Source organism: Capsicum annuum, chromosome 11 (assembly GCF_002878395.1).
Source record: "Capsicum annuum cultivar UCD-10X-F1 chromosome 11, UCD10Xv1.1, whole genome shotgun sequence".
Classification (NCBI taxonomy): domain Eukaryota; kingdom Viridiplantae; phylum Streptophyta; class Magnoliopsida; order Solanales; family Solanaceae; genus Capsicum; species Capsicum annuum.
In genome coordinates this window covers 85649106-85793284 of record NC_061121.1, presented here as the reverse complement: position 1 = coordinate 85793284, position 144179 = coordinate 85649106, and the positions used below count along the sequence as shown (strand labels likewise).

The following is a 144179-nucleotide window of genomic DNA, read 5'->3' as shown; positions in this document are numbered from 1 at the left end:
TACTGAGGTAGGGGCACAGCTAGTAGATGTGACTCCCAAAGTTAAGATTCCTCCTGTACCTGTAGGTGTTCAGCCGATAGTCGCCCAGCCTACTATGTCTTCTAAAGAGCAAAAGATATTTTTCATATTCTTGAGATTAGCTCTTCTAAGATTTTATGGTGCTCCTAGAGAGGACGCACATGAGTTCCTAACTGTATGTGAGGTTAGGCCTCATGGTTTGGCCTTTATGAGACTCGTGGTGAGGAATACGCCATATTTTAGTTGGACTTGTTTCCTCTTTATTGGTGGAGATGTTTTCTAGATTCTAGACCAGCTGGATTTTTTTCTTTGTTATGGACTAGGTTCTCCAAGATGTTCTTGGAGAAGCATATGCCTCGCAGCCTTAGAGATCGATTTAGAGATCAATTTTCTTGATTAGAGTAGAGCTATAAGATAGTCGCGGAGTATGAGATATTTTGCTACTTTGTTAGAGAGTTGAGGCTTTCCATTTGCATATCTTCTCAAAATAGGTATCCTTAGTGTTCATCCTTTCAGCTTTAGAGTCAGCCAAGTCAACCTATTTTGGCAGCTCTTTAGATTACTAATAGAGGTTGGTCTAGTGCTAGAATATCACCCTAGTAAGGGCAGTGGTAAGTCTTTGAGGGGCTTATTTTCTTGTCTATCTAAACGTGGTGATCATTTTGGGTCAGCTGAATCTGTTGATTCTAGTTCTGCTCAGATTTGGTGATTTACTTATGAACTTTCTGGTCACTATTTGCAGGAGTGCCCTAGTTGTGGTGGCTATAGTAGGTTCATCTTAGTGTGGTCCCTTTTTTTAGAGTAGTTCACCCCTTAGATAGAGGTGTTTCTCTTGGTCGTAGGGGTGGTTATCAATGTGCTCGAGGTGTTCCTTAGACAGGAAGGACGGGAGGTCAGTTAGGTGTCCAGCCAAGTAGCGAGCATGGTCAGTTATATACAATACATGTAAGACTCGAGTCTTAGACTTCGGATGATGTAGGTACAGGTGTAATTTTAATGTGCCACGAGTCGGGCCTTGCTTTCTTAGATCTCTGATCCACTTATATATATATACATATATTATGCACCATAATTTGAGTTGTCTATTGATTTATTATATGTGCCATTGTGTGTATCTACTCCCGTGGTGATTCCTTAGAAGTGGATTGATGTATTTTGATCAGGTGTTGTGACTGTCAGTGATGTTGATAATTATGTTGACATATTATTCTGATTTTGATGGATTTTGAAATAATTTTAGGTATGGACTGATTATCCCACTATCATGCAGTCATGGACTATTTTGCCTAGATTGTTACCTGAGTTATGCCCAGTGTACCCCTAGTCGTATGAAAGAGAGCGGTTAGCCGCGAGCCATCAAGGGATATATCTTATGTTTGTTCTTGGAGACTTATCTCTAGGGGTTTCGAGTCCCATCTTACTTATGTTTATGCTGCTAGTGTTGAAAGTCCATTGCTTGACTTTGTTCTTATTGTTTATGAGTTTCGTGATATGTTCCCTACTAACCTGCCTGGTATTCCCCTTGTCATGAGATTGAGTTTGATATTGACCTCAAGCTTGGCACCCGACCTTTTTCTACGGCACCATACCATATGGCTCCTGGGTTTATTAGACAAAGTATGTCCCCTCAGTGTTCTCCTGTATTGTTTGTAAAGAATAAAAATGGCCCTTTGCGTGTGTGTATGGATTATAGGCAGCTTAGTAAGGTGACGATGAAGAATCATTATCTTATACCTCACATTAATGATTTGTTTGACTAGCTTTAGAGTGCACCCATGTTTTTTTTAGATTGATTTGAGGCTTTATATGGTAGGGGATGTCTTTCTCTAGAGGTATATATTTAGACTCCTGAGGTTCAACCCATGTGATGCAGATTTTCTTTAGGATTCTTTGGTTTGAGTCAAGGCGATTCAGGATAGGTTGACGCAGCTCAGAGTAGGTAGAAGGCCTATGCAGACCCTCAACTTCGTGCATTGAGATTTGGAGTTGGTGACCATGTATTCCTCTATTTTTTTCTCATGACGAGTGAGATAAGGTTTGGGAGAAAGGGTAAGCTCAATTTGAGATATGTTAGACTCTCTGAGATTTTCGCGTTGTTGGTATGGTGGCTCATGGGTTAGCCTTTCCTCTGAATTTTGTTCATGGTCATTCAATTTTCCATGTCTCTATGTTGTGGCAATTTAATCCTGATCCATCTCATGCGATTAGATGGGACTCAGTCTAGTTGGGTGAGTGTTTGACCCTATTGAGGAACCCGTGCTTGGTTTGGCCAGTGATGTAAGACGATTGCATCCAGAAGAACTTCGGTTGTTAAGGTTCAGTAGAGACAACGCTCAGTGGAGGTGTCCACTTGGGATATTGAGATCGAGATGTGGGCACAATATTCTCACCTATTTAAGGCTTCAAGTACATCCTCATATTTAACTTTTGAGGACAAAAGCTCCTTAGTAGTGGATGTTGTAATGACCCTTCTAGTCATTTTCCATAATCCCGCTTATTTTTTCTGATAGATCTTTTCCATAGATGTCCCAAGTCAATTATGACTTTCTGGAATCGATAGTTCGATTACTGGGCGGGTTATTTGTTTTTAGAACCAATTCCTCATTTAGAAGTCTTCACTAGTTCCAAATGGTCATTGAGCCAAAACCTCAGTAAAACAATCTCGGATGCAAATTTTGATTGTTCTAGCAGCTCCAAAATATCAGTTTTAGTCTAGAAAGATCCTTTATTTGGGTCCCAAGACACCCGAGTTCATTTCGATCAATTGGTCGGAAAGTGAGAAAATTGGTAGACATAGGTGTGGGGACTATAATTGGTCTAAACGTCCTTGGATGAAAGAAACGAACTCACCAATGCATCTAGAATGTTGAATTTAGTGGAATTATATAGTTTGTTTGCAAAAAAATGGAGTCCAATTGAATCTGGGAGGTTAAAAATAAGTTTTGACCTTGCAGACCCCATATAAGCGCGATCGCGGTACTATAAAAAGCCCCCTTTGGTCTAGTTAGAAGATTTATTAACATATATATTCATGATTAACAACAGACTTGAGGTAACAATCCTTTCATTTCCTGCTCTAATTTCTTGAATTTTTTACCAAAACCCTAATTTAATTGAGGGAATGACTTTATCCCAAATAATCTTGGTTTTTACTTTATTCTTGAGGATTATGATTCCCTAATGATATTTGAACATTGGATTGATCTCAAAAATGTGTTTTTCATATGTGGGACCAACTTAGGGGTTTTTGGTGTCGTTTTGGGACACGAAGACAAATGATGCAATATGGCTATCAAAAATCTCATAATGATGTGTATATTTTATTTTTGATATCTTGGCACCTTAATGAAGCTTCTAGGAAAGGAAAAGAAAAGGTTTAGCAATTCATAAGCTTTGTTTTGATTTGAGGTAGGCTAGGCTTACTCCTTGTTAGATTGAGTTATGTTTTGATATATTTGTGGCATCCTATTAGATTGAAAAGTTGACTTGGTTCCCATTATTTTTAGGTTAAATAGACTTCATTACTAATGTTTGACATGAAAATGCCTTAGGACACTTAACCTTAGGTGAAATGCTTTCGTTGCTCATATTTAGAGTAAATTGGACATAGTTGCTAATAATAGAGGAGGTTGCCTTAGTTTTAATGAACTTGGTGAAAGTTCTTGAAAGAGAACATCTACCTAAGAGCTTATGGTGTCTTGCTATACATCAAAGAGTTGGTTTAGATACCTTAGCCTAGTCCCAGGTAGAAATTAACTTAGAATGCATTTCGGGATTTAGATGTAGGCTTGTTGACTCACCTTAAGGCAAGATTAAGGATTAGTTCCCTTGAACCCTCATTCTTTGTACTTGACTAGAGAGGGACTTTTTATGGAATATTTATGATTCTTGGTACTTGTTGATTAGGTTGAATAGCATTGTGAGAATAATGCCTAAGTGATTATGCCCTTGTATGCCTTGTTGGCTAAAAGCTTGTGTCAAGCTATTAATTATGTTATTGTAATTATCTAGTGTTTAGGCTAATGAACGTTCTATTAAATGAGCCCTTGACTATAATATGGCCTAAGCCATAAATGTTGTTATTCGTCATGCTATGAATAATCTATAGATTATGTATGATGCCGTCCAAAAACTAACCTATAAAGAAGTATGATACGGTTGATGTCAAATATAGTAACCCAAACCAGGTTGGGGTTGAACCTCGAGGGAAATGTTGAATAGTCTATTAAACTTGACAAAATCCACTAGCAGTGCAAAAAAATAAATGGGGGGATTTGAATTCAACTGTAAGTATGTCACGACCCTAGGCTACCCCCTAGTTGTAACACAGTGCTTAGAACCACAAGTGATCCCAAGCTAACTCATGTATTGGCATGATTCTTGAGAAACTAATTTAAAATGTCTACACAAGATAAAATTGCTAAGTGGAAGCATAATCATGAGAAAATTTGAATGAATGTAATGCTGATAAATTTGACAGCATGATAAATTTGAAGAAAGAACTTGAACTACATATTGTGACTCTATCTATTAAGCCTCTACTATACTGACTATAGATAGCTGGGATATCCCTTGAACTACCACTAATAAATACATATGGATAATCAAAATACAACACATGAACTGTAATGGACTGGAGTCTCTGAAATAAGAGACCTCATCACCTGCTGGCTGAATGTTGAGAAATGTCAGACCATAATGTGTGGACTACATATGGTACCTATATTATGAAGGAATGTAACCAGAAACATAGATATGTGGTTTATACGTTGGTATGTACTAAGTATATGGAGATATGTACTAAATCATGGAAATATGTAAAACATTATTTAAAATAGAGGACCAGTAGTTATTTGTTGAAACATACATTTAAAACATGACTATACATGAAAACTATAAGTCATACTGAGATTTATAAATCATGAGCCATAAACAATTCTGTAAACTCAGAAGTAGCAGAAAATTGAATACTATATGTAAATCTCATGTAAAGCTGAAAATGTTGTAAAATTAAACTGAGGATCATGTATAGATACAAAGCATGAAAACATTAATATGTAAAATTGAGAATGCATGACTAAGTATAGCATGTTCTAACTTGATCTGAATAACATGAATAATCTGTAAAACTGACCGTCTAATTACTGAAATCTGATTACTTGGTCAAGCAAACTTAAACTGAGATAAACTGAATATTGATTGAAACTATGGGAGATATCATGTAACCAACATAAACCATGTGAGCTATCATAGAGTACAACATCTGGCCCACATTGAGGAGGGTTGCTCTATCCTTGCCATCAGAGTAGAACCTGAACTAGAGTGATCACTAAACTGAGCCCATATTAGGCAACGGGAAACACTCTCTGGCAAGGCCCCTAAATCTATAGTGTCACGTAGTCTCTGGGGAAATAGGATGCGCTGAACCCATACTTCCCACTCAGTGCTAAATCCTACTCCCAATTAAAAGAAGTTGTAATATAACTGGTGCATGCACTGATAACTGATAAGCTCAGGTCATGGTATTTTAGAAACAACAGTGCATACAGGTTCTGAAGTAATTATAAACATGTAAACTAATAGTGCTCAACATGATCATAACAAACTGAGTTTATCAATAAAATCATGAGCTGAATGACTCATTACTTAAAAGGTCTGAAACGTAAGTAAACATGTAGTTATCAGGTATTTATAACCCACCATCACTGAAAGATTACAATACATCAATAACAACACTTAAAATAATGACGTAAAATCATAATTCAAAGACCCAAAACATGAGATATTTCAGTAATTTAATAAATTTCATGAATGTAGATATGGAAATGAGTTAACCTTGGGAAAATATCATGTTCATACAATTTAAAGCATGATTTGAGAATTTGATATAATGCCAACTGAACATGACCTAGGGTTTTGGAACTTCAAGCATGTAGGAACATGATTCACATGGGATAAAACTATTTGCATGGCTTGAATATAAAAATAATGAGAAAACATGGATAGATTTCATAATTTACATTAAAGTTAATCATAATAAGAGAAACTCATACTTGAAGCAAAAGAGGGTTTTTGGGCTTAATGGATGAAAGGAACCCATTGATGAATACTCCACAAACCTCAATCACTTTAATCTTTAAAGAAAAGCTTGAAATTGGAATTTACATTCTTGAGTTCTTGAGGGAAGAAGCTCAAATTTTATTCTTAGGAATAGGGGAAGGGTTTACATGAGTTAAACTCATGAAAAGTGGGCAATAACGTGTTTTTAAAGCCTCTTAATTCATTTGTAAATGATTAGAAATGGTTTACGGGTGTGAAAAGACCTCAATGTCCTTTAACTAAGTCAAAACAGAGAAATTTTGGCACTTGGTTGTTGCTGGGAAGCACACTTGAGGGTGGGCCACACACACCAAAAGCGCACTTGAGGGTGTGTAGCGTACAAAAAAGCACCCCCTATCCAGCGGCTATTGGCGCTTTTAATGCGACGTACAACCTTAGCAGAAGGTCTATTTGGCGACGCACACCTTATTCCAACGTCTAAAAAAAACGACAACACAACCCATAACATCTAAACATGGTTTACCATAAATGGAGAAATTTTGGCACTTGGCTTTTGTTGGGTAGTGCACAGCCAAAGCATACTTGAGAGTGGGCGACGCACGTGAAAAGCACACCCGAAGGTGTGCAACGTACACCAAAAGCACACCCTATCCAATGGCTATTGGCATTTTCCATGCGACGCACGACCTTAAAGGAAGGTCTATTTGGTAATGCACACCTTATTCCAATGTCCAAAAAAACTCCAACACAACCCATAAACATGGTTTACCATAAATGGAGAAATTTTGGCACTTGGCTTTTGCTGGGCAGCGCACAGCCAAAGTACACTTGAGAGTGGGCGGCATACGCCAAAAGCACACCTGAGGGTGTGCAGCGTACACCAAAAGCACACCCTATCTAGTGGCTATTGGTGTTTGCCATGCAATGCACACCTTATTACAACGTCCAAAAAAAATCCCACATAACCCATAATATCTAAACATGGTTTACCATCGATATGGGGGTCCCAAAGGTCATTTTGAATGCATTATTTGAGCATTAAAAGCATGGGGTGTTACTGTAATGGCTTGACACTACCCCCTAGTCATTACACGATGCTCATGACCCCGAAGGACCACAAGCTAACCCTTTTCCTGATATCTATACTTGAACACACTATAATATCGAAAATAAATGTGGAAACTAGCCATAAGGTTTAAAACATCTAAAAATACTCAAAACTTAAAACTGAATACTGATAAATCTGTCCGAAAAGCTTCTAAACTATCTGAACTGTGGAGTTGATGGGACATGCCCCCAACTAACTCTGTCAACTAAAAATAAACAAAATCTGAGGAAATAATAAAACAAATATCATCCTCAAATGAAGAGGACTCATTTCTACGTCTACTACTGCTGACTGGGACTAACTGTTAAGGGTACTCGGGGTGTCGTGCCTCTGAACCTATAATGTCAAATAAAACATCATAGCGCAAATGCGTCAGTACGGGAATGTATCGAGTATGTAGATGAGGTAAGGCTAAATGCAAGGGCTCATGCATGAATAATTACTTAACTAAATAATCATGAGAGTATCGAACAAGAACACATACATGAACGCACAAACCATAATCACAATCATCACAACTCTAAATACCGATACTCGGATATCACTTTACTAAATTCTGAACTCACTACTAACACTGAGATACTGAATCATTGAATCATATGATACTGATAACTAATTAACTAAATATACTCACATCAATGACTGAATCGGAGATCAACCTCTCTAACAGATGATTTCAGAATCTATTATTAATGATAAGAAAATAATCATGTCTGAATCTAACAACAAGAATACTCAATAGAATCTGAGACTGAGATCAAGCCTATCTAACTGATGATCTCTAGATATGGTAATAAGAATACTCAACTGAATCTGAGACTGAGATCAAGCCTATCTGACGGATGATATCGAGATGTGATAACAAGAATACTCAACTGAATCTGAGACTGAAATCAAGCCTATCTGACGGATGATCTCTAGATATGATAACAAGAATACTCAACTGAATCTGAGACTGAGATCAAGCCTATCTGATGGATGAACTCTAGATATGATAATGAATAACTGTATATGAGACCAAACCTATTTGACGGATGGCTCATGAATCAATGGAACTATCTGAGTTCCTCACAGAGATAGATGACCGTATCTGACAGTCCTAATTTTTTAAGATTGATACTGAAACTGCAACTGTGGGAAGTAGTTACTTAACAGACATGCCCCGACCTCCCATAGGTGGGGTCCAACCTGTAACCCCAGCTAGAAGGGTGTTAATACCGTACCACAGGTAAAGACTTCTCTGGTCAAGCCTCTCTAATGGATGACCCTAGAAGGAAGTTAGCCTAAGGCCATATAATAGTCAAACCTCTCTAACGGTGACAGCCTCTACTGATGGTAACTCTTGCATCCTGCGCTGGCTATGTAGTTCTGGAGTTCAGGGATTTCTCCTAATGAGTCGGCCTCTCTGACAGGGAGCCACCATCCCTTCCCTCACTCGGTGCTAGCTCCTACTCCCAACTGAAAGACTCTGAACTGAATTTTCAACTAAACACAAATTGAGCTAAATCTGATATTGATCACATTTCTCAAATGATCTGACTGAGTTAAGTTGGATTTACATAGTTCCGTATCTAACGAAATACTACTGAATCAAAATATCTGACTAATGATACAGAGTTTGAATAGATTCCTCGGTCACTACCTAGGCCAGAACTGAACACTTGAATACTACTACATCTGAGCTGAGTATAATACTGAGGCTAGATTACTAGTGATACAAAGATTACGGAGATTACTAAGATTCTTATGTTTTGTATCTGTCTGAGGATACAAAGTCCTATAATTCACTAATTTTTGAGAATCATGGCCCGACTGGGATTATCGTGAAAACTGACACAGGATCTAGACAACAACTAAATTGTTGGGTATAAATACCCCCAGGACTAGATAACATAAAAGTAAAACATAACCATCCTTGACTAGTTATAACCACGGTCATTCATTTATCATCACAATCACTATAGCATCTCTTCAAGCATTTAGGAATCATAACCATATATTCACCATCACAATCACGAAGGCATCTCTTCAAGCATTTAGGAATCATAATATATATTTACCATCACAATCACTAAGGCATCACTTCAAACATTTAGGAATTATAACATATTTTCACCATCACAATCACTAAGACATCACTTCAAGCATTTAGGAATCATAACATATATTCACCATCACAATCACTAAGGTATCACTTCAAAAAGTTAGGAATCATATGCATATAATAGCAAAGGGGAAACATGTTATTACATTATACTCCATTCAACAAGGTCTTGCATCAAGTACTTCGCATATATATTAGTCTTAGCATGTATTGGATAGCACATGATTGGGTAAACTTCATACTATCATGTCACCATTCACTCGTCAAGCACTTGCCATGTATTAAAGGCTTAGCAAGTATCAAAGAGTACGGAATTGGGGAATTTGCTACTATCATGTCTCAAATTGTTTACTAAGGTCTTTCAACAAATACTAGACATGTATGGGTTGCACCTAATTGGTAATTTCATGATATCATTTCACAATTCATTCACTACGGTATTTCATCAAACACTAGGCATGCATGGGTTGCACCTAATTGGGAATTTCATGCTATCATGCCACAATTCAGTCACTAAAGTATTTCATCAAATACTAGGCATACATGGGTTGCACCTAATTGGGAATTTCATGCTATTCTACCACAATTCATTCACTAAGGCATTTCAAAAAACATTTGGCATGCATGGACTTGGCCACAATTGGGGGTTTCCTAATCAATATGCTATAATGGCCCTAATTCCTTCACATAGACATTTTATGAAACATATGGGGAGCATGTTTTGCTTATTCAACCATTTCCACACTTAATTGACATGAACACTTCACATAGAAAGCAATTTGAAGAGGTTTTATCATAAACATCACATGAATCCCACATACTAAGGTCAAAGCTTGAAAACCTTATAAACAAACATGAATCAATACTCAATAACAGCTGGAATATCAATTTCAACTCATATAAATTATGAAATCTCATAAACATAAAAGCTTGGAGTTTTTGAAAATGGTTCTTGAGCTTCTTAGATGAAAGGGGCCCAAGAATCAACATCTACATACCTTGGGGAAACTTCCTTCTTGAAGGTTCTTGGAGAGATTCTGGATTTCTCTTGATTCTCTTGATCTCTCTTGATTTTTCTTGAAGAAGAAATAAGGTTTTTAATTTTTTGTAGAAACCCTAGTTTTTGATGTTGTCGATGAATGAGAAGTTATGTGCTTTGATTTGCGGTGATTGGGTGTTAAATAGGGTGGGAAAATATTAAATTATATATAATTTGGTGGGTTTTGAGATGCAAAATTCCACAAATGTAAAAATTTATACACATTCAAAGTTGACCCTTGTTGAATCGAATTCCAAATTTAGCCGAATAAAAGGTTATTAGCTCAACTTTGCTCTAAGTGATTCCTATGAACATTTTTTCCACCTCATAAATACTATTTGCACTAGGCTAATGATAGTGACACATGTATTCAAATATAAATCATGGGTTTTGTGTTTACACATATAGGAACGATGGTTCAATTTATAGCTCAAAAATACAGGGTGTTACAAATTAGTTACCAAACTCGAATGCTTGGGTTTGTAAATAGTAGAAGACGAACACTAAGACTGTGTTCCCCCTAGATTCTCAACTCCATAAACTTCTCGTGTTCAACTCACCTATTCTCTTGTTTTTCATGCAAAGTCGACAAGCTATGTATTACCAACCGTCTTGTGAACGTGTTGATAAATCTCACCCATTACCTTGTGAGTTTTAGGATGTCACCTTATTACTCCCTGTATATAACCTCAGTTCAACTTTCACCTTGTGGGTCTCAAGTTGATTAGATGAGATGGTGGAATTATAAGATGGATGTAAATCCTAAATTATTGTCTTAATTCTCTTTTTCTAATCTCAAACTCCCTTGTGAGGACGTTCTCAAATACGGGCAATCCTCAAGTTTCTACAGTAGCTCTAAGGTCAATTAATATGAAGAAGCTTAAGATACATGCAACCACAATAGACTAGATGAATCTCCCACTTTATCTACATAGTTAGTCCACCAGGGTTCCCACAACCCTAGTCAAGGAAATTAACCGCTCATGTTCATGCAATAATCTATAATAATCAATAAATAACACATGCAATTAATTGTGCAAGAATAAGTGGAAGAAAATTTGAAGTCTTCAATTAAATAAAAACCCAAAATCTAAAGAACAAAATCTCAACGTTCAAAGTTTGTTAAAAGTAGTAAAAGTAATGTAAAAGTGTGTAACCTAATAAAGGAATAATCCTAAGGTATTTATGGTATCTCAAAATAATCCAAAAATCCTAATTAAAGCGAAATAAGAAAAGTATGTCGACACAAGGTATGACTCGCGAAGTCCACTCATAAGGTATTCTTATAAGTCATATAGTGCTTATTGTAAGTACTATAGTAAATGATATTTTAGGGCTCCAGGCTTCTGTTATCCTTACAACTCACCCTCACGAGTTGTCTCCATATTTTATGACTCGTGGTCTTCATTCATAACCACTTGGGCCTTGTTCTTTGTTTCTTTTGCACACTGGTCAGCTTACGACTAGTCACTACGAGTCGTCATTAGACTTTACGACTCGTCTCTTTCTCTGGCTTCATATCTACATGACACTTGAGTTTTTGTTCACTTTACAATTGCTCATTACGGCTCGTAATGACTCCTTAGAGTCGTGATCATTCTTCACTCAGTTTCTTCAGCTTAAACTTTGTTACTATTTTATTCACGAGTAAGCCTATGAGTCATATGATGTATAGAAGACTTGTAAGATGACTCATAGGATGATTAGACTTCATTTTTTTAGAGCTTTTTCTTTATCAAGAAATAAATACATCATATCCACCAAAATAACCTAAGTGCAAGCATAAATTCCTTGTTTGTAAGCATCGAATGTGTCGTGTTTCCACGGTGCATCAACACCCTCAACTTAGAATATTTGCGTGTCCTCAGGATAAAAAAAACTCAAAACTACTAACAACAGCAATGCTTAAATAGGAAGATCCTAAGATACCCATGGCAGTGACTTTTTATTTTAGTTATCAATATTTTATTTCCCCTCCTAGTTTTAACTTTTCAAGAATCCAACTGTGTATCTCAATTTGGTACACGGAGTGACAGAAAGGAATCCTATGATGGCATTACATTAGTAATAGACAACTAAGCATAAACACAAATCACACTCATCAAAAAGTCTAGCAACTTAATAGCATAACCCTTGTACACTCATCATCAAAGAAATCCTATTCACTTAGTTTAGATTACCAATGTTTATTCAGGGATATTTCAAAGGATGCTCTCCATCACAAAGAATTAATGGACGATATATGCAGAACACCATAGGCTTGCCCATGTGCTCTCTTCCTGGGTTTTCGAATAGTCGGGATAGGATCACTATAGGACTTTATTCAGCTTATAACATAGGTTTGGGGCTGGTATGGTATCTTTTTGGGATTTTTTAGTGACTTAGCCTCCTTAACACTACGTTTTATTTAGGGTCCACTTATTTTCCAATTTTTCTTCCTTTTATTTTCGCTCTTATTTCTCCTTTTTTTATTTTAAAGTACATTCATATTGGGCTGGATGCAGATTTCTTTTCTCCTATTCTTTTTTTGTCTTTTCTTGCATTCTTTTTTTTCTTTTATTTTTTTTTATTTTCACTGCACCTATTCTTTTTCATTTTTCTTTATTCATACTTGTTTTCCCCTATGCACCTCTATAATAGCCACCCTCAACTTAGATGATTTTCCTGAGTTAAAGTGCATAGTGTCCAAGGAGGACCAGGCCCCAAACATGTTTATTATAGTTGAAACGGGAAGGTGAAATTGGTGTAAACAATAAAAATGGGTCAATTAGGCTCAATTGTTTGGATAAAGGGATTCATATACTTGGTTGATTTATTCTAATTGTCTTTTAAGGAGTTGTGACCACCTTTGTAGGTGTTTTATTTCCCCAAGGTAGTGGCTCTCTGCTCCGACCTTTCTTTTTCATTGGTTATTCCATGAGGTCACATCTTGACTCACTTGGTTTCAAGTTCATTAGATGGTAATCATACTTAGGATCTAATTTTTCTTGGCGATCTTTTATGAGAAGTCACCTTTGGGAGCCGTAGTACCTGTGTGCATACACTTATTAGTAATTACTAAGGAAAGGAAAGAAAAACAAAGCAATTTGGTCTTATTCTGCATGTTTTGTTCATGTAAAGACTGGGGGTTATGAGTCGTATACACTAGTTAGGACTCACATGACTGAGTCGTAAGATAGACAAAAGGTAAATCAATGTTTACTGGTTAGGTTACGAGTCCTCCTAACGAGTCGTAATTTTATCTTATGACTCATTAACAATACTCATAAGATAACAAAAAACATTTTTGTCTATGAATTTTTCCCCAGCCTTTACGACTTCTAGTTATGAGTCGTAGAGATTTTTTATGACTCGCATAATTAACTTTTATCCATACCAGGACCTATACCTTTCTAATCCTTTATATTGTCAGTGGTTATGAGTCTCGTAATGACTCATTATGTGTAGGTACGATTCATCAGGAGCCCCGTATCCACTGCAACATAAGGGTTTAGCTTTGAGTTGGTTCCAATATAAAATCCCCAAACGACCCTTCAACGCATTGCAATACCATCCCACATCCATCCAAAAATACCAAAAACAAAATACCAAATTCTAGTTTACTCCCATTTGTACATTTCTAAGTTAAATTTCACGCAATAGGGTTCAAGTATTCACATACACATATGTTTAGTTTTAAGAAAATCTAAAACCTCAAACCATTTTTGGATTTGATCTTGATTCAAAAAGGTTTTAAGCTCAAAAACTTACGTGGGTTGTTGAGATTCTAGGTTTCTTGATTACAACACTTTTCTACCCCAATTCTAGAGAAATTCTTACAGTTTGGGAGGATTTTATGTTCTTGAACTGATTAGTGTATGATTTGGAGAATTCTTATGATTTTAGAGCTCAAAATCAGCAACAATGAAGGTAGTTCATAGATTGTAATGCTTGGTACCCGAATCAAGTGCCCTTCTTTTATTTAAAAGGTAAGTCTGGGTTGGGTTGACCTACGACCCTTGACCTAGTAAGTCTAGTTATGATTCATGCATAGGACTTATAACCAATGCTTATAGATCTTTTACTCCCTCTATAAAGACTAGGAACTCTTACCTAGTTTTAGAGTCAGTACCACTCAAGGTGATGAATCGTAACCAAAGGTTATGAATCATTCTGAGAGTTGTAAGGACTCTAGAAATATCTTACCTGGATATATTTCAACTTCTAAGTCCTTACGAATCCTTCTCACGAGTCATCACGATAAGGTACGACTCATAAAGAGCCTATATGACCTAAATTCTAGAATTTTTGGCTCTTCTCGGCAATCTTTAACCCTACACACTGAACACACATTTTACCCTAGAAATTATTAGGTAGAAAACATGGGTTGTCTCCCATGCAGTGCTTGATTTAACGTTGTGGTACGATGGGGATAAGTTGGATACTCAGACTTTACCAACTAGCTTCATGGGTTCCCTCCTATGTAGCGCTTGATTTAACGTCATGGCATGACACAGTTACCTTGGTTATTCATACTTCACCAAGGTTGGTCTTAAAAATCATCTTAATTTCCTTAGTGTTAACCATATAGTCTTTACCCTTTGCCCATTCACTTTGAATAGGGCTTCTCCATCACACTTCAATTCTAAAGCACCATATGGAAACATTCTTGTTATACTAAATGGACCATACCACCTAGACTTCAACTTAACTGAAAATAAGCGAAGTCTTTAGTTATAAAGCAATACCTGGTCACCTTTCTCAAATATCCTTTTCTCAATTTTGTAATCATGATGCAGCTTCGTCTTTTCTTTATAAAGTGTAGAAATTTTATAAGCTCGTAGTCAGAATTTATCCAACTCATTCATCTTGTTCATCCTTGACTTTGCTGCATCATGCCACTCAAAATTCAGCTTTTTCAATGCACATAGTTCTTTGTGTTCAAGTTCAACAGGCAAGTAACATGCTTTTCCATACACCAACTTATAAGGAGTACCATCTATGGGAGTCTTGAAAGCTGTGAGTTAAGCCCATAATGTATCTTTTAGCATTCTTGACCAATCAGTCCTATTAGCATTAATTACCTTCACCAAAACAAACTTGATTTCTCTGTTGGACACCTCAACCTGTTCACTTCCTGTGGATGATAAGGTCTTGCCATCTTGTGCTTTACCCCATACTTCTTAAGAAGACTCTTAAACCATCGATTACAGAAATGCAACCCACAATCACTAATGATTGCATGTGGTATTGAGGAGAAACACTTCTTGTTTAAGAAAGCAATAACATTTCTTCCTTTATTATTGGGGAGCGCAACCACTTTAACCCATTTAGAGACATAATCCACCACCACAAAAATACACTTCATACCAAAGGAGCTTACAAAAAGTCCCATGAAATCCAGACCCCATACATCAAACAATTCCAATTCTAAAATAGGAATCATAGAAAGTTCATGGCATCTAGAGATATTACTTTGGCGTTGACATTAGTCACAAGCTGAAGAAAAATCATGAGCGTCCTTGTAAATTATAGGCCTGTGGTACCCACATTGCAAGATATTATGGGTTGTGCGGGTTCTTTCATGGTGATCCTTAACTGGTGAAGCATGACAAGCCTCAACGATGCTCATCATCTCCACTTTAGGGATACATCTATGAATAACCCCATCTGCACAGATTTGAAATAAATAAGGTTTATCCCTGAAAAATTTCCTTACCTCATGCTTAAATTTTGTTCTCAGCTGGAAGGAAATATCTTGTGGGACTAGATCACTTGCTAGGTAATATGCATAGTCTGCAAACCATTGAATTAGATCTTAAGAAGTGGCTAATATCTACTCGTTTGGAAAACTATCATCAATCTCGAGTCCATTTTCAACTTTTTGCATAGCTTCTTCCTCGAGTCTAGACAAATAATCTACAACTTGATTCTCAGTGCCTTTTCTATCCTTGGCCTCAAAATCAAACTCTTATAGTAAGAGAACCCACCTAATCAGTCTAGGCTTTGCATATTTTTTACCATTAAGTACCTTAATTTGTATGATCAATGTGTACAACTACCTTTGTCCCAATCAAATAAGACCAAAATTTTTCAAAGTCAAAATCCACTACTAAAAACTCTTGTTCAGTAACTGTGTAGTTCTTTCGAGCAGGGTTTAGTGCCTTGTTGGCATAGTAGATGGGATGAAGGATATTTTATTTTTGTGGGCCTATAACAATACCTAAGTCAACTTCACTTGCATCACACATGATCTAAAATGGCAAGGACCAATTAGGGGATACGATGATAGAAGCTGTCATCAACTTCTCTTTTAGACATTCAAAACACTTCAAGTGTGCTTCATTGAAATAAAACTTCACCTCTTTCTCAAGAAGCCTACAGGGAGGATTGGCTATCTTTGATAAATTCTTGATGAATCACGTGTAGAAACCTGCATGTCCTAAAAAGCTCCAAATATCCTTCATAGAAACTGGTAGAGGTAATTTCTCGATCACTTCAATCTTAACTCTATCTACCTCTATACTCCTTTTCAAAATATGGTACCCAAGAACAATACCTTATTTAACCATAAAATTGCATTTTTCCCAATAAAGTACCAAGTTGCATTCCTTAAATCTATGAAGAGCGTTTTCCAAGTCAACCAAGCAGTCATCAAAAAACTCACAGACTACCAAAAAATCATCCATAAACACTTTGATGGTGTCTTCTAACATATCAGAGAAGATTGACATTGTACATCTCTAAAATATGGCTGGAGCATTACATAACCCAAACGGCATACGCCTGAATGCAAAGGTCCCATAAGGACAAGTGAAGATTATCTTCTCTTGGTCTTTGGGCACAATACTAATTTGGTTGTAGCCTGAATACCCATCCATAAAATAGTACCACCCTTTACCCGTAAGTTTGTCAAGTATTTGGTCCATAAAGGGCATGGAAAAGTGGTCATTCTGGGTCCATGCATTTAGTTTCCTATAATCCATGCACACTCTCTATCATGCAACTGGTTTTATTGACACTAGCTCATTCTTCTCATTAGGCACAAAAGTAATACTTTCTTTCTTCGGAACATATTTTACCAAGATAACCTGCTTGCTATCAGTAATGGGATACACTATAGCAGTATCTAGCCACTTGATTATCTCTTTCTTCACCACCTCTTACATAGAAGGATTAAGCCAACGCTGATGTTCTATACTTAGAACACAATCTGGTTCAAGTTGGATCTTATAAGTAAAAGACATGGTGAAATACCCACAATATCTACAACGGACCAACTAATGGCCCTTTTGAATCTCTATATCACCAATAATAAAGCTCCCACTTTTGTCTGTATCAAGTCAGCTACAATGATTACCGACAAAGTGTTGTTGGTCCCCAAAAATACATATCATAAATAAGGAGGGAGGGCCTCAACTCTAAGACAGGTAGTTCCTCAATAGATGGGCGAGCAGGTGAAGTGGTTCTTATAGATCCAAATCAAGCTTCTTTGGTGCAAAAGTATAAGAACCGATCCCATAAAGTGCACATACTATCTCATCGTAGTCTTCAATACCATCATTGTCAAAGTTCATAATCACTGTTGCTAAGGCTTCAACACCCAATCTTTTCTCTATATGAACAACCTCAGAAGTATCATCCCAATTAGTTATTGCATCAAGATTATGAAATGAGATTATCTCCTCCTCAGAAACATCAATCATTGATATGATCCTCAACTCATCTGGCTATTGCATGGACTGGCATACATTGAATATCACCTTCATATCGTTGAGTCTAAACATCAGATTTCCTAACTCCATATCAGTCAAAGTCCTTCCTATAGCTAGGAATGGTCATCCTAAGATAATCAAAACCTAAAAGTCTACTTCATAATCCAGTATTAAAAAATCAACAGTAAAGATAAAATAAGTTATACCAATACATCACATAGAATACCATCTGGCTTTTTCACTGTCTGATCTGCCATCACAAGTCTTAAAGGTGTGGGTCTGGATACCTCTAACCCCAACTACTTGAACATCACTAATAGCATAAGATTAATGCTATAACCCAGATCGCATAGTGCTCGAGCAAAGTTAGAAGATCCAATGGTGCAAGGAATGGTGAAAGCACTTGGATCCTCCTTTTTCTCTACCAACGATCTAATAGCAACAATACTGTAGTGATAAACATTGTTAGTTGTCTCATAACTGACTGTCCACTTATTGGTAACTAAATCCTTCATGAACTTTGCATATCCCGATATTTGTTGCAATGCCTCTATAAGTGGAATGTTAACAGACAGATCCTTTAACATAGATAAAAACTTGTAATATTTACCCTCTTCCTGCTTCTTTTTCAATCTCCAAAGAAATGTAGGGAGAAGTCTTAGGATAGTCTTCAAAATAGGCTTCTCAGCCTTATCCTTACCTTTGTTTTGTTCGCTACTATTATCAATATCAACAGGATTATTTTCTTTCATTGGATCAATCAAGGTAGGTATAGGCAAATCCATAGTGGTTTTACCACTCCGAGTGATAATGGCATGGTAATGATTGTTATTCTTTGGGTTTTGTACCATATTACTAGAAAAATACCAGGTTGCCTTTGATTAAATATGGTCGACATCTGGCCATATACTGCTCTAGTTGTTTGATTACGATAGCATGTGACTCAACTTTCTGATTCAACCCTAATAGGTGTGGTTTAATCTCTTTAAGGCAACTCTCTTGAATTTTTTGGCCTTTGACTAGTTTCGATAACATTGCCTCTATTTTGGAATCTATATCTCGGCTACCTAGTGGTAGGTATTTGTCACTCTTCTCTTTGTAGTCATCCCTGCATCTTCAATCACTATCTTGATGTCTGCTCCTGTCTTGATATCTATCATTATAATAGTTCCAACCTTGATTCCCTTACCTTGGGCTCATAAATCTACCAAATAATAATCTAGATACTTTGCTTCCTCTTCAGACTCAGTCTCAAAAGTTCTAGAAATAGAACTTTATTCCCCTACTTCATTCACTTTCTCAACACTCATTATTACAAATTATTTTGTAAAAAGCCCAATATCTGTTCGAAGTTGGGAAACCTCTTATTCTATCGAATCATGACCAACTCCATAATCATTAGCTGCTCCAATAGCATAAGTACCTGCACCTCTCTTAGCATCTCTAGTATGGCAACCTTGATTAGTCACAAAAATATCATCTAGCATATCTTTCATAGCATCCCACCGAAGATGCATAAATGCACCTCCCAAAATTATATCTGCCATTGCTTTCAAACTGATATTCAGTGATCTGTAAAATATTTCCAATAAATTTTACATGGTAATTCTGTGATTAGGTACCATTCTTTTTTAACCTAAACCATGCCTATACATGGATTTTGTAGGTAGCTGTCTAAAATTATAAATTTCATTCTTCAACTGTAGCATCCTTACAGGAGGATAGAATCTATTCAGATACTACCTATGCAACTCATGCCAAGTAGTGATTAAACCTCTCAGAAGTTCCCCTACCCATAGTGATGCTTCTCTAATTAGCTAAAACAGAAACAACCTCAACCTCAAAGCTTCTTGGTTCACCCCTGAAATAGTATACGTCGTATAAATCTCAATAAAATAAGCAAGATGCATGTTCACATCATATATTTATGGATAAACTACCCTTGATGATAAATGATTAGATATAAAGGTATGCTTCTCCTTACTTCTTTTTTACTTTATCCCTTTTGGGGTTTGTCATTTACTTTAGCCCTCATGGGGCTTGCTCTTTACTTTGTCCCTCGTAGGCCTTGTCATTTACTTTATCCCTTATGATAATTGTTCTTTATTATTGATATATTTATGTAATAATGATGCCCAATAAATATAGAGGATATGATGATGATATAATGATACCCAATGCATTCGAATGATATTATTATGATATATTGATGCCCGACAAGGCTGGAGGACACTATGATTATGATATTGATACCCGGTTCGAGTCTGGATTATATTATTATAATATTGATATCTAGTTTAAGTCTGAAGAATATGATATGATATTGATACCCGGTTCGAGTTCAAAGGATATGAATATGATATTGATACCCAATTCGATTCTAGAGAATATGATTATGATATTGATATCTAGGTTGAGTCTGGAGGATATAATGAGGATATAATGATGTTCGACAAGGCCGGAAGATATGATTATTGGTGTGCCTATGTGTGCACCTACCGATTGAATCTGGCTAGACCTATGTATGGTAATTATATATTTATTTATGTTCTTGTATAGCTAGCTATATTATTGTTATTAGTGGTATCGATTATAGTCTTCTAATGAGTTAAGATATAAATTAGTATAGTTGTTGATGTAAGAATGAAAGATGCTTAGTGGTGGATATTACTTAAGTGGCTAATAGTGATAAGTAGATTTGTGAACCTTAGTGATAAGGAGGTCTAGTGAAATTGATGGCTATTAACAGGGATGATTATTTCATTATGGTTGCTAGTGATAATGGGTTTAGCAGTGGTGATGATTAGTTGCTATTGATGACTAATTTTTTTATGTTGATTAATTATTTAACAAAGGTTTGTGGATTAATGATGCTAGCTAATAAGAGATGTTAGTTGAGAGATAAATAAGTGTACTTATGGTGATTAGTGGTCTTCTGTTAGATGGTGACTAGTGGGATTATGTTGGCTAGAAATAAATATTAGTTAATTAGAGAATATGGTCTAGTGGTGAATCTTGACTAGATGCTACTTTTGGCTAGTCAGTAAATAATGGTTAGTAGTTAATCCATGAATGGTGACTAAGTGATGAATATTAGATGGATAATAATTAGCAGTTATATGATAACAAATGAAAAAGTGATTTACTAATAAGCGTTGGCTAGCTAATAACGGTAAATAGGGTATATTGATGAGATAGATACCTGTATGGTGGTATGATTATGGTTATGATTATATTGGTATATGTTATTCAATTGTGATTATTGATGATAATTATGAATGTTAACCAATGGCCGTTTGATGAAGATTATGGAAAACCATGGATAATGAGAAGTTGATCGCATGTGTGTGTGTGTATAGATATGTCTCTTGATTATTTTATGTCTCTTGAATACGCTCTCCAGTGTTATAGGATGCCGTGATAGGTTCTTTACTTTATGTTCTCTCGGGTGTACTCTCCGGTGGTATGGAACGCCGTGATGGGTTCCTTTACTTATGCACTAGTTGGTGTATGGGCGCCAACTTTTTACTCCTGTTTGCTTGTAATTGCACTTGTGTTGATTTATGATTTAGAATCATTTATTTGTTATGTACGACGATATTGGCATGCGTTGATGCCTTATATCATATTGTGATTTTGATATTTCATATTTGTGATATTCAGTGATATTAGCATGTATTGGTGCCTTATGTTATATGTTATTCTGAATTACTTACTTATTATATATAGTGATGTTGGATATGATTCAGGTTTGATTTTGTACCTTGACTTAGTTATGATTATCTTGCACTTTATCGTTCCTATATCATAATTTAGCTCAATCAGCCGATGATGCCTACTAAGTATCCATAGTTTTGGTACTCATACTACACGTTTGTACCTTTTTATTCTGATTTGAGTATTAAGTGTCATTGTTGATTGTGGTTCGTACAGTAATTGATTTTTGGAGATAGGGTGAACTCTTGGAGTTTGAGTCACCGGATTTCTTTTTTTTCTTGTATTCAGTCTTAAGCATTCGAGACAGATGTATTAACTATTCTAGATTTGGAATTGTATTGATACTGTTAGTTGCTCTTGTACTAGCTCTACCAAGTTTTGGGATTGGTATCTCGTTTGACTATTTATTCTATATAGCACCCTTGTGCTTATAATTGATGTCCTTGGAATTTTTCCTATGTTGGGTCTTTCTTACCTAATTAACCCATTGTGTTAGCTCTGGGTTATGGTATTGGCTTACCTACTGGTGGAAATTAGTAGGTGTCATCATGACTCATAAATTGAATTGTGGCATGTGATCATTTCCAAGAACAAAGAACAAAGAGATATGTCACCAATGCAACAAATAGAAGACATTAGTCCCTTCAAGAGTACTGCCAGACAATTTCAAATGAAAAAGATACCATATACAGGTAAAAATAATAACTTCATACACAGAGGAAGTAAAGAAAGATTTGATGAGAAATCCTGACATGGAGAATGCATCAGTCGTTTTTATGGCATATGTTTATCATACCAGAACAATAAAAAGGATTTCTTAGTAGGAGAATCACAAAGCATCCAAAGCAATGATGAAACTAATTTTGATGTGTACCTGCAAAATTTCAAAGAAAAAGTTAAAGAATCTTCCACATCAACAAAAGATAAAGGAAAGGGAATAAAATTATGACAGATCAGACATCAGGCCCCATATCATAAAATAATTTGAAACAAAGACATGTTGGGATAACTTTCATAAAGCATATTTTACATAGCTTTTATAAATCATCTTTTAGAAAGATGTGACAAATAAAGTAAGTTAGTCAACATAGTTATGATGTACTAGTAGATTAGTGAAAGTGTAATACCCTAATCGTTCCTTAATCTTAAATCCATCTTTTGAAGCAAATATGAACGACTTCAAAGGTGAATGATATTTAAACCATGTTTTATTTCTCTAATTTCTACTTTCTATCACGTGGATATTTGAGTAAGCTTTTTGTCGATACCAAATTCACCCAAATTTGACCCTCGGGTGAAGATTTAGAGCCATTTTAGTGAGACGGTGTGCCACCTGGCTCTTTAGCACGTTGCGGAGCCTGCCAAAATTGCAATTGTCATTTTCCAGTGAGCCTCCATGATATTGACACATTGTGCTAAGGCTCAATTTTAGGATTGTCAAATTCCAGTGCACCAACGCGATTCCACCACGTCGCAGTGCCTTTCAAGGTCACGACCAAGGTGACAACGCAATTTCACCACATCACGCCACTGAGCAGTTTCCCAATTGTCAAAATCTAGTGAAGGTCTATGATCATGGCGCGTCGCGCAAGGCCAAAACTCAGGCTCCAGTTCTAGAATTTGCTCAAGGGTATTTTGGTCATTTCTGCCCATTTTGGCCTCTATATATATACATAAGTAGAGAAGAGCAATTCATTTTCTCTCCAATCTCTTCCAAGAAATATCTAGACCTAATGTTTCTCTCCTCCAATTTCAAATCCAAATCTTCTCCAAAAAAATTCAAGAATCTTTCATATAATTCACCGAGTTGTTCAAGAATCAAGTTCTCTAAGTCAAAGGTATCAAGAAACTTAGCTCAAAAGTGTGAAGAAGAGTTTCCAATCAAGTCTTTTCATCTTAAAATTATAATCCCAGGTATGTGGGACTTGAAAAAGAATATTCTTTCATTCTTGTGCCCAAAGAATTGATATTTACTATTGGAATTTCATGATCCTTACAGTGGGTTTACACCCAAATTTCTTTATTTATGATTTATGAGATTTGAATTGATTAAGTTTGATATTTATGATTATTTTACCATCATATTTCTTAAATTGAGAATTTACGCCATGAATTATATTTTGTTATTATGTATTGATGATTTCTAAGTGATTTAAGATAAGTGTCATGAGTTATGCATTTTCATGAGAAGATAGAGTATTGAATATATATCGATGTTGAGCTTAAGGGTCAAGAATGAGTCCTATGATGTTTTCTTGAAGCTTTTGATACTTGATATGATTTGATAAGCAGGTGTACTTGATGTTGAGAAAGATTGTTTGAGTTTGAGTTAAGTTAGGAATCCACAAGTTTTATATGATTTACAGATGAGATATATTTATGATTTGGTCTTTATGATAGACCTTTGAGTTGATTAAGGTGGATTTCCTAACGCGTTCTGAGCTGATTCTGGGAGGAGTATTTATCACCAAGTGGGAAGTGTAGGTTCAGCGCATCCTACTTCCCAGAACTACGTGCCATCATAGGATTGAGATTTGAGGGCCAAAGATCCGAGTTTGTGATCACAGAGATGAGTTTGAGGCTATACTTCCTGGCAAGAGTATAACTCTCCCGCCAATGTGGGGTTTCTTCCTTAGGAAGGCAAAACGTTAGACTCCATGCGTCTCACATGGTTTATGTCGGTTATAAGAAACTCTCAAGTCTATAATAGTCTAAGTTTATTGATTTACCAAGTCACTTTAAGTCATGAGTTAAAGAGTTTGAGTTGAGTCTAACAATTTATGAGATTTGTGAAGCATGTGTTATATCTATGATTTATGGAAATTATGTTTCAGGAAATTCAAGCGAAGATAGTCGTTATTGTCAGCATTCATGACTTTATTTTACATTTATGATATTGTTTATAAGTGTTGCATACACCTCCACATACTTAGTACAATCCCAAGTACTGATTCCCATACTCTTCTATGTTCTACATTTTCTCGTGATGTAGGTTCAGGTGCTCAATCTCAGCAACGACAATGATCTTTGAGTACCTCCATCTACATTCTTACAGTTGGTGCATCCTCATGGTTCGAGGACCTATGTCCCTGATTTTTGGCCTTGATAGTAGATGGTTGTTTCTTTTTAGTTCAGGCAAGTCAGTGGGGGATCTGTCCCAATAGCTCCTCAGTCTTTTTTAGTAGAGGCTTTTTCAGACTAGAGTACTAGTATGTATAGAACTTTTAGTACTTTATTTGTATAGGCCAATATTTCTTCGTATCACAGTATGCTCATGACATGATTATTCTTCCCTAATTTTAAAATGATTAGTGTTATAGTGAGTTTTGAAAGTAATGACAGGCTTAAAGGGTTAGCTTGAGGCCACGTGTGACCTTAAGCAACGTGTGACGTCTCAGGATAGGTTCTTGGAGCGTTACAATCTTGGTATCAGAGCCTAAGGTTTGAAGAGTCCTAAGGAGTTTGACGAGCCACGTTACGTAGAGTCTTGATCATCGGTGTGTAGTGCGCCACATCTATAATTAAGAGGCTATGGGATATTTTAGGAAAAGTTGTTTTTTTCTTTCAAAAGTCTATCATGCCTACAATTATTTCTCTCTGCTATTAATTTATGCTCTATTATGACAGAAAATGCTTCCTCGTAGCGCTCACAAAAACAACAAACGACCTCAACCTGTTGATCCTTTAGGTGAGACGGTATCCCATACTGAATTTCAGGCAGCTTTTCAAGTGCTAGCCCAGGCAGTTACCGCCAATGCTCAGACCCATGTTTAGGCCGTAGTTCCACCTCTAAAGGAAGATAATTTAGAAGCAACTCGGGTTCATGATTTTATGCGAATGATCCACCAGAGTTTTATGGGTCAAATACAGGCGAGGACCCACAAATATATCTTGATGAGGTAAAAAAAATCACCCAAATTATGCATGTAACGGAGGAAAAAAGTGTGGAGCTAGCTTTCTATCGCTTGAAAGATATTGCTTATGATTGGGTGGAGATGTAGAGGAAGAGTAGAGGGGAGGATGCCTCTCCCATGACTTGGCAGTTATTCCAGGACGCGTTCTTAGACAGATTCTTTCCCCCGGAGCTGAGGGAAGCAAAATTAGAGAAATTTATGAACTTGAAATAGGGCCCTATGATAGTTAAGGAGTATTTCCATGAGTTTAACCAGTTATCTAAGTATGCTTCCGGTATGATGGCTGATTCTAGAACTAGTATGAGTAAGTTTTTGGCTGGTGTATCTGGTTATGTTATGAAAGAGTGTAGATCCGCTATGTTTAATAGGGACATAGATCTTTCAAGACTAATGATTCATGTTCAGCAGATTAAATCGGACAAGGTAAAGGAGAGAGATAGAGTAAGGAAAAATAAGAGAGTTATATCAGAGAAGCAGGGGTATGGTCAGACTAGATTTTCTAGAGGGAATCGCCCTCAGTCCCAGAACCGTTCACTTATGCCAGCACCTTCATCAGCCAGTGCTCCCGCATTTAGAATTAGGCAGGAGTAGGGTAATAGGCCTACTATATCCAGGTCCCAGGATAGTGTGAGTAATAGACCTCGTCCTTCCCCATGTCTGAAGTGCGGTAGGGACCATCCTAGTGAGTGCTTAGTCGATCGGAGGGGTTGTTTTGGTTGCGGCAAGTTGGGCCACAGATTCAAGGATTGCCCATATGCTAGATAGTGAAGTCGTGATGTTCGTCCTCAGAGTCAGGATATTAGTGCTCCAGCCTCTTTAGTTCATCCTAATCCTCCTCAGGGTGCCTCATTTAGTACTGCAAGTGGTCAGCGCCAAAATTTCTTTTATGGTATACCACCCCACCAGGAGCAGGAGGATTCACCAAATGTTGTTATTGGTACGCTCCGTATATTTTATTTTTATGTGTATGTGTTGATGGACCCTGGGTCAAGTCTTTCTTATGTGACTCCATTGGTGGCTGTAAATTTTGAAATCAGTGCTGAAAAGATTCCTGAGCCTTTTCTAGTATCTACCCCAGTAGGTGAATCTGTTATTGTTAAGTAAGTGTATAAAAAATGTCCTATTACTGTCCTTAACAAAATTATGTTTGCAGACTTGATTGAGCTAGACATGGTTTATTTTGACATTATTCTGGGTATGGATTGGCTTTACTCTTGTTATGCATTTATAAAATATCGTACCCGTGTAGTCAAGTTTTAGTTTCCCAATGAGCCAGTATTTAAGTGGTCTAAAAATTCTGTAGCTCTCAAGAGTCATTTTATATCCTACCTTAAAGCCAGGAAATTGATATCCAAGGGTTGTATCTATCATTTGGTTCGAGTTAAAGACACTAAGTCTGAGACTCTGACTATTCAGTCCATTAGTGCTGTCAATGAGTTTCTTGATGTTTTCTTAGAAGATCTCCCAAGGGTACCTCCCGATAGAGAGATAGAATTAGGGATTGATCTTCTTTCTGATATGCAGCCTATTTCTATTCCTCCGTATCATATGGCCCCCGCAGAACTTAAGGAGTTGAAGGAGCAACTCAAATATCTTCTTCATAAGGGTTTTATAAGGCCCAGTGTGTCTCCTTGGGGAGCACCCATTCTATTCGTGTGAAATAAAGATGGTTCATTACGTATATGCATTGACTATCGTCAGCTCAACAAGGTCACAATCAAGAACAAGTACCCTTTTCCTAGGATTGATGACCTATTTGGTCAGCTGTAAGGTGCCAATTATTTCTCAAAAATAGATTTGGGATCCGGTTATAACCAACTTAAATTCAGAGAGTATAATATTCCAAAGAAAGCTTTTCTCACCCATTATGGTTATTTCAAATTCCTGGTCATGTCCTTTGGGCTAACTAATGCCCCAGCATCTTTTATGGACCTCATGAATCGGGTGTTCAGACAGTACTTGGATATGTTTGTTATTGTGTTCATAGATGACATCCTTGTATACTTCTAAAATGAAAATGACCATGCAGATCATCTCCAAATTATCTTGCAAACCCTTAGAGATCATTAATTGTTTGCCAAATTTAGCAAGTATGAATTTTGGTTAAGGTGAGTTGCCTTTCTGGGTCATTATTTCTTTTGAAGGTATTCAAATTGATCCTCAAAAGGTAGAAGCTGTGAAAAATTGGCGTAGACCTATTTCCCCATCTGACATTAGGAGTTTCTTGGGTCTAGCTAGTTACTATCATCGTTTTGTTGAAGGTTTCTCCTCCACTGTTGCTCCTTTGACCCGGTTAACCCAAAAAAAAGTTAAATTCTAATGATCAGATTCTTATGAGAAGAGTTTTTAGGAGTTGAAAACTCGACTCACTTCAGCCCCTATGATGACCCTGCCTAATGGTGTAGATGATTTTGTGGTGTATTCCGATGCTTCTAGAGTTGGGTTGGGTTACATATTGATGTAGAAGGGTAAGGTTATAGCCTATGCCTCCCGACAGTTGAAACCTCATGAGAAGAATTACCCGGCCCATGATCTTGAGCTAGCTGCAGTAGTTTTTGCCTTAAAAATCTGGAGACACTACTTGTACGGTGTTCATATTTATGTCTTTACGGATCACAAGAGTTTGCAGTATGTGTTTACTCAGAAAGAGTTGAACCTGCGGCAGAGGTGATGGTTATAATTGCTGAAGGGCTATGATATGAGCATGTTGTATCACCTGGGTAAGGCCAATGTAGTGGCGGATGCCTTTAGCAGGTCGTCCATGGGTAGTGTGACGCATGTAGAGAACGATAAAAAGGAATTGGTTTGCAAAGTACACCATTTGGCTAGGTTGGGTTTTAGATTGCTTGATTCAGCTGAGGGTAATGTTTGGGTTCAAAGTAATTTTGAATCTTCTCTAGTTTCAGAAGTAAAGAAAAAGCAGGATATGGATTCTCATTTGGTCGAACTGAAAGGGTCCGTTAAAGACCAAAAAGTGGTGGTTTTATCCCAAGGCGTAGATGGTGTATTGAGGATTCAGAATAGATTGTGTGTGCCTGAGGTTGATGATCTAAGAAAGAGATTATGGCTGAAGTGCATGGCGAACGGTATTCTATTCATCCCGGTGCTACCAACATATACCACGATTTGCGGGAAATTTATTGGTGGAATGGTATGAAGAGGGATATAGCAAAGTTCGTAGAGAAGTGTCCAACTTGCCAACAGGTGAAGATAGAGCACCAGAGACCCGATGGTATGTTGCAAGAATTTAGCATTCCTACTTGGAAGTGGGAAGTGGGGAACATAGATTTCGTGATCGGTTTACCTCTCTCTCTCGTCATCATGATTCTATTTGGGTCATTATAGACAGATTGACTAAGTCAACACATTTTCTGCCAGTACATGCATCTTTTACCGCTGAGGACTATGCTAAGTTGTACATCCGAGAGTTAGTCAGGTTGCATGGAGTTCCGTTGGCTATCATCTCCGATAGAGGTACTCAATTTACTTCTCAGTTTTGGAGAGCTTTTTAGAAAGGTCTTGGCACCCAAGTTTATCTTAGCTCTGTTTTTCATCCGCAGACAGATGGTCAGGCTGAGAGGACTATCCAAACTTTGGAGGATATGTTAAGGGCATGTGTTCTTGATTTCAAAGAAAGTTGGGATGATCATTTGCTATTAATTAAATTTTCTTATAACAACAGTTTTCATGCTAGCATTAGAATGGCTCCATTTGAGGCTTTATATGGAAGGCGATGTAGATAACCCATAGGTTGGTTTGAAGTGGGTAATGTTGCTGCGATTGGAACTGATGTTGTGTTCGAGGCTATGGAGAAAGTTAAGTTGATTCAGGAGAGGTTGAAGGTAGCCTAGAGTCATCAAAAGTCGTATGCAAATGTGAGAAGAAGAGCTCTTGATTTTGAGGTTAATGATTTGGTGTACTTAAAGATTTCACCCATGAAAGAGGTGAAAAGATTTGGAAATAAAGGAAAGCTTAGTCTCCGATATGTTGTCCCTAATAGAGTTTTGAATCATGTTTGGAAAACAACTTATGAGATTGAGTTTCCTACGGAGTTGTCAATTGTCCATCCTGTCTTTCACGTTTCTATGCTCAAGAAGGACACTGGTGATTCTATTGTGGTTGAACCATAAGAGAGCTTAGATGTTCGGGATAGTCTTTCTTATGATGAAGTTCCGGTCTAGATCCTAGATTATCAAGTCCGTAGACTAAGAAACAAGGAAGTTCTCTTGGTTAAAGTTCTGTGGCGAAATCAATCAGTTGAGGGTGCTACTTGGGAAGCAAATATGCGAACCAGATACCCTCATCTCTTCTCCATGAGTTCAAATCAAACCGAGGGTACTATTCTTCTTTAAATCAGTTTCCTACTAATCCAGCATATTTAGTTGTATAGATATTCATTCTATGATTCATACATTCTATGGAGTACTCAAAAACCTAGAGTGAAGTAAGTCAATTGAGAAAATTGTTCCCATAAAGTATTTTCTATTCCTCTTTGATCTTGATCCTAACTAGCAACATTCGAGGACGAATGTTTCCAAGGGGGAGATATTGTAATACCCTGATCGTTCCTTAAACTTGAATCCATCTTTTGAAGTGAATATGGATGACTTCCAAGGTGAATGATGTTTAAACCGTGTTGTATTTCTCTAATTTCTACTTTATATCACATGGAGATTTGAATAAGTTTTTTTTTAATACAAAATTCGCCCAAAGCTGACCCTCGAGTGAAGAGTTAAAGCCATTTTAGTAAGACAGTGTGCCACTTGGCACTTTAGCACATCACGGAGCCGGCCAAAATGGCAATTATCATTTTCCAATGAGCCTCTGCGATATTGACGCGTCGTGCCAAGGCTTAATTTTAGGATTGTCAAATTCCAGTGCACCAACGCGATCTTGATCCTAACTAGCAACATTCAAGGACGAATGTTTCCAAGGGGGAGATATTGTAATACCCTGATCGTTCCTTAAACTTGAATCCATCTTTTGAAGTGAATATGGATGACTTCCAAGGTGAATGATGTTTAAACCGTGTTGTATTTCTCTAATTTCTACTTTATATCACATGGAGATTTGAATAAGTTTTTTTTTAATACCAAATTCGCCCAAAGCTGACCCTCGAGTGAAGAGTTAAAGCCATTTTAGTAAGACAGTGTGCCACTTGGCACTTTAGCACATCACGGAGCCGGCCAAAATGGCAATTATCATTTTCCAATGAGCCTCTGCGATATTGACGCGTCGTGCCAAGGCTTAATTTTAGGATTGTCAAATTCCAGTGCACCAACGCAATTCCACCGCGTCAGGGTGCCCTTCAAGGTCACGACCAAGGTGACAACGCCATTTCACCGCGTCGCGCCACTGAGCAGTTTGCCAATTGTCAAAATCCAGTGAAGGTCCACGATCATGGCGCATCGCGGCAAGGCCAAAGCTCGGGGCTTGAACGAGAATATTCTTTCATTCTTGTGCCCAAAGAATTGATTTTTACTATTAGAATTTCATGATCCTTTCAAATGGGTTTACACCCAAATTTCTTTATTTATGATTTATGAGATTTGAGTTGATTAAGTTTGATATTTATGATTATTTACTATCATATTTCTTAAATTGAGAATTTATGTCATGAATTGTATTTTGTTATTATGTATTGATGATTTCTAAGTGATTTAAGTTAAGTGACATGAGTTATGGTTTTCCATGAGAAGATTAAGTATTGAATATATATCGATATTGAGATTGAGGGTCAAAAATGATTCCTATGATATTTTCTTGAATCTTTTGATACTTGATATGATTTGATAAGCAAGTGTACTTGATGTTGAGAAAGACTGTTTGAGTTTGAGTCGAGTTAGGAATCCACAAGTTGTATATGATTTACAGATGAGATATATTTATCATTTGATCTTTATGATAGACCCTTGAGTTGATTAAGGTGGATTTCCTAACGCGTTCTGAGCTGAGTCTGGAGGAGTATTTAGCACCGAGTGGGAAGTGTGGGTTCAGCAAATCCTACTTTTCTAGAACTACGTTCCACCTTAGGATTGAGATTTGAGGGCCAAAGAGCCGAGTTTGTGATCATAGAGATGAGTTTGAGGTTATACTCCCTGGCAAGAGTATAACGCTCCCGCCAATGTGGGGTTCCTTCCTTAGGAGGGTAAAACGTTGGACTCCATGCATCTCACTTGGTTTATGTCGGTTATAAGAAACTCCCAAGTCCATAATAGTCTAAGTTTCTTGAGTTACCGAGTCACTCTAAGTCATAAGTTAAAGAGTTTGAGTTGAGTCCAATGATTTATGAGATTTGTGAAGTATGTGTTATTATCAATGATTTATGGAAATTATGTTTCAGGAAATTCAAGCGAAGAGAGTCATTATTGTCCGCATGCATGACTTTTTTTTACATTTATTATATTGTTTAAAAGTGTTGCATACACCCCCACATACTCAGTACAATCCCAAGCACTGATTCCCATACTCTTCTATGTTCTATATTTTCTCGTGATGTAGGTTCAGGTGCTCAGTCTTAGCAGCAACAATGATCTTTGAGTACCTCCATCTACATACTTATAGTTGGTGAGTCCTCGTGGTTTGAGGACCTATGTCCCTAATTTTTGGCCTTGATAGAAAATGGTTATTTCTTTTCAGTTCAGGCGAGTCAGTTGGGAATCTGTCCCAATGGCTCCTCTGTCTTTTGTAGTAGAGGCTTTGTCAGACTAGAGTACCAGTATATACAGAACTTTCAATATTTTGTTTGTACAGCCAGTATTTCTTCGTATCACAGTATGCTTATGACATGATTATTCTTCCTAATTTTAAAATGATTAGTGTTATAGTGTGTTTTGAAAGTGATGACCGGCTTAGAGTGTTAGCTTGAGGCCATGTGTGGCCTTAATCACCTTGTGACGTCTCGGGATAAGTTCTTGGGGCGTTACAGAAAGTCACATTTTTCGTTATCTAGTTTTTAATTTATCATTTACAGTAGAGAATCTTCTATATAAGGATCTCATTTTATGTATGCAGAGGCAGGTTTTAAAACCAACTCACTTTTTTCACTCTTTTTCACTCTCATTGTAAGATATTTATCTATCAATAAAAGTCTAGTAGTTTATTTAATTTTCAGAAGGCACTGGTTAAGCTCTTTAATTTTTAAGGTACTTTAAATTTCTGTTGTTTTTTTTTATTATCTTTACTGCAACTTAGTCTAAATGAGGCAAATATTCACAAAATTCACCTAATTGTTGTCTTTCGTTGAGACGATGTCTTTTGATTTATTGATTCAACCTAATCTTATTACATAAGGATAGCCCTTCTTTAGTACAATATTTATCAATTTTTCATAGGTATAATCATCATAATTTATACTTATTGCGGATCTTCTAAGAACTTTTCTAACTCTCTCCGTAAAAAATGTTGGTTAACCATCTATAAATTTAGACTTTCAGTGATAATTATTACTTTCTGGTAATTCCATCTCAATAAAAATACATTTTTGAATCATCTAAAAGATGTTAGAGTCTTACATCTTAAATTTTGAAGCATAGTTCTAGTAGTCTTACTATTATTAGATCATCTTCCTGAAAAATATTTCATAATATTAAGGATTAAAGTATATACTGCATTTTGAACTGGTTGACTATCTTCTTACTTAATTGATTATAATATTCTAGAAAATTGATTTTTATTATTATTATTATTATTATTATTATTATTATTATTATTATTATTGTTTATAGTAGTAGTAGTCATCTATCTATATCTAATAGGAGATACAAATCTCTCTCAATATTGTCAAGTTTAAGCACTTGAAAAATCAACGTGTAAAAATTTAAAAATAAAAATACAATCTTCAAATCAAAAAAAATAAATAAAAAACTGTCAAACACTTTCATCCAATCACCCACGAATTAAAAAATCAATTTAAACTGAAAATTTGGAGTATGTAAAATAATTTTCAAATAAACACCTACAAGATTGTAGTTTGAATATTTCTTTGAATTTAATAAAAAAACTGTCATCCACGGATTAAGAAAAAATATAAAAATAATTTATTTTATTCATTTCATCTAGTTACCCTCAAACAACATCAAAGTTCTCTTCAAACTTTCCTATTTTATGTTTTGTATTTTTTTACAAAATGTTACTGAGTTTTGTCATTGTATAGTGTTTGATTCTATTTTTCTATAATTTGTTCATTTATGATCTTTCATTCCACTTTTACATTTCAAAAAATGAGAATTGGAATTACTATTTTCTGGACAATCTCTTGGGTGATAAGAAGCAAAAGTCATATTCCGGCGGTAGATTTGTAATGTTGCTTAAACTTTTGATTGGTCTGGAAGTTGACTATTGAAGAGTGTTTCTGGTTTCAAATCTGATGGCAAACCTTTATCCTGCCTTTTACATGGCCTCTGATTGTATATACGCAAGAAAGTTATGGCTTTAGAAAATATATATACGCAAGAAAGTTTCTCATAGTAACTTCGTAGATTTGTTGCGTGCATTTCTAATGCATTTTCTGCACATGATATTTTCTGTTATGTTGTTAATGCCCCTACAAGTGTTGTATTTGTGAGCCAAGAAACTGTAAGTCTCACTATATCATATACGTAACAAGTTCATCAAACAGTTGTATTCATTTAAAATTGTACAAAAGTTAAAATTCTATGTTTGATTTGATGTGATTTATCCAGATTCATTTGATGCATGATTTAGTAACAAAAACCATCAATATCGGTATATTATTTAATGAAAATTGAAGGAGAGATGAACAATGAAGAATGCATTTGAGTTAATTCAATAGATGAAGAAAATTTGGAAAAGTTCATGTTATGACGGATTTCTTCTTTTTATAAGTTGGCACAAACTTGATATACAATATGAAATTTCTTGAAATTATTGAACAGTGTATGTCACAGACCACGTCTTTAAAGTCTTTAATAAAAATTTTAAATTTTGGCTTCATATACTTTCTTTGTGCATGAACTTTTTTTATATGATATGCTTTTTTTTTTACCACTACCTCGATGCGATAAAGAGGCTATTTCTGAAATATATTTTGTGGTCTTAATTAAATATATTTCAAATGTACCAAACTATTGATTAATCTTCTGGGTTTTGAAAATGTCTTATGAAAAGTTGAAACAAAAAACTTACTATAAAGTTAAAGAAACATTCTTTTAGAAATGAACTAAAAAGAAAAGTAAGACAAACATAATTAAACAGATAAAGAATATATAAATAATATTTTAATATTATTACAAAAAAAAATTTGTGATAATAATATTAATATAATATGCTCAAATAAATAAGCTAATGACTTTCTATAGTTAAATTATAAAAATATAAAAAAGTTAAGAACATATAGCGATTAATTTAAATTTATAAAGTGATTATCTTTTTCAATATATGTGCATCGCATGGATACGTATACTAATTTAAATAATTAGAAGGGCTCCTTAAATTGCTTCACAAAAAGTGATGAGTCATAACAAAAGGGATAATCACACCATAAAAGATTCATTTATCCAATCAAATTAAATATTAATTCAAATTTTGTTGTCTTATTTATGTGAAAATAATAATAATAACAGAAAACTGTTAATTCTTTTACTCTTGAAAAGAAATTTTTTTGTCCATTTTACCCCTAATTAAAAATTTTCTAACCATGTAAGATGTCACCCAGTGAAGGAACATCAAAAAGGTATTTTGTTGAATCAAATTTTTAATTATTTAATTTAAACGCTACCTATGTTTATAAATTAGCTCTATTTACGTAAGCATACAATAGTTTGTAGCATTAAAAATTTTTATATTACTTAAATACTGTCCCTTTTTTTAAAAAAAAAAATGGATTAGCCAATATAAGTTTACTAAAACTATGTAGAAAGGATCAAAATCTTCTTTAATCTTGTGATCTTAAACATGATACGTGAAAAGTTTAAATTAAAGAATTTTCAATAAAGGAAAGAGATACTCTTTTCTAAACGAATAAAGTGAAAATAAGACAAAAAAATTAAAATAAATATTTATTTTAATATTGAGAAATTATTGAACTACCTTTAACTAATACTCCCTCTGTTTCAAAAAGAATGGCCTACTTTGACTTGGAACAAAGTTTAAAAAAATAAAGAAAACTTTTGAATCTTGTGGCCTTAGATTAAAGTTGTGTCAAATGTACCAAAATATTCTTTAATCTTATGGTCCTAAATATGTTATGTGGAAAGTTAAAATTAAAGTGTTGCCAGAAAAAGAAAGGGGTCATTCTTTTTTAAACGAACTAAAAAGGAAAGTAGGTTATTCTTTTTAAAATGGAGGGAGTATAATGTTATGAAAACAAATAAAAAGCAAGAGCAACAATAAATAGAAAAAAAAATTACAATTATAAATATTAATGTAGTTTCGGCTAGACCTTAGCAAGGATCAAATGAAACTAGTAGATCTATATATAGAAGGGAAAAGGCCATGGGCTGGCCACTAAAAAAAATATTTGACCTACGTTTGAGCCTATGGACATTCCAAGGCCCGTCAGCCAAACTAATAGAAAATTTACTTAAAACTACAACTTAAGTTTATATTATTACACAAAATCCCAACTGACAAAAGTAATAACAAAAATTCCTTTTTAACACTTTCTCTCTCCAAACATTATATACATACCTCACCTACACTTTTTTACTCTTAATACTCCTCAAATTCTGCTTAAAATCAAGAAAATCACCTAACATATTAAGGAGAGTAATTAAGGACCAAATTACCTAATATGTTATTTTGAACTGATAGATATTTTCTAATGTATCTCTATTTTCTGACCTTTAATATATATGTTTTCCTCGGGTCTTTGTCTTTCTCAAAAAATCTTCAATATACATACTCTTATTAATCTCTCAACTGTTAGTATAAAGTTTTATTTTTCATTTCACCAACAATCATTATCGCTCTGGAGAAAATGCAAAAATCTTCAATTCTTAAAGCAAATTCACGTTTTCATGTTCATCAATGAGTTCAACTCGAAACGCATTATTCTACGCGAGCTCATTTACGCTTCCACCGTTACTTTTTTAGCATCTAGTCATTATGCACACAAGTTGTTTGCTCAAATTACTCAACCAAATCTCCTTATGTGGAACACTATGCTTAGAGGTTCAGCTTAGAGTCTTAGGCCTTCTTTAGCTGTGGAACACTCAACGTCTTTGTCTTAAATGTGGTAAGATGCACAAAAAAGTTTTGATCAATGCTGGTGATATCATTCTTATTGAAAGAAAAGATAAAATAGGAAGAAAAAAAAGAAATGTATATGTATGAAATTTGACTATGCTGGAAGTTTTTATGTCACACCATATACATATAAGGAATTTGTTTTTACTTTATATCGTATACGTAACATTATTGTCTATATGAGCCTATATTCTTAATTTTTTATGTATATGTGGCGAAACAAATACTGATGGGTTGTTTATTTCAAAACATATACGTTACAAAGTTATGTGTATGTTATAAATTAACATGTTTTACATAGCATAGTTATGTATATCAACTCATATACATAATCTGTTATGTATATGTGTTGAAACAGACACTTTTAGACTGTTGTATTTTCAGAACATATATATTACATAGTTATGTATAAGCGTAACAATGTTATACGTAATACAATTATGTACATGGCTCTGTTAGACAAGCTGAGGTATGTTTATTTCAACCTATATACATAGCATTGTGATGTATATGACAGACTATTAGGGATGAATATTAAGCATTCTTTTATCTTTTCAAGTTTTGGAAAAAATTGTTTAAGATTTTTGCATATTAAACTAATATTGGTTTGCAATGTATATTATTACAGAGAGTGCAATTCTGATGTAATTGTCGAATTCAATCGAGTTTCCTTAATCTCTAATTTTGATCGTTGAAATAGATTTGGTGTTTCAAAATTGAAAAGTTGTTACTGAATTTAAGGGATCCATTAATCATAATTCCATAAATATAACGTTAATATTTTAGTTTTTTTTTTTGCTATAAATTTTTTGACTAGAAAAATTCAGATTTTTTATTGTTTAAAAGTAATAATTAAGTACAATTTTATAAAAGCGGTATAACTCCAATAAATCTAAGTGCAGTTCTTGGTGTAACTATATATGATATGTGTATAGAAATTGTATAGTTATATCAAATATGTATATGTATAAAATATGTGTGTGCATAAAAATTATAGTTGTTGTATAAAATTCGTATTCAAATAATAATTGCCACCAAAGGCTGTATAGAATGTGTATAATAATTATTTAACTGTTGTATAAAATGTGGAAGAAAACTGTATAATTATTGTATAGAATGTGTATTAAACTGTATAATTGTTCATAGAATATATTTTTTAATATACGATATGTATACATAATGTATAATGTTGTATAGAATGTGTATCTAAATAATTGTTGCAACATTGTATAGGATGTGTTAAAAGTTTTATAATTGTTGAATAGAATATGTATATGTATAGGATGTATACAAAAATTATATAATTATTGTATAGAATATGTATACATATAAGATGTGTATAAAAAATGTATAACAATTGTAGAAAATATATATCAAAATAATTATCTATAAATGTACATTGTTTATATATTGATTATATATTTATTACACAGGAATTATATATAAAATAGAAGTGAAGAGTTAGAGGAAAAAACTACAAAATCGCATTTGATTGTTAAAAAAAAATTAAAAGAGTATATTTATTCATTTTATAAAAATAAAGCAGTAAAAAAAATAGCGAAAAAAAATAAAATAAAAAAGAAGGAGGAAGAAGTAGGAGCAAAAAGGCCTAAATGGCTGTATAGTGAAAATACAAAAATAGTGGTCACTCGGTTGGTAATTGCTTTGGCGGAATGGCTTTTTGTGTCCATTCCCCCTATATAGAATGCCACAAAATTTCCGAACGAAATTGCCCTCGATGGGCGTAGTACAAAATATCATCTAACTGACCTTGACGCGTCGCGACTCGTGCTGGGCCTAAGCAGTTAGCCAGTGATTCCATTTTCTCAGAAGCTTGACACCCAACTCAGCAGGAAGGCAGACGTGATGAGGTTCGTGTAACGCTAGGCCAAAATATGTTGTTTCATCTATTTTCCTTCATTCTCTTTGTGTGCCTTCAATTCTTGACCCCTAAGCTCGATCACGAATGAATTCTTGGACTTTTAATTATTTTATTTCAAAGTTTCACGATCATTTCACAATCTGCTCATTTTTATTCCGCTTTGATTCAATACATCAAACACCATACTACGCAGAAAGTAACATAATTTATATTTTAAAGACGATAAGAAGTGCTAAAATGTAAAGCGAATAATGGTTAAAAATATACTTTTTGGTGTTCAACATTTTTAATTATAAAGGTCATGGGGAAGATCATGAGGAAGGTTACAGAATTGTGAGAATTACTATCTACTTCAAGAAAAAAAGTAATTGAAGTTAATCTCTATATTGGACATCCACATACAATATATTTTATAATACTATTTAATTAATTTGAAAGGGATATTTTTGATTGATTTTTCAATCTTTTTTATCTTAGCTGTATATAAATAGTTATCTCCCCATAGGCAAATTGCCTCAAGAGTCCTAAACAATAAAAAGACTTCTTCACAAGACTAAATATGTGGAAATCACCATCATTATCCTCTTCCCTTAGCATCTCTTTCTTCAGCATTCATCTATGTATACTTCCTTTGATCATCAACCAACATTTTGTTGTAGTTTCATCACAACCACTTTACATAAATTCAAGATGGATTGTGAATTCAATAAGGCAAAGAGTAAACTAGCATGTATAAATTGGGTGTCACATATGGATGTTATGTTAGCAAAAGGGTTAAATCAACAACCAGTGGATGCAATTTCAAAAGTAATTATCAACATGGGCTTTAATTGTGTTAGACTTAGGATTCATTTGTTTATTTTAAGATTTAGACGTCTGAATCTGAATGCACATCTGAATGATTAAGATGTTGTCTCTAGATCTAAAAATTGAATGATTAAGACCATTTGTTTTTCAACATTTGAATGAGCAAAAAAAAATTATTTGTATCTATAATAAAATAAAAAAATTCAATTCAAGTAAAAAACTAATTATATATCAGAAAAGTATGTAATTTAATACAACAAAATTATTATTTGATTGAAAAAAATATTTATGTTTGTTAGTGATAGTGGAGATAGTTTATAATGGTGGTTGTGGTGACAATGATTGATCTTAGTGATTAGTAATGTTGGTGGTGATAATTGTGATAGTTGGTATTGTGGTGACTGTTATGATGTTGACGGTTGATAGTGGTGGTTGTGATGTGACATTGCTTGATATTAGTAGTTAGAAGTGTTGATTGTGATGGTTGAAAAATAAATGCATGATGGTTGATGATGTGTTGGTGTTAGTTGGAGATCTTATTAGTTGTGAGGGTGGAGATGGTTGTTAGTAGAGATAAATTGTAGCAATGGTAGTGGTAGAGGTGTCGTTACTAGTGACAATAGTGGTACAACAGAAGAATGTGTGGAGCTTGTGATGAATTACTGGTAGTTAGTGGTGGTGCTAGTTGTGATATGAGTTGGTCGGTAGTAGGGATTGGCCGGTAGTGGTTGATGATGGTGGTGTTGTTGACAGCAGTGGTGGCGGTGAATATCATTAGAATAATAGAGGTAGCAGGTATAGTAGCGGTTGACAATAGTAGTTGGTAGCGATATTTGTTGTCAATGGTGGAGGTGGTTGGTGGGGGTGGATGATGGTTGACAATGGTGGCGGTGGCAGAGGTGGTGACTGGTGATTATTAATAGAGTGACAGTGAATATTATCCAACACCAGAATACCTTTTTAGACCTATTAAGACTTGATTCTAGATCTGAATGATTAAGACCTATTCAGACCTAATAAGAGCTAAAATCTTAATACACAGTGAGAAAATTATCCCTTATAGTATTATTAGATCTAAAATAATAAATTTTAGCAACACTTTTAGATAATTGCGTTAATAGCAATTTAGTTACAAGTTATAGCAACTTATTAAAAGATATATTATTTTAATTATATTTTTAAAATTTATTTTTAATTATATAATTTAAAATCAATTCCACATTTATACCATATTTCTAGGGTTGTAATCAATATTTCCCTTAAATTATGTATTGATAAATGGTAAATATATGTTATTTTTTATTTAAAAGATTACACACTTTTATCAGATAACTTTGTTGATAGAAGATTACGTGTAAATCAAATTAATGTTTCGAAAAAGTATTTGAATCACCTCTCTCTCTCCATTCAAACTCTCTAATATTCAACCTCACCTCTCTCTTTCTTCAATATAATACTTAATCTTTTAAAACTTTATTGAAATTTATGTCTCCATTAACTTACTCAGATAATATTTATATTCTTCCCTTGAAAATACAAGATTGAAAAAGTGGGCTTCATAGTATATTCATCTTCTTCGTTGAAAAAAGTGGATTTCATAGATAAGATTCATCTTCTTTCCAAAAAAACACAAAATTGATATATTTATTTTTTTCATTCTCTATTGTGAATCATGTCTAAACCAAAATTCGATTCTACTCCTTCGCGTAGAAGTCCTAGAATAATCGTAGCCCCATTCATCTTTCTAGACATTCATTTGATTTAGGTTGTTTCACTCCTTCTCCTCTATCGAAGTGTAAAAAAAAATTGTTGAAAGTGGATCTTACAACAAGAATCAAAATCAGTGCTTGCCTGATAAAATTGAAGTTCCCTTTGTTCATAAACCATCGAAGAAGAAAAATTTGAACAAAAAGGTTGTTATTCCTCAAGATAAGATGAATTATAAGAGAAAGAATATGGTTAGTGAACAAGTGCCGGACTCCGATTTTGAAGATGAGATTCCATTACTCAAACCAAAAATCCAAGTGTGGAGGCATACATAGACATAGATATTGTATTTTGATGTTTAAGTATTTGATTATTATTGTATGTTTTCATAAGATTTGTTGGTATGGACGAAGTTTAGTTTTTGTATTCAAGTAGTATTTATACAATTTTATGATACTTTAACATTTGTTTCGCATTTTACATCATTGAATGAAATTGATATGAACTAAGTTGCATCAGATGGTATTAAATTTGATATCAGCTACATCAAATTGTACATTTTTTGATTATGCAATTAGTAACATTTGACATGAATATTGTATTTTTGATTGTGCAATTAGTAACATTTCGATTCTTTCAAATTATATTCTAAATATAAGCATACATATATTACATGTCATACACACATATTCTGACTTTCATACCTATTTGAAATATGTCTCACATGTATTAATATGCACAAGACATATACACAAACATATAGTGATATGCACAATTGAATATCGTATGTACTTATATATTGTATGTATGTAAGTGTATGCAAAGTGATACATAAGATATACACTTAACATACGCCAAACAAACATTCATCTCTTTCATTGCCAGTGGTGGAATAATTGTATGCCGAATGTATGTTATTTGTATATTCAATGTATCACTAGATATACAATAACATACACATGCAAATGCATGTAACCATATAATTATATGTGTTGTAAATATCATTCTTATATTTTTTATTATATATGCGATAAGGTAATTGTATGTTTTGTGTATGTGACTGGTGTGTTTACTGTGTTTACTTCAAAAGTCACTTAACTATGGATATTTTACTTACGTCACTCAACCTATTTAATTCATTAATTTTTAATTAAAATTTGCTGACATGAAATTTTATTTAAAATCAAAATTCTAAAAAAATTAAAAGATCGTTTGAACCATATTATTACATATTCTCGTACTTACTTTATAACCCACTGAAATTTTAAAATATCCTAAATAGTTTATATCAGTTCATTTATAATGTTAATATTAATTTTAAAGATTTTCAGAATCATATTCATTTAGCTGATTAGATTTAATTAACTTTCAACATGATACTTATTTATGAAATTGATTTTTCAATCATAAGTTGAGTGACCATTTGAGTTATTAACTCCTTATTTGGTCACAAAACCTCAATACTACAGATAAAATCAAATTAAAACAGCTTATTGAGAAACTTCATGCAATTCCAGGGGATTGGACTAAGATTCTCATTCAATTTGAATCGCTATAAAACATTGAGTGTCACTTTAATTTGTGTAACTTAAATTCCCGTTATTTATCTATATATAACTGAAGTTCTTTAACAAAAATAAGTGAAAAATTAATAAAAATTGGAATTTCGTAACTTGAGAACAGAATCCTTTGAATTATACGCTTAAGGTCTTTATTAATTATATGAAAACCGTTTAATGAGATATTTAAGGTGATGAAGATATCTGACAATAACTGACATCCCCTTTTTTAAAGTAGAAGAATCTTTTTTTCCATATATATAATTGGTATTTTTTTATTTATTAAAAGAAAAAAAAAATGTTTTTACTTTATTATTTTTTTATAAGATTTGCTACAACTTGATAAAATGAAAGTTATGTTATAAGTTGTAATTTTCTATCTAAGGAATGCTATATATATTTTTTTTCATAGACAATAAATGCACTTAATGGTCTGAAATCTGAATCATTCAGATTCAGACCTTTATTAAGTGCAAACAAATGAGTGGCCTCTCTTCTTGTTTACTAATGGTTCTTTGGGTTCAATAACTGTTAGACAATCTTTCAAGAACGTTGGGACTTTTTAGCTCCATTGTTGATCTTCGAGCTAATAACCCTTCCATTGTTGATCTCTCTGTCCTAAATGCTTACAAGGTAACACTTTTATTCCGAATTTAAGTTATATATACAATCAATATAAAACTTTTTACAGTATTATAAGTAGAATTTCACCAAGTTAGCTATGTTTTTATCAGCTTACCAACTAATGTTTACTACAGGAACTTATATGTAATTATTATCTTATAAGTTATGTTGCTTAGATTCCAAATAGTACCACCCACATCAAATCCTACAAAAGTAATTACGTTTGAAATTTTCTGTCAATAATTTTTAAAGAAATCGAACAACACAATAATCTAATTTGTAAATATTTTTAAATTGTCAATGCATACAATTAAATGTGTGTAAAATCATTTTAACTTATGGTTTTTTATTTGTTCTCTTTGGTCAAACAAGAAATGAGAAATCGAAGATAAAATGATTGGGTGCAAGTTGGTTAGAAGTCACATTTCATAGGGACACCTAGTTAACAAGTTTATCTAACAATGTAGGGTGTTTCATATTACTTGAAATATTTTTGTATTATAAAATAACTAGGGAAATTAGCCGCGCTTCGCGCGGTGTTATAAAATTAATTATTTTTTTGATTAATTTTATATTCACTTTAGATTTTTAATTGTAATATTATAACTTGTTATAATTATATTATGAAGAATCTTTTCGTTTCATAAAAGAAAATAAAATTTAATAATTTAATATTTATTAAATGATTGATAGTATATTCTTTATCAATAAGTTAAAATATATTTTCTAATAACAATTTTATTTAAATTCTATTTCACATTCAATGAAGTTGAGATTTTAATTTGAAATAATATATTTTTTAATTAAAAATAATTTAAAAAAATCAAGTAGATCCTTGTGTAAATATTCATAATTCCTCTGCACCGCACCGGATTATCAACAAAATTCAAAACTTTCTCCAACATTTCATAACTTACTTATCCATGTGTTTTTGAAGTGTACAATATTATACCTTACAAGATTATCTATACACAACTTTTTATATAGAATTAAAATATTGTATATGATGATCCTTAATTATCCATTTACAACTCTTAATTTTCTTGAGTAATGAAGATTATTAAGAGCATGAGTTATAAAGATGGTAATACGTGAGTTAAAGGCACAAAATTAATGGATATTATTAGAATAGAAGTCATGAGAATGTAAAGTGGTGTAAGTTATGAAATGAGTTATTAAATAAATTATTTAAGAAAAATAAAAATGCTTTAAAATAGATTATTATGTTATCATTATATAGTGAAATGGAGACAACAATATCGAAAAATTAAGAAAAAAGATACATACAATCGGAGGTCATAAAGAATTGCCACATCACCTCTTATATATTTGTCTTTTTTAAAACTTTAAGTATTTCAAAAAATGACATAAAAAAAAATGTTATAAAATAATGTAAGTAGTATATGCTCATCATAGCAAGCTAATGAATTGTAACAATAATTAAAGATGACTAAAGTCTAACCCTATAACATATATATTGAAACAAAGATGGAGAAGATCTTTTTCTTTATAAAGAGAGACTGTTGAGATGCTTAGCATCAAGTAAAAGCTATGGAGAGTAATAATTTGATACGTTAATATTTCTATTTATATTTCATTTGAGTTCTCTAAAATTCGAAAAGTATGTATCATCTCAATAGTGGATAATTACGAACCCATTTGACCTAAAAACCTCCCACGATAAGTTTTTTTTTTTTTTGAAGTTTCTCATCCAAAATTTAAAACCTTCATTCGAGTTCGATTAACGTGGATTCGCACCGGATAGGATTCATTCGAAGATATTGCTCCTACTAAAGATTTTTCTACACTAAGAGCTCAAAACAATTTTTGATTAAGGAGTAGACCCTCCAACAACAAATTTGAACTTATGAACAAATGAAAAATTTAATGTTTAACCAAATAAATTGTATTTGAATTACTAAACCTTGCATTAGATAAGCAGTTCCAACTTAAAAATAAATTATTATTTTGACAATAAGTAACATGCAAAAAGAGGGAGAGATTAGATCTTTGTGATCAATATCCAAAGTTGCATTATAATTTAAATATTGACAGAATTAAAGTCAATCAAAAATAAATTATGCCAAGAAAAATATTAAATATATCAAGAATGAGATATAAACCACACATTCATATACATATGACAATATTGTGAAATGCTATATGTTTATGATGATGTTATAAAGAGATAGAAAAGGACATCAAAAGATCATATATGAATACATATTAATATTCAATTAAGAAGATAATTATAATGGAAGGTGAAAGTTGATTAATTGAATCTACACATTTTTTGGGCTAATTAAAATATCATAACAGAAATAAATAAAGAGAAAAATCCAAAAAAAGAAGGACAAAATATTTTGGAAAAGAAAAATATATCATGAGACCCTCTCAAAGTTTAACAATTTCAAAAAAAATAAAACTTGAATCACGAAAATTAAAATAAATCTTATAAAAATTTAAATGACAATGATATTGATAAAATAAATTATTGGCTTACCTCTTCATATCAAACTTCTTCATCTTCACCATCCTTTTTATAAGATGATGATAATACATATTAAAATCAAAGATATAAAATAAAATTAAAACAAAAATGAAAGAAGAAAATAAAGGAGAAGAGAAAAAACATACCACAAGACCCTCCCAAAAATGAGAAGATTATATATAGTATGAAAAAAAGAATATGAATAGGCAAAAATAAATTGTCCACTTAATATTCATTTTTCTTATTCAATGTGCAGTTTTTTTTATTCATAAATACTATGACTTGGAAAATATTGAAAAAAAAAAACTCAAAAATAGGAGAAAAAATATAAATATTTTTCTTGACCTATAAGGCATGCCACATAAGCATGCCTATAAATCTCCTTTATTTATAGAGAGAGATTAATATATTTAAAGAATAAAGAGATAATTAGACACCTTTTTTTCAACTTTATCTTTAGTAATTTAATCAAAGTAATTAACTCAAATAGGTAATGACAATATTTAATGTGAATTTAATATGATTATATTAGTTACAATTCTAATTCTCTTTAAGAGTTGTGTAAAAATTAAACATGCCAAGTAATATGAGACAGAGGAAGTATTATTGTAAAAAAAGAAGTTACCATATATTTATTCCATCCTATAATTATTGTCCACATTTCACTTTTCCCCAAATTTAATAGGGTTATATTAGTGACAATTCTTATAAATTTCTTTTTAAAACTTGTGTAAAAGTTAAACATGTCAAGTAATATGAGGCAGAGGGAATATTGTTGTTAAAAAAAAAAAGAAGTTGTCATATATTTATTCCATCCTATAGTTGTTCTCCACATTTCACTTTTTTCCAAATGGTGCCTATTTTCAATAGCATATTTATAATAATACAAAAATAATTTTGTGATGAGCCACCTGTTAGAATTTTTACCCGATTTTCTTATCAAAATTAAATTTTACTTTTTTTTGGAAAGAAAGTACTTTTCCTGAAAGAAAAATATAAATTTTTTTCATATTTGGCAAACCTCTTTCTAAGAGGAAAGCTTTTGAAACTCTATAAATAGAAGACCTTCTTCTCATACCATAACACAATAGTAGCCACAATGTAGTCTTTAAAGAGTTTTGTTTAGGAGGAGATTTTCTCCCACTAGATTTTATATTTTTCAACATTAGTTTTCATATGTAGGTCGCTTAACCGAATCATATTAATAATATATCTTTTTTGGTATTATTTTATTTGTCATCTGAATTATCACCATCTTGGTTTACAAACTATAAGCTTCCATATGATGCCCTCTCGATTTCAAACCCAACAAGTGGTATCAGAGTCAGGTTCAATAATCCTATAATTCATATTGAGGACATGTTGAGATTAAAGTTGCAACTAATTTGATGACAGTGAAGATGTTTTGTTAGAATAAACATATGGAGACAATTGTCAATCATATTTTTAATAATTCCGTTGTCACGTATTTGAAAATAAAGTTTACTTTTAACCCTACAAAGAAGGGCTTTAATATTTTTAACCCGAAATGGCTCATATATTTTTAACCCAAAAAGCTTTAATTTTTAAGCAAGCCAAGCAGCAGTGATGAAGTTATGTGAAGACCGAAGATCAAAGATATGAAGAAGACGGATCAAGTGATATAAAATCAAGACAAAAAGGAGAGATTTATTAAGATTTTTGCCCTGATTTTCTTAACAAAATTAAGTTTTACTTTTTCTTGGAAAGAAAATAAAAGTAATCATAATTAATTTTACTTTTCCTAAAAGAAAATTATAAAAAATTTTCATATTTGGCAAACCTTTTTCTAAGAGAAAAGGTTTTAGAACTCTATAAATAGAAGACTCTCTTCTCATAGCATAACACAATAGTATCCACAATGTAAACTTTAAAGAGTTTTGTTTAAGGGGAGATTTTCTCCTACTAGATTTTATATTTTTCAACATTAGTTTTTCATATGTAGGTCGCTTAAATGAATCATATTAACAATATATCTTTTTAGTGTTATTTTATTTGTCATTAGAATTATCACCATCTTGGATTACAAACTATAAGCTTCCACATGATGCACTCTCAATTTTGAACTCAACAAGTGGTATCAGAGCCAGATTCAATGATCCGATAGTTTATGTAACGCCTCGAGTTTGTATCCCGGATGCTACATGGTGCTCATAATCCCGAGGGACCACAAGCTAACCTATGACTGGTACCTGCTACAAAAACTATATAATGATACTGTAATTATATGGAAATTAGGTGAAAAACATGCCATAAGGTTCATTACTGAAATAAAACTAAATGTGGTATAACGTTACCAAAACTAAAATATCTGTCTGAAAATACTATAGTCTGAAAAGCCTCTACTGTCTGAAAAAAGAATTGATGGGACGAGTCCCCAACTAACTCTGACTACTGAAATAAACTGAGTAATGATATACTGAAATAATAAGTCTATCCTCAAACTATAAGGACTCACCACTAAGTCTAGTGCTGATAGATCAGGCTGCTAAGTATAATCGAGAACCCGTGCATCTGAACCTATGATATAAGACATCATAATGCAAAAGAAAGGTATGGGTCAGTATTTTGAATGTACTGGTATGCTAAGTGAGGTAGGATGAGATGCATGGGTTCATATGCATGGACAATACAGACTGAATGACATGAGTATCATGTATAATTGAATAAGAGTACATGCGTGAATATATAAACTGTAACTGAGATCGTGATAACACTAGATACTGAGTTCTAAGTTACTAATTTACTGATATCTGAGTTTACTGATACTGTGTAGCTGATAACTGAGTGACTGTATTTGATAGTCTTGATCCTATGGAACTATACTGAGTTTCGTACTAAATTGAGTGATTGTGTCTGACAGTCCTGAATCTGTAGAACTGAACTAAGTTTTGTACTGAGACTAAATCTGAAACTAAGACTGTGGGAGGTAATCATCTAACCAACATGCCCCTTTCTAAATAGATTGGGGTCTAATTTGTATCCCCAATTTGAAAGGTGTCAGTACCGTGCCATGGGTAAAGACAACTGGCTGTGGGGTCAGTCCTAGTATAGCAGGTGACCCTTGAGATCAGTGCTAAACTAACGGGTAATCCCTGAGTATGTCAGTCCTATCTAACGGGTGAAATCTCATAACTTATGCTATCTATGTAGTTCTGGAACTTAGGGATTGCTTCTAGGAACCCAGTCCTAGCTGACCGGTGAGCCTCCATCCCTAGGCTCACTCAGTACTGAATCCTACTTCCAACTGAAAGACATTAAAGTGATTCTTAGACTATACTAGGCTTGACTGAATAGTTATTGATCGTACTATTTAACTGAACCAAACTGAGTTCACTGAGTTCCATTGACTGACAGAATACTACTGGATTCTATTAACTGACTGAATACTATCGAGTTCTATTAGCTGACCGAGTTTACTGAGATTGGAATTGAATACTGAACCGGGCTGGACTGATTTTGATTTCTCTAAGTACTAAACTAATTGATGACTGAATTCTCTGAACTGACTGAGTTTACTGAGTTCTGAATGGAATACTATTGTGTTCTGAATTGAACTGAGATTGATTACTGAATACTACTGAATTTTCCTGAGTCCTATAACTGACTGAGAGTACTACTAATCGTGACATGACTGATATTATTCTGTAACTGACACTGGCTCTAGGTAAATAGCTAAATTATTGGGTATAAACACCCCCAGGACTCGATAGCATGAAAAGTAAAGCTTCACATGATCTTGCATAGCATAGTATAAAAATGCACACTTGTTCATAATGCATCTATAGAGGCATTTTATCAAACACTTGCAAGACATAAAGCAGTATACATACTAGCATGATATAATCTTATCATTACATTCACATGAGTAACTCATCAAACACTTGGATAGCATAATATGCGCACATGACACTAAAACATGTAAGCATCATGATTCGATTCCAAATTGACAATTAGATGGATTTCAACATGAATTCATATGATAAATCACAAATGTCAATTAATCCTACATCAATTTTATAATAAATCATGGAAAAGAAACCCAATTATAGCAACAATCATGAATACACTTTGGATTCAAATTATGGAAAGCATGAAATCAAGCTACTTGAAATTTAAAAGAGTTTCTTGGACTCCAAGGATGGAAGGAACCCTTAGATGAACACTTGACATACCTTGGTTGCTAAATTCCTGAAGATTAATGATAGAATCTTATGCCTTGAATTTGAATTTTTAATCTCCTAGGGTTTTTGTCCTTGAGTGTTTTTAGAAAGAATAAATATAATTTTCTAATTGATGGTTAAATCCCGTGTTGTGGAGGCTGAAGGACCTGAAAAAAAGACCTAATTACCCTCAAATACATGGGTTTTTAATGACTGAAAATTAAAGCATCAGCGTGCAGACCAACGTGCGGCGTCATTGGCATCGACGCGATAGCCAACGCATCGCGTCGAGTCCATATTGGTTCATTGAAAATTACCACTGGGAGCTAAGGAAATTGGATTCCCAAATGTGTTTTAAACAAGGTCTAAAAAATACATAACTCTTCCGGGAACACCTACTGACATTCCTGATCTTGAATTAACCTAAAGATTGACATTTTAAGGTCATAAGAGTCGTGAAATAGAGTTGTCAACTTACGAAGGCTAAAATAATACTAAGTCTGAATACTTAGCTAGAATTTTCTAAGTCTGGGACCCCTTAGTAAGCTTAAAAGACTGAGTTGAGCTTAGGATTTTGCGGGGTCTTACAATATCTCCCCCTTATGGACATTCATCCTCAAATGATACTGATTAAACTGAGAATACTGATAGGCTGGACTTAGACATTTAACATGCACGACCGAAGCATGATTTCATGACTGAAATTATTGATATACTGAATTATCATACTGAACATGCATATCTGATGCATGAGTACATAGCTAAAAATAATTCATGACTGCATGACTGGGATTACTAATAAGTTGGGCTTATATACTAGGCATGCATGTCTGATGCATGAGTACATGATTGAACTAATTTGTGAATGGATGACTGAATATGCAACGATACTGGATACCAAGTTTATAACTATAACTAAACATGGACTAAGCCAATCTAAGAAAGACTGTTACCTTAAGCTGAGAATAATGATGAACCTGAGATCATTTACTAAACATATATGAATGGGAACATGAGAACATTGCTAATACTGAAATAAGATACATAAACTTAACTAAGCCCCTGAATACATGGCCTACGGCTGAGATTGGAACTTGAGGGTCTACTCATGAGTACCCATTATTCTAAACTAAATTTGTTATACGAAGAGAAACTGAGAGGTTTAGGACATAAAATATTGGGTTTATGGTGCATCTCCCCCTTAGGACATTATGTCCCTTGAAGAATGCTGACTTGGCTGAGATACTAAGGAAAAGCTGGGATGATACATAGGGCACTTCCGAACTAAGACGTGACTAAATATCTGGGATCTGAATCTGGGACATGATACATGAATTGATCTGAAAACGCAACTACCTAGTTGCTCCATCTTGGAATAGTTACATTCATGAGGCTTCGGATAGTATGACTAGATAGAAGGATGGGAAACCCAACCGTATGAACATTGTCCACCTAACTACTAAACTAAATTACTGGTTTTACGGACTAACTTATGCTGAAATCTTATATTCAACTGGAGCCTTTCTTTGACACTCTTTCTATAGAGTTCTAGTGACTTTAAGGAGCAAGAAATCTTGACATGGGCTGAATAAAACAACTAAATAAGAAAATCACATCCTGGCTAAAATTCTGTAATATGAGTTAAGGCTTACGAAACCTCATCTAAGATGGAGTGACTAAGACTTATGCACTGCAACTATAATTTTCAAGCTTATACATATCCCTTGAATACTCTCTCAACTATACTCTCCACCTTAGTACAACACATCACCTGAGACTACTAAAAATATTCACATGGGCGTTGAGCACGAATGCACAAATATACTAACTTGTCTAATTAACTGAATGGCTGATAGCTGAATACTGGTCATGTAAGATTGAATTGTACTTAGTCTGAATAACTGGACTAAAACTGTAGAGTATCATTCCTATGAGGCAAGGACTGACTGAGTAACATGAGATAACTGAGCATGAATTCATGAAAGCTATATTATTTAAGAATTCAATACCAAGCGTATAACATAATTCTGAAATATTCTATAAACTGAGGTACTAAAAAACTAATAACTGAATAACTGATAACTGTATGCTATGGTCAAGTAAACCTGAAACTGAACTGAATTATTGATCTGATTACTGGACTGGGACTATGACTGTAACTAAGACTGAACACACTGTAAGGAATGAGTGCAAAAGTCATGAATTGAATGACCTGAGTTTGGATTTTCTATATTCATGAAACATGATTCGTAACATTGAGTAAACTAAAACTCCTTATACTAGGAACTGTAAGCGTACATGATTTTTGTTAATGTGCACGAATATGAGCTATTATCATAAAGCTGATATGTAAGGCATGAGTAGACATCATGATAACTGGAGTACAAAACTCTACACTGAGGTACCGACAGGTTGGGTATCAACCTCTCCCACTGTTGTTCTACACATGCTGACATTACTACTAAAATCTAAAGGCCTGACTTTTTGAGATATCATAACTGGACAGTTCTTATATACCCGCTGGCTATGATAGACTGACCCACTGGGGTGAAGGTTGAGAAAGGTTCTATTAAGGTTTTCGGTCTGACTATGAAATCGACTGTTATGTAAGGAGCTATGAAAGAAAGAGAAGCTCTTAAATCTAATAAGACAAAACATATAAATAGGAGATCTGTAACATACTAGTGACTGTATCAGGAGAATTTTCCTGATCTCATCTGGACTGAAGTGCCTAGAGCCTATTTGGGTGTTTCCCACTGGTGGAACTGGAAGTGGCACCCTTCTGTGGGTGATCGAATTGAGCTGAAGTACAATTATACTGACCCTGTTGGTGCAAATATTTTCCCCTCTAAGCCATTACTCTACACTCCCGCATCCTATAGTCTGGCTTACCACATCCAAAACATACATCGTTGCCCGCTCTACACACACCTAGGTGATTTCTACCATATTTTTTGCAAAGCAGATGGGTACGACCATTGCTTACACTCTCCTGGGTTTTGGAGCCTGGCGCCCTATCATGGCTGTCATTCTTGAACTTGGGTACTGACACACTAGCTGAGGATGAAGCTAGAACTAAAGATTTTAGATTAAATTAGGAATGGTTACCTCCCTCTAACCTAGGCTGATTGAAATTAAAACTACCTATTCTAGCTCTCTTGTTCTCTCTCTCCTTTTTCTTAAACTTCTGTTACTCAATCTGCTGAGCATGGACCATAATCCCGAATATGTCCATCTCCTTAATCAACATCGTTGTTCTGCACTTCTTAACCACACTATCTGACACCCCATACATAAACTTTCTTATTCTGGACTTATTGTCTACTACTATATAGGGAGCATACCTAGCTAACTGAATAAACTTAAGGGAATACTCTTTCACATTCATACTGTCTTACCTGAGATTGATGAACTCTAACACCTTTGCTTCTCTTAACTCTAAGGGAAAGAATCTATCTAGAAAAGCAATAGTAAACTTTTACCATTCTATGGGCACTGCATCTGTAGCCCTGTCTACCTTCCACTTCTTAAACCACGTAGAGCTACATCTTGTAGCTAATAGGTAGCTAACTCAGCACTCTCACAAGAAGTTACTCCCATGATATTTGTGACTTTTTGAACCTGACCGAGGAACTCCTGTGGATCCTCTTTTGTCTTAGATCCTGAGAATAGAGGAGAATTTATTTGGGAGAAGTCCCAAATCCTGGCTACAGCAGTATTGCCACTGGGTTGGCCTGAACAGCAGCTGGTTGTTCATTTTGAGCTGCTACTGAATTGGACAGAGTAGTGAATGCAGCTCTAAATTCTGCACAAGAAACATGCTCATCCAGGGGATCTGCCTGAACGAGCTGAGGTGCTGATTGATTTTCGGTTCTCATTCCATTAGTCTTTTGGGAGGCATGTTTTGTAATCGGAAGGAAGAAAAGAATTAGACTGAGAATTTATCTTGAGCTCATGCTCACTTGCATGACATGAATACTTAAAGAAGGAAAACTTTTCCTAAAATATCTTATAGCCTCCTGTCCATAAGTGTGGCGCACTACACACCCATGTACAAGATTATACTAGATGCGGCTTTCAGACTTTCTAGGACTTTGTTGAACCTTAGGCAATGATACCAAGTTTGTAACACCCTGAGTTTGTACCCCAGATGCTACACGATGCTCATAATCTCGAGGGACCACAAGCTAACCTATGAATGGTACCTGCTGCAATAACTATATAATAATACTATAATTATGAATAAATTAGGTGAAAAATATGCCATAAGTTTCATTACTGAAATAAAACTGAATGTGGTATAACGATACCAAAACTAAAACATCTGTCTGAAAATACTCTAGTCTGAAAAGCCCCTACTATTTGAATAAGGAGTTGATGGGAAAAGTCCCCAACTAACTCTACCTACTAAAATAAATTGAGTACTGAAATACATAAATAATAAGTCTATCCTCAAACTATGATAACTCACCAATAAGTCTGCCCATGCGCCTGAACCTATGATATAAGACATCATAGCACAAAAGAAATATATGCGTCAGTACTTTGAATGTACTAGTATGATAAGTGGGGTAGACTGAGATGCATGGGTTCATATGCATGAACAATACAGACTGAATGACATGAGTATAACTGAATAAGAGTACATGCGTGAATACGTAAACTGTAACTGAGATCGTGATAACACTGGATACTGAGTTCTAAGTTACTAATTTACTGATATCTCAGTTTACTGATACTGTGTCGCTGATAATTAAATGACTGTATCTAATAGTCTTGATCCTATGAAACTATACTAAGTTCTGTACTAAACTGAGTGACTGTGTCTAACAACCTTGAATCTGTAGAACTGAACTGATTTTTGTACTAAGATAGAATTTGAAATAGAGACTGTGGGAGGTAATAATCTAACCGACATTCCCTTTTCTAAATATATTGGGGTCCAATTTGAAGGGTTCCAGTACCACGGATAAAGACAACTGGCTATGGGGTCAATCCTAGTGTAGCGGGTGACCCCTGAGATCAGTCCTAAATTAGCGGGTAATCCCAGAGTATGCCAGTCCTATCTAATGGGTGACATCCCATAACCTACACTGGCTACGTAGTTATGGAACTTAGGAATTGCTTCTAGGGACCCAGTCCTAGCTGACGGGTGAGCCCCCACCCCTAGGCTCACTCGGTGCTGAATTCTACTCCCAACTAAAAGTCACTAAACCAATTCCTAGACTATACTAGGATTGACTGAACAGTTACTGATCGTACTATTTAACTAAATTGAACTGAGTTCACTGAGTTTCATTGACTGATGAAATATTACTGGATTCTATTAACTAACTGAATACTATCGAGTTCTGTTAGCTGACCGAGTTTACTGATGTTTGAACTGAATACAGAACCAGGCTTGAATGATTTTGATTTTTCTGAGTATTGAATAGATTACTGACTGAATTCTGTGAACTAAGTTTATTGAGTTTTGAACTTAATACTACTGTGTTCTGAACTAAAGATTGAACTGAGATTGATTACTGAATGGTATTGAATTTTTTTGAGTCCTATAACTGACTGAGAGTACTACTGATCGTGACATGATTGATATTATTCTGTAAATGACACTAGCTCTAGGTAAGCAGCTAAATTGTCGGGTATAAATACCCCCAGGACTCGATAGCATGAAAAGTAAAGATTCATATGATTTTACATAGCATAGCATAAAAATGCACACTTGTTCATAATGCATCTATAGAGGTATTTTATCACACACTTGTATTGCATGAAATAACATACATACTAGCATGAGATAATTTTATCATTACATTCACATGAGGAACATATCAAACACTTAGATAGCATAATCTGTGCACATGACACTAAAACAATGTGTAAGCATCATGATACAATTCCAAATTTACAATTCCATGGGTTTCAACATGAATTCACATGATAAATCACATATGTCAATTAATTCTACATCAATCTTGTAATAAATCATGAAAAAGAAATCCAATTATAGAACCAATCGTGAATATACTTTGGTTTCAAATCATGGAAAGCATGAAATTAAGCTACTTGAAATTTAAAAGAGTTTCTTGGACTCCAAGGGTGGAATGAACCCTTGGATAAACACTTGACATACCTTAGTTGCTAAATTCCTGAAGATTAATGGTGGAATCTTAAGCCTTGAATTTAAATTTTTAATCTCCTAGGGTTTTTGTTCTTGAGTGTTTTGAGAAAGAATAAATATAATTTGCTAATTGAGGGCTAAATCTCATGTTATGGGGGATGAAGGACGTGGTAAAAAAACCCAATTAGCCCCAAAGACGCGACTTTTTAATAACTGGAAATTAAACCATCGATGCGCAGACCGACGCGATAGCCAATGCGCCGTATCAAGTCTGCATTGGTTGATTGGAAATTGCCACTGGGAGCCAAGAAAAATATTGATCGATGCGATGGCTGATGTACCGCACCAAGATCACCTTGGTGCACTATTTTGGATTCCCAAACGAGTTTTAAACGAGGTCTGAAAAATACAAAACTCATCCAGAAACATCTACTGACATTCCTAATCTTGAATTAACCTAAAGTTGACATTTTAAGGTTATAAAAGTTGTGAAATTGAGTTGCCAACTTATGAAGGCTAAAATAATACTAAGTCTGAATACTTAGCTAGAATTTTCTAAGTCTAGGACCCCTTAGCAAGCTTAAAAGACTGAGTTGAGCTTAGAATTTTGCAGGGTCTTTTAGAGATCCTTCAGAGAATGTCGATATTCGAAATAGTATTTCCTTCGATGAGATTCCTATTGAGATCCTAGATTTTCAAAAGAAAAAGATCCATAGACTAAGGAACAAAGTAGTTTCCTTGGTCAAAGTTTTATGGCAGAACCAGCCTGTTGAGGGTACTACTTGGGAGGCAGAAGCAGACATGCGAGCCAAGTACCCGCACCTATTTTCTGCAAGTTTAGATTAATCCAAAGGTATTATTCTTCCTTAGTTCATCCCTTTGAATATAAAGTTCAGCTATATGTATCTATCCTTGTATGAGCTCTTTCAATTTTCAAAAGTTTAGAAAGACATAGCTTCAGTTTAGCGAGTTGTTCTAACTTTACGTACTCAATTTTCTCCATGCTCTTAGCTTAACTAGCAACATTTGTGAACGAATGTTTCTAAAGCTTAATTTCTCCTCGAGAAGATTAAGGAGTGACTTCCTGAGTATCATTTTAACCATATAGAATTTCTCTAATTTTGACTTTTTATCACATGAGAAATTTGATAAGCTTTCCATCGATATAAAATTTGCCTAAATCTGATACCCGGGCAAGAAGTTATGGCTAATTTAAGTCCTAGTCGTAAAACAGCATCATTTTAGTTCTTGGCGCATCGCGGAGAGGGTTTATTTGAAAATTGTCTATTTTCAGTGGAACTCCGCGATAGTGGTGCGTCACGGAGGACCCCAATTTCCCAATAGTCAATTTCTAGTGATCTGACGCGATTGTGACGCATCGCGCTTAAGTTCTAGGTCCCAACTGTGGGAAAACGCGATGGTTCCGCATCGTTGTGACTACCAGATTCCCATTTGTCAATTTCTAGTGAGCCACCATGATAGCGGCACATCGTGGTGGCCCATAAAATTAGGTTCCCAGTTCAAATTTTTTAGCTTCGTACAGAGGTTAAAAGGGTATTTTGGACTTTTTTCAAGCCTCTTAAATCGTGCAAACACCAAATTAAAGTTATTTACAAGCATTCTATGAAGTCTCTCTCAATTTTTCTCTCAACGAATAGAGTTCCAAAAGCTAGGGTTCATCCAAAGCTTCTAATTCAAGGTATGTGGTGTTTTGAACAAGGGTAATTCTTTCACCCTTGTGCCCAAAGGCTTATTTATACTACAATTCTCTGTAATTTATGAGATTTTACATGAAATTGAATTGGGTTTTTCACTCATTGTTATTGCTTGCAAGCTTTTGATGTTTTCCTTGAATTGAGAGTCTAATGGCATAATTTTTACATGTTTTCTTAAGAAATTGCAGCTGGATCTATACCCCATGATTTTAATACTTGAGAAGTTAATAGTTGAAATGTTTGAAATATTGAAGTATATGAGTATGTTGAGATTTTGAGATAAATTGCTGAAATTTTCTTATTTCTACATGAGTTATGAATCTATATGCTATCTATTATGTTGTTGATGAGTTCTAACTTTAGATTGAATTATGGGTTATTAAGCCCTACTTGAGACTTGAGATTTTATGAACTATTGTGCTATAAGCACCCATGATTTGAGTAATCTGAGATTATTGAGAAATGTTTTGACCTAATGGTCATTGAGTTTTAAAATTCACTCTACTACATGAGATTACAAATCTGATTATTGGGTTCTTATTCAACCATGAGATTATTCTAAAGTGGATTTTCATGAGATGAGTGAGATAAACTAAATGGAGTAGTATTTAGCACCGAGTTAGGTAGGTTACCATGATTTCTTACCCCAGAACTATGTGTCACCGTAGGTTGGGCCTAAGGTCGAGTTGATTATTGGGCCTAAGGCCGAGATATTGAGCCCGAGGCCAAGATAAGTGATCACTGAGTTGAGGTTATACTCTTTGGCAAGAGTATGACGTCTCTCCCCAATGTGACGTGTCTTCCTTAGGAGGACAAAATGTTGGACTCTATGTAGTCGCATGGTTTATGTCGGTTAAGAGAATCTCCCTTAAAACTAAAGCTTTGAGATAAGATATTTTTCTTTAAAACTAAAATACTTTCCCTTGATATGAGTATTTTTCCCTAAACCTTGAAATGATATATTTTCCAAAAGTGAATGAAATGCCTTCAAGTATGTTCCAAGGTTATATGATTCTGAATTTTAAGTATTTGAGTTCAAAAGATTTATGAGTTCTTGAGCATTAAAGAAGTTTTACTCTCCATAAGACACATGCATGAGTTGAAAGTATTGCTTAAAGTTTTCTTTAGCCTTGAGTAATGAGAATAAGAGAAGAGTACAAATTTCAAAGCTAAAAGTATAATGACTCACGAGATTGTGTTACATGTTCCATTTTACATGATTCATGAGCTTTGCATTTTATACTTATTCAATCCATATGAGTCATTACTTATTACATGCATGATTTGATTAAATAGTATTGATGTTGTTTTATATAAATGCATGCACCCCCACATACTCTGTACATTCTTAAGTTCTGGTCCACATATACGTCTATGTGTTACATTGTCTTATAATGTAGGTTCAGGTGCTCAGTCCCAACCTCATTAGTGATTTTTGAGTACCTCTATCTACATTCCTACAGTGGTGAGTCCTCATGGTTCGAAGACCTATATTCAGATATCTCCATATTTTGAGAGACTGTGTTGTTATTTCCAGTTCATTTAGAGTCTGCTGGGGACCTGTCCCAATGGCTTTCTAGTTTATGGACCAGTAAATGCTTTGTTAGACTAATTATCAGATTGTGGTTGTGTTGAGGTTTCCAGTATTGTGGTTGTTTAGACCGAGCATTTTCTCCGTATTTCCTTTCATATGATATGACTATGCTTAGTGTTTGAATTATTTCATCTTGAAATGAGAGTGAATAGTAGAAACAGGCTCAAAGGGTTAGCTTGGGGCTACTTGTATCCTTAAGTACCGTGTGACATCCCGGGAGGTAATTTCAGGTCGTTACATTCTAGGGACCCAGTCCTAGCTGACGGATGAGCCCCCATCCCTAGGCTCACTCGGTGCTGAATCTTACTTTCAACTGAAAGATACTTAACTGATTCCTAGACTGTACTAGGATTGACTGAACTATTATTGATCGTACTATTCAACTGAACTGAACTGAGTTCACTGAGTTCCATTGACTGACAGAATACTACTGGATTCTATTAACTAACTGAATACTACCGAGTTCTGTTAGTTGACCGAGTTTACTGATATTGGAACTGAATACTAAACCGGGCTTGACTGATTTTTATTTCTCTGAGTACTGAATAGATTACTAACTAAATTCTGTGAACTAACTGAGTTTACTGAGTTTTGAACTTAATACTACTATGTTTTAAACTGAATACTAAATTGTGACTGATTATTGAATACTACTGAATTTTCCTGAGTCCTGTAACTAACTGAGAGTACTACTATTCGTGACATGACTGAGATTATTCTATAATTGACACTGGCTCTAGGTAAACAGCTAAATTATCGGGTATAAATACCCCTAGGACTCGATAGCATGAAAAGTAAAGCTTCACATAATCTTGCATAGTATAGCATAAAATGCACACTTATTCATAATGCATCTATAGAGGTATTTTATCAAACACTTGCATGGTATGAAATAGTATACATACTAGCATGATATAATCTTATCATTAAATTCACATGAGCAACTCATCAAACACTTGGATAGCATAATCTCTGCACATGACACTAAAACAACATGTAAGCATTATGATTCAATTCCAAATTCACAATTCCATGGGTTTCAACATGAATTCACATGATAAATCACACATGTCAATTAATTCTACATCAATCTTGTAATAAATCATGAAAAAGAAACTCAATTATAGTAACAATCATGAATTCACTTTGGTTTCAAATCATGAAAAGCATGAAATCAAGCTACTTGAAATTTAAAAGAGTTTCTTGGACTCCGAGGGTGGAAGGAACCCTTGGATGAACATTTTACATACCTTGGTTTCTAAATTCCTGAAGATTAATGGTGGAATGTTAAGCCTTGAATTTGAATTTTTAATCTCCTAGGGTTTTTGTTCTTGAGTGTTTTGAGAAAGAATGAATATAATATGCTAATTGAGAGCTAAATATCATGTTATGGGGGCTAAAGGACGTGGAAAAAGGCCCTAATTACCCCTAAAGATGCAGCTTTTTAATGACTAAAAATTGAACTATCGATGCGCAGACTGATGCTCCGCGTCATTGGCATCGATGCAATAGCCAACATATTGCGTGGAGTTTATGTCGATTCACTGGAAATTGCCACTGGGAGCCAAGAAAAATACAGATCGATTCGATGGTCGACGCGCCGCACCAAGATTGTGTTGGTGTACTATTTTGGATTTCCAAATGTATTTCAAACGAGGTTCAAAAAATACGAAACTCATCCGGAAACACCTACTGACATTCCTGATCATGAATTAACCTAAAGATTGACATTTTAAGGTCATAAGAGTCGTGAAATAGAGTTTTTAACTTACGAAAGTCAAAATAATACTATATCTGAATACTTAGCTAGAATTTTCTAAGTCTAGAACTCCTTAGCAAGCTTAAAAGACTGAGTTAAGCTTAGAATTTTTCGGAGTCTTATAGTTCAGATTAAGGACATGTGTAGATTAAAGTTGCAACCAATTTGACGATAGTGAAGATGTTTTGTTATAATAAAACTACATGTGGAGATAATGGTCATTCGTATTTTCAATAATTCAGTTGTCACGTATTTGAAAAGAAGGCTCACTTTAACCCTACAAAGAAGGGCTCATATATTTTTAACCCAAAAAGTTTCATTTGTTAAGCATGCCAAGCAGCAGTGATGAAGATTATGTGAAGAACAAAGATCAAAGATGTGAAAAAGATGGATCAGTAAAAAAAATCAAGCCAAAAAGGGGAGATTTGTTAGGATTTTTGCCCTAATTTTCTTTTAAAAAATTGAGTTTTACTTTTTCTTGGAAAGAAAATAAAAGTAACCATAATTACTTTTACTTTTCCTAAAAGAAAAATATAAAACTTTTTCATATTTGGCAAACCTCTTTCTAAGAGGAAAGGTTTTGGAACTATAGAAGACACCCTTCTCATACCATAACACAATTGTATCCACAATGTAGTCTTTAAATAGTTTTGCTTAGGGGGAGATTTTCACCCAATAGATTTTATATTTTTCAACATTAGTTTTTATATGTAGATCGCGTAATTGAATCATATTAATAATATGTCTTTTTTAGTATTGTTTTATTTGTCATCTAAATTATCACCGTCTTAGTTTGCAAACTATAAGCTTCCATATGACGCCCTCTCGATTTCGAAACCAACACCACCATTGTGATCATAGAAATAACCTATGTAATCTTCTACAAAGAATTGCTAGATAAAGATGTATCTTTTTCTCTAGAAATACGTTGTGCTTTTGAAAATGTGAATATATTTTTTATGCATGTATTACTTCATTAAAGTTTTTTCTTGAATTTTAAACTATAATACGACATTCTGTCAGTATATAAAAAATTTAGATGTCATCAAACTATTTTTATTTATTAATAAATAACATATTTATCTTTAAAATAGCAAATCTCATATTTTAGAAAGATATATTTGTAGATTTAATGCTTCTTAAAGCATTTTGTGTAATGCAATGAATAAAGAAGTAAATTTCAAATAAAATGAACCTACATATCCGTTCCAAATGAAAAAATAAGTATCGGTAACATTTGATTTAATTATACTTTGAATTAATAGATCTTTAATACCATTAAGTTTCATTAATAAACTTCACTTTCAAATCCTTTATAAAGGTTGTCTTTGGAGAAGATAAATGTACCACAAAAAAAAAAAACCATCTTCCTCTTGAATTATTTGGACAATTGGTTTGGGCAACCTCCAAACTTCCAACCACGAGTGCACGTGTTTGAAAGTAGCTGTGGAACCTTGGGGAGTGACCAGCTAGAAGGATTTGCACCGGAGCCAGGTCTAAATCACTTTCAAGGCTGTGAATTTTCACGACACAATATTTGTGACTATTCTCTTACTATTAATAATTTCAATTCTAATATCAATATTGTAGCATTTTTTTCAACAATTTGAAAGAAATTTCCTTACATCTAATATTAATGAATGGCTATTTTCTTGAATAAAACTTCTTATGATTTGTCAAAACTTTAGTCATTGGACTAAAATAATTATAGACATTAGTCACAAAAACTTCTGATTTTCTTCAAACAATTAGAAGTTGATAATGTTTTATTTATTAATAGTTCTAACATTAATATTGGTTCTAACACTATTATCGTTGTTGATTCATCTGCTACAAAGAAGTTTAAAAAGGACAACAAAAATGCTACAGGACATTTATTGAGTCATATATCTAATATTTTTTTTGTTTTATTTGTTACTTACAAATCTACTAAAGAAATGTGGGATAGTTTGCAAAACTCAAAACATGAAGGATAAAGTGATTTCCAAGTTCATCTTGTTGAGGGTGATAAAGTGATCACTGCAGTAGTCGTCTAGGTTAACCTGGTAGCTAACAAGATTGATTGGGTGTTAGACATAGATTTTCTATGCCAATAAAAAATTGTTTCATGACTTTGTCGAGTCTATTAATGATGAGTGCGTCAACATGGGTAACTCCACTACTGCTGGAGTTATGGGTAAAGGAAAAATTTTCTCTTAAATTAGCTTTTGATAAAACATTAGTCTTGAACAATGTTCTATAAGTTCCCTCCCTGCGTAGAAACTTAGTTTCTAGAGCACTTCTAAATAAAGTAGGCCTTAAACTTATTTTTGAAGATGATAAAATAATTATTTCTCGTGGAAGAGACTTGTTGGGAAAGGATACTTTAGTAGGAGTTTATTTATACTGAACACTGTTCAAGAGACTGTCAATAATACAGATATTTCTAATTCAGCTTATATTGCTGAGTCTATTAATTGTGGCATGGTAGACTAGGTCATGTTAATATTCTTATATTAAAAAACTTAGAAAAATGTATTTAATTTCTGCAGTAAATTTTAACAATATTTCTAAATGTCCCGTGTGTGTAGAAACAAAGCATGCCAAAAAACCTTTTAGATATGTTACTAGCAGAAGACCAAATTTCTTGAACTAGTACATTCAGACTTAGCAAATTTTAAGAACATTATTAGCAAAGGTGAAAATAAGTATTACATTACTTTTGTTGATGAGGTTGAAGGAATATTTTCAAAATTCAAAGTAGAAGTAAAAAATCAATTAGATAAAAAAAAGATTTGGGTTCGATAGGGGTGGTGAATATAACACTAAAATTCTAGAAGATTAATGTGAGAAAAATATTATTATCCGTGAGTTTAGTGCTCTCTATACTCCCAAACCAAATGGTGTAGCCAAATGAAAGAATAAAACTCTTAAGGAATGATGAATTCTGTGCTTTTAAGCCTGGGTCTACCTGACTATATGTGGGGGAAAGTTGCCTTGTCAGGATGGTATATTCTTAATAGAGTCCCTCATAAAAAGTTAGACAAGATCCCATATGAGTTATGGAAAGGGTTTGCCCCTAACTTGAAATTTCTGAAAAGGTATGGGTGTTTTGGCTAAGTTTGATCTACCTGATTTTCGATGGGTAAGTGTAGGCTCTAAGACTTTTGAAACTGTCTTTATTGGTCATGCTCAAAATAGTGTTGCGTATTGATTTATGTCATTAAATAATTATTTTATTTATGAATCTAGAGATGCAGAATTTTTTGGGCATATTTTTCCTTTGAAAAATAATGTGCCAAGTGATATGCAAAATAATACTTCTGTATCTATGCCGGTTAACTCTCATGTTATGCCTGCATCTGATGTTATTGCTAATGAGCATGAAAATGAACTTAAAAGGAGTAAAAGACGTAGAACTGAGACTAGTTTTGGTCCTGATTTTATCACCACCTTCTTAACTGAGTATTTTGATATTGATACATTAAATGATGAATTAGTATCTATCTACTTAATAGAAGAAGATCCTAAAACTTTTGATAAAGCAATAAGTTCAATAGGTGTAATATTTTGGAAAGAGGCTATTAAAAGTAAATTAGACTCTACAGTCTCTAATCACACTTGGAACTTGTATGATTTTCCTGTAGGTTGTAAACCCATAAGTAGCAAATGGATATTTAAGAAGAAATTGAGGCTTGATGGTACAATTGATAAATATAAGGCTAGGCTTGTGATTAGGGGTTTTAACCAAAAGAAAGGTGTTGATTATTGTGATACTTATTCTCCTATGACTAAAATAGCAACCCTTCGAACTCTTAATGCTTTAGCCGCTATTCATAATTTAGTGGTACACCAAATGGATGTCAAAACTGCATTTTTAAATAGTGATTTAGAGGAAGAGATCTATCTGACTCAACCTGAGGGTTTTGTGGTCTCAGGGCAAGTGGATAAAGTATGCAAATTGAGAAATTCCTTATATGGACTTAAGAAAGCACCTAAGAAGTGACAAGAAAAAGTTAATTTAACATTAATGGATAATGGCTTTATTGTTAATTCATCTGACACCTGTGTTTATTCTAAAATGATAGGATTGGATTATGTGATTATATGTTTATGTATAGATAACATCTTAATCTTTGGCCCTAATATGAATGTTGTAAATGCGACTAAGAAATTTTTATTTTCTAAATTTCAAATGAAATACCTTAGAGAAGCTGATTTGATTTTAGGGATAAAAATCAAAAGAACTGTTAATCGATTCTCTTTGTGTCAGTCTCATTATATTAAAAAGATGTTGAAAAGGTTTGATTGTTTTAATGTAGCTTCAGTGAGAACTCCTTATGATCCTAGTATACACTTGAAAAAGAATAAAGATTTTAGTTTTTCTCAAACTGAATATGCTAAAATAATTAAGAGTGTGATGTTTCTCATAAACTATACTCGGCTTGATATAGCTTATGCTGTTAGTAGAATGAGTAAATATACTCATAATCCCAGTAGTGAATACTAGAATGCTCTTCATCGCTTGTTAAGGTATTTGAGATGTACTATAGATTGATGTTTGCATTTTAATAAATTTCCTGTTATTTTAGAAGGTTTTTATGATGCAAACTGGGTGACTACCAATGATGAAGTTAGCTCTACCAGTGGCTATATCTTTACTTTGAGTGTAGGTGTTATTTCATGGAATTCTTCAAAGCAGACTTGTATAGTACGTTCTACCATGGAATCTGAATTCATTGCTCTCAAGTTAGCAGGCAAGAAACTGAGAGGCTGAGAAAACTTTTGGAGGATGTTCCTTTACGAAGAAGAAAAGTGTCATCGGTCTCTTTACATTATGACTCATAGGCGGCAATTGGGATTGCTAAAAATAGTGTATACAATGGTAAAAAAGACATATTGCATGATACATGGTGCAGTTAAACAATTTTTGAAACATGGTGTTATTTTCTTGGAATATGTAAGGTCTAAAAAAAAATTGACGGGTCCTATGACCATAGGTTTGACAAGGAAAATGATCCTTGAATCATCGGGGGGATGGGGCTAAAGCCCATGGATTGAGATAATATGGTGGATACCCTCTTTTTGTCAAACAAAGACATATAGGCCTTCAAAAAACACTATATATCTTATCCTTATGGTGTGAGGAAGTGTATTATAAGGTTGAGCTTATTTTTTCTCTTAATGATCCATATCCTTAAGGTGGTCTATGAGATATACTTGATGGATCACCTACGTGAGTATAAAAGGTTGGTCACCATTTTATGAAAGACTTGGGTTGTCTTTCTAGAACACTCATGAGACCAAGGTTTGTGTGTATGACCATAAAAACACTTTATAGTATTGCGGAGGTTGCTCAAAATTAAGGATATGGTATGTGTTGTGGGGTCTCAACTTATGTCCATCTAGTTCAAGAGTACTTCACTTTTTGAATATTTATTGTTGTCTTATATCACTACGTGTCAATTCAAATCGAAAGATATTGACACTTAAGTACATGTTCCTTTCTTTTGTCCAAAATTTAATCATATTCTTTATATTTGCATTAGTTGGGGATTGTGGAGTTAATGCTTCTTAAAGCATTTCGTGTGATGCAATGAATAAAGAAGTATCTTTCAAATAAAATGAACCTACATATCCGTTCCAAATGAAAAAACAAGTATCGGTAGCATTTGATTTAATTATACTTTGAATTAATGGTTCATTAATACCATTAAGTTTCATTATTAAACTCCACTTTCAAATTCTATATAAAGGTTGTCTTTGGAGAAGATAAATACCACAAAAATAAAGAAAACATCTTCCTCATTTCCTCTTCCCCTTGAATTATTTTGGGCAATCGGTTTGGGCAACCTCCAAACTTTTAGCCACAAGTGCACGTGTTTGGAAATAGCTGTGGAACCTTGGGGAGAGACCGGCTAGAAGAATTTGCATCGGAGTCAGGCCGAAATTGCTTTCAAGTCAGTGGCTTGACACGACATATTATTTGTGACTATTCTCTTACTATTAATAATTTCCGTTCTAATATCAATATTGTAGCATTTTTTTCAACACAATTGATATATATTCTTTAGCTGAAATAAAAAGGTGGGGGTGGGAGGTTACTTTGCAATTCTTCTTCTTCTTTTTATTTTCTAGAACTTGATGTGTCTACTTGTGGAAAAGAATCAATAGATTATTGTTTGGAATCTAAAAAAAAATCATATTATGATGTTCTTGCCTGCTGATTCGATCCACTCTTTTCTATCAATAAACATAAACACCCCTTAATTAATATATAGTCAATGATAGTGTATTGATGTGTAACACCCCGAGAGTACCCCCTGGGCGTCACACGGTGCTTACAGTCCTGAGAGACCACAAGATAACCCATGAGTTGGTACCTATTGTGAGCACTGAATAATAACATAATAAATGTGGAAGAACAACTGATTATCCATAAGGTTTTATCAACTGAATCAGTACTGAAACATGAATTTGAAGAAAATAACTATTTAAATATGATAAAATAGTGATAAACTGAATAACTAACTGACATGTCCGAAAGCCTCTAAACTTAACTGAATACGAGTTGATGGGATAGGCCCCAACTAACTCTAACTAACTACTAAACTAAAAGCATGAAACAAAATATTTTTTCCTCAAAATATGAGGACTCACCACTGCTACTGTTGTGAGCCTGAGAAGTCTAAGCGCGATCCAGGAACTGGGCGTCCAAACCTATGATATGATACATCATAGCACAAAAGAAAAAGTATACGATCAGTACTTTGAATGTACTGGTATACTAAATGAGGTAGGCTAATATGCATGGTTTCATGAACATGGATAAGTAATCATCCAAATATGTATGTATATCATAAATTATTTAATAGATTGCATGAAATCTGGAGTTACTAAGAATATGTGAAATCTATAAATACTGAGGATGTATGACCAAGCATGTAACATAAACTGAATAAAATCTGTAAACTGAAATACTAAAGTAACTAATATATGTAAGCTTTGGTCAAACAACACTGAGACTGAGTATCTGAACTGATTATTGGACTGAAATTGTAGCTGAGACTGTGGAAGCTATCATATAACCTACATGCCCCAATCTGAGCTAATCGGGGTCCAACCTATAACCCCAGTTGAAAAGGTGTTAAAACCATGCCACTGGTACTAACGCTGGCTATGTGGATTCACTAAACTGGTATATTGTATTATCCCAAAGGACGAAGGGTGTCAAGCCTAATCTGACGGGTGACCCCTGTGAGATAGTCAAGCCTATATTGACGGGTGATTTCTCATATCCTACGTTGGCTACATAGTTCTGGAGTATAGGGACTACTGTAAGTGACTCTACCTATCTGACGGAGAAGCCACCATCCCTATACTTACTCGGTGCTAAATCCTACTCCCAACTAAATGACACTAAGTTACTGACTATTTTTGAGTTTAACTGACTGATCTAGTAATGCTCATGATGTATTCTAAAGTTATTCTGAAGATACGTAGACGATACTAAGTAAATAGCTATGATTTTTGGGTATTTAATACCCCTAGGACTCAAAAGCGATAATAGTAAAACGACACTAAAACTTGGAGGACATAGCTTGAAGGTTTTTATTAAATAATCATTCTTGTAAGCATTTTATCAAACACTTGATATGCATGGTCTATATAGAGCATAGGAATTAGTTTAAAGCTTGTAGTAAAGCACAGATTCAACACCATTATCACAAATCATGAATTAAATCAGTGGACAATAATATTCAAACATATGGAGTGTAGTAATAGACATCAATTTCGTTAAAACGTGGTATAGAACAAGATTCATGGAAATTCATGGTTTAATTATAATTTAAAATCAAGATAACTTGAAAAGATCATAATTTTGCAATTTAAAATGGATACTTAGACTCCATGGGTGAAAGGAACCCATGTATGAACATCTAACATACTTGGGTTAGTGAGTTTCAGAGGATTGATGGCGAGATTTATTGAGATTTGATCTTGTATTTGAGATCTATGGTTTTAATGGAAAGAAATTTAATGAACAATGAGCATATTTTGCTCAATTTCAAGATTAATCTTCTGTTTACACAATTTGGGGGCTTGATAAAAGACAAGATTTCCCTTGGGATTTAAAATCCCATAACTAGAACGCTGATTAAGGCCTCACCGCAATGTGGTGAGTGGGTCATCACAATACCCACCGTGACGTGGTGGAATTGCGGTGACTCTTTGGATCATGACAACTAATGTTTTGGGGTTCACCGTGACCCAGTGCAACCACGGTGACCCTTTGAAAATTAACAAATGCCGACATGGACTTCTTCACGATGCAATGACATGCTCATCGCGATACTCACCGCGACTCAGCCTAATTGCGGTGAGCTACTAATTTGCCAATTTGAATGCGGTTCAATCCCCATTTGAAAATCTAGAAACTTACCCGAAACAAGCTATTTTCCAGCTTCTAAATGTTAAAAGTACATGTTAAGGGTTGGACTGAGCTAGAAATATTCAGGGTATTACAATATCTCCCCCTTGGGAACATTCATCCCCAAATGAGACTAATAAAGCTGAGATACTGAAAACTGAGGGTATATCTGGTATGCACAACTAAAAGAATGACTAAACTAATATATAAATGCAAGAACTATCGAATGAATGGCTATACAAAGTTGAAACTTGGAGTGAAAGGAGATGATCTAAGGAAACTAGTTACCTTAAACTGAATCTGTAGCAAAAAAATGAGGGTACTTGGTCCGCATATCTACTTCTGCTTCCCAAGTTGCTCCCTCAACGTATTGATTCTGCCAAAGAACTTTGACCAAGAAAACTTCTTTATTCCTTAGTCTACGAACTTGACGATCAGGAATTTTGTCTAGAACTTCCTTATAGGAAAGGTTGTTCTGGACATCCACATTTTCTAAGGGGACAACTACTGCTGGGTCACCAATACACTTTTTCAACAATAAAACATGGAACACTGGGTGCACTGAAGCTAGATCTGAAGGCAATTCAAGCTCATACCCTACCTTTCCAAAATGGCTGAGAATTTTGAAAGGACTGACATATCGGGGACTAAGTTTCCCTTTCTTGCCGAACCTCTTCACTCTCTTTATGGGAGAGATTTTCAAGTACACAAAATCACCAACCTCAAACTTGAGATCTTTTCTCCTCACATCTGCATACGATTTTTGTCGGCTTTGGGCTGCCCTAAGCCTTTCTTTGATCAACTAAACTTTCTCGAATGCATCAAACACCAAGTCAGGCCCTACTACTGTGACCTCACCCACTTCAAACCAACCAATCAGAGATATACATCTTCTACCATAAAGAGCCTCAAACGGAGCCATCTGAATACTGGAATGATAGTTGTTATTATATGCAAATTCAATCAAGGGCAAGTGGTCATCCTAACTACCTTTAAATTCAACAACACAGGCTCTTAACATGTCTTCCATAATCTGAATAGTCCGTTCTTATTGACCATCTATCTGAGGGTGGAAGGTTGTACTGAGTTAGACTTAGGTACCGAGGCTCTTTTGGAATGCCTTCCAAAAATAAGGGTAAATTGGGTACCTTTATCTGATATGATAGATAAGGGAACACCTTTCAACCTAACCAACTCTCTGAGATAGACTTTGGCATAGTCCTCGACTAAATAAGAGGTATGGATTAGCAAGAAATGAGCTGATTTGGTCATTCTATCTATGATAACCCAAATAGAATCATGTTGATGACGGGTACGAGGCAAACCTGTCACAAAGTCTATGTTCACTTCCTCCCACTTCCAAGTGGGAATACTGAACTCCTGCATGGACCCACTACGTTTCTGATGCTCAATCTTAACCTGCTGGCATATGGAGCACTTAGCTACAAACTCTGCAATGTCCCTCTTCATCCTACTCCACCAATAGATCTCCCAAAATAACGAAACATCTTAGTGGCCCCTGGATGAATCGAGTAACGTGTACCATGCGCTTCTGTAAGAATTTGTTGCGTCAAATCATCAACACCAGGCATATATAGTCGACACTGGCAACGCAGCATACCATCTACCCATTGGGAGAAAACCTCCACTTTCTGATCTCTAACTGATTCTTTCAACTTAACTTGATTGGGATCTCTATCCTGCTTTTCCTTCACTTCAGAAACTAGGGATAATTCTGAACTACTCTACACCCATACACTACCTTCTACTGAGTTGACTAAGCGGACACCTAGTCGGGCAAGCTGATGAACTTTCTGAGCTAACTTTTTCTTACCATCCTCAACATGAGCAACACTACCCATTGACAATTTACTAAGAGCATCAGCCACTACATTAGCCTTGCCTGGATCATACAGAACACTCATCTCATAATCTTTCAATAACTCTAACCACCTCTTCTGACGCAAATTTAAATCTTTCTAAGAGAACACATACTGCAAGATTTTGTGATCTATGAACACATCAACATGCACCCCATACAAATAGTGCCTCCAAATCTTTAAGGCAAACACTACATCTGCTAGCTCAAGATTATGGGTAGGGTATTTCTTCTCATGAGGCTTAAGCTATCTAGAGGCATATGCTATGACCTTACCTCTCTGCATGAGGACACAATCCAAACTTACTATGGGTGTATCACAGTACACAACAAACCCATTTAGACCATCTGGCAAAGTAAGAATTGGGGATGAGGTGAGTCGAGTCTTTAACTCCTGAAAACTCTTCTCGCAGGAATCTAACTGCTGAAACTTAATCTTTTTTTGCGTCAATCTGGACATAAGGGATACAATAGATGAAAACCCTTCAACAAACCAACGATAATAGCCAGCCAAACCCAAGAAAATCCTGATGTCTGATGGAGAGATAGGTCTGGGCCAGTTTCTCACTGCTTCGGTCTTTTGAGGATCAACTTTAATGCCATCACCAGAAATAATATGGCTAAGGAAAGATACTGATCTTAGCCAGAATTCACACTTACTAAATTTAGTGAACAACTAATGAGCCCTAAGAGTCTGCAACACTATTTGAAGATGGTCTGTATCATCATTTTTGCTATGGGAGTAGACAAGAATGTCATCGATGAAGACCAAAGGACATGACTAGAAACTCGAAGTGACCATACCGGGTTCAAAAAACTATTTTTGGAATGTCACATTCCCTGACTTTAAGCTGATGATAGCCTGATCTAAGGTCTATCTTCGAAAAGTAGCTGGCGTACTGAAGTTGGTTAAACAATTAATCGATTCTAGGGAGTGGATACTTATTCTTGATGATGACTTTGTTCAACTGATGGTAGCCTATATACATTCTGAGAGATTCATTTTTCTTACAGGAGATCTTTTAAATATTTTTAACTCCTTGAGTTTTGCTGGATCCATCCTGTATTACGGAATAGATATGGGATGAGTATTTAGAAGAAGATCTATTCCGAAGTTGATTTCCCTTTTAGGAAGAACTCCGAGAAGATCTTCAGGGAACACATCTGGGAATTCCCTGACTACTGAAACTGACTCAAGGGTTGGAGTCTCTGAATTAGAGTCTTTGACTTGAACAAGATAATAGACACACCCTTTGGATATCATTTTTCTCACTCTAAGGTACGAAACAAGCTGACCCCTAAGAGCTGTAGTACTACCCCTCCATTCAAGGACTGGTTCATTTGGAAACTAAAAATAAACTATTTTGTTTCTACAATCAACTGAGGCATAGCATGAGTGGAGCCAATCTATGCCGAGAATGACTTCAAAATCTGTCATCTCTAACTTCACGAGGTCAACTAAAGTAACTTTTTGAGATATTATGATCGGACAGTTCCTGTATACCTGTTGGGCTACAGTGGAAACACCAACTAGAATAGACACTGAAAAGGGTTCTACTAGGGTTTCGAGATTGACTCCAATGTTGACGACTATATACGGAGTTATAAAAGAAAGAGAAGCTTCAGGGTCTAGTAAAGCATAAACATATAAATGAAATACCTGCAACGTACCAGTAACTACGTCAGGAGAATTTTATGGATCTTATTGGGACTGAAGATCAAATAATTTATCTGGACGCTGACCACTAGTAGCACTGGAAGCAGCACCCTGCTAAGTCCAACAATCGGCTGGAACTGACGACTGATGGGGCTGGCCTAGTTGGCGCAAATCCCAACCTTTCTGAGTAACCACCCAACACTCCCAAACCCAGTGGCTGGCTTGCCATACCTAAAGCACACATCGCTGCCAGCTCTAAACTTACCCTGATGGTTTCTGCCATGTTTTTGACATAGAGGATTCGTACGAGCACTATTAACACTACCCTGGGATTTAGAGCCTGCTGCCCTATCCCAAGGATCATTTCTGAATATGGGTACGGGAGAACTAGCTGAAGAGGGTGCTGGGGCTGAAGATTCTGATGAAATTGAGAATGGTTACCACCTTCTGACCTTGGTTGGCTGAAAAAAAACTACCCGTCCTAGCCCTCTTACTATTCCTTTCTCTCTCTTCTTAGTATTCTACTCCTTTATCTATTGAGAATTTACCATCAACAAAGAAAAGTCCATTTTCCTAATCAGCATTGCGGTCCTACACTCCTTAACCACACTATCAGACACTTCAGACATAAACTTGCTCATCTTGGACCTGTTATCAGCTACTACATAAGGAGCATATCTAGCTAACTGAGTAAACTTGAGGGAATACTCCTTCACGCTCATGCTACGTTGCCTCAAGTTAAAAAATTCTAACATCTTAGCCTTCCTAAACTCCAATGGGAAGAACCTGTCTAAGAATGATGTATTAAACTCTTCCTATTCTACAGGCCCTGCATCTGCGCCCCTATCTACTTTCCACTACTTAAACCATGAATGGTTTATATCTTTCAACTGATATGCAGCCAACTCAACACTCTCACTAGATGTCACCCCCATAATATTTGTCACCTTCTGAACCATATCTAAGAATTCCTGTGGATCCTCTTTAGACTTGGATCCCGTAAAGGAAGGAAGATTCATTTGGGTGAAGTCCTGAATCCTGGTTGCAGCAGTACTAGCCACTAAGTTGGCCTGAACAACAGTTGGCCATTCATTTTGAGCTACTACAGAATTTGCTAGAGTGGTGAACGCAGCTCTAAATTCTGCGTTAGAGACATGCTCGTCCAGATGATCTGCTTGAATGGGCGGAGGTACTGGATGGTTTCTCGCTCTTCTTTCATTGTTCTTTTTGGAAGACATGTTCTTCAAAAAGAAGGAAGATTAGATTAGGTAGAGAGTTTAACATGAGCTCATGCGCAATCGCACGACATATATACTGAAAGAAGGGAAACTTTTCCTAAACGCCTTGTAGCCTCTTGTCCAAAAGTGTGGCGTGCTACACACCCATGCACAAGCCTCTACTTGATGTGGCTTTCAAACTTCCTAGAACACTTTAAAACCTTGGGATCTGATACCAAGTTTGTAACGCCCTGAGAGTACACCCTGGGTGTCACACGGTGTTTACAGTCCCGAGAGATCACAAGCTAACCCGTGAGTTGGTACCTGTTGTGAGCAATGAATAATAATATAATAAATACGAAAGAACAACTGATTAGCCATAAGGTTTTATTTAGAACTGAAACATGAATATGAAGAAATCAACTATTTGAATCTGATAAAATAGTGATAAACTGAATAACTCTGGCATGTCCAAAAGCCTCTAAACTTAACTAAATATGAGTTGATGGGACAGGCCCCAACTAACTCTAACTAACTACTAAACTAAAAGCATGAAACAAAATAATCTGTCCTTAAAATATGAGGACTCACCACTGCTACTACTGTGAGCCTGAGAAGTCTAAGCGCGATTCAGGAACTGGGCGTTCGAAGCTATGATATGATACATCATAGCACAAAAGAAAAAGTATGCGATCAGTACTTTGAATGTACTGGTATGCTAAATGAGGTAGGCTAATATGCATGGTTTCATGAACATGGATAAATAATCGTCCAAATATGTATGTATATCATAAGGTATTGAATAGAATGCATGAAATGTGGAGTTACTAAGAATATGTGAAATCTATAAATACTGAGGATGTATGACCAAGCATGTAACATAAACTGAATAAAATTTGTAAACTGAAATACTGAAATAAATAATATCAATAAGCTTTGGTCAAACAACACTGAGACTGAGTGTCTGAACTGATTATTGGACTGAAATTGTAACTGAGACTGTGGGAGCTATCATCTAACCGACATGCCCCAATCTGAGCTAATCGGGGTCCAACCTATAACCCCAGTTGAAAAGGTGTTAAAATCATGCCATGGGTACTAACGCTATCTATGTGGATCCACTAGTTTGGTATACTGTATTGTCTCGAAAGATGAAGGTTGTCAATCCTATCTGACGGGTGACCCCTGCGAGATAGTCAAGCCTATACTGATGGGTGACTTCTCATATCCTATGCTAGCTACGTAGTTCTGGAGTATAGGGACTGCTACTAGCAACTCTGCCTATCTGACGAGGAATCCACCATCCCTACACTCACTCGGTGCTAAATCCTACTCCCAACTGAATGACACTGAGTTACTACTATTTTTTAGTTTAACTAACTGATCTAATAATGCTCATGATGTATTCTGAAGTTATTCTGCAGATACTAAGACAAGACTAAGTAAACAACTATGATTTTTGAATATTTATTACCCCCAAGACTCAAAAGTGATAATCGTAAAACGACACTAAAGCTTGGAGGACATAGCATGAAGGTTTTTATTAAATAATCATTCTTGTAAGCATTTTATCAAACACTTGATATGCATGGTGCATATAGAGCATGGGAATTAGTTTAAAGCCTATAGTAAAGAACAACTTCAACATTATTATCACAAATCATGAATTAAATCAGTGGACAATAATATTCAAACATATGTAGTGTAGTAATAGACATCAATTTCGCTAAAACATGGTATAGAACAAGATTCATGGAAATTCATGGTTTAATCAAAATTTAAAATTAAGTTAACTTGAAAAGATCATAATTTTGTAATTTAAATCAGATATTGGACTCCATGGGTGAAAGGAACCCATGGATGAATATCTAACATACCTGGGTTAATGAATTTGAGAGGATTGATGGCGAGATTTACTGAGATTTTATATTGTATTTGAGAGCTAGGGTTTTAATGGAGAGAAATTTAATGAACAATGAGCATATTTTGCTCAATTTCAAGATTAATTTTCTACATGATTTGGGGGCTTGATGAAAGACAAGATTGCCCTTAGGATTTAAAATCCCGCAACTGAAATGCCGATTAAGGTCTCACCGCGACGCAGTGAGTGGTTCATCGGGATACCCACCACAACGCGGTGGAATAACGGTGACTCTCTGGATCATGACAATTGCTATTTTGGGGTTCACCGCGACACGGTGCAACCGCGGTGACCCTCTGAAAATTGACAAATATCGAAATGGCCTTTTTCGCGATGCGATAACATGCTCATCGCGATAATCACCACGATGTGGCTTAATATTGTTGAGCTACTATTTTGCCAGTTCAAATGCGGTCCAATCCTCATTCAAAAATCCCGAAACAAGCTATTTTCCATCTTCTAAGTATTACAAGTACGTACTAAGGGTTGGATTGAGCTAGAAATGTTTGTGGTATTACATGATGCTGACCCCCAAAACAAACAAATAGTATATCAACTTATCATTCACGCCTATGTTCATTTAAAGACTAAAGAAAATGTGTCACCTCAATTCTCATAAAGTGATGTAGGTGTTCAAGTGACCAAAGGATGAGCCAACTCATCGAAACTTTTTCAAAAAGGTTTTACAAATAAAATTTACTCATTTTATTCTAAAAATAACGCTAAGGTTAGAAGTATGAGAGATGCGCATTTAATTTCAGTATTGATCTATACATTTGATATTTTTCTCTAATTGAAAAAATATTTACTAGCATATATTTAGAAACTAGTTTAAGTGTACGCGCTTTGCGTGTGTACCTCACTTTAATTAGTTCAAATATTATATTAAATAGGATATTTGTTTAAATAATAAAGATGCATATAATAATTAAATTTAACATCTTTTTGAGTATGTAAAGATGGATCGAGAATTTTTTGTTAAACCCAATCATTACCAAAAATATTTTCAAAAGTCGATCGATATTCATCTACCATCTGTAAATTGCAGAAAAATAATACAATGATAGAGACATCAAAATAATATAATTAAATCTAATGTTTACACACACAAAAATTCTCAAAAGTCATCTGACACTCATCTACCACCTGTAAACAATAACAAAATAATACGATAATAGAGATATCAAAATAATATAACTAAACCTAACCTTTACATGAAAAAATTCCTTAAAGCCGACCAACATTTATCTATCACCTGTAAATTGCAACAAAATAATACGATAAAAGTGATATCAAAATAATACAATTAAATCTAAATTTTACACAGAAAAATTTCTCAAAACCGATTGAGATTCATCTACGAACTGTAAACTATATAAAAAAAAAATATAATAGTGATCACAAAGTTTCGATTTTGATTCAACTAATTTTTGTCTGAGCAAAAAGTTTGATCTTAAAGAATGATTTTGAATGAAAATAAAGAAGATATATATATATATATATACACACACACATGTTGAATTCTATTATGCTGACAAAAACAGTGAAGAAGGTGAGGGTTAGAAAATCAAGCACCCACCAATCTAGACATGCAATCAAATCAAGTTAGATGAGTATCAATCATATTCTCTCAATAGGCAAACCGGTTTGTTCTCTAGTTTAACTTACATGTCCATATTTATAGAAGTATTTCCTTAATAGAGTTCTATTTTAGGAGTATTTTTCTAATTGAACAATAGAAAGGAAAATACTAATTAATTTTTCTACCATATATTTTAGGAGTCCCATATATTTTAGGAAGCCTACTAGAAAGGAAAATATTAATTAATTTTCCTACCATATATTTTAGGAGTCTCATATATTTTAGGAAGTCTAGTTAATATAATAAAAATAATTAAATAATAAATTTAAAAAATAGTGAAAAGACAGTTTTGTCTAAAGAAGAGTCTTTTAATGAAGGGTAAAAAGTTTAAATCACTTTTCTAAGGGTCTTCACACTTTTAATATATTAATAGATATAGATTATATGAAATCAAAACTTTTTATAGCTAAAAATATTTTCAAATGTATAAAAATATCAGTAGCCAAGAAAATTTGTTTCTCATCAACTAGTATGAGTAATCATTTTATTGAAATATTATTTTTCTCCTCTCTTAATTATGTTAAAATTTCCTGAAAATTTATTTCAATAATATCTCCTATTGCTCATCTAATAAGAAATATGACAGGCAGTGGTGGCTACCTGGCAAAAAACAATGTGATGATCATATTAGACAATCACATAAGCAAGCCTGGCTAGAGTTGCAGCAGATTTGATGGCAATGGATTCTTTGGAGATCAGTACTTTGACCGCCACCTTTGGATTCAAGGCCTTACAGAGGTAACCAATGTTATTTTCAATGTTTTCGGGTATAAGAATCTGTATTTAGGCATAACAATTTTAACACAAGTTCAAGTCTAAAAACAAGAACACATATGAAGTTATACAACACCTTCTACACAAGATAAAAAATAATTTATCCAAGAAGTGTCTTATAATTTCATAAATAAGATGAAACAGAAAGTTAAAGCCAAGTCCTCCGAATTCACGGAGTGTCCTTAAGAAAATAATTCCCCTCAAGTACCCAAGGTTATGGAATTTTCCTCCCAGGATAAAATGACTTTCAATCCAACAATAGTGGTACTCAAATTATTGGATTCATCGAACTCACTTAACGTTTAGATGATCACACGGAGTATTTTAGAAAACAAGAAGTGCTTTATTGCAGAAAAATTTTCGTCCCTAAACCTGTGGATAAATGCAGGTTTATATAGCCATTAGGTGCCACTTCCGAAAAGATACAATGGTTTATTCGGAAAGATGTGTCTTCTGGAACAGTTATGTCTGTTCATCGAATCAGTGTGTCCTTTTACCGGACAGTTACAACCATTCAAAAATACACCTCTTTTCTCGAATCAGTGTGTCATTTCGTCAAAGGGTTGCATCTTTTCCGAAGCAGCATTTCGCATTCTGCAATTGTTTCTGCATTGCATGTATGCACGTTAATGGAGCTTCAAAATTACAAACAAAACTAGTTGCATTTTTTCATTGATTTTTTGGATTGTTTAAGTAAATTTTATCCAAAAGGTTAAATTTTATCGATCGATCATTTTCCGAAGCCGAAGTCGAGCGACGAAGACGACGGCACAAGACACCTTCTGGTTCTTGCCTCACTTACCATGCGGAGTAAGTATTTCATAATATAAACACTTGAATGTTCCCTTCTCCCACCAATGTGGGAGAATTAGTAAACTTTCCACTTTTGATTACACTTTTCATTTTTTTGTGTTATCAATTCTTTTCCTCCACTTGATTCCCTTTATTTTCCGTTCACACTTTGATCTTGAACCTAACAACCTCCACTTTCACAGCCACTACTAATGTTAGTAGGCATGAGCTTGAGAAATGAACTTCGTGGACCTTTACAAAATGTTGATGATTGGTATAGGCACAAACCCACTACTCATTTCCTCACAAATGCTCTTTTTTTTAAAAAAAAAAAAAAAAAAAGGTCAAATTTAAATATGCCTGTTCGCATATTCCATCAGGTATATACGATCTCCCACCAATTATGTTGCTTGACTTCTTCAAAAAAATATCGACAGGTGCGTGCCAGATACTTTAAAAGTAGTACATTTTGGAGAATTTGACACGGTTGCGGCAACAAATTTGTAGAGTCCGAGCAACATAGTCCACCAACATAAGTACGAGATAACTCTCTCAATAAGGATTTACTTACTTATAAAAGGCAATAAGCAGGCACCTCTTCGACATGTCTGATTGTGCTGTCTGCCTCAACTGCTTCAATCGTTATTTTACTATAGCACCCCTAATTAATCATTTTAAGTCATCTAAGTGTAAAATAATTAATAATATTTAATAAAAATGATAAATTGAATATAAAATGATAAAGTAATTGTTGACGTTTTATTTCTACTTGATGTCTTATATGAGATCTATTTAAATTTTTTCACAAGTATTTTTTATAGTGATTTCATTATATCACTGTTATAAGTCATTTAAGACATATCTCCTTTGTTGTTTCAATCGTGATTTTATCATATCATCCGTAGTTAATTTTAAAAAAGGATAAAATAGAAATAAAATAATAAATTAACTCTTGATGTTTTGTATAAGCAGACACCACTTCGACATGTCTGCTTGTTCTACCTGATTCAGCTATTTCAATCGTTATTTTACTATATCACCCCTAATTAATCAATATAAGTCATCTAAGTATAAAGCAATTAATAATATTTAATAAAAATGATAAATTTAATATAAAATGATAAATTAATTGTTGACGTTTTATTTTTACTTGATGTCTTATATGAGACTTATTTACATTTTTTCACAAGTATTTTTTTATAGTAATTTCATTATATCACTGTTATACGTCATTTAAGACATGTCTGCTTCGTTGTTTCAATCGTGATTTTATCATATCACCTATAGTTAATTTTGAAAAAAAAAAAGATAAAATAAAAATAAAATAATAAGTTAACTCTTGATGTTTAATCATAATTTTACTATATTATTCCTAATTAATTATTATAAGTCATTTAAGTATTAACAAATTAATAATATTTAATAAAAATATAAAATAAACATAAAATAATAAATTAACTCTCGATGTTTATAAAAATATAAAATAAACATAAAATGATAAATTAACTCTCGATATTTTAAATTAATTAGATGTCTTATATGAGACCCATTCAAATTTTTTATTTTTTATAATAATTTTATTTTATCACTTCTAATTAGTTGTTATAAATTATTTAAGACATATTTGCTTCATTGTTTTAATAGTAAGTTTATTATATTACCCTAATTAATTTTTATGATCGTATAGGTACTAAAAAATTAATAAAATTTCATAAAAGGGACAAAATACACATAAAATAATATGTAAACATAAAATATTTATTTAACTATCAAAATTATATTAGTGCACATAAATTACTATGTAACAGAGGAGGGCATAACTTATTGAAAAATTATGTTAAAAGTATTATAAATCACATATTTAACAACTTAAAAATATAAAATATAAAAAATATTCGATTGACGCTCGAACTTATATCAGTGTCACTTAAATTATAATAAAAAAAATATTATAAATTACAATAATTAAAAATTTAAATTATTTTAATAATTAATTATCTACAATATTTATGTTACATAAATTAAAGGTTGCTGTCCAAGCGGCTCAACGCAGGCAGGAGACGGTTGTCCTGCCAGCTTGGCCGGAAGGCAATTCTGTCATTTCACACATTTTGGCCATCCACAAAATTCTCATTCTAAATGGCAATTCTGTCATTTCACAACAATTTCAGCCACCACAAAAACCTCCATTTCGAGATTCAGCGCCGACAACAAAAAATAGAGTGAAGGAGATGTTGACGCTTAAACCCTACATCCTTGACTCAAATTAGCAAAATCAAGGAGACAACACATACACCATGGTTGTAGACCTCGGTAAACTACAAATCAAACGACCTAAATGTCGAAGTTCATAAGAAGCTCTGGAATCATTAACAGAATACTTGATACCGATCCGCCTCCTGAATTCAGCAAAATCGAGAAAAAGTTAATTGGGGATTTTTTTTGTATCAAAAGTTGTAAAAGAAGAAAATCAGAACCATCGAGAAAAATTTGAAGAAGAAGCCATGTTTGTTGCTTATTCCAAAATGGAGAAAAAGAAAGGAAATGGGTTTTTAAGAAAAATCAAGGGTTCTATGTATTGCATGTCCAAGATCTAAAGAAGAAAAGGGAAAACTGAAGATTATAAATCACATTTTAGTTTTCCCCTTTGCTGGAAAACAACATTTGTAGGAAAAGTGGAAGATGAAGAGAAAAGAACAGCAAGGGGAACTAGAAATACCTTTGGAATTGTGGCAATACCATGAAAATTGAACACTAATAGAAAGGGGGAAAATGAAACACTATCCAAACAGCCTTTGTTAAAAAAGATATAAAGAAGCCATGTGTGAAACACACAACACAACAATAAATTATTTATTTTGAATTGAAGTTACAATTTAAATAACTTTTGGTCCAGTGTGTTATAAAATTTGTAGAGCTTTTGGTCCAATTATTTTTAAAAAAAAATACTAAAAATTATTATAATTAATAATTTAAAATATTTAAACATAAGATATAAAAAATTAAATATCTCTTTAAATGAACAGTTATTTATTGTGATAACAGTTATTCTTAATGAATTATTATAAATTATTTATATGCTAAAAGATTAATATTATTTAATAAAAAAGTAAACAACTATTTATGACACTCTACTTCAGCTGCTTCAACACGTAATTTTACTGTAGCATCTTAAATTAATTATTATAAATCTTTTACACATTCAAAAATTAATAATATTTAATAAAAAAATAAATAATCATTTGTGACATATCTACTTCTGCTGTTTCAAACCCTGATTTTTCTATACCACTCCTAATTAATTATTATAAGTCATTAACATATTAAAAAATTAATAATTTGTAATTAAAAAAAATAAGATAAACATTTATGACATGTCTGTTTCAGCTGCTTTTATTCGTGATTTTAGTATATCATCCCTAGTTAATTATTATAGGTCACTTAATTATTAAAAAATTAATAATATTTAATAAGAAAAATAAAAATAGACATTTATGACATTTCTATTTTAGCTGCTTAAACTGTTATTTTACTATATCACCCTAATTAACTATTATAGGTCATTAAGTATTAAAAATAATAATATTTAATAAGAAAAATAAAATAGACATAAAATGATAAATTAATTCTTGATATTTTATATTAACTTGACATCTTATATGCGATCCATTTAAATTTTTTTCACAAGTATTTTTGGATAGAAATTTTGTTATATCACTTGTAATTAGTTATTAAGAGTCATTTAAGACATGTCTGCTTCGCTACTTCAATCGTAATATTTGGTTGACTCTCAAAATTATATTGTTGTCACTTAAATATGAATAGAAGAAAAAATATTATGAATCATAATATTTAAAAGCTTAAATTATTTTTAAAATATAATTGGGTATCAACACCACAAAAGTTTGAACAAGGTGAGAGTATTATAAATTACAATAGCTAATGGCTTAAAATAGTAAATTAAAATGCCAAAAAGTATTATAAATTACAATAGCTAGCAGCTTAAAATATCTACAAAAGATATATTAAAAATATAATTGATTATCTAGATTTTATTTATATCACATATATTGAGATCAAATGAATACGTAAGAAATACTATAATTCACAATACTTAACAACTTAAAAAATTTAAAAGATATAAAATATTTAATGGACTTTCGAAATTATATCAGTGTCACTTAATTTAGAATGGAAGAAAAAAATATTGTAAATCACATTAATTAAAAACTTAAATTATTCTAAATATATAATAGACTATTAGTACCATGAAAATTTAGATAAGGAGAGTAACATATATTAATTGCAAATTACATGAAAAGTATTATAAATTATAATAATTAGTAATTTAAAATGTCTAAAAAAATTAATCTGTTATATTTTTTTAAAAAAAATATAAAAATATTATAAATCACATAATTAACAACTTAAAAAATTTAAAAGATGCAATATAAATGCTTGACTATCGAAATTATATCAGTGTCACATAAATTGAAATTATAGAAAAAATATTATGAATCTCAATAATTAAAAACTTAAATTATTTTTAAAATATAATTGACTATTAATACCACAAAAGTTTGGACAAGGAGAGTAATATATATTATTTGAAACTTACATAAAAATTATTATAAATTATAATAGTTAAGAAAATTGAGTGATTTGAAAAGGGTAAAAGGGTAAAATATACCCCTCTACTTCGAAAAATTAGCTAACTTTACCCTCAGTCATACTTTGAGGTCATATTTACCCCTCCCGTTAAGAAAGTTATCAAAAATACCCCTCTTTTTAACATTTTTTTCACCAAGGCAAGATCATAGTCATGTAGCATGACATTTGGAGTGAAATGGATGACATGTGGCATGCCATCTCAGCATCAGATTTTTTTTTAATTTTTAATTTTTTTCCTTTAAATTTTGTTAATTATTAAAGTTTATGAATTTTTTATAAAATATTAATTTTTGGCGGGAAAAGAATTCATGGCTTAATTATTTTGTTAACAGCAAACAAAAAACTTGACAAAACTATATAAGTTTATAAATGCATGAAAAGAATTCATGACTTAAATACTTACCAAAATTGAAATATAAAAATTTCACGTGGAAAAATTAATAATTTTTTTCCTTTAAGTTTATTAATTTTTCAGAAAATATTAATTTTTTCCAACATATTTTTTTTTTTCACGTGTAATTTCAGTAATGACAAATACAAATGGAACAATTCTTATCAGTTCGAAAAGCAGATTAGCTCAATTCTACGCGGCATCCAAAATTTATAAACTTAAAGGAATTCATTAAGCCATGGATTCATTAAAGGAATTCTTTTTTAAAAAACTTAATTATTTTTAAAACTTTAAATAATTAACAAAACTTAAAGAAAAAAAATTAAAAATTAAAAAAAGATCTCACTCCAAATGTCATGTCATGTGGCTATGATTTTGCCATAGTGGAAAAGGTGTTAAAAAAAGGGGTATTTTTGATAATTTTTTTAACGACAGGAGTAAATATGACCTCAAAGTATGGCTGAGGGTAAAGTTGGTTAATTTTTTGAAGTAAAGGAATATTTTTAACCCTTTTTCCTTTGAAAAATGGGAAAGATGGTGAAAGAGAAAAGGAAATAGCAACGGCGGGGTTTTGTTTGTTGTTGTTTCGTTCACCTTATTATATATTATTTACATATTAAGAAATTAATAATATTTAATAAAACATAAATAAACATTTATGACATATTTTCTTCAGCTGCTTTAATAATAATTTTATTATTTCACTCCTAATTAATTAGTCAAGTCATTTAAATATTAAAAAAATTAATAATATTTAATAAAAAAGATAAAATAGATAAAAAAAATGATAAATTAACTATCGATATTTTAAATTAACTTGACATCTTATATGCAACCCATAAAAAAAAAATTCACAATTATTTTTTATGGTTATTTTGCTATATTACTTCTAATAAGTTATTATGAGTAATTTAAGACATGTTTATTTCACTACTTCAACTGTGATATTTGGTTGACTGTTGAAACTATATGTGTCACTTAAATTGGAATAGAAGAAAAATATTATAAATCATAATAATTAAAAACTTAAATTAATTTAAAAATATAATTGACTATCAATATTACAAAAATTTGGACAAGGATAGTATTATTAAGTACAATAGCTAACAACTTAAAATAGTAAATCACAATGCCCAAAAAGTATTATATTACAATAATTAACAATTTAAAATATCTAAAGGTATATTAAAAATATAATTAATTATTTAAATTTTATTTATGTCAGATAAATTGATACAAAAAAATAATATATATTGCACGGCCTTTCGGTATCTAGTACATATACATGGGAAGACATCCTGTTGTTTTTTAATTCTACTACAATTTGAACTCTGATTTCCCATGGCTCTATCACAAATTCTAACTTTAGCCCGCAAAACAATTTCTACACTCCACTAGACCAAAGAGTCTTTTGAGTCATCAATAAGCTCTCCCAGCATAGTGTGTGGGGCTTTTATGCCAAAAAGACTCTTTATCCAAAGTATTTTATCAAATACCCACAAGTTTTAAATCTTTTGTCAAATACCCACTTAATTTCACCTCACCACCAACTTTTCCAACTTAATAATTTCAGCCCCAACCTTTATAATAATTCACTTTAACTCAATACTTTCAACTTAATAAATTCACCCACAAGTTTCTAATAATACACTTCAACCCATTCCATCATCCACCACTATATATATATAAAAATAATAGCTAGGTTTCCAAAAATATTAAAAAAATAATTTCAAAAGCTAAAAATAGAAAGTGGTTATTTTTTCCATCAAAAAGCTCCGATTCCGGCCACTTTTTCGACGTTATTTTCTAGCGATCAGCTGTAAATTAGTCCACAAACATCATAAGCTTGTCCATTGCATCCATTGTTACCCTATTTGTTTTCTATCTTCTCAAACACACTTTCCACCATTGTTAAAAGCTTTAAATCGCTCACATTACTCAAAACCATTTTAGAAAGTGCATTACAGTAGCTCAGGCGACTCCAAGTTCATTTATTTATTCCATAAACCCAAAAATCATTGATTACAAGCAATATTTTCAATTTCAAGTATTTGTACGGAAATTTGTGCAGTCATCGACCCGTCCTCGCTAGTCATCGACCGTGCATACAACACGACATAGACTATAAGCATAATCTACCATCGACCGAAGCTTAATTCTAGGATGTCTATTGCAGAATTTGTTCTAGTTTTTGGTGATTTCATGGGAGAATGGGTGAAGACTTCGAAATATTGGAGATGGAGATCATTTATCAAGGTGACAATTCTCATTCCTGTTCGCAGCAACAGTTCGTACGACGAATTTGTTGCAAGTGTAATGCAGAGCAGGGATCTAGATTGCGCGTCGAGCGACGTGGTGATTAGTTATGTAATGCATTCGAGGAAAAAGGTGAATCCTACGATCATAAATAGCGATGTACGTGTGCTGACGTACTTAATGGATGTTGATGTAGATGGCTTTAGGACAATTTTGAGAATAAATGTGGTTGAGAGGTCCTTTGAAGGATCGCTGAATTTATCAGCATCCCCACCGCGGCGCCCGACAGTCGACGATGATTTGATCGATGACGATTTGAATAATTATGAGAATGATATCGATGATACAATTAATATGGAATATTATTCTATGCATATGGAAGACTTTTCATCGGACTCGCAAGATAATAAAAAAGACCGTGAAACAAAATCACAAAAAGGACATTCCTTCACCGACGAAACCAATTTCTGTTGTGGTCAAACATTTGCCGATAAAAAAGAGCTGAAAATGCAACTAGATGCAGCAGCGGCGAGGCAATCTTTTGATTTTTATATGGAGAAGAGTTGCACGAAATTGATGAAGGCGCAATGCTTATCTCGTGGTTGTGGCTGGTTGTTGCGGGCAAATAAGTACGACACCTCAGACAGATTTCGCATATACAAGTATGTCGGGATGCACACGTACGGCGTTGAAAACGCCACACGCAGGCAAAAAAAAGTCTCATCCGAATTGATTGCTTCAGTATGCGTAAATCATTTTTGGGATGGTAAGGGTCCAAGCATAAGAGAAATTCAAAGAATTGTATTTAAGGAGTTGCGTTGCAACGCAAGCTATTGAATGTGTTAGAAAGGAAGTGTAATTGCAAAGAACATCATTCGCGGGATACCGGAGCACGGATATGCTTGCTTGTCAGCTTTTTCCCACATGGTGGAGTTATTGAATCCCTGGTCTTCTTACTCTATCATGGTAAAACGGATGGATGGATCGTTTGTTTACTACTTCTTAGCATTCGGAGCTTGCATACGAGGATATGCCCACATGAGAAAGGTAATTGTCGTCAATGGCATACATTTGTATGGCAAGTACGGGGGCGTTCTGCTGAGCGCCGTTGCACAGGACACCGAAAATTATATATTTCTGATTGCCTTTTGTGTCGTCGATAAAGAGAACGATGCTTCTTGGACCTTCTTCCAGAAGCTGAAGTCTATCATAGAAGATGAACCAGATCTATGCGTCATCTCCGACAAGCATATTAGCATCGCCAATGCCTTCTCTCGTGTATATAGTCGTGCACATCACGGACTTTGCATGAGGCACCTCGCTGAAAATTTTCACGTAAATCAACACTACAGAGAACATCTTTATTTATTCTACGCCGTGGCAAAGTCTTATTCCTTTGATGAATTTAGCGATAATTTTGTGGAATTGAAGAGTAAATGCCCCGAGGCAGCTCATGTCCTTGAAAATGTGCTTGGTTTTGAAAAATAGAGTAGAGCACAGTTTTTGAGAAATAGGTACGACGTGATGACCACAAACATCGCCGAGTCGCTTAACTCGATTTTGATGTATGAACGGGAGTACCCCATGTCGTACATATTCAATTCAATTGCTAAAAAAATTGGTGAAAAGTTTAGGGAGCGGCATGCATTTATCGATGGTGAAGAGAACATATTTATGCCTTCTGCGGAAAGGATCCTAAGGAATAATAAGAGTGCGAGCGATTCCTTGTATGTGGGTAATCCAAATGGGGTTCTCGACGAGTATACGGTGTTTGCCAATGACGTTACTGCCAAGGTCAATCTCTTGGAGAGGAGTTGTTCTTGTCAGAAATTTAAATTGGTGAAAATATCGTGTGAACATGTGATGGCAGCTTTGCGAGCAAAGTACGACGATGGCGAAGATTATGGTAACTCCATCTACGACTACTCTTCGCCAATTTATAAAGATGAAAGTTACCTCCTCGCATACTCAGAAGCAATTAACGTGGTCCAACCGGAAGCTGAATGGACTGTGCCACAGGAATTGATAGACACCAAAATTTCTCCACCCCCGTTCGATCCCAAACTCGGAAGGAAGAAAGTTAAACGCACTAAGGGCGTTGGTGAGACATTCAAGTCCAAAAGAAGGAATAGGTGTTCAATATGCGAGAAATCCGGACACAAAAGAACCACGTGTAGAATGGGCATCAAACCATAAATAGGCTTTTTTTTAGCTTCAGTTGTAAAGCTAGTGTTTTGGGGGATGAATGTGCATTTTTGTAGATTTTAACGTTTAGTTATTATCGACCTAAAGCTTTGTCTACGATAGACTATCTATAGTCTATGGTATATATAATATATGGTCTATAAAATATTATGTATTGATTATATTATTACTGATCTAACACGTTATGTTGGTCATTTTCCCAGCTTATCTCTCCAATCGATGGAATAAATCATTATTTCCCTTGTTTCCCATTCCCATTTATTAAAAAGCTATACAAAATGTCTCTTCATGAGGAAAACAGCTGATATACGCATACAAAATATTTTCTCTTGTCATACACATCGACCTACCATTGGGTGGATATATGAACGGACGCAATCTACAGGTCTATAAGTACAGGTCCTTTTTCTACGCAACCCTTCAGTTTCCCTAAACCAAAAATATCAGAAATTATCTCTTCTTCTTCTTCTTCTTCTTCTACACACAAATCAAAAAAATGCCTCCAAGAAGGATACCCCTGCGCTCCATCAGACGTGTTCCTCTGAGGCACTACGACCTTCTCCTCCTAAGGAATGATTTGGACCGACTTTTCTACGGGCTGGGTCAAGACTGCATCTACCTGGAGCGGGAGCTCCGTCGAATTGCTTGTTTCTTGAGAGCAATTCTAGAAAGGCTCGTAATGGAAGGCCCTGACTACATTACCCCCCCCCCCACCATCCCAATAATTTAGTTTAAATGTTTTATTTTAGTATATGTTTTTAAATTTTTTTGATTTGTTCATTGCTGAAGAAGCTTTCTTTGTAGGATCTTGTTAGAAGAAACTTTCCTCCATTTTTTCCTTTTTGATGTAAATTTTATTATGTAATGCAATGAATAATTTTAATACAGCTATGTTTCAGTTTCTTTTAACATTGTGTATTTGACATCTTTGTTCTGATCCCTTGTTTGAAAACTCGAATCAAATATGTCTACCTTTTCAAGTTACAGTATTGTGGCTTGACTAATTTTCTGAAGAGTAAAATCTAATGTTTAGATTTTATACAAAGCATTTCGTCGACTGTACATATTAGTCGATCGTAGACTATATGAATCGATGGATCATTGGGTAAATTAAAATAAATAATAACAGATTTTTAAAAAATAATTTAATTTTAAAAGATTTAAATAGATTATCACATGTATGTGGCTGGTGGAAGAAAATAATTAAATTAAAAATAATTTAAATAGATAATCACACGTTTTGGGAATTATGAAAGACAATTATTAAATTAAAAAAAATAAAAATAAATACTAGTAACATATATTTTGGGCTGGTGGAAGAAAATAATTAAATATAATATATTTAAATGGATAATCACATGTTTTGTAGCTGGTGGAAGAAAATAATTTAATTAAAAAGGCTTTAAATAGATGATGTTGGACTGGTGGTGACACTTAATAGACCGTCGTATATCATGCACTATGTCCTCCATCGATCAGTCTGGTATATCGTAGACTTTCACGTTTATTATTGCATCGACGGATATCATTATTATGCGTCGACCATGGTGATCTATGTACAAAGTTATAGACCATCACTTGGATGTAGTTAAAAAATGATTAAATAAATTATAAATAAATATTGTGTGGATTTCTATACATGCTAAGGAGTGTAAACAAGTCACATAATCATATTAGAGCTTAGACAAACTAGGGAGGGTGAATTAAGAAGTGTGTGGATGGGTAGTGGTTGAATGCTCAATATCGTAAGAGTAATGTTTCTCAAAGCACAAGTATGTATTGAGGATGATAAATGTTTTACCACTATCAATTGCACACACTCTTTTGATTTAGGGGTGATGATGAAAGAAATATGTGGAATATGTAGGCATCAAATACAATACATATCATATATACATACTTATGCTTTGTTTAAACATTACTCTTATGATGTTGAGCATTCAACCACTACCCATCCATACACTTCTTAATTCACCCTCCCTAATTTGTCTAAGCTCTAATATGATTATGTGACTTGTTTACACTCCTTCACATGGGTAGAAATTCACACCACATTTATTTATAATTTATTTAATCATTTTTTAACTACATCCAAATGATGGTCTATAACCTTGTACATAGATCATCGTGGTCTACGCCTAATCATGATATCAGTAGATGCGATAATAAACGTGTAAGTCTACGATACACTATACTGATGATGGATGACATAGTTCATTATCTACGATGGTCTATTAAGTGTCATCACCAGTCCAAGATCATCTATTTAAATCATTTTTAATATAATTATTTTCTTCCACCGGCCCCAAAACATGTGATTATCCATTTAAATCATATTATATTTAATTATTTTCTTCCACCAGCCCCAAAACATGTTACTATTATCTATTTAATTTTTTTTAATTTAATTATTTATTTTTTAACTACCTCCACGTGATGGTCTAGAAATGTGTATATAGATCACGGTAGTCTATGCATAATCAAGATATCAGTCGATGCACTAATAAAGGTGTAAGTCTATGGTAAACTATACAAATCGATGGCTGACATAAGTCATGATCTACGACAGTCTATTGTCACCACCAGTTCAAAAGAGAAAAATTACTTTTCCAATGGTAAAAAATGGCTACTTTTGTAAGTCATCAGTGTAAACACTTTGTTTTTACTTCATATATAAGGTGTACATCCTTCTTTATTTTATTTCATCAACTTTATTTTGTTTTTAAAAATTCTACAATGTCGCAAGCATCTCAATCATCCAATTCTAAAAATACTCTAATTTGTCATTGTGGGAATGCGGCTATCTTAAGGACGTCACGCACGGATTCAAATCTAGGTCGCAAATTTTATAATTATGCAATTGCAAAGGTGAGGTGTGCGTGTTTTTTAAAAAAAGTTAAGTTAATGGTTATGTAATTATTAATTTTCCTAGGATAATGGCGCATGCTCATTTTTCAAATGGCTGGATGAGCTATCACCTCCATCCAGTCCATCAACGTTTATTCCGGGACTCGAGACATCAAATTTTCAAGGCTTGACAAAATTTAATCTACTACAAAGGCTCCAACAATGCGAAGAAAATAAAGATTTTCTCATGACTTTTTTCAAAGAAGCCGAAGAACAGAGGGATCACTTTAAACTATTGCTACATGACACCCAAATAGAGAGGGATCAACTAAAATAAAAATTGATTTTGGCCGAAGAAAGAGAGAATGTCCTAAAAATGATGTTATGTGCTATAATACTATTATTCGTTCTTTGGAAAAGTGTAACATGGATGTAGTGATATTGAATAAATAATAATAGTTCTACTTTTGTATAATGTTAAATACTATTTTTGATAGAGCCATAGTCGATTAAACAACACGTCAACTTAAATTCGACCAGCAGGGTAATGATAGACTATGCATACGGTATATGGTATATTAAGTATGCATTCTATGATATCAAGCATACAATGTACCAATTATGACCACACCCTGCATATTCAAATTTCATGTCACAAATCAGTTTGATAGAAACAGATTCAGCTCAGAATCATAACAAGTTTCATAAAATAAAAGAATAATTGTCATATCCTACCACCAGATCCTTCAAACTTCATATTTGTGAAATAAAAAAAATTATCATATCCTAACAAATCATTTAACAACAAATTAAACATCTTGGCATTTAAATGTCTCTTTTCCTAAGTTCCTCATCAACACAAGTGTTACTATTGATTTATCAACAATGTCCATGACCACATCTGTTTGGACAGCTTCAACTTCTTTTTTCTCAACAATTGCAGCTGCTTCTTCATTCTCACCTTCTTCTCCTTTTTTTTCAGCATGTGCATCAGCTGATGCTTCTTCAGTTTCCTTTTCTTCCACACCTTCTTTTCTTACTTCACCTGCAGCAACTGTTTCTTCCTCAGCTTCTTTTTTTCGTTCACCTTCTGTTTCTTGCTTAGCTTCTTCTTTGTCAGCTTCTTCTTCAACAGTTTTTCCTTTTTCCGCGCCTCCTTGTTCATCTGTTGCCGCTTCTTCTTCTTCTTCTTTTACTGCTGCTGCTGCTACTTTTCCACCTTCTTCTTGGCTCTTATCTTTTTCACCATCCTTCTTTTCTTCTTCTTTTTCCTCTTCTGCCACAATAGCGGCCAACTAATCCATTTTGCTCTTTTTTTCTCCTTCTTTATTCCTCTCCGATTCATGCACATGCACTATTTCATAATATTACAAAGTGTTACTGATATTTAAAGCTGAATATTCATTAAAAACATCAATTAATGAATGAAGTTACCTCGCTGATGTTGTTACTCATCATTTTCATTTTTCTTCATTCTTTTCTCTTTGATATAGGCAACAATATCCAACACCGCTTCCTCGAGCGCAACCACACGCTTATGAAGATCCCCGGGGGATGAGGTTCCCGCTGCATCTTTGGAGGTACTCGGAGAATCATCATCACCAACGCGTACTCCAACGGGGTTACCACTCAAATCTTCTTCATCATCACTGTCCTCATTTGAAGTGAGGACAGTCACCCCTTCTAACTCTTTCTTCAAGCCATCGAGGACGTTATTCTTCACCTCGTTCGTATATGGCTCAAACATAATCATGTAATCCATCTTCGTCTCATGAACAGTAGGGATGATGTACGGGTGCACGTTCTACCAAATATCAATTAACAATTACATAACATTCGATAAAACAGTACTATTATTGCATTATAGAAAATAAGTTCATACCTCGGTAACTTTTTCTTTATACTTGAATGGGTCGCCTTCAATTATCTTATCGCTTTTTGAAGTGTGCCATCTGAGGATGCGGGGGATGGGTAAGGGCTCATCCATTGATTTTCCAGCAAATTCTTTAAGATGAGGAATGGCCTCATAGATCTAAATCTGTAAGCAGTACAACAGTGAAAAAAATAACTATGAGTCTATGGCATAGTATAAATAAAATGATAATCTACGATAAACTCACTAAAGGATTTATGGTAGATACCATGAATGCCCAGGGAAATCTGAATAAAGCATAGGATGCCTTCTGCTTCTCATCAAATACTTTCTTCTGCTTCTTCAGGTTACTTTTCTTCTTCAGATAGTCCATGGTCAGTTGAAATGTCTTTTTCCCCCACGGATACTTTTCGAAGAAACTCAAAGAGTCGACCATTCGAATCAATTTTATGTCGACAACCTTCGTCGAATCTTTCGCAAGCAATATGGTGTGCAAGAACCATAATAGAAAACACTTGAACTTCTGGTCCTCGTTCAACTTATTCTCTCTGATCAGGTGTAACAAGTTGGCCGTCGTGATGTTTTTGTTTTTTGTCACCTTAAAACAAACATTGTCCCCCTTTGCTAACACCTTCTTCAGTTTTGATTCACTGGGGTATGATGAGCAGTTCAACCCCATGATCAAACAAACTTTCAAGCCAAAACAGGCAGGCTTGTTGTTAATACAGAACCACATCTTATGACGCATCTTATCGTTCGTAACGCATCGCAATAGCAAATAATGGACCAACTGCCCATTGAACTTGAGATATTCCAGCAGGTTTCTCAGGTGTCCAAAACAGGACCGCTTGAATCTTTTCTTCAATTCTTAGTCGAAAAGAATTTGCTTAAATTCTTGATAAGCAGCCATTCTTGATCTAACCGATATCTTTGCCGGGAAAGATCTGACCTCGTCAATTATCGTTCGAAGGTCATACCGCTCCACGAAAATGCACCTTGAAAGATATGACACGGACAACGAATCATTATCCCCATCATCACTATTACTCCCACTTCCCTCGCACTCTTCACTGTCACCACTGACACTTCGCTTGGCAACATTTTCACTAGAATCGACGTAGTCGCTTATCTCCTTTAACTCCGAATCTGATTCGGACACCGACTCTTCAATTTTCTTTCTTTTTGACACTTTTTCAACTGCCACAACTCTTCTTTTTCTATTACTACCAGCGGTATCATCTTTCTATTTAAGAATAACATTTTTTCTACCTATTTTCAACACGGTCTACACCTAAAGAATAAATCTCCCATTTTTAGTTCATAGACCATAAGTCTATCAATAGAAATAAATCAATGATCAAATGAACCCCCCCTAAAAAAAAAAAAATTAACAAACACCCCACCATTAAACAGTTCACTACACAAACATACAATAATTGAACCAAAATCGAACATGCAAAATATCAAAACACAACAATTGCTAAAAATCAAACTAGTGCACCTAATCAAACTAATTAGCTATTAATATTTCATTTTTCACTATTTCAGCAATCATGTTTTAAAAGAATTTCATACGTCTGAAAATTGAAATATTTCTAGGGCATTCTCATTTCATAGACCACGGGTCTACGAATAGACCGTGGGTCTACGGACAGAAACAGGACGCTGTTCAAATCAAAATGCCAAAATAACTCTTCAAACAACAATTATACCACCATTCAACACTTCGTTGCTAAAAAAAACACGATTAAATCAAAACACCAAATTCGAAAAAAAAAATCCTACATCACTACCAAGCGATTTGCATAAAGAAAAACCATTTAAATGGATCTAGAAATGATTGAAACTCGATTTTAACTAACCTTGCGAAGCAACAACGCCCCCTTAGCAGCTGCAGACGAAGAACGTACGAAAATGACGTTTTTGGGAGAAGTTGTTTGAAAGCGGGAGTTGGGAATTGAAGATGAGAGAGAGGTTTTTTTTTTTTTGGATATTGGAATAAGTGGAGGGGGTTAGGTGTATTATATTAAATTTGTAAAATTGTATAAATGATGAATTGGTCCCTTGGCCAACGTGTGGGCCCCACTTTTTCCACTTTTTACACCCTAAACCTAAAAAACAAATCAAAAAGAAATTAAGTGGATATTTGGCAAAATAGTTTTGCATAAGTTCTTCTTTGCCAATTATTCCCTAGTGTGTGTGTGCTGGGGGATGGGGGATATATGTTGCAACTCGCATGGAGCAGATACAGATGCACACATGCTTTTGTCACTGCATACATGTAGAGGAATTTCTTTTAGAAAAATATGCTAAGTTCGAATCCATCGTCACAAAAAATAGTGAATATAGTTATACTCTGCACCCATTGAGTTAAGATCTGCCTTAGTTTACCGCAGTACTTACTAAAAGGTAGTTGTTGTTGAGCTTAGGTACATGCAGAAAGGAGCTGAAGCAGTGCATGCAGCTAACTCTGATGTTTTTATCATTCTATTTGGCCTAAGTTTCGACAAGGATCTCTCTTTCTTGCACAAAAGACCGACGAACTTGACATTCAATGGCAAGCTAGTTTTTGAGATTCATCAATATGGTTTCAAGGATGGAGGCACTTGGTCAGAAGACAACGCAAACCAAGCATGCGGAGAAGTGTTGAATGAAATGATGAGCAAAGGAGCCCCTGTGTTAGAACAAGGCTACCCATTGTTTGTGAGTGAGTTTGGAGTGGATCAAAGAGGCACCAATGTGAACGACGACAACAGGTATTTCAATTTCTTTCTTGGACTGGCAACTGAATTTGACTACGATCGGACACTGTGGACACACGTTGGGAGCTATTATTTGAGAGATGGTATTGTGGGACTCGATGAGTACTATGGTGTTTTAGATTGGAACTGGTTCGATATCAGGAACTCGAGTTTTCTGCAAAGGATCTCAGTCATCCGCACACCATTCCAAGGTAAACACAGAACTGATAACATAATTATCAGAATTTTTTGTGAGAAAAAGGATAAAGTGTTTTGACTTTGTTAAAATGCAGGAACAGGATATACGGAGACTCATCCACATAAAGTAATTTTCCATCCTATGACACGGCTTTGTGTTCAAGGAACTTCATTGCTGCAGCCACTGGACCTGGGTCCATGCTCTGAGGCAGAAGCCTGGGGCTATGCTCCAGCAAACACATTTGAGTCATGGAAGCTGGGGCAGCCAGTAAAACTCAATATGATATGCAGTGATGATAGCTCAAAATGGGACATCATCTCGGACTCTTAAGATGACCTGTCTTCTAAGCTACAAGATGCTACTAGTCTTTGCTTGGATGTCGATCCCAACAATGTCATTGTCACACAAACATGCAAGTGTCTGAGAACAAATGATACTACATGTGATCCTGGAAGCCAGTGGTTCAAAATAATTGACCGCACAAGGGCGACAAAAATTATAAAATACTCTTCAAATCAAACCAATCATTCATTTTCTAGTGAGGAATTTCTTTGGAAGCTACATGTGATAACATAGAGTAGTTCAGTTACTTGCAATTGAAACTTTTCCAACATTTAAAATACTCATGGAATTGTTTGACAGTATCATATTTAAGGAAATCCTTAAAGATTATATCATTGCAGTACAAGTCATTCTTCCATGGCGTCTCCACCTTCTATCACTGGCACAATTTCTCTCAGTGGTGTAATCTTTGTAAGGAGAACCTCTGCAAGAACAAAATTCCAACAGACCACGTTAGAAAAATTTCATTCAGAATCCTAAATAACCATGACACCTGCTTTAATCACATTGAAGGTGGAGACAAGTCAGAACACTAACCAGTCTTTTTGGAGAATGTGTAACCCTTTTGTGGATAGGTACGGGGATTAGGCGATAAATGGTTTCTCAAGTACTCCGTGTTCCCCTAACAATTAAAATAAGAGTTCAGAAACCACAAACTATCAAAAACAGAAAATAGTATTATGCATTCCATGCTGAAAATTCTGTCAGTATCGCTTGAAAGAGAGCATTATTTTTCCATTTAGATTCGCTTAAAAGAGAGCTGACCTTTGTTATCACACAGATATCGACATTGCTCCCACTACCAAGGTCATTGAACACTCCAGACAATATGGCCTCTGCTACTAGCTTTATCCCTTCATCCCTCTACAACAGAATTCCCTTCAACATTCAGGATTACATTTACCATCCAAATGCAGCAAACTACTGTAGCTAAAAGACACAAACTTACGCTCATCCCCTCCCGGTATTTTGACTCAAAGATGGCCATTGCTGCGAGGGAACCAGAGCCCATTGTAGCATATGGCAGAGTATCAGTGGATCCATGTGGATAAATCTGATAGACAATGCATTCACCAAATAGTCAGAACTTCAATGACATTGCCGAATAATACACACACACACATACACATACACATATACATAAATATTAATGTGAACGCTACTTACAGTATGCAGATGTGGCCCTGTGACATCAACACCACCAAGGACCAAAGCAGCTGAGACATAGCCTTGGTAGCTGGCAGCGAGAACATAGTTAGGCTTGTTGGATTGACATTTAATGAACTTGAAGATACTACTATGCCTCGTAAGGATTATTAACACTAGAAACTTACCTGAAAAGGTGGGACTTCAATAGAGTAAGAGCTGTCACAACCCTGGATTCACGACCAGTGTGATACCTGTGGAGCTTCAGCTGGGAACTGACCATGTCTAAAGAATAACAGATGCTAATTAAGAGACTACATAAATAGATAAGCAGATAGATAGATATATAGAGAGAGATGGAACATGATTTAAAACTTAAAGAGAGAAGTTATATTGCAAACAATTTCCAGAAAATGCTAGACTATGGGTACAAAACTCATTACCGGTCACAGCCTCTGTATCAGCAGCTGTGCCAGCTCCACAGCAATATATATTAGGAGCCATGTAATGAATTTTCTCACAGTTTTTATCTGCAACAATTGGTCCTTCAGTAGCCCGTGTGTCTGCTCCAAGGATAACACCATCCTGAACAAGAATCATGCTTAAGAAGTTGATTATAAAAGCATCATCTCCAGTTTCTACGTGCCTTGTGCAGAATTGAACAGCTAAAGCACCAAAAGGTCACTTCTAACAAACATGTTATAATAAGTGAAGTTGGCATTATTTCTGGAGTCTGCTGATTCATTATGCAAGGGCTCATGGAAAATCAACCAGAGCACTATTGATAAAGCCACATTGTCCATAAAAACGACAGAAGATGCTGCTTATCTAGAAATTATGTCAAAGAAGGAAAAAGAGAGAAAGATGTTAAGGAGCAGCAATCTTTGACTAATACTATTCATTGAAACTCTTCATACCCCTTTTTATCAGCATTCTGATTTTCATTTCATTACCTGGAAGACAGCCTAAATGTGTTTATAGATAGTGAAACTAAACGGAGAAGTATAATCAACTAAGTTAATTCCACAAAGTAGAAACTAAATGGTGTTGACTTCCAAACAATGACCTACATGATCTACCCTTTTTTTCCCTATAAGTATGATGCCCCTTCTTTTCTAGATCTTTAAAGATTAAATTCTTCCTGTGACCTCCTCAGCAGCGCTTCCTACATTTTCAAGCAGAAAAGAACACATAATCTCTACCTAATTTCCTCTCTTGCTAGTTGTTAGGCAACTGACCAAAAACTGAAAAAGTGATGGGTTTCATTATTTTAAAAATTATCAACTGCTAGGGTGTTTAGCTAATTCCTATGTAGATGAATTCTTCTGGTTAGATGAACTAAATTATTATCAATAAAAAAGAGTGCAAGATCATACAGTTTTACATCATAAAAGATGCAGATCATACAAGAAGCCATGTCAAGGATCACCTTATTGGATGCTCTAGTCAGTTGCTGATTATGTTGAATGATTTCGATAACAACAACAACATACGCAATCAGTGTTTTGAAAGCGAGAGGCCAAAAAAAGTGACGAGGGCTCGCTTCACAGAAGCGAGAAGCGTGAAGCGAAGCGCACACTTTTTTCCATTAAAGCGCTATTTAGTACAATTTAAAAATATTAAACATGCATAAATAAAAAACCAAGAGCTCAATAAATAACATAATCATTCAATACTCAAATTAAAAAGAGAATAGATAGTCATAACAAGCATTCAAACAAACTACTAAAATATTAAAAAACAGTCTTGCGTCTTAGTCAACCAACACAAATAGAGAAGGAAAAAAAAAACAAAGAAAAAAACAAAGTTGGAAGTCAGATTACCTACAGCAAAAAAAAAAGTAGAACTGGAAAACAGAGAAGAAGAAGAGAAAAAAAAAAACAGAGATGAAAAAGAGTAATAGAGAAGAAGAAAAAAAAAAATAGAAAACCCTAATAGGAAGAGAAGAAGAGGAAGAAGAAGAAGAGAAATAGAGAAGAAGAAGAGAAATAGAGAAGAAGAAGAAGAGGAGGAGAAATAGAGAAGAAGAAGAAGAGGAGAAATAGAGAAGAAGAAGTCGCATACCTTCAGCAGTTGTTCCAGAAAAGTCGCAGCAGCAGCAATGCAGTCGTATAGTCACTTAAGGGTTTCAACTTAAAATAAATTAAATAAAGCAATAAAACCCTAAAAAAGAAAAACCTTAAATATCCACTTAAGCGAGCTTTTCTGAGCTTTTTTTGCTTCAGCTCTTCTCGCTTCTGGACATAAAGCGAGAGTTTATTTCTCGCCCCAACGCTTCAAGTGTAAAAAGCGACCAACTGTCGCTTCGCTTTGCTTCACGCTTTAAGCAAGCGCTTCAGCACAGCACTTTTCACAATACTGTACCCAATATATTCCCACAAGGTGGGTGTTGAATGATTTACGGTATGATTATTCAACAAATTGTATGATTTCTGCGATGTCATATGATTCTATTGCTATCTAAGTTGCGGGGACTCTTCATTTTTGATGCTACACCCGTGACGGATTCTTCAAAAATACACTAATTTCAGCGAATCCGACACACCCATTCACATTTTTGACGAGTCCGAGCAACATAGGTTGCTAAATTATAACTAAAGTACAATGCTATTTTGAGAAGATTTCCCAATGCCTATAGTCAAACAAATATAAGGTAATCTTTGACCACAATAATGGCAAAACATCTTTCCTCTGGATGGTTCCCAACTTCTGTTCTAGATTCCTAACATCAGTGATTGCCAGGGAAACAAAATTTGCTCCTCTTTTTTACAATAGAAATATAATAATTTCCTTCACACTAACTTAGGTCCTGCACAGAGTTACGAAAGACGCTGTTTAGGCGCACCATAATGGAAAAGGCATAGACAAAATGCTTTATGCATGATAGCAGTGGAACTACACTGAGGAGTTACCTTTCTTGACTGAGGCCTTCACCTGTAAGGTTTTGGTCTGATGGTTTACACCCTTATTTCAAGGAGTACCCACCCAAATCTGAATGAGGTCTTCAAACTCTACTATTTTTGCCCCAAGACAATTGATGAGGGAGCATCCATCGTAAGATCGTTTAAATTTTCTCTGTCAAGTTTATGTATTTAAAGAAAAGCCAAGTGCATGAAGCAAACCCTAATCTGCGAACACCAGCAGCCTCCCCCTTCGGGCCGGCTCCTCTCTCTCTCTCGTCCACAAAATCTTCACCAATGTAGCTTCTATTGCTTGTATTTTCTTTTTTCTGTATCATTGATCATATTAACATTTTCAAGTATATTAAGAGGAAAGAAGTCCTAAAAGGAGTTCACTTCACGCCTTGAGACATACATCTCACTTTTTTACCATTTTATTTTTTTAAAAGAAATAGACTACAAGCACTAAGCTGTTGGAGGTGCAACATCTTGCTACTTCAGATTAACAGAACATAGCATATTTTGAAAGAGAAGACGTTGAACTGCAAAACATTGCGTGAATGGAATGAGAGGATGGAGAACTATTGAAGGCTTCATGTTCTATCTCTCAATCAAAGACACAATAGTGTGGCATGTAGCAAAATAGAATGGTAATTTTTTCGCCACTTAAAATTCAAAAGACACTTGCAAGTATAGAACTTAGCAGAGGGAAAAGCTGTGGGAGTTGACAACTTTGCTATACTGGGACAATCAGATGGAACGGGTAGGGACTCATAAATATGGTAGAACCACCCTCGACAGGTCTCCAGCAAATCATTTACAACAGCCATTGAAAGGAGAGGACAGGAACTTTAGCTTCTAATGTACGGATAAATTAAAACACCCAAGAGAGTGAACTTCGTGTAAGAAACAGAGCTATTTTGATTTTGAAAACTTGAGGACGTGGAAAATTATTCATTTTAGTTGGTAGTTCTTATGTAAGAGACTGGAGAGGATGTAAATTATCTCTTAATTCTACGGTAAAGTCTGAACTGTGACATTTTAGTGCTGAACCTATTTATAGCAAAGTTGTGTGATATAGATCAACAACAACAACAACAACAACAACAAACCCAGTGTATTCCCACTTGTGTGATATAGATCAAAAATACAAAAATAAAAACAAGTATGGAAATCAAAAGATAATAAAGAAAGCGATAAATAGATAGATAGAGACACAAGATGATAACAAAAGGACAACCAAACAATATATTAAATTTGAAGACCTTCCTTTTAGACTACCAACAAGCACCTAACTCTTACGAAGACCGATAGAAAAATTAAACCCCTCACAACCCACGTTTCTAAGCAAATCAACAAGCTCCCCAACAAGCTCAATAAACACTCTCAAGTGTAAGTTCATCCAAAATCATCCAAGTCTTAGAAAAGAGAAAACCTAGCTATTTATAGCCATGGACTATTTATTACAAAATGGGCCCAAAAGAGACCCAAAATGCCAAATACCCAAAGAAAGAGACTCCTCCATCGCCCATCCTCATCATGGTGGATCGCAAAACTCCCTATCTCTAAAGCTTCGCCAATTACCTTCGGTTAGAATCTTTGGGGTAATTCGACTTGTACATCATCCTCTCCTCCTGGAAGAGAATTTGTCCTCAAATTCAAGAAAATATCATTTCCAAGATCGAGATCCTCAGGGAAATCCTTGGGATTGGGAGGGCTTATAACTCGCTTAACCACAAAAAAGTGGAATGCTAACCTCTCCTTCTTGAGGCAAAACCTCTTCAATAGGCACTTTGTTGACAAGCATATTTGGGACTATGACATCCCTGTTACATGGATCTTCTACACCTTCCGCATTCTCATCAAAACTATCAACCCCCTCTATGTAGTTCTCTTTTTTCTCCACCTTTCTTTGTGGTAGGATTCACCTTCCCGAAGTATAATTGCTCTCTGAGTTGGACACTCGCTCGTTCGATGACCCGATCCTTGGTATTTAAAACATTGGGTACCCTTAAGATTAGGATTACCTCCTTCTCTGGGGGATACCTTGGAGCATTCTTCTCAAAGGACTTCATGAACTCAGAGCCTTGACTCCAAGTTGAGGACACTTGATTTCCCATATTAGGCTTGATGGCCTTCTCTGCCTTGATATCTAGCTCAACATCATAGCCGCTTCTAAAAGATCATCCATCCGGGCAAACTTGTGTATGGTCATTCTAGAGGCAATTTCTTGGTCCAACAACACTTTGAACCAGATTGTGCTCTTCATCCTCGTTATAAGTAAGCTTCAAGAGTAGATTTTGAAACTCATCATAGTACGCTTCAACACTCTGGTCTTCTTGTCTCAAATTGTACAACTTGGCAAGCAACCCTTGTATATACCTCTTCGGCACATACTTAGCTCTCATAATGACCTTCATTGCCTCCCATGGTGGATAATGACCTCCATGAAGAACTCCATGTATTCTTTTAGCCAACTCCCACCAAGTCAAAGCATATCCCTTGAATTGAGCAACGACATAGGTTGTCTTCTTGACATCGGGCAAATCATTAGCTTGAAAGATCCTATCACATTTAGACTCCTATTTGAGGTACCTTTCGGGATCTCTACCTCCTTGAAAGCTAGAAAGAGTAAACCTTCATAGATATGAGGCCCATGTCACGACCTCTATATCCACCTAGGTCCCTTGGATTATTTCCTTGAGCACCATACCCATAACCTCCTTCTACATGTCCCTCAAACTCTCATTGAACCCCTACGGCTTGGTTGGGTGGCATTTGGTTAAGTGGAGCTTGGTAAGGTGGATTTGGATTTTGTGGTTTTGGTAGTGTCGTACTTGAACTTGTGGCACTTGATAGGGTAGGTAGTAGGGTGGGTTGAGACCTTGTGAGTTAAAATCCTTGTGGCATTTGATAGTTTGAAACTTGGTTTTGTGGTGTTTGATAGGGTAGCGTGAGAATTTGTGGAGCTTGGGGTAGTGGTGAGTTTTGGGGCATTGGTTGGGGTAGGTTGAATTGTAGGGGTCAGGCTACATTTCGTGGAGTTTGATCGGTAGTAGTAGTAGTAGTAGTAGTATTAGGTAAGGGAGTATTACCTTGTTGGAGAGGGTAAAACATGTAGTGGAAGTTCTAGGAGAAATGGTAGCCGAAGTCTGTTGGGCTTTCCTACTTGAGGATGCTTGAAGATTGTTTTGCAGAGTAGCATCTGAAGAATTAAGATTCCCCGCCACACTCACCAACCTTCCGTCTCTATTCTTCACTCTCCCTCCACATTCGATATCTTCTTATTCATGTTTGACATCTCTCCCCTCATCACATTTATATATTGTCGAAACCCCATCATGGCCTCGATCAAAGTGTCTAAGTTTGCCCCGACCATGGTAGGTTGGATCTTATCTCCTGGTGCCATGGTACCTATCAACAAGACACTCAACACAACTATCAAACAAGGTTAACTTTAGTGAAATCAAATCTCACAATCACTAGTGTTTTCACACTTAGATCGTCTCACAATTAGCTCGACTTTATTGAATTTTGCTTGTTCTTGTTGGTATATGAAGTGTCAATTTGCTACTCTCGATTAGAATGGAGTCTTATTAAGAAAAGAACGGACGCCTCAATTTAAACGGTAGGACTTGAATCAAAGAAGCTAACTAAGAAATAAATGAAAAAAGAACACAACGAAAAGGACAAGAAAAAAAAACGAAATTAAAAACTAATTAATCAACTAAGTAGATCAAATACGAGTTGTTAATTAGTTAAGAATCAAGAAATGAATTTAGGAATCAAGAATTGAAACTAAGATGGAACCGGAACGAAATGGGATTAGGAGTAGTTGAGATGCATTGGGATGAGATGTGGGCGCAGGTCATGACCCGCACATGGGGTTCACAGATCAAAAACAAGGTGCTGGAAAATGAACTGCGTGGGCAGATAAGGGCGCAAAGGCCCTTTTTGGTACTTTTTCACTTGGATTTTTCCTCCTTTGGAATAATCCTTCAGCATAAACAAGTACACCTTCTCTTTTACCTTTCCATTTTGGATCAAGCCACACCTTTTTTTGAATGTTCTTCAACAAGATAAGATCATGAAGAACACATGAACATTCAAAAATTGATCCTCGATCAAACGAGCTCCAAATGCAATGAAATTTTAACCACGAGCTCCTTTCGACCTCCCAAATCTAACCCAAGTGTTTTTAGGCCTTAATTCCAACCAAATGCTCTCGGAAATTAAACCCACTTTAAAATTTGAAGAACACCATGAAGATGGTGAACTTTCAAATTTCAAATTCTCTCGTTTTAATTTAGAATCACTTCAAATTCGAGATCTGAGATCCTTTTGGTATGGGGAACACTTTCCAGCAACTTTAAACCTTCAAATCCAAGCCAAAATTCCTAGATCTCAAAACCCACTCCACTTCCTTCAAAACACAAAACTCAACAATGATAAAGCACTCAAATCAACTTCGATTAAGCTCAAATTTCAGATTTAGACTCAAATAACACTAGAGAATACAATTCTGGTATTAGAAACTCAAGAAAACAAAAATCAAAAACTCAAAATTTGGGATTTTTTTCAAAACATGTTTTTTTATTTTTTTTAATTTTCTTTTCAATACCACAACCCAAGACTAGAATCGTGGAAACGATTCTAAGATCGGCTCTAATACTAAATGATATAGATCAAAAATACAAAAACAAAAACAAGTACGAAAATTGAAAGATCATAAAGAAAATGATAAATAGATAGATAAATAGACACAAGATGATAGCAAAAGGACAATCAACGAATATATTAAATCCGAAGACCTTCCTTTTAGACTACCAACAAGCACCTAACTTTTACGAAGACTGAGAGGAAAATTAAACCCCTCACAACCAACATTCCTAAGAAAGTCAACAAGCTCCCCAACAAACTCAATAAACATTCTCAAGTGTAAGTTCATCAAAAATCATCTATGTCTAAGGAAAGAGGAAACCTAACTATTTATTGTCATGGGCTATTTATTACAAAATGGGGCCAAAAGTGACCCTAAATGCCAAATAAGCCCAAAAGTGACCCAACGTGTCAAATACCCAACGAAAGAGACTCCTCCACCACTCATCCTCATCATGGTGGATCGCAAAACACATCCTCATCTATAAAGCTTCGCCAACTACCTTGAGTTAGAATTTTTGGAGTAATTCGACTTGTATCATTGTGTCTACCATAGGAGCTATATAACACTTGCTATAGAGTTGGTAATAAAGCAGAAGAAGAAGAGGTAGCATGAAATACTTATCACCAAAAAAAGAGGTAGCATGAACTAGCATCACACAAGTTGATATGTGTCAACATGGAGGGACATGAACTCTATATACCACTGAAGTAAAAATCAATCATATAACAGATTAAATCACTATTTAAATGACTCCAACAAGTCTTTTAAAAGTAGACAATCATCAATAGCCATCCTTCATCATTAGGAACATTCAATCTTAACATTCTAGTGTAGTGCTGTTGTGAGAACACATAGAGCCACCCCTCCACTCCTGTCTTGTGGAACTAATTTTCGAAACACATCCCTCCCATACAATCTTAGTGTGGCCACTCATGTTGACCTTTACTCGAGCTATTAATAAGGGATCTGGGCAAATCTTCTTATAGGAACGGAGCATGTAAAGATGTTTAATAGTTATTTCCAATGCGTAAAAGAAAGTAGATCTCAAAAGCAAATCTTTTGTGGGACATCGTATCTCAGAATCAATCTAAAGATAAATAAATGTAGATAAAAGAGCAATAACTTTATAAACAACACCAAGTAGGAATATAGCTGGCCTGGAATTACATAGAGTACAGTAATGATCATCCTAGTCCTTACATCAGTATGGTTTGAACAATTTGGATTCTTATGTTGATTAGCGTGCCAGGCGAAACTCAACTATGTTTATTATGTTGACATGAATTAGCTTACGTCCAGTGTTGTAGTTTGGGAGGACTATAGATAATGAATGATCCCTTAATGGTATATATCCCATACTTCGCTTGGTGAGAGGCTAAAATCACCTCCCTGCCAATCACGCTAGTAGGGGATACTATTAGAAGAGTTACATTGCATTTACAACTTAATTAATGCAGATAGAACTCCATGTTTCTAAGCGGAAGAAAGAGGGGGAAGGAGTAAAAGAAGAAAAGAAAGAAAACACAAGTTATAAATGCATATAATCCATGTATACTAAGCAAAAAAGAAGATCCATGTATACTAAGCAAAAAAAGAAGTTTCTCCTATCTCCTCCTCAAGACAGAACCTTCAAGCACGAGGCAATATTATCTACCCTCAGTGGATATTCTAATATTCATCTTCTTTCTCTGAGGAAAGGGATTTCTAATACAAAGGACAAGTTTGGCAATACGATTACCTACTAACCTCACTTCTCATATTAAAGATCCCATTAACATATCAACGGATCTACTGAGAAACGACGGTCGATAGACACTCAGATGAATTTGCAATACCTGAAAAATTAAGCCGACAATGGTAGTACCAGTCTTGAGAAAAGAAGGAGAACGAAGTCCTTTACTCACCAACATCTCATTCCTTCTACACAAATCAAAACTAAACCCACCTTTTTGTGGAACTTCCATTTTACCTTCAAATTAGACCTACCCACAGATACCAAAAATTAAAAGATTAGAGCAGAACAGTGAATTGTTAAGAAGCATTAAATTGAACTTGTAAGCAGACACTTTACCTGTTTGCAGATGAGTGATGCTGAAAATCAAAGTTGGGAATCGGGAGAGAGAGAATAGCCAAAACTTGAAGAATAAGAAATACTTAAGAGATGGATGGTGAAATTACAGTGTCATTTTGCTATTAATAGCTTCGCTTGGGCTGCTTCTGCTTAGGCCCAACAACTATTCGCTTTTCAGATATATAAAAGGGCAAATCACATAAATATACCATCTAAGAGTCACTACTATAAAATATATCAATAGTTTCAACTTTTCAAAATATACCAATAGAAAATTAACAAACCTTATTCAGTCTTGTGTTGGAGACTCAAGGGTTCCCCGATGTTGTGAATCACCAAAATTTCCCATCGGCAATTGCGACTTCGAACAAATCCTACTTTCACAAAATGTTGTTTACGTTCTCAATTGAGATATACTAAAATGTCTTTTGCATAATTTGATACTTCTGTCAAGGTTATAAATAAAACACGTTATTCTGATTTCAATTAGTTACACGAATTTCTATATATTTCAGACATCATAAAATTATTGATACATGTATTTTTATACATTTTAGACACCATAAAATTATTGATAACCAATTTCTATATATTTCAGACACCATAAAATTATAATTATTATTGATAAACCAATTTCAATTTATAGATAGTTCAAACATTTTAAAATTGCTATTATTGATACACTAATTTCTAACTATTTCATACACCATAATTATTGATAGAGAAAATACTCAGGAAAATACTTGAACTTTGACCGGATTTTTAGTTGAACATATTGAACTTTGTGGGGGTCCTATTATCCCTTACACTTTTTTTTTTATATTTTAATGGCATATATCTACCCACTTTGACAAGTGCGTGTAATCACGTCCTTTGAGCGAGTGAGAATGATTTAAAAACGTTATAAAACTTTTTTTTGGTCACATAACCCCTCAATTTTCTGATTTTTAATAATTTTATGTTTTTTATTTATTTTTTCATTTGCTTTCTCTTCTCTCTTCTTTCTTTCTTCTCTCCAACAATGGAGTTTTCAACAAAACATCATGGTTGCTCCATTGTTGAATTGAAATTGAACACAATTTTATCACACACATACACACCCAAATGGGTCATCTTTAGCACACCCAATTCAATTACATCAATTTGATTCAATTTCAACACACATACACACCAAATGGGTCATCTTCAGTTTCATCAAAATGACAAATTTAACCCACCATTGCCACCACCAACCAATCGCCATTGCCGCCGGCAACCACCACCACCTCAGCCACCAACTAAGGGGGGAAAAGAAAAAATTCAAACCTGTATCTGGTCAGAGCCAAGCTTGTGACAAGAAATTTTTTGTCATATCTGTTGGTCTCGCTGTTACGGTTGCTCTGGAAAAGATGACTATGTACCTTTTCTTTACTGGTTATCATACCAATTAGCAAAATCTGCAGTTCTTTTAAGAAAGTTTCTGATTTGAATAAAATTATTGAAGAAAGTTTTCAATTTGAATTTGAAATTGGGGAAAAGATTTTCTTAAAAAAATAGTATGAACTAAATAAATTTGGAGTCGCAATGAATTCGTTGGCAAGACAGAATAGGGCATTTCAAGATTAATCGAAGAACCTTTGATAGAACAAGATTTTGGCGAAAAAATGATGAAAAGTGATAAGAATGGACTTGAAATTTGGAATTGACTTACTCGAATCATTTGGAATTTGATTTGTAGGAGGAATTTGAGTTGTGAAACCTTTACTATGGTTGTAATAGTGAAAAAATATTGAAAACTAATAAAATAGAGAAGAAATCGCGCGTGTCTTACACTTTCGCCCGTCAAAACTAGGTATAGCGTTTCGAGGGAGGGGGAGGAATTAATTCCACTTTAAAAAGTCCGGGGGAGAATTAATTTCACTTAAAAAAGTCTAGGTGGGTAATAAAACTCCCGCAAAGTTCAGTATGTTCAACTGGATATTCAGACAAAGTTCAGATATTTTATTGAGTATTTTTCCTTATTAATACACCAATATCTATGTTGTTCAAACACCACAAAATTATCTATACACCAATTTCTAATTATTTCATACACCAATTTTTATACATTTCAGAAACCATAAAATCATTAATACACCAATTTCTATACAATTCAAATACCATAAAATTATTCATACCCCAAATTCTATACAACTTATGCACTATAAAATCATTGATACCCCAATTTCTATACAAATTATGTACCATAAAATCATTGATATTCTTTCGACAATTTTATCAGAAATTTTTTGAAACTCAGCGAAACTTTGAAACATACAATCTACTCAGTCACCGCCACCATACCCGTATCCTCCACCGTATCTACCATCATACCTACTGTCACCACCATATCCACACAAGAATCAACAATAATATTCTGTGGTGGTCCAAATACAAATGACATTGTCAACTTCAAATTCAACGTCGTATCAAAATTAAGATTCAAAGCAGAAGATAGATTCTCAATCCTTGATCTCGATGACATCCTTTTTGATGCGACGATGATGAAGAAGATACCATTGTAGGTGGCTAGAGAAGAGAAGTGGCAGTGGGTTCTTGCAGGAAGCGTCGAAAAGCCCATTTGGAGGAGATTTAATTCATTATATTAGAGTAGGAATTGACGGCGGAGATAGGTGAATCAACGTCTAACTCCACCCTCGACGATGGCGTAGACAAAAAATGATCGCCAATGTCATCATCCACTGAGAAATACCCTATCCATTATCTCTCTCTAGAGGATAAAACAGCAGAGATTTTTTAGTTACATAAAAGGAATAAAATCATCAATAAGTGAATAAAACCCAAATTTTGATTTAACGAGTGAATAAGTAAATAACAAGTGCAACAATAGTTAAAACTATTGCAAAATTACAAAACAAAAAGAAGAATGTGATAAAATAGTTAGAACTTTTAGTATAAATTGATATCTAATTAGTTGATAGATTTTGTAATTAAAGATTATATTTTGCAAATAAAAAATAGTATGGGTATGTTTTGTAATATAGACTCTTAAATTGTATATTTATGTGTTTTTCCTATATTATATAAAATTGGAGAAGTTACACATTTGGCCCTTTGTCCAAAAATATTTGTTCAGTCGAACCTCTTCAGTGGTAGCCTCTATCTCGATTTGTGATATCTCATTTAGCTATTAGGGATAAGGCACAAGTATCCCTAAATTATATCTAAAACTTCAGTGTCATATTTGAATTTTACAAAGTTTTATTATCCTTTAAATTCATTTTTTTTATATTTTTATGTTCATTTTATGCTAACGTGCTGATCAAATAGTAAAATATTTTGTACTTTTTTTGTGCTGACTTGACAGACACGTCAACATAAAAAGAATATAAAAATACAGATAAAATAAATTTAGACAAGTAATAAGACCCGATATTGTTTAAGTATGTCACTGAGATTTCGAGTATAGTTTTGGAAGAGGGAAGGGGGGCACTTGTGTCTTTAAACAAAAAATATAAAAAATTAATTTTTTGTACTTTTATGTTGTAAACGTAAATAAAATACTTGATAAATTTAAAATTTCAACTTATTTTTATATTTCATTATTGAAAGAATTAATACATTACTTAAAAAAAATTAATAACTAGTTATATTTTTCCGATAAAATATTAAAATCTAAGTAACATATGAATTTATAATGTGACTTTGCTATGAATAGCTTCGCTTGGGCTGTTTCTGCGTATGTCCAAAACTATTCATTTTTCAAGCTTTTGCACACTTGCCTCTATTTTGACATTCTTTAACCTTTTTTTTTAATTAGTAATTTAATTTTTTCCCCACTTTTTTGCCTTTGTTTAATAAAAATTTATGGGTCGATCATTCTTAATTATGATCTGATTTCATAAACAAAAGTTTAGAGAATTTTTATCTTGTTCGATATTAATTGTAAAATATTTAATTTGTAAGGTATAACTTTAGAAGATTTTTTTTCTTATCTGGCATAAATTGTGTGATATTTAATTTTCAAGGCACAAGTGTAGAGAACTTACCTTTTTCTTATATGACAAAAATTCTTCAGTAACAAGTTATGCCTCTATTTGCATAAGTTTTGTTGGGACTAAGGTATACCTTATGAGACATAATATATAGATTATGAATTTCTTGTGATGACTTTTGTCTTGCGAGTTTTTTAGTCTTGTAATTATAACTCGTGTCTTGCGATTTTTTTTTTAAATTCTATGTCAAGGTATTTTTAGTTACTCTTTTTATTTCTTAAAGTGTTGAAGGACTAAAATTTCACTAGGTGAGAATACAATGGGTATGTTGGTGTTGTTGTTGTTGAAGGACTAAAATTAAAAACCAATTTAAGGGGTAAAAATTAAAATCACCCAAACTAAGGACATTCGTGTGAATGACCATTTATGTTTGGATATAAATTAGGCAAATTATATTTGATTAGGGTGTTCATGAAAAATTGATAAAACAAATGAAAATCAAAAATCGAATTAGATTGGAGAAAAATAATGACATTTTTAGGTTTGATTTTTAATACTCAAAAAGATGAAAAAAATAATTTGATTTTGATTTTAAGTAAAAAAATATCCAAATCAAACTGACTATATAAACATTAAATAAGAATTATAACTTTAATAATGGATCAAAATCAACCTCTGTCTAATTTTTTAAAGTATCATATTTAGTTTCAGAAGCCCAGAATATAAGGTGGCATGATTCATGTTGTAAAGCAATTCCTTTTAAAAGTGAAAAGTGAAAACAAATTCCTTTTTAGAAAACAGTAGTAAAATAAAAAATTTGGTTGAAATTGTACCACTAAGCGAATATAAATGCATCTAAAAGTATACATGCCATCACCAGTATTCAAACTATACAACTATAAGCATATAAGCGTTTATAAACTAGAATCTCATCCTTTTAAGCCGAGAATAAACATCGGGAGTCCAACTGGTATTGTAACCACGACTTTGGGCCCAACAATATATAATTAAAATAATAAAGCCTCAAAACTCGAAAAGCTATGGTAATCAAGGGCATAAAATCACTACAACGCTCTAATCAGGGAAATATCATCCAAATCACTAAGTCATATGGTGAGTCCTATATTAAAGGATCCGTAATATCAATCTATGATTAAACAAGTCATAAATAAGAATAATAGGATTCTAAGATCATATCAAATATTCTATGCTAAGTCTCGGATCATATTTTTATCTCAAATTTTCTAAATAGGTTAAATCATGATAAACTAAACATAATCCCATCCTATAATCCTTACATAGCATGTAGGGGTAGGCATAAATATCGAAAAATTAAAATATTGAACCTAACCAAATTAATTAGTTTTTTCAGTTTCAATTTTTTAATTTTTCGGTTCAATTTTGATTTATTGTTTTTATAAATTCGGTATTTCAGTTTAATTTTTTATTTTTGGATTGATGTAATTCGATTTTCAGTTTAAATCAAAAATTTTAATATACTTCTATTTTTTTCTAATTATTTATTACACACATATATTATATATATAATATATATTTATATATAACTATCTAAGCCCATCAACATTTAGCCATTTAGCTATGCTGCCTGCTGTAAGTCTGTAACAAATCCAACTGTTTTATGAATCCATACCGAATATTAGCATTCTATTTAGTTAGAATTGAGAGGGAATACCGTTACTGTCACAAAAATGAAACTAGATGGAAAGGGAACAGTTCAGGACCTTCAGGTGGAGGAACTACATAATAATATTTGTTAATACTTATTAGTTGAACAACTTGATATTTAATTACTAATTAGGATACTACAGGAGTGACCATATTGAAATGGAAAGATCTGAAGTAATACACCTTCATAGTTCCAGAACAACTGCACTTTACAAGTTCCAGTTTGTGAGATATAGTCATTGTTCATGTTGTTAAATTCCGCTAATAAACTGATATAAGATTTACAATTTACATATTTTAATTAATTTTTAATCTTAAAAAATAGTCCAATTTACTAATAAAATATAATCCATTAAATAGGCCCAAAATCGAAAAATCAAATTATTAAATCGAAATCGAACTGAGTTGAATTTACATAAATCGAACCAAACTATTTCGATTCGATTTTTGATACACATTATTTCAAAACCAAAAATAAAAAAAATCAAAATAAAAAAATTAAAATCGAACTGAATTACTGAACGCCCACCCCTAATAGAATGCAATTCATACAATACACAATATTGTAGAGAAAAGTAAACCGAAGCCTACCTCGATGCCGAACCGCAAATCTTGAATCATTTACAATTCGCTCATCTTTGCTCCATAATTCCTAAATGTTGCCACACTATCAAAATAACAATCTACACCTCAATACAAGTAAAATGAGATCCATATTGCAATATAAAACTCCATGTCCAAAATCGGATAAAAAATAAGCCCGTTGGGCTTGCTAACAAAATTTTAAAATTGAATCCGTCATGGGGTCCCTCGTAGGAAAAGGAATGTATGCTCAAAGTGAAGCTCGATTCAAGGCCCACCCACAAAGTAAAGAAATTCTAAATATAATTTCTAGGAATTTACAAGTAAAAGAGCAGAATTTGACAGAAAAAAATAATAAAAAATAATTAAGAGATGCTAAATTATCTTACTTTAGCCTCAACGGACGATTTTTCATAATTTTCAATGCCCCCAACTCCAACAATGAAGAAAAAATAGTTTTGAATCACAATTTTAGTCGAAAATTATGAAAAATAAAATGGGTATTCTTGAAAAATAAAAAATATGAAGCATAGTCCCAAAGACAATGATTACTTGAGAAAACACATAAAAAATTATCAAAAATGAAGCTTCCTAGCCCCCAAAGTATTAAAAATACAAAATGAGTTTGATTTGGGTCTTATACTCAGTGATGGCTGCTAAAGCTGCACTTCGACCTCTAAAGCGACCTGGTCAGAAGGTCAAAATATAGCTAAAGCGATCACACTAGCACCAACTTTCAAAACTTGTTTTGGACCCTCGAAACTCATCCAGAATCCTATGAACATGAATCAATAGTTCAAATTAATCATAAAACACATTTCAGATCCAACGAAATCAATGGATTTATGAAAAAGGTCATTTACAACAAATTAACCCCCGAGACCCCTTTTTGGCTATTTTAACTAATTTTATCTAAACACTAAAAAATAAAATATAAAGGTTCGGGACCTAAACTAACAATGCTACTAACCCAAAATCAACATTTCAGAATAAACAGTGCCATTGAAATTTCCATCTAAAACTGTTTTGATTAAATGTGGATTCCACACCTAGTTCTATTTTAAGCTAATTCTACCCAATATCCCAAAACAATTCTGAAAGCCTCAAGACTCAAACCAAGGGTCCCCTGACCTAAAATCAACATTATGGAGCTAATGATACTATCAAAATTTTCATTTGAGATCGTTTACTAGGAGATTTGGTCCAACATGAATTCCTTAACAGTAAAAGCTCCAAAATTGAGAAATGAACCTAAAATCCAAATAAATTGTTCGATAACCAAATCGATAGTTTCGTCAAGTCATAAATGACCTATAGACACTATGGGAAGGCATGAAATGCCTAAAGCGTGCAAAAATTATGAAAATGACATGGGGGGTCAATACAATATCCACTACTAAAAGGACTTTTGTCCGCTAAAGTCAATAGTTAGGAAGAGCCTAAAAGCTCAAAAGGATGATGTATTGGGACCGTACCCCAGATAACCTCTAAGAAGAAACAATGCTTTTAAGGGATTTTACTAAAGGTATTTTTTTTCACCAACTTTCTTACTTCACTTCCTAAATAACCAAAAATCAACCTCATCACTCAACTGGCCTCTAACTGAACCGAGAATGACTAATGCACGCAAGTCTAACCATAATAGATTGAAATCACATGGATAAGAGCACAACTAGGTGAAAAGTCAACCAAACTAAAGACAACCCAATGCACGAACCATGCGACCAACTCCCAATTCCAAGTTTAACATTACTTTGTTATTCCAAACCTGTTATCTACTATGATCAACACAAAATATCATCCAAGCACTGTTCGTGCAATTATATCATGTTAACCTTAAAAGACTGAAGCTAATCTACTGAAAATCCATAATGGCAAGCATAAGAATAAGACTATAAGGTGCTTCCTAGATACACAAAAGAAGATAATTAAATCATGTGATCTCTATTAAAAGTTACAACTAGTCTGATGACCCTTGAAACCAATAATTCTAAATCCCAAGCAAAATCCCTCAAAGTTAAATGATCTGCTCTAGAGTGTCTTACCGTGTGGGTGAAACCATGCTAAGCCCAACTTAAGCATATTTTTTCTACTGAGAAGACATTCAAAATTCTGGCAAAAACTAAGAATCAAGGTTAAGAGCAGTCGAAACTAATACTGTGTACCAACGAACTACTCCTCTTAACATTTATCAAGAATAACCCATCTCAACTAAAGATAATCAAATTGGTAGGTAAAGAGTAGGCTTAGTCAGCTTATAAATGAATGCTCAATTGAAAAAAATCTGAAAATGGAGCTACACTCAAGTTACGCAATCCATAGCTATAGGCTCTATGTCGAAGCTCAATTACTCATTTTCACTATTTAAGCCAATCCCGTTGGCGAGTAAACATCCATAAACCAAAATCTATCATAACTTCAAAGCCACCATTCAAAAGATCCAAATCCAAAACTAAAGCTTACGTGTCTTTATAGATATCAAATACTCAAACCAATCTCACTATCAAAATTCCAGTATTTGCCTAACGATTCTCGCAAGAGTTAAAACTAAAATATTGTCAAAAAACATAATTACAACAGAGTAAAACCACTAACTAAAGACACAAACAACCAAATCCACACATGTCGAAGGGCATAATATATCTAGGCATAACCAGGAACTTAACAAGGCTGCAAATAATACTAGTGATAACCAAAACTTAAGCAACTTAGAAATACAACCTTAGCCTGAATTTGGTCAATCTAATACTTAATCTATGAAAATAAATACCCATATACACATATCACCAAGAAGAAGCACTTTACGAAACCATATTAGGCTGAGACTGCTGAAATGAGAATTTTCTTAATTCACCCATTTTCATCAACCTTAACTTAACTGAATCATAGACCATATCATAGCAAGAACAAAGTAACCAAATCAACACCGTTACCAATATCAATACTTACACCAAGTAATAAACCTAATAAATCAGAAAAGTAAGCCCTGGAATCTTTAATATCAAAAATGGGCAGAAGAATGGAATTGCCAACTCTAGAACCACAACAAAATCATGGAAAGCCAACCTACATTCACTCCCTCTAAAAATCGATCAAACTTTGCTAATAGAGAAGAAAATACCAACCTCACCTTACTAAAAGAGAGAAAATCAACCAACTTAGTTATCCATCTAAGCCAATAAGGAACAATCACGAGAAAGGGGATTCTAACTAGATAATGCTAATCTAGCCACCTATCAAGTAAGAATCAAGCATTGTAAAAATGATGACAATAATAACAACAGTATAAAGACATGTGGTACAAAATAAAAAACAACAACCAGTACTACCCAAGGGCCATAAGAAGGCCAATATGTCAAAATAAATAGGACTTTAACCCAAGTTCTACACCCCTAGGAAATCCCTACACCAATCGACTATGAAAAGAAATCATCTATAGGGGTAGTCACATATGCATGAATCTACACAAAATATACAATAACTAATATATAATATCAAGGTATATAGTTATCAATGTGTGTAAAACCCTAACTCAAATCACATAAAAAGTAAAAGATAGTAAGCCAAATCATACCTATATCGATGGAGTCCAAAGTTATAGTCTTGGCATGCGTAAAAGTGTAAAAATTTGAGTGTGTCCAAACCCAAATTGAGCATCTGAATCATCAATCAAACACTGCACTACCTCTAGTTGAAGGTGCCATAATATTGTGAAACTGATCTAGATAAATTGAATGACTACTAATCCTATATTGGGGACACTCTCAATACCTGTGATCAACTGATGCATGGGACACTCTCTGCTGAAGTAATGATCCCTCTCTTAATCTTAACATACCTTAGGAGCTCTTGTCTGGTGAGGAACATATGTTGACCCTATCTGAATAACCAACTCACACCTAGGGTATTTCCTAGACCAATGGCCAACCCCTCTATAGTATAAACATGCCCATAGGACTTTTTGATGTACTATACCTACTGACCTAAAATGGCTGCCATAGCTTGAAGATCAAGATTTAATATTCCATGATATTTGATGAGAAATCTGCCAACTGTGACTACTATGAATAATCTGAGAGCCACCTATAGCTTGAGATGCTACCTATATGGAACTAACAGACTACAAGTGATACTGATCTCTATCGGAAGGATCCCCTCTCTTAAATGGTATACCAATAACATTATATTAATGACATGGCATCTTACAACCACTTTTATATGTCTTAATAAATGCCTCTTTATAGTCTGCGCATAATAAACAACCTAAGAAAAAGAAGACCCAGCTACTATCGAATGCTTCAATACCAAGCAGAGTGGTATAGTTAACCCTGACATGCCTCAAAATTGGGACATATCGTATGGGCACCTCAAGCCCACATGAAGCAGAGATCGCCTCGTTAACCCAACCTAATCATCGTTACAATAACCATAAGGGTTAAGTGGATCTCGACCATATAGTAAGATAACGGAGATATAAGACTAATAGTCAATACTAGACAATATCTATCATTTTATTAATGGCAATAGTCTAGACAAAATACCCAAGTCTACAATCATCCACAAAACCTCTAATAATGTCAAAGTTAACTAATATGTCATAGCCATGTACCAAAGCTATACAAGTTTATGACATAGAGAAATATGACTATGAAAGGTAGATCTTCTTGAGTATGGAAGTTCACCACTTCAAGATCGATGCACGAACCGCTCGAACACCTGTTCACTGCGTAGAAAAAAAAAGAAGCTCCAGAACCTATGTCGCGTGGGGACATAGCATCTGAAGACGGTTAGTGGTTGGAGCGATAGTATGTAACCCAAGGATAAGGATAACATAACATATTTGTTCAATCCAAGTCAAATTATTATATGTAATCAAATTTACACAAGTATAGGCATATATGAAGGTATATGTACGTTTATTTACGCAATGAACCAAAGCATGGGACAGGTTATAATATGCATTCTCAAATTATTCATTCATGAGACATGGAGTAAACAACTTTCAATCTTTCACCTTACTAATTTTATAACCTTAAGCTTTATTGTTGCATTAGTCACGGGGATCTAAACCCCAAACCAACTCAACCAACACATTACATTCAACCGAATCCACCAAGGTAACCGATTTAACCAATTTAACCAATTTAACTAATTTAACAAATTTCATTAGGCAAGGGACTCGAGAAATAAGTCAACTCATTGGACTAGGAACACGGATCACTAGTCATCACATCAGACTAAGAACACGAATCACTAGCTGTTTCATTAGACGAGAAGCTCGAATCACTCACCGTTTTATTAGACTAGGATTGTCTGATAATGAGTAAGGAATATCTATCTTTCTGCTAAAAAGGATGGATTGAGCTCATAATTCCTTAGATACTTTTTATGAATATCAACCAAGTATCGTAAGTAAATTGCCTCGAATCACTAGTCATCATATCGGAATAGGAACTCGAATCACTAGCCATTTTATTTGATGAGGTATTTTAACCTCAAGAGAGCTTTTCAAACTAGGAACTCGAATTACTAGCAATGTCATTAGACGAGGAACTCAAATCAGCCATCATTTTATGGGAATAGGAACTCAAATCACTAGTCATATCACCGGTCTAGGATCTCAAATCACTAGCTATGTCATTAGATGAGGAACTCAAATAACCCATCATTTCATAGGACTAGGAACTCGAATCGCTAGTCATATCACCGGTCTAGGAACTCAAATCACTAGCCGTGTCATTAGATGAGGAACTCGAATTGCCTATCATTATTAGTCACCATTTGAACTCTTGACCCATTAGTTCATGCATTTACACTCATACAATTTACCTCATATTTAAGGGCTTTGGCTCATTTAGCCAATTCAACATTATACATGACCACATGGTCCTCATGGGAGCCTTCATTGCTCAACCATCTCAATAGGCTAATGCCTTAATTCAATTCATCATACCATATAATTTGTGGTCCTTAAGACCCGCACAACTATTCATATTTCATTAACCACAATATATCACATTTTCACCACACTTGGTTCTATACGTAATTTCAAGTCCAAGCCTAGGGAATTGAACACCTCATCTTAGCCATCAAACGAATATGGTCATAGTTTAACAATTTACATGGCTAGCAACATCAACAAAACACCAATTATCAACCATTCATACTTATAGGGACATCACCCTATTTAAAGCCATGAGCTAACCTATTACATGATCAGCAAAGTTCTTATTAAGAATTTACCCAACATTTACAATCACTATCATTAAATACATGGCCAACAAGGCCTCTACCAAATATCTACAAATAGTCACATTCAATTAGCACTTATCATGAATCATTCACATTCACTAGACTAATTTCATAGATACATATTAGACCTTCACTAAACCATTCACATTTTATTAGCAAGCTTACATTATATTCTCACCACATTTAGGCTCAACATATATATCAAATTTATTTTTATATTTAGGGGTTTCAACCCCTTATTAGTCATTAACCCAATAATAGGATCAATTACACAATACATGGCTCATAATACCTTTATGATATCATTCATCAATAATTTATACTTATTAGGATATTTACCTAGTTCAAAACATCACAAACAAGTGACTAGACAATTTAGATATTTTCACAAACACCTTAAGTGCATATCTTTAACAAGGTTATTTTTATGTTAGAAATCATTGAGATTAGGGTTACTCAAGACCTTCATGTTAAACCACATACAACAAGCATCCACATAGGCCAATCATCATCAATATCATATACAAACATAAGTCTAAGCATGAATCAACATTATTCATTATTAGGTAACAAAACCCTTTTCATTTGCTATCAAAAACCACCATGTACACTTACTAATCCAAGTGTGAAATACATGGATTTTGGAGTTATTTAACAAGGGGAAGATTTATATTCCTTAAACAAGTTGATCCACTAAGAACTTGATTCCTCTTTATCTTTTTGATGAGAATTCTCCAAACCCTACCCTCCAATCTTGCTTCAAAAAGCTTTTAGAGTGTTTTGGAGTGTTAGAGTCTTGTAAAATGAGGGCTTAGGAGGCTAAAATACCTTATATAGTGTGAAGTCTTAGGGTCTTAGGCAAGGTAAATGACCACAAGTCCCTTAGTAAAAAGCTAAAAAGTGACCTTGTCTAGGGGTACGATCCCTCATACAGCTCTCTAGTAATCGTATCCTAGGGTACGAGTGGTACCCTAACTCGCACCCTAGGCTTCTCCTAGGCCCACCATACTGTTATGGAAATAAGTGGGAACTCTTTAGTCATATCAAAAGGGTATGACTTACTCCTAACTCATAAGCTTCACTCGTGACAAAAATAGTCCACTTAGTTTGAGGCTTCATCTATACGGTTGAGTAGTATACGACTCGTATTCATTGGTTACAACCAAAGAGAGTTCATGTCATATAAATAATAGTATGATACCCTCATGTACTTATCAAGGTATGAAAATGGAGGGCAAGGTGGGTACAAGTCATGACCAAGGATACGAGTGGCTTGTTCAATTTTACCTTGGTCAGTCATGCTCAAAAACAAAAATTTTTGCAAGGCCATATTCTTGGGTGTTTCAAACCCTATGTCAAATATAAACACCATCTCACTCTCTGAAAGATATAGTATAAGAGTATGTTTGTCCCACTCGAGAAACCCAATCTCATACTCTAACCAGATAAAGAACCCTGCTAAACACCAACAAATCCAACTCTGGTTTGAGAATAACTTGATGTACTAGATATCATCTCTGGATGTCAGGTATCCATTAAACTACTTGGAATCCCTAATACCAAATCCTAAAGAACTAAGGAAATCACAAACAATACCAAAGCATGTGCTAGCTCTAAATTCTTTTGCTGACGCTGAAGATCTTAGGCATAAATCTCTAACTCCCTAATCTGATATGGAGCTGAAACTATAGTAACACCTGTGAAAGTATTATCTGCATCTATCGATAACCTCATGTCATCCATATAAGAAATAATATAATCTAAGAAAGTACTAGAGGTTCATGGAAATAAGAACACATGACAAAAAGCCAAGAATAAAACTTCCTAAAAATGCCCTATAGCCTCCCAGGGATAGGATACAGATGTCTCTGTACCAATCTAAAAAAATCTACTAGGAACTTAGCTCTTGTACCAATACACTGGTAAACCTGACGCTGATACTAATTTGTCACAATCTAATTTATCAGGTCATGATGACATATACCATAACCTACCAGTAGGTAAGCCAACCTATAGTCCAAAATAACTAGTAATAGACTAATAAAAAGGAAAAAGTAAAACTAAATAACAAGGAGAAACAAAGCAAGAAACTAAATAACAAGGAGAAACAAAGCAAGAAGAACATAAATATATTCCCAAAACCAGGTAAAGTCAGTACAAAAGCTTCAAATATAATAAGACATGTGAAGTACTGAATAATATATATATATATATATATAGAGAGAGAGATGTCTTAGAATATAAAATAGAGATCAATCTGATAATAAGATAGAGCACAAACACTCTAAATTTCAAGATCTCACCCCTAATATCTAATCAAATGGATTCTCTATATGATGCACACATTAACAACAAGAACTCATACTATGATGTACAAGCCACAAAAGTGTAGTCAGAGTACTAAACATGTGGTACTCAGTAGGCATCAATCGATTGAGCTCCAAAGATAATGCAAGCATAAATAACATGTAAAGTAGGAATATAAACTACAGGGAACTATTGAAACACCCTAAACGTTGGCCCTTACAAAATTTCTTAAGTTTGAATATTTTGGATAAGGTACAGTTTGGGCATACTACTCGTATACTATAGTACGACTAGGTGTCCCCTCTCTCATATGTTAGTCAGTTTATTTGGGTTGGTTTGTCAAATATATGACTAAGAATCATACTGGTTGTATGGAAGAATATGAGGTGTATGATGCCAAGTCATATGATGATGAAGATTTGGTCTAGTTAAATCTGTCCAAGTTATGAATTATGGGTACGTCTCATACCTTGGGGTACGAGTTAACCCTAGGTGGTCATATAATGGGTCAGTATAGGGTATCAAGGTTAGATATAGTGTATGAGTAAGGAAACCACTCATACCATAGCGTATGGTTTAGAGGGGTGGGTCATACCCTCTTACGTGCATAGTTTCAGTTTTTAAGCTGAGTGTAGTCTGGACATTTTCCATCCCAAAACCCTTATGTACCCATGTTATATATCATATTGTGTCCTCTCATAACACTCATTGGAAGATAAAAACATTCTAGAAATACTCTCTAATTCTCTCTTGAAGATTGGAGGCTAGGGTTTCAAGAGATGTTTATCTAGAGGCTAAAGGGGTTAAGTTGTTTTCGTGAATCTATTTGTATAAGGCAAGTTAATCCTCCCTCATTGTTAGTTCCAGTTAAATTAATGTTTTAATGTGTTTTAAATATTGATTGTGGATCATGAATAATGGTTTTGAAAACTAATGTTGAAGGTTTTGATGCATATTGTTTACTATTGGCTTAATTATGTCAAATGTTTTGGTGATGGTTTGTACATGTGGGTGTTTTTTGGTTGTGTTTTAAAAAATGGATCATTGGTAACCCTAAAATTGATGGTTTATGCTTTGGTTTTGGTCTTAGTAAAGGTATTTCCTCAACATGTTTGATAAAATGCCTATGAGATTATTTTACTCTATTGTTGAACTTCTATTGAAGCTATTGCATGGTATGGTTTATTAATGGAACCCTAAATTGGTTTGGATGGTTTTTGCATGGTATAGTTTGGTAATAGACCCATATAGCCCATGGGTGGATTATGACGGTTACGCTACACATACCCGAGTTAATGGTTTTAAAGGCATGCTAAACCTGATTTTCTTTTCTGGGATTAACATGCCTTTAAAACCATTAATCTGGGTATGTGTAGCATAATCATCATAATCCACCCACGGGCTATATGGGTCTAATGTCACCCCCGGACAGGCCCCGATGTGGGTAGCCACATGAACCAGAGATACCATAGGAGTAGGAGATTCCCGTGTACCCTTCACTCTCAATGATACATATATACAAGGTTGTTTTACTTGGTTTTAAAGATTGACATTATTTTATTCTTATCCTGAGTACTTTTTAGTGTTCATCCGCTAACCCATCTTTGGGCGGCTATATCCCCACGTGATGCAGGAACTGACCATACTACTCCTCATGCTCATTGATCAGATTCTAGAAAAGTCGATGTTAGATCGAAGTGGTGACCTTTCATAGTTCGGACGACATCCATTTTATGTCATGGATTACTTTACTTACTTTTGTCTTTCCATAGACTTTGGTTTTTAGCTATGGTTGGGGGCATGTCCCAACTAGATACTCTTTGGTTTGGTTTAGAGGCTTTGTATGGACAACTGTGGACTTGGGTACTGAATGGTTATGATTCATATATTACATATATTGAGTCATCGTGTTTGGTTTAGTTGGTTGGTTATTAGATGGATTGACTTGGTCGGGTTGGTCTCGGATATAGACTTATCCCAAAGTCGTTACATTATTGAATACACCATTTTGTTATATGTTCGGAATTTATCCAATGCAAATTATTTATAGGGGTGGTCTCTGATCTTAGTTGGACTTGAGATGCCCATTACGATAAGGCCTCAGTTTGGGTCGTGTAAAGTTGGTATCGAAGCCTAGGTTTTGGTGTCATGGGGTGTCCATAAAGATGTGTTGAGTAGGGTGTTGCTTATAGGTGAGTTATGCACCACACTTTTAATCAAGAGGCTACAAGGCATTTGGGAATGTTTCACTTTCTTGTTGTTCTATTTTCGGACTATGGAGTCTAAGGTCTTGAATTCTTTCCTAAATTTTCCTTTGTTTCACTTTTCAGATCATGTCCTCTCAGCAATCTGAAGTTATGAAAACTCACCTGTCCCACTTTAGGATAACATGGATTGATCTCATCCAACTCATGGGGCACAGACCCGGTCAAGGGTTGCAGTTTTTAATTTTCCCTGTATAGTTCCATCGGTCTTCGTTGACCCTTCTATGAAAAGTGGCACTCATGTTTAGTTACCTTAAGAAGAGGTTACCAATGTCAAGTTTTGACATTTTATTCATCTATTGACCCAGATAGTGACAACTCTACTATGCCAGTTTGATCCTATTGGTACGGGGGAGAATAAGGCAAGGTCAAGAAATAGGCAGAGTAAGAGGTCTTAATTTTTTGAACAAAATAGAGGTCAACGGTATGGTGGTAACTCATCCAAGATAAAGAGTTGGGTGGGTCCTAACTCTTATTTTATGGCTAGTGCTCCCTACCTGAAGCCATTGAGAGATAGATATTTTCCAATTGGTAATGCTTCTAGGGCACATAGTGCCCAATCTTAGGGCAGTAGGGCCCAATCTATACCATCCTATCCCTCTTGTTAGTTTTGTGGTCGATCGCACCATAGTTGTTGTGAGAAAAGTAGGAATTGTTGTTTGAATTACGGTCAATTTAGTTATATACAATTGGAGTACCCCATAATGATTTTTGCTTAGGCAAATAGGACACTGGTTACCATTTCTTTAGCTCTCGCACCGAGGGATGTTGCTTTTGGCTCCAGTACTTTTTAGGATCATCTCAATGATGTCACTATCCCTCAGGAGTTTGAGACATCTTTTGATACTAACACTGGTATGTTATGAACTCTTTTCTTATGATGTGTATAGTTTACTTTGTCTGGGGTCCCTTCTCTTTCATGTGACCCTATTTGAGGTTGTGCATATTAGTTTTGGTCCAGAGTATGTTTTGGACCCTCTTTATATTTTCTACCTCGATAGGTGACTTTGTGATTGCCAAAAAATCTATAAGGTATGTGTGGTATTTGTTGGTGATAAGAAAACTCCGGTGGAATTATTTGAATCAAATAGTATAGATTTCGATGTTATTCTGGGATGGATTAGTTACACTCATGCTATGCATTATTAGACCATCGGACCCATAAGGTTGTCCTTAGGCTCTGTGGTGAGTCGGTGATGGGATAAAAGGATGGTTACATTCCCTAGCTATTAGGGAAAAGGTTATCTCATATCTTAGAGCTTAGAGATTAATCTCCAAAATGGGGTGTCTTTATCATCTGGTCTAGGCAAGAGATTCTAACTCAAAAGTTCTTATTTGTATTCGGTTTTGGTGGTGAATGAGTATACCTGAGATCCTTCCTAATGACCCTCATGGTGTCTTCTAATAGGTAGATTGAGTTGTGGATTGGTTTTGTTTTGGACACTTGTCCAATTTCTATTCTTACTTTATAGAATGGTTTCGGTTGAGCCAAAGGAGATTAAAGGGCAATTAGGGTATTTCTTAGATAAAGGTTTCACCCATCATAGTGGTTTTTCGTGGAGTGTTTCCTTTCCTTTATGCATAAGGGAGATGGTTTTCCTTGGGGATGCATAAGTTGTTGGTGGGTAATAGAAATTTCAGAGTGACTTCTTGTGGGGTGAACCATATATGTATAGTCTATATGGGGTGCTTTATTAGGTAGTGCCTGGTGATTAATAGATGCTAAGTGTGAATCTTAGATGTTGATATTGATGAAGAAAGTGTGTTAGCTCAGGGATAGAAATGCAAAAACTATGGAGGTAGATTGGTAGGTTGGATGAGGTATGCAGAAGGGGCAAGGTTGGTGACTTGAGAATGCAATAGGGGAAAGTTATGGCTTATAGGATGATGGTTTAGGTTGAACTAGTGGGTTGGTGGTTAGGTCATTGGTTAGGTTAGAGCATAGATTTTGGATGACTATGCTAGGCTCTAGGTAGCATTTGGATGGATGAGGGTTTAGGTATATCACCACCAATCATCCTTGGTGAACATTCTTGGTGATACCCCTTAGAGTGGAGTGTTGTGCTTTAAGTATAGTAAGGTGAAGTCGAGGGTTAATCTTAGATTTTCTGCTAGCAGTGGACTTCTAGGGAATGTTGGGGTGCATATTCTAGTGATTCTCTTTTATCTCGGTTAAGAGAGCACTTTCCTAGATTTGCATGCATTCTAATAGAGCTTATGCTTAAGGTTCTCATTCTGCATTCGCCTTGTTCCATGGATATGAATCTTAAACTTATGTCGCATTACCTATGATGTATGCAGTCATGTGTATTTTGCTGTCCAGTTCTAAGGACTCCTACAATGGTATGTTTTTGTCGGGATGTTTCTTCATTTATAACCTAGGTAGTTGATATGAAGTACTTCGTGCCTATTGTACCAGTCTCATTTTGAAGGTCTTGCTTTATGAGGAATGAGAATTCTTTTACTTTAGTTACTTAATGACCCTCTTTATGTTAGGATAATAGTGGCTGTGGAGGTGTAATGGTGTTTTAAAATGATTGGGAGGTAAAAATACCTACACGGGGAAGAGTTTGGGGTGACTTCTAGAGATAAGGGTTTGGAGGGTGTGGTAAGGTTGTTGTCATAAGGAATGGTTAGGAGAGAAATAAGTGGTGATGATCTTTGTGGTAAAATAATAGAGTTTGCTAAGTCCTTGGACGGATAGGCAGTACCGCTGGAATAAAAGAGGTAAGCTTGAATGTTGTGGTTGATAGATATACTGATCGTTGTGTTAGTTACTTAAAATCTTGGTGGAAGCAAAATAGTATTTTGGGTGGATGTAACAAATGGAGTCCTGCGGCCTAAGTTAACTCCTTTTGCTTTGGATAGGATTGAACATGAAAGTGGTGTATAGCTAGACTCTGGCTCTCTTGGTAATGTGTCTCTGGGGAATTGTAAGTTGAATTACACTTGCTCTCTAGCATGAGTTCCATTTATCTAGTGTTTCATTTGTTTGTGATAAGGTAAGTTGTGGATGTTTCTTTGTCGGTTGGTTCCTTTGGGTGGTATTGATGTCTAAGATTCTTTGTTCTTTAAGGAGGTCCCGGTAAGGATCTTGGGTTGGCAAGTTCACCAATTGCGAATAAAAGGTGTGGCTTCGGTGAAGGTTATATGGTGGAAATAAAAGTTTGAGAATGCCATTTGGGATGTGGAGAAGGACATAGAGTCCAAGTATCCGCATTGGTTCTTCGTTCTGAAAACTCATGCATAAGATATGTGTTCTTTATCACATCTTTGTTCTCAAAGGTAGATAAAAGTTGGAATGAAGGTGTTGGGGTGTAAATAATGCTTTCAGTATGTGATGATCTTCTCATCTTGATTTATGTCTTGATCTTCTATTTGGGTTGGAGAGAAGTTTGATGTGTGTTAATGTGTTATCTCATGCCCGTTCTTGCCTTACCCATCATTCAAGAATGAATTATCCTAAGTGGGGGAGAATGAAACACCCTAAACCTTGGCCCTTGCAAAAATTTCTTGAGTTTGAACATTCTTGAAAAGGTACTATTTGGGCATACTACTCGTATAGTATGGTACAATTGGGTGTCCCCTCTCTCATATGTTAGTTAGTGTATTTGGGTTGGCTTTTATCCAAGATACGACTGAGCATCATACTGGTCGTATGGTAGTATACGAGGTGTATGATCGCCAAAGTTTAGACTAGTTGAATCTGTCCAAGGTACGGAATATGGGTACTTTTCACACTTGGGGTACGAGTTAACCCTAGGTGGTCGTGTGATTGTCAGTATAGGGGATCAAGGTGAGGTCTAGGGTACGAGTAAGGGTACCACTCATACCCTAGGGTATGGTTTAGAGGGGTGGGTCATCCCCTCCTATGTGCATAATTTCTGCTTTTAAGCTGAGTGTAGTCTGGACATTTCCCATCCCAAAACCCTTATGTCCCCACGTTATATATCATGTTGTGGCCTGTCATAACACTCATTGGACTATTAAAACATTCCAAAAACACTCTCTAACTCTCTCTTAAAGATTGGAGGCTAGGGTTTCAAGAGGTGTTCATCTACAGGCTAAAGGGGTCAAGTTCTTTCCTCGAATCTTCTTGTATAAGGCAAGTTACTCCTCCCTCATTGTTTGTTCCAACTAACGGAGATTTTTAATGTTTTTTAAATATTGATTGTGTATCATGAATGGTGGTTTTGAAAACCATTGTTGAAGGTTTTGATGCATATTGATGGGTATTGTTTACTATTGGCTTAAACTATATTTTCACATATTTTGGGGATGGTTTGCACATGTGGGTGTTTATTGATTAGGGTTTAACAAAAGGGTCATAGGTAACCCTAAACTTGATGGTTTATGCTTTAGTTTTGGTCTTGGTAAAGGTATGCCTTCAACATGTTTGATAAAATGCCTATGAGAACGTTTTACTCTATTGTTGATCTTTTATTGAAGTTATTGCATGGTATGGTATGGTAATGGAACCCTAAATTGGTTTGGATGGTTTTTGCATGGTATGGCTTGGTAATGGAACCCTAAATTGGTTTGGATGATTTTTGCATGGGTTTAAATGGTTTTGTATTAGTTTGAATAGTTTTGTATGGCTAAAATGGTTTAAATGGTTAAAATGGTTTTAAACGGTATGCATCGTTTGGAATGGTTAAATGGTAAGGCCTTGGTGGCTATGAAATTGATTTGAATGAAAACCTTGTAGGGTGCACGAGAATCTCCCAAGTAAATGCATAATGAAAATGGTTTGAATGATGAACGTCTTGTGGGGTACAAGGGAATCCCCCAAGCAAAGCTTAATAATGATATACTTGTGGGGTACACCGGAACCCCCCAAGTAAACTTAATAATGATATGCTTTCGGGGTACATGGAATCCCCCAAGTAAACTTAATGATGTAACTATGGGGTACATAGGAATCCCTTAAGGTTGGCTAAAGACATTGCTTGTAAGCTTAATTCGGTATGACGATACCACTAATGATATCCTTCGTTAATAATAAATGGAATAATGGTTTGGTTGTGTGGTAATGGTTTTAATTAGGCAATAATGGTAGGGTGTGATAGATAACCGTGAAGGTGTGAGTCCAATGGACAGACACTAGAGACTTATGTTTGCCAACATGAGGATTGGGCATGGCGACCCTATACTTGAGGGGTTCACGGGAATCCCTAACACTTGTATAAATGTATCATTGAGAGCAAATGGTACACGAGAATCCCCTACTCCTGTGGTATCTCCGGTTCGTGCGGCTACACACATCGGGGCTCGTCCAGAGGTGACACTGGACCCATATAGCCCATGAGTGGAATTATGATGGTTACGATACACATACCTAGGTTAATGGTTTTAAAGGCATGTTAAACCCGGTTCCCTTTCCTGACTGGATATATATATATATATGTATGTATGTATGTATGTTTTTGAATACATATGGTTTGTTTACTTGGTTTTAAAGGTTGGCATTATTTTATCCTTATATTGAGTACTTGCTAGCATTAATTCGCTATCCTATCATCGGGCGGCTGTATCCCCACGCGATGCAGGAACCGTCCATACTCCTCCTCCTGCTTATTGATCGGATCGGAAACAGTCGGTGTTGGATCAAAGTAGTAAGCTTCCATAGTTCAGAAGGCATCCATATCACGTCATGGATTACTTTACTTACTTTTGTCTTTTCATAGACTTTGATTTATGGCTATGGCCGGGGGCATGTCCCGACTAGATACCCTTTGTTTGGGTTAGAGGCTTTGTATGGACAATTGTGTACTTGGGTACGGAATAGTTACGATTTATATATTACATACATTGAGTTATCGTGTTTGGTTTGGTTGGTTGGTTATTTGATAGATTGACTTGGTCAGGTTGGTCTCGGATATAGACTTATCCTAAAGTTTTTACATTATTGAATACGTCATTTTGTTATATGTTTGGAATTCATCCGACACAAGATATATGTTTGTTGGTTGGATTGGGTTACGAGGATGGTCTCCGGTCCTGGTTGGACTTAAGATGCCCATTACGACAAGGCAACGGTTAGGGTCGTGTCAACTATCCAAGAAACTAAACATAATTCTAAGGGAGCAATAAGGATAAGCCTATCGTATTCTAATAGTATTCAAGAACTAAAGTGCAATACCGCATATCACTAGCCAATATACAAATGAAGGGTGGAAGAAGAATACATAGTAGTAATACATGGCCAAAAGATACATATAAAATACGAATAGATAAGGAAAGAGAGAGATATACGGTAATACCATTTAATATATACATATATAGGACTAAGCTCAAAGGAAAATACCCGAGAGAGATCTCAAGGAATCCTAGCCAAGAAGGAAATCTAATACTAGCATAATCAAGGTCTCTGGACAAAGGATCACCAAGCATTAGATATTCTAACAATAATATATCTTACTATGAGAAAGAAAAGAAATTAGAAATGTACTGATAATCTCGAGTACTAGTCCACAATCATTCTGCCACAAACTAGCCATAATAGGCAACAATAAAGTAACCGACTAGTTCAGACAAATAATAACCTAATCAGGCCCCCATAAGCCCAAAAGGTTCAAGCACTACTCAACAAACATCAATCAAAGCTTATATCTATACATCCCCTCATATGGCCGATAGATATAAGCATCAAACAATCATATTAGTAATAGGTGATGTATATGAATAAATGAATTCAAGAGTAATCCAGTACCATCAACCAATTAAGTGTCACAATGTACCATTTGTATACAACTCCTCCAGTCAGTAGCTTGCAAAGGCAGGACCTACGATAACCACTCTTCTCTGATATTGTAACTCACAGACAAAGGGACCATTTGACAAGAACCAAAACTAGGACTTGTCATATGGTCATCTCAAGCCCAACAAAGACCGAATATCGCCTAATTAACCCGACCCAACCATCACATCAATCCACAAGCACCGGATAAGCTCCGAACATATAATGAGATAGAGAAAACAAGCCTAATAATCATAACTTAAGAAAGTTTAGCCATTCATTAATATCAACATTCAACATCCAATCTACCCAAGTCAACAGTTATCCACAAGCCTCTATAAATTCAGAGTCAATAATATATCCGGACAAGACCCCGATAATAGCGAAAACCGAATCCAAAATAAGTCTATGACATAAGCTAAGAAGACCATGAAATAAGTGCCTTTTGAAGGATGAAAGCGAACCACTTCAATGTCAATATTTGAACCACCCGAACACCTGATCATTGCAAAGAAAGAGAAGAAGAAGCCCCGACCCTTGTGTCGCGTGGGGACATAATGTCCAGAGATGGTTAGTGATGAGTGGTGATTTTACCACTCATTCACACTCATCATTTGTTCACCTTACCTTGTTTTGAATGAATATGTGAGACATAATTGTGATTGAATGCACTAATATCCATATTTTGCAGGCACAAAGGTGATGAGATGAAAAATGTGGATTGAAGCTATAAAAAGAAACAAAAGGAAGCAAAGAAGTGCAGTTGAAGACCAGGACCAGAACATGGCCTCAATTATCGTGATCGTGAGTGTCGGCCCGCGATCGCTCTGAGTCAAGAAGGTCAAAGTGCCACGATCAAGTGGAATTACCTGCGGTTGTTGTACCACGGTCATGTTAAAGATACCGTGACATGGCCTAGCGAAATTTCAGCCCAAGGGCAAAACTATAAATGTACGAAGCTATCCCAAATTTACCTAACAAAAGAAGACTCAAACCTTAATCCAAAACATCAATCCACAACCCTACTTCCCATCCTTAGTTTAGGGTTTTTGAAATTTCTTGGATCTTGGGGATAAACTTGTACTAATCTTGAGCTAAGAAGACATTAGATGATTTTTAAGTATAGATTTGGAATCACCTATTTAAGATTCATTGGATTTGAAAGTGTGGTTTGCCATCTCTTTATTTTCTTATGGATAATTTTGATAAGAATATTGATTTATTTGTGTTTATTATCATTATTATTCGCTTGATCTACCTCTTGGGGTTGTGCTTGATAAGGATGCAAATATGTGTGGATTGTGATGTATTTGCGTAGAGTCTAGTTTGTTGATGATTGGTTCTTTTATTGCTTCATTAGATTGGTTGGGATTTGTGGGTGAAAGTCCCAAATATCCACATGGGTTTGATGGGTGAACACTCTTAACTCTAGAAAGCTCTAATCCATCTTCAAAAGAAGGGTTTTGGGTGAACTTTAGGAAATCACATCATCCTTGAAAGAGGGATGTGGGAACCAAGGCAATAGTAGACAATTTATGGGCATAGTTTACTACTTTTCACTATCTTAGAAATTAGGGTGAATATGAGGTTAACTATCCTTTGGGAACCATCCTAGAAATAGGAGTGCCTAATCAAGGTAGTGGGTGGTTTTGATTGACACATTTGTTAGATGCTCGAAAGAGCCAATAGGTGAAATCTTTGTGGTTTTGTTGAAAAGCTAGCCTCAATGACTTTAGACCTAGCTCACCACATCATCAATGATTAGAATTTGCATCAAATTATCATGTTACCATGCACATCTTGTCCCTAGGAAGGAATAGTCCCAAGATCCATTTTAATTGATTACACTCTAATTGTTCTTAGTCTCGAATTAGTCCCCTAGAAGCCCAAGAGTTGCATTCATATTCAACACGATTGAAAACCCCCAAACCATCTTGTATCATAGGTTTGAACTTAGCGAAAAATTATAATTCCGAACTTACCTAATCACCACTTACATTGTTCCTCATGGATTCGACCTCGACTCTTAGTTGGGTAAATATATTGACAATGACTGCCTTGCACTAAATTAGACGTGTAAGTTGAGTATTATCAGTTAGCGGTTGGAACGCTAGCATTTAACTTAAGAGTAAGGATAAAATAGTGTCATTATTCAATCACGAGTCAAACCATCATTAGCTACAACATTTATACACATAGACAGGTAATACATGTGGATAGTATGGTGTGAACAGATAACAAGGCCTTAGCATACATTTCAAAGCACTCAAACACAAACCATGAAGTAGAGGACTCTAACCTTCCATCGCTTAGGTTATATCGATCAGGAGGACTCTAACCTCAAGCCATATTATTAAGCAAGTAGACTCTAACCACAAGCCTTTTATTAGTCAATTGGAATCTAACCGCAAGCCATTTCATTATGCATGTGGACTCTAACCACAAACCATTTCATTACGCAAGTGGACTTTAACCATAAGCCATCGCATCCATTACTCGCGTCCATTACTAGTCGACATTGGGACTCTAACCCTTTATCCATGCATTCACATCACACCATTCATATATGGGGACACTAACCCATTTAACCATTTTAAGGTATCAAGGCCACAATTCAACATCATACATGACCGTAAGGTCATCATGAATCATATATCAACCAATCACTTTTATAAGCCAATACATTAGTTTCAAATATTATTCAAGTCAATTGTGGTCATCAAGACCTTTATCAAATCACTCATTAGCATTCTTACACCAAGCTTTAGTTTAAACACAATTCAACTTCGTGTTAGGGACTCTAACCCATTTTTAACAAATAAAACCATCAAGGGCACCATCCAACTCATTACATAACCAACAAAGAATTTACAAGACTCTTTAATCCACTGCCTTAGTTCAAATCAACATCAACATTTTACTTGTTATTTCTAGTAGACATTTTCATAAACACCTTGAGGGCATACTCTTAAGATGACAAGAACCCAAATGAAAACCATCAATATTAGGGTTACTCTTGACCCATTTGTTAAATCACAATCAACAAGCACCCATATGTGCAAACCATCACCAAAAACATGTATAATTACAAGTTTAAATAAGAGAAAACATTACCCATCACTATACATCAAAATTCTCAACATTTGTTTCAAAAACCATCATTAATGATTCATAAACAATGTTTAAATAACATGATATTTGAGATATAATGATAGGGGAAGAGTCACATTCCTTATACAGATGATTCACAGAGAGATTCTTGGTCCTTAAGTCTCTAGATGGCCTCTTTGATAAACCCTACCCCCAATATTGTTAGAGAAGTTGAGAGAGGATTTAGGAGTGTTTTTGGTGAGGTTAGATCTTCCAAAATGTGCTATGAGGGTCTATAACATTTTATATAGTGAGAGGACTTAAGGGTTTTAGGGTAAGAAATGTCCATAAAGTCCTCAGCTTAAAAGCTAAAAATGCACTCCCAGGAGGGTACGACTCCCATACTAAATCGTACCCTAGGGTACGAGTAGTACCCTAACTTGTACCCTAGGGATCACCATGGACCCCTAATCTGCCCAACATACAACCAAACATTCATGACTTGTACCCAAAGGTACGAGTGGTACCATGCAACCCATATCAAAGTCAGTGACCACTAGATCAAGACCAACACTTTATACGACTAGGTAGTATATGACCCGTAGCCTAACATATGACTAGGGAGAGGCTAAACTGTATCTTGGAAAGAATGTACCTTACAAACACTGATCAACATACAAGAGAGAGGACCTTAGGTCGTATCCTAAGGTACGAATAGTACCCATGAGTCGTACCCTACCCAGAAACCTCAACCAAGGAAATTCTTCCAAGGGTCCAAAGTCCAGGTGTTTCAATTCTCCCCCACTTGGATCATTTGTCCTCGAATGACGGGTAAGGCAAACACAAGCATGATTTAACACACTATTACATATTAAAACTAACTTTTAACCTCATTAGAACCTAAAGCCATACAACAAGGATAAGACACATGCCATGATCATTATCAATAAATCATTCATTCAATTGACATTTGGACTCGAACCTAATGTCTACCAAAACACTTGCTCAATTCACAATTTAGGGACTTGAACCCATGGTCTATCAAAGACATAAATCAAGTTAAAAAGATTAACAAATACCTTATACACGAGTTTCCAGAACGAAAAAAAATGCGGATACTTGGGCTTCATGTCCTCTTTCACCTTCCAAGTAGCTTCCTCGGACTATTAGTTCCTCCACAAAATCTTCACCGAAGCCACCTCTTTTATTTGCAATCGGCAAACCAAGATCCTTACTGGGACCTTCTCATACAACAAAGAGTTTGAAATACCAACACCCTCCAAGGGGACAACCAATGAAGAATCGCCTATCCATTTTCACAACATGGACACATGGAATACCGGATGGATGGACATCAAACTAGAGGGAAACTCCAATTCAGAGGTGACATTGCCAACCCTCTTCAAAATCAAATATGGGCCATCATACCAAGCACACAACTTTCCCTTATTGCCATACTGCATCATTCCCTTCACGGGAGATACCTTCAAGAATACCCAATCACTAACATTAAATTCTTAATCCCTACGCCTTACATCCGCATAGGACTTTTGGTGAGTTTGAGCGGCTTTCAACCTATCACGAATCACTTTCACCTTTTTGAAGGCTTGATGAATCAAATCGGGGCCAAACATTTTACCCGCACCAACCTCATACCACCCTATAGGAGATCGAAACCTCCTACCATACAACTCTTGAAATGGAGCCATACAAATACTAGAGTGATAAGTATTGTTATAAGCAAACTTAATGAAAGGTAAAGAGTTGTACCAACTGCCACCATAATCAATCACATAAGCACGCAACATATCTTTCAATGTTTGGATAGTCCTTTCCGCTTGTCCATCCATTTATGGGTGGAAAGCGGTACGAAGGAACACCTTAGTTCCCAAACCTTTCTGAAATGACTTCTGAAACATGAGATGAAAATAGAGTACCACGATCCGAGATGACAGAAACTGGAGCACCATGCAGCTTCATAATCTCCGCAAGATACAACTTAGCATAATCTTCCGCCGAATAACTAGTCCTTATTGACAAGAAATAAGCGAACTTGATAATTCTATCCATAATAACCCAAATAGAATAACATTGATTCAGAGATCGGGGAAGATCAGTGACCAAATCCATATAAATCACTTCCTACTTCCATTCGAGACACTCTATCTCTTAATACAATCAGGTCTTAAGTGCTCAACTTTCACTTGTTGATACACCATACACTTAGCCATATAACTAGCCATATCTCATTTCATATTATTCCACCAATAAAACTACCTAAGATCATGATACATCTTCATAGAACTGGGATTAATAGCATACCACGTTCCATGAGCCTCGGCGATAATCCTTTCCCTCAATCCATCAACATTAGGAACACATAGCATACCTTGGTACCTCAAGATACCATCATCATTAATCACAAAGTTAAAAACCTTTTGTTGAATCATATTGCTCTTAGTCTTCATCATGTCGGGATCCAACATTTGCTTTTCCTTTACCTAAATCACAAGAGATGACTGTGACACCAGATGTACAAACACACCACCATCCTTCGAGTTCGTGAGATGAACTCCAAGACTAGCTAATTAGTGAATGTCTTTCACCAACTCCTGCTTATCCTCATTAATATGAGACAAACTCCCTATGGATAACCTGCTAAGAGAATCAACAACAATGTTAGCTTGACTTGGATGGTAGTGGAGACTCATATCATAGTCCTTTAATAACTCAAGCTATCTCCATTGCTTGAGATTTAACTCCGTCTGAGTAAACACATGCTGTAGGCTCTTATGGTCAGAAAATATGTCAGCATGAACCGCATAGAAATAGTGACGCCAAATCTTTAATGCAAAAACCATAGCTAATAATTCTAAATCATGAGTAGGGCAGTTCTTCTCATGAACTTTCAATTGACTAGAAGCATAGGCCACCATCCTACCATGCTGTATCAATACACAACCAAGCCCAATATGAGAAGTATTACAATATACAGCAAAACCATCATTTCCCTCAGGGAAGGTCAAAACCAGAGCTGAAGTCAATTTATTATTCAACTTTTTAAAACTACCCTCACACATATCTGACCATAAGAACTTGACCTTCTCTGGGTTAACATAGTTAATGGGGTATCTATCATTGAAAAACTCTCCACAAATATCCTATAATAATCGGCTAGACCTAAGAAGCTCCGAGTATCGGTTGGAGTCACAAGTCAAGGCCACTTCTTAAATGCCACAACCTTTTGTGGATCCACCATGATCCCTTCACTAGAGATAATATATCCAAGAAAAGTTATAACATTCAACCTAAACTTATACTTTGAGAACTTGGCATACAAACGATGATCCTTCAGAGTTTGCAACACGGCACGAAGGTGATCAACATGATCCACCTTACTCTTAGAATAGACCAAGATGTCATCAATGAAGACAATGACAAACAAATCTAGGAACGGACGGAAGACCCTATTCATCATATCTATGAATGTCATTGGGCCATTGGTCAACCCAAAAGACATGACTAGGAACTTATAATAACCATACCGGGTCCTAAAGACAGTCTTAGGGCTATCCACTTCCCTAATCTTAAGCTGATGATAACTCGACCTAAGATCAATCTTAGAGAACCACTTTGCACCTTCATGCTGATCAAATAAATCATTGATCCTAAAAAGAGAATACTTATTCTTTATGGACACCTTGTTCAACTGACGACAATCAATGCATCTCCGAAGGGAACCATCCTTCTTACGCACAGACAACATGGGAGTACCCCAAGGAGACACTCTAGGATGGATAAAACCTTTATCCAAGAGATCTTTCAATTGCTCTTTAAGCTTCTTCAACTCCACCAGAGCCATTCTATAAGGAGGGATAGAGATAGGACGAGTGTTCGATATAATATCAATCCTAAAATCAATTTCCCTATTGGGAAGAATATTAGAAAGGTCATCAGGAAAGACCTCGGGAAACTCATTAACCACGGGAACTGATTCTAGAGAAAGACCTTCAAGTTAGAATCTCTAACTCGGACCACATGATACAAACACCTTTTAGAGATCATTTTTTGGGCTCTAAGATATGAGATAAATATTATCTTAGGAACTAAAGAACCCCTTCCCATACAATGATCGACTCATTAGAGAATTTAAATGTGACCCTACGAGTTTGATAATCTAAGCAAGAATAGCACGAATACAACCAATCCATCCCCAGAATAATATCAAAATCAACCATGTCTAACTCTATCAAGTCTACCGGGATTTCTTTGCCACCAACAACTACCACACATCCCTTATAGACTCTTTTGACAACCACAGAGTCTCATATCAGGGCAGAAATAGAAAAAGGAACTGACAGATACTCATGACCAAATCCAAAATGCACAATAATAAATGGGGTCACATAAAAAGTGTGGACCCTATATCAATTAAACTGTACACATTACAGGAGAAAATTCTTAACATACCCGTAATAACATTAGAAGATGCCTCAAAATCCTGGCATATAACAAGTGCATACAAATGATTTTGGCTAGTGCCAGTAGCAGAAATAGAAGTAGAAGCAAAAGCAGCACCCTTCGGTGCAGGAGCAAATAAAGTAGAAATAGGGGCCTTATTAGCCCAAGAAACCACTAGAGAGGGGTACTCTTATTATATGTGCCCAATTTGATCATATCTAAAACATTCATTTCTCCCCTTCTCACACTACACACGGTGATGCTGACCACAGAATCTATAAAAGGGGTAGGATAAAACTGACTGAGCTCCACTAGTCTGAGATTGGGAACCTTGTACCTAAAATCCACCACTAAACTAAGACCAACGATCACCCGATAGCCTTGGGTAAGAAGAACTAGCCGAGGAGAAAAAACCATAACTCCCTTTCTCTTCTCTTGGACACCTACCACCATCTCCACCACTTTGATTAAAAGGCCTAAATCTCTTCCCTTGCGTTTTACTAAGCTCAACCTACTTTTTTTTTTCTTTCTCCACTTGTCGCATGTACATAACTAATCTAGAGATATCCATATCTTTGATCAACACAGTTGCTTTGCTCTTAGGGACCAACTTAAGAGATAATCCTGAGGTGAACTTTCTCATCTAAGCTCTCATATCCGACACCATCTCCGAGCATACCTAGATAATTGGTAAAACTTCATAGCATACTCCTTGATGGATATTTTTCCTTGATTTAGAATAATGAACTCCTTTACCTTTGCTTACTTTAACGCTAGAGGAACGAAGCAATCTAGAAAAGCATTAGTGAAATCCTCCCATAAAGATGACTCATCAACACTACCCCTTGTCCGTTCCCACTCCTCATACCATTGGTACGCCACGTCTGTCAACTGATAGGATACAATCTCCACCCCTTCTATATTAGTGGCATGCATGATTCTAAAAATCTTTTCCATCTAATCTAGAAAACCCTAACGATTTTCCTCTACCTTAACACTGGTAAAGGTCGGAGGACTAAACCTCATAAAATAGCCAACCCTTGTGGCCTCAGAAGATGGAGTAAAATATTCACCACTCTTAGCCTGAGAAGCTATTAGATGAGCAATAGTATGAATCGACTAACAAAACTTAACATTTGACACTTTAACTTGAGGAACCAAAGGAGGACTAGAGGGAACTGGTAAAACTCTTAAACCATCAGGTACCAGACCCTTAGACCGAGTATAGACTCCATAAGTAGAGCATGTCCCATCAACATCATCCCTAGTTGGGATGGAAGGGTTTGTAAGAACTTCAGATCTTTTGGGAGGCATGATCTGAAAGACGAGCAAATGGAAATCAAAAGGATCCAAGACCTTAAACTCTATAGCTCAAAATTGGACAACAAGAAGGTAAAACTTTCCTGAATGCCTTATATCCTCTCTCTTATAAGTTTGGTGCACTACACACCTATAAAAGAGACTCTACTCGACATAAATTTATGGACACCCAACTGACCATGAACCTAGGCTCTGATACCAACTTGACATGACCTAAAACTAGCCTTTGTCATATGGGCATCTCAAGCCCAACAAGAAATGAAGATCACCCCTTTAACCTGACCCAACCATCACATCAATCCACAAGTATTGGATAAATTCTGAAGATATAATGAGATAGTAGAAAAAAGACTAATAATTATAACTTAAAAAAAGTTTAGTCATTCATTAATACCTGCAGTTAACATCCAATCTACCTAAGTCCACAGTCATCCACAAGTCTCTATAAATTTGGTGTCAATAATATATCAGGATAAGCTCTCCACAATAGCTAAAACTGAATCCAAAATAAGTCTTTGACATAAGCTAAGAAGACCATGAAATGTGCGCCTTCCAAAGTATGGAAGCTCACCACTTCAATGTCAACACTCAAACTACCCGAACACCTAATCACTGCACAGGAAGAGAAAAAGATGCTCTGGCCCCTGTGTCACATGAGGACACTACGTCTGAAGATGGTTAGCGGTTAGAGAAATAGCATGTAATTCAAGGAAAAGGATAAAATAGTGTCATTATTCATTACCAAGTCAAACCATCATAAGCCACCATATTTATACACATAGATAGGTAATACATATGGATACATCAAGTATCAATAGATAATAAGGCCTTAGCATACATTTCAAAGCACTCAAATATGAACCATGAAGTAGAGGACTCTAACATTCCACCACTTAGGTTATATCGAGCAAGAGGACTCTAACCTCAAGCCATCTTACTAAGCAAGTGGAATATAACCACAAGCCTTTTATTAGTCAAGTAGACTCTAACTATAAGCCATTTTACCAAGCATATAGACTCTAACCATAAGCCATTTGATTACTCAAGTAAACTCTAACCATAAGCCATTGCATCCATTACTAGTTGACATTGGGACTCTAACCCTTTGTCCATGCATTCACATCACACAATTCAATTTAGGGACTAATCATTTTAAGGCATTAAGGCCATAATTTAACATCATACAAGACCATAAGGTCTTCATGAATAATATATCAATCAATTCATTTAATAAGCCAATATATTAGTTTCAAATATTATTCAAGTCAAATTATGGTCATCAAGACCTTTATCAAATTACTTATTAGCATTCTTATACTAAGATTTAGTTCAAACACAATTCGACTTTGTGTTAGGGACTCCAACCCCTTTTTAACTAATCAAATCACCAAGGGCACCATCTAACTCATTACATGACCAACAAGGCCTTTACAAGACTCGTTAAGGCATTGCCTTAGTTTAAATCACCATCAATATTTGACTAGTTGTTTCTAGTCGACATTTCCAAAAACACCTTGAGGGCACACTCTTTACATGACCAAAACCCAAGTGAAAACCATCAATATTAGGGTTACTCTTGACCCATTTGTTAAATCACAATCAACAAGAACTCACATTTGTAAACCATCACCAAAAACATGTATAGTCATAAGTTTAAACAAGAGAAAACATTACCCATAACTATACATAAAAAAACTCAACACTTGTTTCAAAAACTATTATTAATGATTCATAAACAATGTTTAAATAACATGATATTCGAGAAATAATGATAGGGGAAGAATCACATGCCTTATACAAGATGATTCACGAAGAGATTCTTGGTCCTTAAGTCTCTAGATGACCTCTTTGATAAACCCTTACCCCAATCTCTTTAGAGAAGTTGAGAGACGGTTTAAAAGTGTTTTTGGTGAGTTTTCATCTTCCAAAATATGTTATGAGGGGCTATAACATGTTATATTGTTAGGGGACTTAAGGGTTTTAAGGTGGGAAATATCCATAAAGTTCTTAGCTTAAAAGCTAAAAATGCACTCCCAGGAAGGTATGACTCCCTTACCAAACCATACCCTAGGGTATGAGTGGTACCCTAACTCATACCCTAGGCCTTACCATGGACCCCTAATCTTCCCAATATATGACCATATATGCATGAATTGTTCCCAAAGGTACGAGTGGTACCTTGCAACTCGTATCCAAGTCAGTGACCACTCGATCAAGACCAACACTTCATATGACTAGGTAGTATATGACTCGTACCCTAACATACGACTAGGGAAAGGCTAAACTATATCTTGGACATATTTTATGCAATAAACACTAATCAACATATGAGACAGAGGGCCTTAGGTTGTATCCTAGGGTACAACTAGTACTCATGAGTCGTACCCTTCCTAGAAACCTCAACAAAGGAAATTCTTCTAAGGGTCCAAACTAGGATATCAATCTACACTACCTGGTCCCAAACTAGGACTTCCAATAATCATCATAGTCAATCTACTCCATCCACTACCAAATAAATATAAATATATGATAATTTCTCAGTTCTGAACTGAGACTAAAAGAGTGTAAATCTATAAATCCATTTCCTAAGATCAAGTTTGGGATTAAATAGGCATAATAGTGTATAAAGGGTCAAAATCTTCTTCAATCAAAGTAAATAGTAGTGGTAAAAGAGTGGATTAATAATGGACTATAATCATGCTCGATTTAATTTCTAGAATTGCATATTTAGTTTCAAAAGCTCATAAATTATTAAATAAGGTGGTATGATTCCCGTCGTAAAAGAATTCATTTTAAAAGTGAATAATGAGAATAAATCCCTTTTAAAAAAATAGTAAAATCAAGGACTTAGGTTGAATCGTACCACTAAGTAAATGCAAATGTGCCTAAAGTATGCATGCCATCACCATTATCCAAGCTATATAATCATAAGCATCTATAAACCACAATTATATCCTCACAAAGGATAGAATACTAATTTGGTGCTCAATTGGTATTGAAATTATTGCTGGGATCACAATATGCACTTTGATATAATAATAACTCCATTAATCAAGAAAAATAAGGTAAGCAAGGGCATAAATCAAGGGTCTAATAAGAAAGTTCATCCTAGTTACTCAGTAAAATATTGTAATAACCCTCTAGGTCATTTTCTTGATTCCTATGCATTTTTAGCATTTGAGCCTTCCCACAGTGGCTACAGGTTATTCATAGCTTGCTAGAACTATTGATTTGGTTATCAGATAGTTCATTTGGATTTTAGGCTCAATTCTTTATTTTTGAGTTTTTATTGTTAAGGAATTGGTCTCGAACCAAAACTTCTAGTAAATGGGATCGAATGGAAATTTTGGTAGTGCTATAGCTATAGAATCTTGATTTAGGATGGGGGACCCTTGGTTTAGGTTTTGAGGCTTTTAGACTCTTTTGGGCTATTAGGTAAAATTTGATTAAAACAAAACTAGGTATGGGACCCATATTTAATCAAAATGATCTCATATGAACATTTTGATGGTTCTGTTGAGTCTAAAATGTCAAATTTGGTATGGTAGCATAGTAGTTTGAGCGAATAGGGTTCCTAATGAATCCCAAGGATTTGATCGGAGTCC

General features: G+C 34.7%; 1 protein-coding gene, 1 long non-coding RNA gene and 1 pseudogene across 2 annotated transcripts; 1 reads left to right on the top strand and 2 right to left on the bottom strand.

The window, feature by feature from the left end:
- Positions 1–39303: 39303 nt before the first annotated feature.
- On the top strand, positions 39304–97345 carry LOC107846343 (annotated as a pseudogene).
- Positions 81510–82467, bottom strand: LOC124888472. Its single transcript, XR_007046695.1, has 2 exons — positions 82314–82467; positions 81510–81993 (listed from the first exon to the last, which is right to left on the bottom strand). It is a non-coding gene; the product is annotated as an uncharacterized LOC124888472 (long non-coding RNA).
- Positions 97240–108101, bottom strand: LOC107847663 (proteasome subunit beta type-7-A). Its single transcript, XM_016692054.2, has 9 exons — positions 107900–108101; positions 107664–107810; positions 98709–98850; positions 98454–98550; positions 98287–98356; positions 98069–98173; positions 97885–97983; positions 97657–97741; positions 97240–97543 (listed from the first exon to the last, which is right to left on the bottom strand). The coding sequence occupies exons 2-9, from the start codon at positions 107790–107792 to the stop codon at positions 97467–97469; spliced, it is 804 nt and encodes a 267-aa protein (XP_016547540.1). The 5' UTR covers positions 107793–107810; positions 107900–108101; the 3' UTR covers positions 97240–97466.
- Positions 108102–144179: the final 36078 nt, after the last annotated feature.

Bases quoted from the DNA above. Each gene is read 5' to 3' on its own strand.
- LOC107847663 (XM_016692054.2), bottom strand. From the start codon at position 107,792: ATGGAAGTTCCACAAAAAGGTGGGTTTAGTTTTGATTTGTGTAGAAGG. The intron at 98,357-98,453 runs GTAAGTTTCTAG...TCTCGCTGCCAG, and splicing joins TTGAAGTCCCACCTTTTCAG to CTACCAAGGCTATGTCTCAG. The intron at 97,544-97,656 runs GTTAGTGTTCTG...TTGTTCTTGCAG, and splicing joins CACATTCTCCAAAAAGACTG to AGGTTCTCCTTACAAAGATT.